Here is a 114542-nt window from a genome sequence, read left to right on the forward strand (position 1 = left end):
TCTCTCTGCCATTAAATAGTTGAGTCTGAGATCGCTGTTGTGTTGCTGACTATCTGAAAACGCCGACTTGATTTTTCTGACTCTATTCAGGCATAACCGGAAACGGTTGAATGGCTAGTCTGATTATTCCGAGGGTACTTGCTCAACAAGTCTCTCCACGGCATCTTCCGATTCATCTTTGTTGTTCTTGAACTAGGCACCTTGTATCATCAACGCGCATGATTAGTAAATTTATCGGTGTAAACCATTTCAGCCAGATACACAGCCCCAGATCACCCAGACATGAGAGATTTTGCATTTGTCTACCCCAGCAACGGGTCTTCGATTCTAGTTTGTATTAGTCATGGACTGATTGAGTTGTACGCAACCTCGCCTTGGCATTTTGCACTAAAACCTAGCGAATTGTGGAAAGATAAGGTGTTTTATCATATCACCAACCCTTTTTGTGATGATCTTGTGTGCACCATGTTAGATTTTGGTGTTCTCCTTCAACTGTTGGGTGATTTATGTTGGGTTTTCCAGTTTTTACCAGCGCTTGGAAGCTTATGAGTTTATGACAAGAAGCAATCCAAATTTTGAACACCTTTCAGAGGTAAAATGATAGAGGTGGCCGATGTGGGATACAGGGGTGTGTTGGACCGAAGATGAAAGTGAAGGTGCAGTCCAGTCAGACATGCGCAGCTGTAATGCGAAACACATTTTTTGTGAAGAAACGGTGGATTTGGGGTTTCCATCAAGTGAGCTTCCATGTGTCCCACAATCGACCATACCGGAACCTACCGGAACCCTGACATGTTGTCGAGCATTGTAGAACAGGAACTTCCACTTGACCAACGACAACTGCGACACTCGATCGATGACTGGCGACGAGAAGGAGAGAAGATAAAGTGATTCAAATGCGACCAGCCATCCGCACCATCCGGCGATCAGTCTCGGATAGCCTCTCGGGGTATTCTCATCCGTTCCACTCGAGCCCGAGGGCGGCCGAATGGCTGAGGACTCGACTGGCCGACCGAGGGCTGATCAGCTTGCAGGGCGAGAAATCCAAGACTTTCCTCCAGGGACTGATCACCAACAACCTCAACAAGCTCACTGCCAGCCAAGATACCCCTCACAGTCCCGCGCTCTACACCGCCTTCCTCACCCCTCCCGGCCGGCTCCAGTTCGACGGATTCGTCTATCCCGAGCATCCCCAGCCGAATCAGCCCCCCTGCTTATTGATCGACCATCATCTCCCGGAAGCCGATCGACTACTCGCCTGGCTGCGCAGGTTCGTGCTCAACAGTCGTGTCAAAATCTCCAGGGACACCAGGGAACTCTGGGCTGTTTGGCCCAACCACCCTCTCGATGACATTCACACTCTTCTCGCCAGCCCTTCTCTCCTCGATCAGCCCTCGCATCCCGTTTGGAAGGATTTTCGGGGAGACCAGAGGCTGGGCTATCGGATCATCGGGAATCCCGAGTCGGTCCCAGAGCTCAAGTGTATGTACATTTTCAATCTTGCTTTCCTTCCAACTTCGTCGTGATTTTATTCTGACTTGTGCATAAAAACCTCACTAGCTCTAGCCCAGTTACCGGAAGCTCCCTTGTCAACTTACGCACTTCACGTCCTTTTGCACGCTTCGCTGCCCCACTCATTATCCCCACCCTATCCGGTCACACTACCTTTTGAAGCCAATCTGGATTATCATCATGGAGTGGATTTCCGAAAGGGATGCTATGTCGGCCAGGAGCTTACAGCAAGGACGTACCATACGGGGGTGATCCGAAAACGAATGGTGCCGGTAACGATCAGAAAAGATCGCCGCCCAGCGCTTGTTCGCATCCCAGATAGCCTCTCGATATCGGAGACTACGATGGCCGATCGCTCACTTACGGAGGGTCTTGAAGGCGTCGAGTTACGGCTCGACTCGCCATCCACAAACCCGCCCACATCCTCCGCCCAGAAGGCGAAGACGATCGGAAAGCTCTGCGGGCCCTTCATCTCAACCTCCTCCGCTGACCAGCACGCAGCCGAAGACCCTTACTCCTTGCTCTTCGGCTTGGCCCTGCTGCGAATTGACCATGACGCGTTCAATCTTCCGGCAGAAGATCCCTGGCCGACTGTCAGCCTCTCAACTGTCGATCAAGTTCCATCTCCTTGGACCATTCAACCTATCAAACCTGTCTGGTGGCCTTCCTCCAAATAACCACATTATCCCATCCAATCGAACCACGAATCCTATTGCTGCGCGTATTCAAGCTATAGAATAGTACATACGATCTTTAGCCGCTTGTCAAAGTCGTTTGGACGTCTTCTTTGATAGCGCTAGGATTGTCGATATGGCCGCCTATCATCAAGCCCGTGTTCTACCACATGATTGATCAGGTAGATGCACAAAAGACCACTCTCCACGACCACTCTCCTTTCCTACAAATATCTGTGATGGAACACAATGAGCCATGATCTAGATTATTGAGGTGAATAAAGATGCGGTAGATTTGTCAGAGCTTGCATGAATGTCTGATTTCCTGTGTGATTGGGCGAGATACATACACTCCCAAATCGCAGAAGGAAAATATAAAGCTATGTGTAACTTGTCAAACCTCCAACAGAACATGTGGTAGCTGTCTTATCTTTGAGGATTGCCTCAGCATACAGCCGAGAAATCCTGTTCATGAGTTGGATCAGATTGAGGCTTCGCATGCTTTCTGTGTCCGACCGGGTATCGGATTTCCACAGTTCAATCCGGGGCTCTGATTGGCTCCCGTGTTTTCCGGATTTCTCTGGATTTACCAGCTCAGATCTGCCCGGATTGGAAGTTGAACCGGACACCAAGTCTCAAGTTCGCGTAACCAGCAGGAAGCAGTTGCAGTGAAGTGAAGTGACGTCACTCTGATTATTTATTTACATACATCCCTTGTGCTTCTGTGGATTCCTAGTATCATCTCCACGCCGAGCAGTCAGTGGGGCCTTGCATTTTAAACATGGGCAAACGACTGCAATATCGGCTCCCTCATCGACCTAATATCATCAGCCTACTTCCACTGGCACCCACCATTCAAGCAGCACCACCCGACGCGACCTTGGCACGGATTCAGAAACCGGCTATTCAACCTTTCAAAGATATCTCTACGGACCACAGACTTACCTGCTGGACTCGCTCGATCCATGTTTTCCCTGCCGCATACCCTCGTTCAATTGTTGGATCAGCCGTTCATGAGGCCGTTCTTCCCACATACCTACGCTCGCAGGATGCTGGGACAATTGCACACGACATTAGAGCTCGAAACGTTCACGCCGAAAGAAGGATTGAGTCTGAGTTGGGTGCGGTGGACAACGAACCCCAGTTATTCATTGCAGCCGCTCGATATTTCAACCATTCTGAATCAGTGAAAACTCGAGAAAATCAAGCTACTAATGGAGAGGAGCCCATCACTTTAATATTAACTCATGCAAACGGATTTCACAAGGAGGTAAAGTCTGGAACCCATTTTCACATTCAAATGTTGAACCTACAACCGATGCAATATTGTGTTTTAATCTGCTTAGACTTGGGAGCCGATGTTGGCTCATCTACTCCTATCTCCTGGGGGTAGAAAAATCAAAGAAATCTGGGCGCTTGATTGCGCTAATCATGGCGACAGTGCCATCCTAAATCGAAGTACTCTTGGTTTGAATTGTAAGCTCCAAAGGATCTCACATCGAAGTGCAGGCCTGGCTTGGACCATTTTTTTGAAAAAAAGGTGAACAAATGATGCGTTTTACAAGATTTGAAAAGCTGATTCTCGATGGTTTTTTTGTCTGGTATGCATAGTTGATTGGGCAGATAATGCTCGCGATTTACTGAATTTCGTGTTATTATACCTGCCTGAGCAACATTCATCTGATTCTAGTCTGCCTATGGTTTTGCCGCCCCTTGACTGCCCGCATCCACAACTCCTCCAGCTTGACAAGTCGCCTCCTTTGAACACCTGCGGCCCGGTCTGTTGGCGTCATCGAAGACTGGGGCTCATGGGGCACTCCTTGGGTGGCTGCGCGTCCATGTTGGCAGTTACATCGATTCCAGAACTATTTGCAGAGGTTACACTAGTCGACCCCGCTATTGCGCCAACGCATGGTACTGACATTTCAGCCGCAATCAGACTTGTCAGTCTGGCTGTAACCCGGCAAAATGAATGGGAGAGTCGAGCGGCGGCCTTGAAAAAATTTCGGACAAATAAAACGTTTTACGGTCGCTGGGATCCTCTAGTCTTGAAAAGATACGTTGAACATGCCTTGGAATCCGATCAGTTGGTAAAATTGAAATGCAACAAACTTCACGAAGCATCCGTTTTCACTCAGTGTCATGGTCGTGGTCCTGAAGCGTATCACAGGCTCTTGAATTTGTCCAACAAAAACATCAACGAAAAACAGACCATTATGCCCAGTAACGATCAACTTCCCTTTCGATTTCTCTTGATACTCGGGAACCAAGCCGAATCAATCGTACCAGAAGAAGCTGTCTGCAATTTTGGCTTTGTCAGAATGAATCAATCTGGTCACCTAGTCGTTCAAGAGAACCCACTGAAGCTGGCTGTCTTAATCTCCAAACACCTCACCGAATCAAGATATCTTCCGCCCATTGACAAGGCGCCCGATTTCACTCCGTCCAAGCTATGATTCCCACAGCATTTGGCAAATCTTAGGATAAGGGGTGGGTGAATCCTACAAATTGTCTTTTGCAAAGTCGCCTCTACGTAAAACATACCCGATGCAAGAGTACTCCAAACCCCCAAATCAATTAGTTTTGCGCACACCTCCGACCAAACTGGTCCATGTAAACACTTGCATGTAAATCCGAGTGTGTGAAAGCCAATCTCAGGGGGGTGCATTGGTATATTCACACCCGCATCCCTTACACATCATAGTACATTGGGTGTGAAAATCTTCAACCCCCCCCCCCCCCCCCCCCGAAGTAAAGAAAATTACACTCCAACTCTTACAGTGTGCAGTCAGATGAGAATCCCACCGCGCATCTCCGCCGTGTTCCCCACCTGAATCATGAAGATCCAGGATATCCCACCACACCAGATGCTGCCACTGATGGTCATAACCATCCTGCTCCTCTGGCCAAGACCTCAAGACCCCACCTCCACCCTTCACTTTCCCCATCCCGCACCCCACATCACTCCACATCTTCCGGTGTGGAACCTCTCAAATGGGTGAGATGAGCTTGGAGGGGATAAGTATGATAATATACTTGGGTGTTGGTAAGCCTGCCCTCCTGGAATAACTCTGGGAGAAAGGTTCACTAAGAATAAAAATGTATTTGTGGCTGACTTCTATTCTAGTGAGGACTATTAATTGAGTCTTACTGGGACAAACCTGCAAGGAGGGGAGAATGAGGGTTTGAGAAGGGTGAATGGTTGAGGATTCAAAGGTATATCTGGTTCACTGTCAAATTTTCAATAAGGTAATCTTTTCTGATTTCAATGATGGTTTCTGTCTCTGATAATATTTCTCAATGATAAAGGTGATGATTGCTAGTATGTTTCATTTACTATTCTAATGCAAGCATGTGGAAAAAAAGGGAAGAACAATTGATGAATGTAATCTTTATAAATGATCTAGTACATTGGGGTAAATAATAATCAAGGGAAATAGTGGGGCAATGCCTTCCTTGTACCACTGGTTGGGATCTGTGTCTGGGGTTATTCTGTACTTGGGAAGGACATTTAGTTGGGGTAATTCCACTATTTCAACTAGCTGGGGTTTCACTAGAATATTTTTCAGGCTAGACTATGTACTCTCCAGTTGGGGTGACTAGACTGGATGATGTAATGGTACTAATTATGCTAGATGCTGATGGGGTTATTTATCTAAGAGTGATTTTAGCCTTCTTGATTATGTATTTATCTGTACTATGTATAAAGATACTCTTGTAAAGGAATAAGAGGGAATATATTGTGAAATGATTGGTCTGTGACTGTTTTTGTGATATCTATTCATGTAACAGATAATGAGTAAAAGAGCAAAATAAGAGAAATAATATAGCTAGACATATGTAATAAAGATGGGACCCAGGATAACTTGACCTGTAGATTCAGATTCTTCTATAATAATGAGTGATTGTTTTACTTATATGGAATTGAAATACTATGTATGGGTTGGAGTGATCTCACCACACTGGCCCAAGCTTCTTTCCAATTCCCTACTCTCCGCAACCTAATACCCCCCCCCCCCTTCTAATAAACTTCATTTTGCTTTTATCTCCACCCACCAATGGCGCGAACCCACTCCACCAAACCCAATCAGCCTGCAAAGCGTAAATCCACCCCATCCTGTCCCTTGAAACCCCACGGCCAAGAATTTCTGCACTTAAAACCACCTTCCTTGGATATACAGTCCACCTCCGCTTGAGGGACCTCTGGCAAACAGGACAAGCCACCCAGACCGCCGACAGCTGACAACTGGCAGCTTCCATGGGGTATGAGCAACAACCACAAGACCTTCATCAACCATGGCTGCATCTTGGACAGCCATGTTGAGTTGTCTGTTAGTCTGCTACCATGATGTATCACCACAGTATGGAGGGCTGTCGGATCGACCCATGAGCACTACCAACCAACCACCCAGCTGGCAGCCACGAGCGTCTGTAGCCTAGTTGGTAAAGGCAGCACTCTAGTATGTGTCTCAGCATAGCTGAGGTCGTGAGTTCAACTCTCACCAGACACATCTTCATTTTACAGTCTCTACAGGTTATGAGCCCAGAGCTACCTGAGCGCTACTTGCTTACAATAGAGACTTGATGAATTTGTGAATGCTTACTTGTAAGACCATGCAAACCCCTATAAGCCTACATCTAGATCACGGGTTCAATCCCTACGCTGATCATCTTTCCTGGGTCTCATTCCCACTCTCTCTTGGGGTCAATCCCCACTTCCCATCATGTAGCAAGGGGGGGTGTTGAGTTGTCTGTTAGTCTGCTACCATGATGTATCACCACAGTATGGAGGGCTGTCGGATCGACCCATGAGCACTACCAACCAACCACCCAGCTGGCAGCCACGAGCGTCTGTAGCCTAGTTGGTAAAGGCAGCACTCTAGTATGTGTCTCAGCATAGCTGAGGTCGTGAGTTCGACTCTCACCAGACACATCTTCATTTTACAGTCTCTACAAGCCAGGGGTATCCCATTTACCCCAATCAAAACACAACCTTTGTCCTCAAGCCCGGTGCCGAGATCCAAAATTTTGGCTCAGTTGGCTTCACCCCGCAGACCAATAACAGCAGTAAAACCAACAAGCAATGGCGCCTTGTCTGTTTCAATTGCCTTGGTGTTCTACTTTGTGATCAGGAGAAATGCGACTACACAGGGTCGCCTCCAACCTGAGCTGGAAAAATTGCTGATTTCCTTGAGAGGTGAGTGTATTTCTTCTTTTAAGAATCCAACCAGCAAAATTGCTGAATAATATCCATCTAAATTGTTTGAAGGGGGCCACTCTGTCCCGGGAAGGCCGGCAAGTGCAACGGAAAAATCTACTGGCAGTCCTGTGACAACACCTTGACCCAGTTTGATTTCCACTCCAGTGGTTGGGCTCTCCTCTGACACCACGGGTTCCACAACCACCCCTGGCCAACGGCAAAGAAGCCCCCCCCCACTAGCAAAGGATGAGTTGGCAATCCGAGTCAAGAATAACCCATTGGCTGGAGCTCTACAATTGAAGGTACTTCCTACTACTCCCCGGCAAACCTTGTACACTCTATTTCCTGCTAATTTCTTGAAAATTGCTCTCCAGATTGGAAACACAGGTGATCCCCAAAAGCCAATCAACAGTTTCATAGACATACACAAGTCTCTCGGTAATTTGGATTGGCTGTGCCATCTCCAACGCACAATCCTCAGAGAAATGAACCTTGCCCCCAATAAGGACGGAGGTGGTGTGGCTGACAGGTTTGTCAACAATATGCTTCAATGGCAGGAGTAAGTCCATTTGAACCCCTCTTCTATGCAGTACCACACCACCATACTGACTACTTTATGAAGCGCCAGTTGGACCGCAGTGAGCACGATGTGAGATGATGGGAGCGAGGGACACAAGCAGAAAAGATATTCACCTATGAAGCGCCAGTTGGACCGCAGTGAGCACGATGTGAGATGATGGGAGCGAGGGACACAAGCAGAAAAGATATTCACCTATTGAGGTGAGAGGTGAGGATGACCGATAAGAGGTGAGTATTGATTGCATAGCAAGGAAAAAGAACAGGAAGCAAAAAACAGAAAACAAGCAAACCTATGAAGCGCCAGTTGGACCGCAGTGAGCACGATGTGAGATGATGGGAGCGAGGGACACAAGCAGAAAAGATATTCACCTATTGAGGTGAGAGGTGAGGATGACCGATAAGAGGTGAGGAAAAGAAAACAAAAAGAACATAAACAAGCTCAGGTGATTGGTCTAGATACAACAAGGTTTAGCCCAAGTTCAGTATATACACAATCAACTGAGTTCCCCTTTTCCTCCACTCGGTACCCCCCTTTCCTCCTGATGAGTGAGTGTCGCTGAACTGTCACAGCCCCCCGTGCTTGCTAGGCGATTTTCAAAGAGATGTTCTCGAGGGCCTTGCGAATCTTGACCGGTGCCAATGGTTTGGTGAGAAAGTCAGCTTGATTGTCATCAGTCTTGATGTATTTGATTTCAAAATTCCTTTCTTTATCAATGTGGTGTCGGAGCCAGTGATGGCAAACATTGATGTGTCGAGTTCGATGTTGATATTGAGGGTTTTTAAGAAGAGCAAGAGCTCCTCGATTATCGCAATACAGAAGAGCTGATGTTTGAGTTATTTGAAGAGATGGGTGAATGTCGAGAAGAAGTTGTTCCAGCCAGCGAATGTCTTGACCTGTTTCCGAGCAAGCGCGATACTCGGCTTCCGTAGTCGATAGGGCAGGTCCGTTGTCGTCTTGCTTCTGACACCTCCATCCGACTGTTCCATAATAGCTGACAATACTTCCGGAGAATGAAACCGAGTCGACTCCGCTTTCAAAGCTGGCATCTGCAAAGGCTATAATCTTCCCGGTTTCTGTTGGTTGCATCCCTAGGGTGAGTTTTGCCTTCGACGTCTTTTGAAGGTATCGGAAAACATGTTTGACCTGTTGTTCATGTGTTTTGTTCGGATTATTGAGAAATTGAGACAGATAGCTGCAGGGAAAAGCCAGATCGGGTCGCGTACATTGGACAAGGTAGTTGATCAAACCGACTGCTCTGCAATAGTTGAAAGAGTCCGATACCGGGTTGGAATCAACAGGGCAAGTGAGGGAGTGGAGGCGGTTTTGCAGCCTGAGGCTTGGAATTCTTCTAGGATTTCATTGATGTATTGATCTTGAGCGATTGAGATGGTTTGATTAACACGGTCTCTAGTGACTTGCATGCCGAGGACCCATTCGCAGGGGCCAATATCCTCCATTTCAAAACGCTTTTTGATGGCTGTCTTGAGGAAAGAGACGTCCGGTCCCACTATCACAAGATCATCCACATGGACGTACACAAAGCATGGCTTGGTGAGATCCTGATGAACGAATAGGCAGGCGTTGGCTTGAGCTGGGAGAAAGTTGACCATCTCAAAGAAGTCTTTAAGAGCGCGATACCAGCAGCGCGGGCTTTGCTTGAGTCCATATAGTGATTTCTGAAGTTTTAGGCCGTGACCTGGAGGAACGTTGATGTCGACTCCATCGGGGACCTTGATGAAAATTTCCTCGTCTGGTATGCCGTTGAGGAAGGCACAGCGAACATCCATTTGCTCTATCTCCCAATCGTTCGCAGCAGCTATGCCGGCAATTACCCGAAAAGTGGAGAGCTTACCAGTGGGTGCAAAAGTGTCGCCGTAGTCAATCCCTTCCACTTGTCGGAAGCCACGTACACATAGGCGTGCTTTATACTTTTGAAGCTCGCCGTCCGCTTTGTACTTGCGCTTGAATACCCATACAGTGTCCAGCTGTCTTGTTCCGGTTTTCATCGGTGCTACGACCCAGACTTTGTGACGGGTGATGTTGCCGATCTCAATTTCGACTGCCATGAGCCACTCATTACCGTCGAGGCGGCGCATGGCTTGAGCAAAAGTCTTGAGATCTTTGAGAGACGCCGGCTCTCCAATGATGACTAGGGCTTTGTGGACTGGTGGGTATCCAGCCAAGTTAGCTCGATGTCTTCGAGATCCCTCCACAATGTTGCTCGAATCGATGTCGCTTGATATGTTTTTCGGCGCATGATCGTAGTGCGGAACATATGTGTAACCCTTTACTGTTGACAGGATTATCGGGATGGGTGGTAGGTCGGAGTCGTCATTGATGGTGGGATCTTTGGATTGGTTCTCAGGAACTAGATCGGAAATTTCCGGTGGAATGTCCGAATTGTCCTCCGGGATTGTTTTGGGACTGGATGGTGGGGCTTCATCTTCTTCCTGCATTGTCTCTTTGCTCCCCACGGTCGCTGCCGGCCCGCAGAGTATTTCAGGAAGCCACTCATCGATGTCACTACGGTTGGGTAAGGGTTTGAGCATGGGAAATTCACTCGGAAAGAAACGAACGTGATGGGTGATTTTGAATTTGTTTGAATCGGGAACCCACAGTTTATAGGACTTATGTCCCTCCATGAATCCCACCAGGATGGCCTCTTTTCCGGATGGAGTGAATTTGGAGTGTCACCACTTTTTTTCTTCAAGGAAAACGGCTTGGCACCCAAAAGGGTAAAGTCGCGAGAGATCGGGAGGGTTACCGGTCCACAGCTCAAATGGTGACCGCATACCTATGGAGCTGTCCGGGGATCGATTTTCCAAATGAACCGAAGTGCTGACTGCCTCTCCCCACCACGAAAGATCAAGACCGGATGTCAGGAGTAGGGCTCTGGTCTTCTCTACCGTCGTTCTGTTGCCTCGCTCCGCAAACGGGTTTTGTTGAGGAGTGTAGGGTGAAGTTGTCAGGTGAACGATTCCCCTCTCCTGGAATAAAGCGGAGAATTGAGAGTTGACGAATTCTCCTCCGTTGTCGGAGACTACAGTTTTCAATTTACGACTGGTGAAGGTTTCAGCCTGATTTAGGAAGGCGAGAAAGGATGTGAAAGATTGGGACTTACTCGGCATTGGGTAGATAAAGCGGTATTTACTGTGCCCGTCAATTATCTTCAGGAAATAACGATTTCCTCCCCAAGAGGCCGGAGTAATTGGTCCACATAGGTCCATATGGATACAGTCAAGCAGGCCATCCACCGGTGGAAAGGAGCCGGGGAAGGGTTGTCAAGTCATTTTCGAGACATCACAATTTCGGCAGTCGAGCTCTTTTATTTGGAGGTTGGGGTGAGCTTCTCTGAGATAAGGTAGACTAGGATGTCCCAAGGAGTTGTGAAGGATGAGGGCATCGGAGGTAACCGAGAAAGCCTTTTGAGAGGATAAATCGATTGTTAGGATTTCGTCGCCCGTTTTCCCAACGCATAAGACATGGTTGTCTTTTTCACATCTGAACTTGGTGCCATCGTCCGTTGGGATGATTGAGTAGCCTTTCCGGAGATAAAAGGTTAATGGAATTAGGGATTTGGATAGCTCTGGGACAAAGAAGGCCTTTTCAATGACCATTGGTCCACAGCTGGTGTTGATAACCGCTCGCCCTTCGCCAACAATGGGTATGGTGGATCCATTTGCTACATAGACCACGGAGGAGTAGGCCTTGAATGTGGAAAAATACGATTTATGTTTCAAGTAATGGCCGGTGGCGCCACTGTCGAAGATGACCACGTCGGCGACTCCTGAATTCACACTCAGCATGGCCTTCTTGGCGACTCTTGCATTGGCTCGATCAATCGCAGCTTGAAAATAAGCAACTGCCTTTTCCGGATGGACAGCGTGGCAGTCTTCTTCGGAGTGCGGCGCATTGGGATTGTGTGTATTGTTTTCACAGCAAATTCGGGGTCGTCTACCGCCAGATGGCCTTTTTTGATTAGATGATGAGGAGACTGCGAGAGCGGTGGCGTTGGAGGTCCCTTGAATTGTGGACTCGGCTTCTTGTTGTCTTCGAAGTTCCGCTTCGAGATCCTTGAGGAAGCTGCTCAACTCCAGAGTGTCGTCCATTTCTTTTAAGTTAGAGAATCGAATGGTCCGGAAGGTTTTGAAGGAAGTCGGTAAACGCTTGAGAATAAGGAATACCCAACAGGTTTCTAGAGTTGGCTTGTCGAGCTTCTCGTTGGCAACCTCCAGGAGTAGATCGAAGGTGTTCCGAAAAAGATTGATTGACTCCTTCATGCTTTCCTCTGAGAAGCGAATGTCGTAAAGGCGATCCCAGATGTTTGCGACGTTCTCCAGCAATTTGGTTGCATAGTGTGAGTTGATGGCATCCCACAGCGCCTTGGGCTCGTATGTTCTGTAGTTACGGCCAACGAAACGATGATTGTTCTCCTCGCTCAGATGAAGACGAATGAAGGTAGTCGCTTGTTTCTTCTTGGTTTTATAATCTTCGTTCTTTTCAAGGGTTTTCGGGTCTTCGAAGATGTAGTCGTCCAACATTTGAAAACCTAGGGCGTTGATGATTTTGAGCCGCCAGGTGGCGAAGTTGGAGTCGTTGAGGGGTTCGGTGACCAATTTGATGGAGGTCGGATTCTTGTCAGACATGGTGAGAAGAGGAGGAACTGTGGGAGCAGAGGTTGATGGACGAGTTGTGAGGGATTCTTGAGCCGGATTTAGAGCGGCAGCTATTGTTGTGTCGGCGTTGGATTCTGAAGTGGTCTCCGAGTGCTCGGGAACTGGGTTGTCTTCGTCGGGATCAGGAGTGAAAGGAAAGCGTCCTATAAGAGGATTAGGTTTGCTATCCTGGTTTCCCGCCACGGTGGTGAATGTATCTTTTGTTTGAGGGTGTCTAAAGTTCGCGATCCTACTCGACAGGTGCTCTTAGTAGGCTGGGCTCATAACCTATGAAGCGCCAGTTGGACCGCAGTGAGCACGATGTGAGATGATGGGAGCGAGGGACACAAGCAGAAAAGATATTCACCTATAAAGCGCCAGTTGGACCGCAGTGAGCACGATGTGAGATGATGGGAGCGAGGGACACAAGCAGAAAAGATATTCACCTATTGAGGTGAGAGGTGAGGATGACCGATAAGAGGTGAGGAAAAGAAAAGAAAAAGAACATAAACAAGCTCAGGTGATTGGTCTAGATACAACGAGGTTTAGCCCTAAGTTCAGTATATACACAATCAACTGAGTTCCCCTTTTCCTCCACTCGGTACCCCCCTTTCCTCCTGATGAGTGAGTGTCGCTGAACTGTCACATACTTCTCTCAAAATTACTAGACAGGGCCTGGAGATGATTTCATGCTTGTTCCACAAGGGGGAAGTGCATTACACTTTTCAGACTAAGTGGATGTCCAAGCGCCTTCTCAATCAATCCAAGGCCAGCAACAAGTTTTACTTGGGAGGAATAATATCAGATGTCACTTACAAGTTTTTTGAATCCGGCTACCTATTGACAACATCCATGTATTGTGAATCAATCCAAAGATGGATCCCGCTGCAGTTAAGTTGGATTTGAGGGCTGTCAGAAAATTACTTTGTCATCCACTTCTCTGTACTCTTCCACCAATTTTTCATACCCAACATCCTTCAACGCAAGAGGGAGGATCTTGCAACAAGCATCATTGATTTCTCACTAGCTCAAAAGAAAGGCTTTGCAAATGCATACACAAACACATTCGTAGGCTCAGAAGAAGATGCCATTGCAAAGCTCAAAGGCTGTAAAGAGCATTTCCAACAGTCAATCACCCGGGTTGCTTGTAATTGTGCCATCACTATGGCAGAGGAAGAAGTTAGTTTGATTTCATTGCTCATTGTTCTCTTTCAAAGCTAATTCAGTTTATCAAGTCTTCATTCAAGTCAATGTCAATGGGCTTGCTTCTCCCAATTAAATAAGGCGGCCCATCTCACAGTGAAAAGGTGGACAAACTGCAAAATTGGTTTCCCAAGATCAAACGGTGACTGGACTGGTGGACCGTGGCCAACATCAAGGCCATCCTGTTCCCTAGCAAGAGGAAGATGTTTAAAAACAAGCCTAATTCCAATGCAGCTCTCCCTGCAGCATCAACTTATTCTCAAGAGAGCATGCACCGTGTTTATGATATGCTCAGTTAAGACAAGATCAATTTATGAGCTTAATCATCAATCTGAGTAACCACCAACTAACTAACTAACTGTTCATGCTGTGGGAAAGAAGAGCATTTTTCTTGGAATGGTCAAGCTTTATGCTTTTGTGAAAGCATTGGAGAAATATTATCAATGTATCATGCGCAGTATGCTTAATTTAGTATGGAACCCAGCTCAAAAAAACAGATTGAAATATCATAATCCCTTGGGTGGAATAAACCAACAAAGCGGCAGAAGAACAAAACTAATGATGGCCGTCCCCCAGATACAGCGGCCAATCTCCTTGACAAAAACCCACGTAAACAAGCAAAGGTTGGCAGGCCTCCCAACTCCTGCAATTTCAATTGTCACCCACTTCACACTTATGTGTTGTATGGGCCTTCAGCTGATCCTTGCAAGCAAAACCAATGTTGGCTGGTTGCTGCTCTGGAATCACTTTATGCGGTCTATAGCCCAGTTTGGCTGATGGAACCCTCAGGGAAGAAGGCAGACTTGTTCTCATTGCTCATCAACCATTTCAACTCTAGGTCGACTTGGGAGCTCACACAGAGCACGGCAATCCACTCAATACTTACTTGGGGTTCAAAAACTATCTTCAGCACAGCCGAGGCTCTTCACCCCCAATCACCTCTTTGTGGGGCTTTTGCATCCCTCAACTTCTTTATGGAAATTCTCCTGGATCCCAAGACAAACACCTCCAAATCACTTCGAAAACTCTTCTTGGTGGTGGAAACTCGCAATTTGACCTGTGCCTTACATCCTCAGGAGGCGCTGATCAACCATTGTTGATCCGTCTGGGAGACAATTGTTGTGAAGATTTGGCGCTTGATGTTTTTAGAAAATCAAATCAGTTGTGCAAATGTGGCGGAGCTCCTTATCACTTGGACAACCAATGGTCTCAGGGGCACTTCAGGTCTCCAATGTGAGCATAACAAGAACAACATGGGCGCCACAGTCTCCATGGAACGCAAGAAGAAATTCAGCAAACAAATCACCCCAACCGAGCCATACCCACCTTTGTCTGAGATTTCTAGGCTTGGATTTGAGCTTGGTGAGGCCCTGGCTCACCTTTATTTCCATGTTGAACTCTGTGAAGTTGAAGAGCCAGATCAACAATCCTTTCTGGCCCAAATCAACTGGCCTTTCAAGCTAATGGTATTGGGTGAACCATGCACTTTAATTTCACAGGGTTTTTGGAATGGATCACATCATTGGGGTAAGGTTTTACAGAACGTGAATGGTATCACAGCAATGTGAAAGCACAACGACATGGTGAACAAGGGAATTGCAACAATGGTCAATGGAGTCCTGGGTAGCATTGGGGGATCTCAACCCCACACAAGTTGGCTGATTTATTCCTGGAGGTGGACTACTGATGAAACCAAGTTTGTCAATCTTGGAATTGACAAACTCAAGCACTATAACTCACAATTCCAATCTGTTAGAATCAGTTGTCCTTCATAATATCTTTACGGCCTATGGTTTGGGTGGCTGGTGTGGCGTGCCTCTCAGCGCTATCCAACTCTGACGTCACAGTTTCTTCTCAAGTGTTGATGCTTCAAACCGGAAGCAGTTGACCATCCTTTTCTAGGACTCTGTTGACCGCCACTCCAACCCTCTCTTTTTCATCTCGACCATCATCTTCAATCTGCGGACACTGTAAAGCTCAAACGCGTTCCTGAGAACCTTTTGCTGAGTGCGGAAAGGGATGAATGAGGTTACCTCTGCCTTTCCTGGGTCATTAGACACTAAAACAAGCCCCCCAATCTACAATTGGAAGGTTTAATGTAGTGATAGTGGAGGTGTATCAAAAGATAGCCTACTTTGAGCAGGTGACTTAAGGGTTATGGTGATGTAGCTGATGAGTAAGTGTTGTAATGAGGTTGCAATTTGTATTTAAGGGTGTAAAACCACAATATAGAGTGGGGCTAATAATGTAGAGTGAGAAAGTATTGTACTGTTATGGGGTAAGCTGAGTGCAAGTAGTTTGCTGAGAGAAATTACAACTGGGGGGGAGGAGAGCCTCCTTAAATAGAGAAGAGTGAGACATTTTAGCTCCAGGGGAACAAGAGAATGAGGGGTTTTAGCTGCCCTGAAGGCTACAATGAGGTATTTTGGCTGGTGGTTGACAGGTCACATGAGATCATGATGTCATATGAGGGAATTTAGCTAGTGAGAGATAGCAGGTGAGATGTTTTAGCTGGCCTGGCCTGTCAAATGTTGTCATCTGCAAGCTGCATGAGGGGTTTTTGCTATCTTGACACGTGCATGATGTCATCTGTCAACTGTCTGACTGTAGCCCCTATTACACTAGTCTGCATGCACCTGCATAAGACTGCATTAGACTGCCAAAGCCTGCATCAAGTGTGCATAACACTGCATGAAACTGCATGACACTGCATGACATGTGCATAGCACAATGTAATGAGTGCAGCTTATGAGGTAAAGTATATGTAAAGGGTAGACAAGCTGTCAGGGTGGTCCATGTAACGGATTACATGTCTTAGGTAAGTGTGGTTCATGTAACGGATTACATGACCTGAGTATGGTGTTTTGAGTGTATGTAACTGAATGATGGTGTCTTGAAGGGGTTGTATCTTCTGATCCAGAGGGGTGTAAGGTGTGTTGTCCATGGTGTCCTGTGTAGTTTTGGCCGTAGAATCCAGTGGTGCCGCCATATTGGTTGATTTGAGAGTGTACATATGAGAAAAAAGGAAATTTTGAAATGGGCTAGATGGGTAACCAGAAAGCATACCACAACACTCTCAATGTCAGCTATCCGCTAGTCCAGACAGCGTGGCAACTGTCAATCCCAATCCAATTAGCAGGCCAAAGAGAGGGGCTGTTGACTTCTTGTCAACCGGAGTCTATGACGACTCTCTAGGAAACTCAAGGAGAGAGATGAAAGAGAAAGCTTGACTTACCTGTATTGGCAAGGTTGAGCGGAGGAGTCAAGTCAAAAGGAATAAAAGGAAAGACACATTGATGATAGCCCCAATCGTAGTGTTTGAGTAAGGTCAAAGACTAAAATCTTGGCGGGCTTGGTAAAATCTAATCACAGGTTGGTTGCTTATGTTGGGTTGTTGGTCCAAGGGAGCCCAAAGTGCTTCCGTGGTGTAGGCAAAGAAAGAGAGACTAGGTCAATGCCTACCCAATTGATCAGCTTTATCAAGACAAGTTCTCCAGGTGCCTTTTTTTTTGGAATCAGCCCTTTTGGTTGGTGTTTGGATGATGCAAAATAACAGTTTTTCCAAATGTTATAAACACATATTTTTGAGGGAAGCCAACAGCTTCTTGTTTGATGAAATCCTGAAGTTGGAAGGTGTATACATGTGGTACACTTTTGATGCATCTGTATTTTGTGAAATAGCATTTTTTGATTTTTCAAAATGGTGGCCGGATGTGTGTCCCTTTAGAGCTTCCGTACGTCTCTAACATATGTATGTACATCCTGCGGGGTTCACCTCCGGAGGTGTCAAAAGGTGTCAATGCCCGATTTTTTCTTGAACTCCATCAGAACGGGCATGATGGGGGATGATTGTAACGACTAATTAGTCTTGATCTCCGTCAGAATAGCTTAATCATCCGCGTTGTGATGATTTGTAATCGGATCGTCATAGCTGTGTGACGGTTGATCGGGGCGTTGATTTGTTTCATTAAAGTCCTTATTACATATGACGTGTGTTTAATTGTCATTCGTCATCGGACGGTTCCGATTCTTGTCCTTATCATTTCTTCTTTGGTTTACGATTGTCCCCTTTCTTTTCCTCTTCTTTCCTTATCGATATATTCTTTTTCATCTCATCCATCATCATTATCCGAGAAACATCAACTTGAACAAAAAAATAAATAAAGAATGGATGACTTCCCGTCGTTGTTTAGAGAGCTCTAGATGCCCCTCTAAATCCTAAATTTAGACAGCTATCAAAAACTCAACCAGTGCACATGAAGTCAGTGATCTGTAGGGTTAGGAAAACATTTTCCTTTTTGTCAAAAAATAAGAATTTGGGGTTGTAAATTGAGATCTGGGAGGCTCCCAGACTCGACGGGAAGTCCTCCAATATCAATCTTAGTTATCGTGAATCTAGTTCTATTGCAAATCGCATAGAACTCTATATATTAAGTTATTACTCAAGCATCGGCGAACTATCTTCTTAGATAGTTTCATAGCCATTTATAGCGAACTGAGTAATAGCCTAGTCCTCACAATTATATATCAATCTTCACAAACATACATATTAAATCAATACATATAATTTTTTTTTCGGCATGTCTGAGCCATCTGTTATTTCACCGATAACTCCAGTTCGAGTATTGCCAAGATTTACTCCCTCTCCTCCAGCTTTACCACCACAACAAATTCAAATGCCGGTCCGATCTCAATCTTCTTTATTTTTTGCGACCGGATCCCCTTCTCCAATTAATCATAACTCCCCATCTTTTATCAACTTCTCTCCCCGACGAATTCCTGGTGTCGATCTTCCGATTCCTGGTCTTGATGTTCCTATTGCCGGTCCTAGCGGGCGTCACACCGGACAGTCCCCCGATTATTTTGATCAAAACGCGGCTCCAAGCAATCAACATCTCAACGCAAGCGGTCGACATGCGGTTCCGACTGTTGACGAAGATGTTTCGGCTCTTTTATCCAACTTACGAGTCGATAACTCTGCGCAATCATCTCAGCTTCAAGATCAGGCTGCTTCGATTTCTCTTTTGAAGGCTCAAGCCCGTCAAGACAAAACAGCGATCAAGGATTTACAGGCCGACAATAAGAAGATCAAGGATGTCTTCCATGGCAAACTCTTGAGGGTTCAATCAGTTCAGAATGAATCGTTGGCGCATCTTCGCGGATTGTTCGAGGGATTTAGGGAGGGATTCGATGGAAGAATGGGTCGTTTAGAATCACAGCCGTTGGTCCATGACCGTCCCCGAATTTTTATTGAGCCACCTCATGAATCGAATATTTTCTTCACGGGAATGCCCCGAGAAACTAACAATTTTTGTTTCGTCATGAGAAGCACTTTCGAGCGAATCGGCGAGCAGTTTAACACGGAGAAGCAAAAGATTCTTTGGATCGCGGGTTACTTTCGATCAGATTTGGGGCGAATGGATGAATCCGTTCCTTCGTATGTCTGGTGGCGCGGTCTCTTGGCGGAAAACGCTTCGGTCCTCAAGTTACCAACCTTGAACGCATCGTCAAAGATGAACTACGTCATTCCAGAACTGCGCGACTCGGAATCCTTCATTTCGGCGATCAAAAACACTTTTCAAGACCATCATGAGCTGGAGCGTGCTGAGGCGGCCTTTCATGCGGCACGTCAAGGGAACAAGTCTGTTGAGGAGTTTAACATCATATTCAAATCTTTACTACATCCTTTAGAGTTGACCAATCGTTCGAAATGTGTTGCTTATGATAAGGCGATTGATCCTAACCAGGAGGATCAATGTATCAAGGAGGTAGAAATGTGTGTCAAGGGGGTAGGAATGGCAAGGAGGTAGGAATTCGTGTCAAGTAGGAGCAAAGTGTGTCAGAAAAGTGTGGAGCCTTAAAAAGGGTATGTGTACAAATATGCAAATATGTGTACCCTTGTGTACCCAGCAATTCCGGCACCAGAAACCGGAAGATTTCAGTTTCTGGGACAGCTGATGTTCTTACAACCGGACTGCTTGTGGTTCGAAACTCGAGTTGTGAGTGTCTATTTATACCCCTGTTGTTTAGAGTCAATGCACTCAGGCAGACTAGTTTGTGTACTATTGCATCCCCTTTCCCAAACGGCATTAAATAACTTGTGCACGTGAGCCCCTGATTAGACCAACAACATGCGCACTGCAATAAATTCAACGGTTTCCGCCTACTGCACTTTCAACACATTAATCTTAGTTCTGTTGGGATCAAGCATTGGTCAATGTTCCGGTCTTACGACGCTTGGAGACATCCTGGAAACCTATCGCAATGATTATCCTGCGCTCGCGAAGAAAGTAGAGTGTAAGTAGCCGATCAAGAGTGACCGATACTTTTACTTTGGCCAGGAACAACCGCAGCTACCTGCAAGCTTCTTGTCAACTCATCTAATACAATTTTGCCTTCCGCAGCGGAGGTACTCCGAAACACTTGGAGTTGTGTGTCATTGAACGAATTGAGTCGCGGTGAGTCTATCACAATTTTGAACCACGTTAAATTGTAGAAGATACAAACTCATGATAGAAATGGACCATATATTAGCCATATGCGGCGAACGCGCTGGCTCCAATGGAGGTTGAATTCCTAATCATGAAGCGTCAGAAGCAAGTAAGGAAGATTCCAGACGTGTCGCAGTCAATCCCACTAACTTTTTTTTTTTTGATTGCATCACATCAGCACTGTTTTTAAGAGCCCTGCAAAGCGGAGTGTTGGATCCTATACAAGTGTCTTCAGAGCGTCAATCCATTGGGTTTAATCGGCCAGAAGATGCAAACACTCTTCATGATAGTATCTCTGATCTCAGTGGGCTCGTGGATCCTATACAAGTGTCTTCAGAGCATCAATTTATGGGGTTTAATCAGCTAGAAGATGCAAACGCTGCTCTTGATAGTATTTCTGAACTCAGTGGGCTTGTCGAGATTATTATGGAGAAAGTTCAAAATAACGCCAAACAGCCACCGGACCTCAAAGAATCGGCAGGGACTGGTCTTCTTGGAAACGCTGTCTTGTTAACGGGAGCGTAGCGGGAGTGGGGTATTGTCCAAAGAACCGGCCAACCTCGGCCGGGCCTCGGGGCCGGTAGGTCCGGCGGGTAAACACCTTCCCAGGTGGCTAGCATACTGTCTGATTGTACCTATGGCGTGATGCGTCACGAACCAGACGGTATCAGCCTGGTTTGCCACTTTCAACGGTAGTTCCAGCCACAGGCTTGAGAACACACACCTCCCACAGAGCCCGGCCGGAAAAAGGGGAAAGGCTGCGCAATGAAGCAAAGGATTTAAATAGCCGAACCTCCCTGGCACGGTTCCGCCCTCCAGGCCTAAACTCCGTTCCGTCCTTCATCCCAAAAAACCCTGCCTATTGTTTCGGAATCTCCCTAGGAGATATTTGGTTAGCAAGCCGGAAACTATAAATCTTCTTAAAAACCATCCCACCCACCCAACGAGCCTATAAAGGCCAAGAAAGTATCAACGCGGAAATACGCGTAAAAGGGTCTTGCACCGACCCTGGCACACTCTGGTGTGCGCTTCTAATCTGGGAGCGCGGTAACGCGCCCTAATACCTGGAACCTCCAGGAGCGAGATTTTGCTTTACCCACTACGTGGCTCTACGGCATCTCCCCTAGGAGCACCAGGTTCTGGGCCTGGCTTTCAGCCAAAGCATTCGCGCGCCCTTTTTTCCCTAACCCACACACGGTGGTCTTGGAGTACCGGCCCGGTAGGGCTCGGTTCTCGGGACCACCTAAGTGACACCTGTCACTGAACATGTCTAGAAGCGACACTGAGAGCGCTGATTTAATTAAGTGTAACAAAGCTTATGAATTGAGAAACCTGCCTGTCACAATTCCGCGGAACGGAAGCGCTCCTGCGCACCCGCGCCCTGATTAGTTTAATCCTGCGCCTTGACCCTACTAGTGTGAGTAGGTGATTGGATGAGGATGGTGACCTGGCAGCCTCAAATTTCTTGATGACAAGCGAAGCGCTCGCGAAAATCTTGCGGAGATCATCAAGCGCATGTGGACATGACACTCCGCAAGAGACTGGCATCCATCCATTTGAACGACGTCCTCATCCAATTTCTTATCATCTTTGAAAGGCACAACGTTGCTTCTACCAAGTGGTTCAAAAATCTATTGAACGGGGAAGAGGAAGTTCAAATCATATTCAACTACCTCGCGCGCAGGTTTCCAGGGCTGAGAGATAACATCAAAGCCCGAAATGCTTATTTGATCACTGACTTCAAGAAAGCCCTTCAAGAAAGCCCTTCAAGAAAGCCCTTCAAGAAAGCCCTTTCACTGCAGAACTCAAAGAGCTCTTTCAACATCAGTTCACATTCCTCACATTCCTGAATCCTTGGTAGAAGTTGGACTGTGCCACGAAGCATTGCAATTGAGCCTGACAGTGACTCCAAACAATTTGGTTTCCTTTTTTGTTTTGATATTAGACTTCAAACATTCCGGCTGGCACCAGCTAGAGCGCTTACATATAAAAAACCAGATGTATGCAATTGTTCCTTTCTTCAAAGAGGTGGGATCCGGGAGTGGGCCTGGGTTTCGAGCGCAATTCTGGCAACTCACAGAGCCTACCCTGTTGGAAAACCAGTATCAGCCATTGATCAGAACCGTGTCGTCAAGCCTGATGAAACAGATTGACCACATCACCCAGCAATCCAGGAATATTAACAATTTGGCTCCGATCACTCCGAGCTTGTTGTCGAGCCTGATGAAACAGATCAGCCACATCAGCCCATTCGGGGAGAACCACAGATTGCCTCCGCTCACTCAGATCTTGTCCTTGAAGATTTTACACAGTATGGTACGATTCTTGGGCCGATATCATACAACACGGGCGGACCAGGGGGCCACTCTTGGATGGAGGGAGTTTCATGATTTCCAAAAGCTTGATGAAGCAATCACATTATTCTCGGATACAATCAAATCAGTCTACTTCAAGTATGGCCAGACCTTGAAAGAACTTGTAGGCTCAATCTATGAAATCGACAAAAATATCCCAATGATTTACTTGATGGATATCAACGACAGCAACCAGCTCTTGGAGAATGAAATCACCATCAGAATGAATCTTGACCAGTCTCCTCAGCTTCCCCTATTTCAACCAATCATTTGTAACATTTTGCAACATCTCAAAGCTTCCAAAAAAATTGTTGATGCACGTGAACGGCTCATTGTACTGCGTGGCATTCTTCTCAATCCTGAGAATACAGACAAACCTGTCTAACTGTTGGAATTTCACCATCTTCTCTGCTTTCCTGTCACTCCTTTTTCCCCTTTCACTCGTTCCTCTCTTGTCAGATTGATGTCACCTTCTGTCCCACAACTCAGCTTCCAGTTGTAACAGCTTATATAGAAGCAACATCATCTGTCTTCTGCAAACTGTTCCAAGCTCACCAGGAAAAAAAATAGTCACTTGATGACAAGTGCCATAATGCCAGCTCCAGCAAGCTACCCACCATCTACCCACCATCTACCCACTATCTACCTACCATCTACCCACCATCTAAACACATCTCCCCCCATCTACTTACCTTTCAGAATTTCCACAGGAGATCCTCAGTTTTATCTGGGCACCACTAATCCTCATTTCTGGTCAGTTGATACACAGCTTTGGCTCCCAGCTCATTCTCAGCTTTGGTGCCCAGCTCATGCTCAGCTTTGGTCTTCAGTAGAGATGGCCCCTGTGATCCCAGGTACCTGTTTGGATGCGGGTACCCGCCAGCTTTTTTGCCAAACGTTTGACACCCACACCCGCACCCACACCGCCTGGGGCAGTCAGAGCAGGTACCTGCAGGTACCCCTCAGGTACCCCTGCAGGTACCCGTGGGTACCTGCCACTCAAAAAGCTCCCAGATGGACCACACAAGTTGGCTAGGGGTTGATTGAAATTTATTTAATATTTATGTATATTCAACTAATCATTCCAGGGTGATAACAGTTCTTCCAGACCTTTTTAGCTTTGCCCCAGACTTGGATTCATTCTTATTCTTGTTCATGTAATTGTGGAGAGCAAGCGGTTGGATCATTTTTTTCTTTGAAAAGAATGCCAGTGCCATGCCTCTGCTTACCGACTTTGGATCAAGGTTGTGTCTTTGGGCTGAGACATAGTCTTGGCCAAAGTTAAAGGTTTGTTTGACATCAACTGTGGTGGCTGTATGTGTATACAGAAACCATTGTTGTTGAGCTGAAGATTTTGAAAAGACAAAACACAAAATATATTGACTTACCTGGGCAGGACATGACATCAAGTGCCATTTGCAAAAGGCCATGGTGAGTATTTCCCCCACATTTCTTGTCAGTCCACCACTTAAGTCCGTTTACTGGGGCCCTGTTTTCCAAAACAAGCCAGCCCGGGAGCCATATATCAATTGGGTCTGATAATGAATCAGCCGACTTTGCCACTGCTGCTGCCGCCAGCCCAGCTAGAACACCTGTTTGCTTCTGGGGGGAATATTCCATCAATTTTGGTAGTAAAAAGAGACAATACACAACAGCATGGTGAATTACCTTGGGGGGACCTTTGTCCACTATTTTTGCGGCTGGAGTGGGCTGCTTTGGCCTATCACTACAAACATTTATTATTATGATATTTGGTATACACTCCAAACATTTAATATCTTGCCCAAAACAAAAATAAAAGTCAACATGAAAAAATAAAACCAAAATTTCACTCAGGGGGACAGACTGAGCATGCTGAGCCAAAAAAATAAAATTTCCCAAACTGAGCAAAAATCATTGGACAATGTTTTGGGATGGTTTTTTTTGACCAGCCTGGCAGGCCTGGAGCAGGCCTGAGACGGGCCTGTACCAAATGCACATTGGGTCAGTATTAAAGGAGTTTTTCCTTGCCCTGGGAGCTTCTGGGGCTTTTGATGGGCCCAAAATCTGAACATGGGCTTTTGGTGGTCTAGAAGTATCAACCCGGGCCACTGAATAGCCCATGGGCCTTTGAATTCCCAGAAAGCCCACCATGAGCCCCCACATAGTTAATGGGCTCTTAGTAGCCCATGAAGATCTCCATGGGCCAAAAGATACCCTCATGGGCCTTTGTTGGCCCATGAAGATCTTTATGGGCCAACAGATATCCTCATGGGCATTTGGTGGTCCAAAAATCTCCCCATGGGCTTTTTGTGGCCCAGGAAGTGAGCAAAAAACCCATGGGATCACATGATGGACGTATCTGTTGGCCCATGGGGATCTTTATGGGCCAGGAGCCCATTAGCTATGTGGGGGCCCATGGTGAGCTTTCTGGGAATTCAAAGGCCCATGGGCTAGTCAGTGGCCCGGGTTGATACTTCTAGACCACCAAAAGCCCGTGTTGAGATTTTGGGCCCACCAAAAGCCCCAGCAGTTCCCAGGGCAAGGAAAAACTCCTTTAATACTGACCCAATGTGCATTTGGGACAGGCCCGTCTCAGGCCCACTCAAGGCCCGCTCAAGGCCTGCTCCAGGCCCGCCAGGCCTGTGAAATAAAAACCATCCCAAAACATTTTCCAATGATTTTTGCGCAGTTTGGGACATTTTATTTTTTTGGCTCAGCATGCTCAGTTTGTTCCCATGAGTGAAATTTTGGTTTTATTTTTTCCATGTTGACTTTTATTTTTGTTTTTGGCAAGATAATAAATGTTTGGAGTGTACACCAAATATCATACATCTTGCGGGTTAGTTCAACCGCCTCATCAATCCACGACTTGGGCCATTTGGCCAGCTTGAAGTATTCATCTTTAAAAGATGGATGGAGGACTTTATTTTAAGCAGAGACTTTGTAGTTAGTATACCAGTAGAATGAGATAAGTTTCAGATGAAAGAATTGCCCATTGATGTCCTATAAATTGGTGAACACTTGGTGAGCAAGTAATATTTGTTGGTTATCAGGACCCCAGCGCGGCAAGAGTTTTGTAAAGCAGGAGGGTAACAAGATTTTTCATTTGCAATCACATTAGATAGGCTGGCAGTGATTTGATCAATCTGTACAACCACCCCAGCAACTTGAGCAGAGGCCTTGGTGGATAGCTGAAGGGTGAATTTGTAGAATGGCTCAAGAACCTGGACAAGATATTGGTAAAGAACTGGTGACTAAATTTCTGTGAAAGTAAGACCAAAAACTAAAAGAGCAACAAGGTGAGACATGGCATAATCAAGAAGGATAAGGAATTGAGATAACAAATAGTAAACAAACCCTGAGATAGATGGCTATCTGTAGAAGAACAACTGAGTAAAGAAGAAGTTACAAGTAGTTGAGTTGAGCTGAGAAATGGAGAAGGAGGATTAGTTGTGGGGAATGAAAGTAGAGAATGACAACAATTAAAAGACAAACCCAGTGAGGAAGTTAGGGAAAACAATATAAGAACTAAAGAAGAGAAGCGCTAAGATCTAAAGAAGTCAACTAATGAAGAAGGAACGGAGTTAGCCAAGGATAAACCGATGAGAGCGCAGATCGAATTTGGGAAACACAGAGTTGCATTTCTCACCAAGTGGAAAGCTACGAAGGCTGTCCGAGTTAAAGCTTTTGGAGTCTTGTTGAGAGAAAGTGATTGAAGTCTTGACAAATCTTGATCTTGTTTGATTTTTAGAGCGCAGATTGTATAGGATCAACGAGTGTAAGAGTGGACCAATGAGCGGAAGAGTCGATTCAATGTTAATGATATCCAGCAATCTGGAGAAGCGAGAGAAGAGTAGACTTTTGAAGATTAGGTTTTGGTTGATGAGTCAAAGATGACGGTACTTGATGCGGCGCAGACTGCGCGGAATGAGAGCGCGGACTGAATGAACATGTCACGAGTCAAGGCAAGTTTCAACAATTGGGCCAATTGGATGTCAGCCTCATTTATGTGGGACTTGCGCGGAGTTCCGTATTGCTTATTGCGTTGCCACACAAGACTGGAAGGCAAAAAATGCCAGCATAATTGACTTGATGCATCTACCCAACAGTGGGTCAGCTACGCTAACATAGCTGTTAGCGTAGCGTAGCGCAGCGCAAATGCGCTATTTTTTAGCGTAGCGTTAGCGCAATTGCGCGCATCTGCGCTAACGCTACGCGCAAAGGATGCAAAGCTATTTTAGCTTTTAGCGTAGCGTTAGCGCAGATGCGCGCAATTGCGCTAACGCTAAGCACGCAAGGCGCAAAAGAGCGCGCGCTATGCTGCGCTAAAGCGTTTTTCGCGGCAAAAAAGTGCCTTTTTTCCGCTAAAAGTGCCTTAGCGCAACGTAGCGTAGCGTAGCGGCTGTAGCGCAGCGCTAACGCTAAACAAAAATTGGTATGCTGTTAGCGCCGCTGAAAGTTAGCGAAGAGTAGCGCCGCTGAAAGTTAGCGAAGCGTAGCGGCGCTAACAGCGCGCTAACGCTATTCAAAAAAGGTTGGCGCTTTTTGCCGCTACGCTAAACATTAGGGCTAAAATAGCGTAGTTTAGCGTAGCGGCCCACTGTTGATCTACCGGATCAGAGTGGACTTACACAGCCCTCTGACATCTCAATACACTTGCAATCTGCTTGTAGGTTGAATTCCAGCGAGTCGGAACATCACACTCAATTTGTTTTCTTTGCATAAATTAACGAATAAAACCTTTGAGTTAGGCAAATTCTTCAGTTTGGTAGCAATTGCGCAAAACTGGGGGGGGGAGGCAAATTTGCTGTTAGTGCAAACGGAGATGAAGCAAGATACAATAGAATAAATACCTTTGCAAGGGTCTGACAACACAAGACCATGGTATACACATCATTTCTTCCAGGTCATTGATATTGGCAAGAGTGAGCTCATCACTGGCTGCAAGTTGGCTGTCTGGCTTGGCAAACTCATCTTCATCCTCCGAGTCACTGGCTTTGTCAGATTGATCAAAACTTGAAAAAAAAATATGTCAAAGTCAGTTGCAATTTGGGGGTTTGTGAGTGAGAATTTTACTTGGCAATCAAACTCAGTGGTTCATCTTCAACCTCTGAATAATTGGAATCAAGTGCTAAACTGGCAGATTTTTGAGAATCATTGGGATTGTCAGTGTGGTACTCGAAAATGTGAAAAATCAAAAGTTTTTCTCATCTACATATAGAAGGCCTCAAGATACCATTTATTGGACTCCACGGTCAATGTAACCCCTAGTCCCCACTGGAAGCATCACTGGACCCCCACTACACTCAAAGTTAGGCTCTTTGGACAACCTGTAGTACCCAATCACCTGTCAGGTGCCTCAATTCACATTCCCCGCACCATTCTATCCCCACCACATATATTGGTTTGGATTTGTTTGTTACAGTAAAAACCGCGTAAGGGCATACCTGCCTAGGGGCATAACCTGCTTAAGGGTATAGCCACGGGTGTCTCCCCACTTTGGGGCGGGCCAAATTTTAGTACATACCGCATAACGTCATAGGGCATACCTACCAAGGGCAACCCCGCCTCTGTAAAGGCATACTTTTCCCATGAGAATTTCAGATCAAGTAGTCCAATTGTCGCCAAGAAGGCTCTGAGGCCCCAAGATTACTTGTTTTTCAAATCTGAATTTTTTGAAAACTATCACCAACTCACCAAAACATCTCTTTCCACCAAGCCAGAACCCCATGCTATCAATCAAAGATCTGAACACTGCTTTCTTCAAGCTTCTAAGGGATAATGAAACAGTCTATATCACAAATGTTGCAAACACCGCTCATCTTCATCTCACTCCTGAACGGCCCAGCATGGACGATGCAACAGTTGAAAGTGAAGATATCAAGATCCACATCCTTGAAGAACATTACAAGAAGATGAAAATTGAATATAAATCAATCCAAAGCAAACTTTTATCAAAGATCAACCAAGGTCAGGCTCTTACCAATAAAGAAGAAGAGTGGCTTGATGGTGACGGTAATCTGGTTGATGCTGAGCGATTCATTCTGCGGCTCGTGTCCTTATCCTGCGGATCCACTTTGAAGCTTGTTTCTGAAGAAGCATACACGCTGAGAAAGATTTGTGAACTCAGTCCATCACCCAAGCAGGAGAATGCATCAAGTTTGAGCGGAAAACAAGATGGACCAAAAAAAAAAGCGTTGAACAATGGCGGAAAAAAATATACAAACAAAAAGGCTGATAATCCAAAGGAAAACAAGAAAGAAGGAAAGAAATCAAACAAGAGGAAAGCTGCCAAGTCTTTGAAACCAGCCGATTCACAAACTAAAGTCAATGTTGCAACTTATTTGCAGAAGGTTGAGGTGCTTGACTGGTACCATAAGAACGGAAAGAACCAGTTGAAGACGGCGGAACATTTTAAAAATGTCTATCCAGCTCTCAACATCAAACAGCCGCTTCTCTCGAAATGGCTGAAATCTGAAGAAAATATTTGACTTAAAAATTCTCACAGCGCCCACCCGTCCACCAAGAAAGTACAACAGATTTCTTATACAAAAGTCAAAGCCTCACTTGCTGAATGGATGACTTGAGCAATTCATTGCAACATGAAAATAACCGGAGATGTCATCAAATCAAAATGGTGTGATTTTTCTCGCCTCGCTGGAATACCAAGCAAAGACTGGCTGAAGCTAAGCGCTGGCTGGCTAGAATCTTTCAAAAGACGACATCAACTGAAGAGTTATCAAAAACATGGTGAAGCTGCGTCCGCTGATATTACCATTGTTGAACCAGAGGTGGAAAGACTAAACAAAATAACCAAAGACTATCCTTTGAAGGATATCTTTAACATGGATGAAACGGGAATTTTTTATTTGTATGTTTGTTCTTCTTTCCTTTCTTCCAAATGGCACATTCTCAAGTTGTATGTTTCTTTAGAATGCCTCCTGATGCAGGATTAGCATTCAGCAAAAGCCACAGTGTGAAAGCAAATAAAAATCAGATGACTCTAGCTCTGACATGCAATGCCGATGGGACCAAGAAGTTACCAGTTCTATTCATTGGAAAATACAAAAGTCCTCAATGTTTCAAAAAAAAGCAAGCGCGTGATTATGGTTACAAGTACTAAAACAATGGAAACGCTCGGATGACTTTGGAAATATTCAAAAATTGGCTCTTGACCTGGAATTCGAAACTCAGAGCCGAAAAGAGAAGCATATTGCTCCTTGTTGACAACTTTCAAGGACATACTGTACCGGAAGCTGGTGTGTCTAACATTAGAATTGAATTCTTTGCGCCGAATCTTACTAGTCACGTTCAGCAGCTCGATGCCAGAATAATCAAGTGCCTCAAATCACATTATCGCAAAAAGGCAATCTCTCAATCTATCACCGTATTCACCAAGCTCAAGGATACAAAGAGTGCCAGCAATATTTTCAATGTCAATCAGTTAGTTGCCATGAAAATGGCAACACAAGCTTGGGAAAATGTTTCTCAAGCTACAATCTTGAACTGCTGGGGAGCAACTCAGATCACCAGTCAAGCTACCAAGAACTACTCTGAAAAATTCAATCAAGAAATCGAAGATACAGCCAAGTTAATTGAGTGATTCAAATGAACCTACAACAACCAAACCACCCGTCAAGCAACCAACTAAGACAGAAATGCTCCAGCATGTTTCACAAGCATTACTTTATCTTGAAGACCAACCCAAGCATGACAATCTCATTGCCAACTTGGAAGAATTTCAGCAAGAATTACTGAAAGCAATACATTTTGGAGGAACTCAGGCGGAAATAAAGGATTATTTCAAACCCGTTCCAAACTCAACTTCTCAACCCAAATCAAACTCCAGTGCAGCAAAATCTCTGTCAACTTCCAAAGCTCTTGTTGAGAGTCAAGGTCGCGCCTCAACCTGAGATCACATCCTGTAACCAATCTGTCACACGGATGTCACTCAACGCTCTTCCCTCTTGGTTTTCCTCTAGTCCTTCAAATATTTTCGGCTCATCTTCTCTCAATTGGTCTCGCTCAGTCTCACCAATCTGTCTCGCCCGGTCCCACTCAGTCAATCCGCTCATCTTCTCTCACCTGCAAACTCCGACTTCCTTCGACACATTTATACTTGACTGCTTGTTCTTTCCGCTCTCTTTCCTCCGGGGAACTCACTTGATAAATCTCTAACCATCAACTTCGATTCGATAGTCTCCATCAAACTCTCTGACTATCCTGTTCCTCCAGAAGACACTCATCAAATTTGTCTTCAAAATTCTCAAAGCCCTCTCAAGCTCGCCAAATCTCTCCCTCACTCGATTCTCTTTCTTTGGTCGTATGTTGTGATTTCTCTTCTTCTCTCAAAGTGCCCCTGATTGACATTGTTATTTCCAGTCTGCTCTTTCTTCCTCTCTCTTTTGTTCATCGTTCTTCTTTGTTGTGCTCTTCTTTGTTGTGTTTGTCTTCAGGTACCTTTTTGTTTCTTTTCTATCTTCTATCTCTTTTCATTGTTTTTCATCATCTAATATTTGCAATTACTTCAGTTTGATTCATAACAGATTTACAGTCTCGAGCTCGGAACCCACTCGCTCGAATCAACACAATCAAGGCAAACTAACGACATGTCCAACTCAGACGGAGTGGACAACATTAGCTGACAAAACATTCCCTTGCTCAACGGCAATAACTATGCCCATTGGAGCGATAGAATGATGATCTACCTAAGAGGAAGAAAGCTTTTTGATATCTGCAAAAATGAAATTGATAAAGACGCAGATGAAGATTCTAAGACCGCTCTTACAGAAGAAAATAACCTGGCTATCTCACTCATCACGGCAAGGCTCGAAGAAAAATGCTTCAACGAGGTTGTCAACTCAGAAACACGAGATAGCGCCGCTCTTCTTTGGTCAAAAATCGCCGACTGTTACGCCTCCCAGTCAATCATTAATCAAGGACACGTATTCATGAAGTGGTCCGCCATAAAATATACCGGTGATCTCCAACTCTTCATCAACACCATCAGGAAACAGCTCCGTGAAATCGAACTGGTTGAGAAGAAGATGCCTGGCAATGTCCTCTCATATGAGATTCTTGGAAAACTCATGGGCAACAAAGAAGTTGATATGATCGTTGACAAGATAGCTCTATCCAAGGAAGCCGTTGCGGCTCCCTACAGTTGTCTTGATTCCCTCCGATTGTTCAGAACTCATTCCCTTTCCAAAGCGATGCATCAGGATCCCGGAAAACAAAGCGCCTCTGCCCCTTCGAAGTTTCCGCAGAAAATAGTCCATCTCTGCGGAGGAGACAAGCACAATCCGCTCTCTACCTCTCATCCCAAAAGCAGATGTTACCAGAAATATCCTCATCTTCGAAACCAGAAGCCAAAGAATGCCAGCGCGTCACTTGCTCAAGCCTCTGCCTTTGTTGCTTCCGCATCCGGAAATCTTTCCAACAAGACTCTTGTCATGGACACTGCTGCAACTCATCACATGCTCAGTGATCAAAATCTTTTCCACAAATTGACGATGGAAGACATCACAATCACCACTGGGAACCCTGATGATTCTCTTCTTGCGAAAGGTCACGGTTCAGCCAAGATTTTTACCAATGGAAAACTCTTGGAACTCTCCGATTGCCTCTTTGTTCCATCAATTTCTCAACAATTGATTTCTCTTGGTCTTCTCTTTCCTGGGACCCTTGTCATCCAAAAACAAGCTGGATCTTTCTCAGTTTCCGATGGAAATCAAATTATCTTCACCGGAAAAATCATCAATGGATTACTTCACTCTCAATACTCGGTCCCAACCTCTCTTCTCACCCAAGCCACTACTGCTTCCAACATATGGCATTATCGACTTGGTCATCCGAGTAATCGACTTTTGAAAATCATGCGATTATCCTCATCGAATTCGAACGACTCCTGCCAAACAAAATCTGAGGCTCTCGATTCTCTTAAGGCTCTCATTGCCTCCGTTGAAAACATCCAAGAACAACGCGTGAAGGAGATTGTTTCTGACAATGGAGGGGAGTTCTCAACCAGGCCTTCGAGGATTTCACTTCGGAAAAAGGAATCTCGCATCTCTTTGCTCCACCTTACACTCCTGAACTTGATGGTTTTGCTGAAAGAGCCAACAGAACTATCCTCGACAAGGCGAGGTGTCTCTTATACACCAGCAATTTACCAAAGTCGTACTGGGGAGAAGCCGTGAATACCGCAACCTTTCTTTCAAACCTACTTCCCACTCAGTCCCGGTCAAATAAATCTCCATACGAGCTATGGACGAACTCCAATGCTCCACTACGACGAGTGAAGACCTTTGGTTGTCAAGTCACTATTGCTGTTCCAAAGCACCAAAGGTCCTGGAAGCTCTCAAGCACCGGTGAACTTGGCATCCTCGTTGGATTTGAAAACAACGGTTCTGTTTACAGGGTCATCAGGATTAGTGACGGGAAACTCATTCGCACCAGGCATGCGTTATTCAACGAGTTCACTTTTCCGACGCTCTCTTCGCACAAACGTTCTCTTGAGACTCCCAATGATCCCTTGTCACGTTGTGGAACTCCGACCGGTGCTGGGCCGTCGGCAGTTACTGGAAGGGAGAGTTACGCTGTGCGCTGCCTTCGCGGTGGTCCGGAAAAGATATGAGGAATCGAGGATAGCGGAAGTTGGAGGGGGATTTGTTGAGAGACGACGAGGTGTAGATTCCCGTCGGCGGTAGTTTGTTGTTGAGGATCTGAAGAGGAAAGGAGTCTGGCAAAGAGGGCCGGAGGATGTGATCTAAAGAAGGGATTCGGGGAAATGTGACTCAAGGTGCTGAGAGTTTGAACTCAGAAGACACGCGGACTCAGAGAAGGATCAATAAGATTAAGATTCTGGATGGATGATCTGAAAAACCAAAAGAAAAGGGTTCAGACAAAGTCCATGCCGCCCCATCATCTGAGTTCGAGCTGAACTCAGACTCTGGGGACTGTGACATGTTGTGGACAGGTCATCATACACCTGCGTGCCTCTGCGCGCGCAACAACAAGAAGGAAAAGAGAACAGAACACAACCAAAGAAAACACAAAACAGCACACCAACCCACCACATGCATCTCTATCCAAAAGCGCGCATATAAGAAAAAAAGAAAAGACAAGACAAGAAAGAAAAGGAAGAGACAAAACAGACAAAAAGAAGGGAAAGAGGGGGGAGGAGATCCTGAAACGCCTTGAGGATCTTGAGGACTGAGTTCTTGAGACTGGGGGATGAAAGCTGACTATCTTGAGGACTGGATACACTCTGCGCGCTGCTGATTTGATCTGAATCACCACCTGTACCATTTGGTGCACCACAACGTCGGCACCAATCTTTGACCCTATCCAAGATGATGAAGAATTTCACGACTGTTCAGAAGAACCTTCCTCTCGACCTGAAGAAGACGATCCTGAAAGCTCTCACCCTGAATCATCAGACAAAAATTCCTCTGAAGCTTCCGACACCTCCTCGCTCAAAGATCTCATTCCTGAACCGGCACCAGCTCAAAAATCCAATATTATTTGTGGCGATGTCACCTCTGAAAATATTCTTCACCATCCTCGACGACCACAAGCATTCATCATGGATGCGACTAATGGAATCCCAAAACATTTCCACCAAGCCATCAACTGCCACAAAGCTCAGCAATGGATCGCTGCAATCAAAAAGGAACTCAATGCCATGGAAACTCTCAAAGTATGGTCGGTTGTAAAAATCATTCCTGGCGTTAAGCTCGTCGGTACCACTTGGGTGTTTCGAAAGAAAAAGGATGGATCAAGCTCAATCGAATTCAAAGCTCGCTTATGTGCACAAGGTTTTTCTCAAACTTATGGCATTGACTTCTCAAAAACCTTTGCTCCCACCGGTCGTCTGAACTCACTCTGGGTACTCATATTGTTCGCAGCAGCAATGAACTGGGACATTCAGCAGCTTGATGTGAAGACTGCCTTCCTGAATGCCAACTTGGAAGAATCGGTTTATCTCTCAATTCCTCAGGGTATCACTGCCAATAAAAAGACTCACTGCCTAAAACTCCACAAAGCCATTTACGGCCTTAAACAAGCCCCATTGGCATGGTATAATTGCCTGTCAACTTGGCTTATCAGCACTGGATTTTCCTGCGCTGTCTCCGACCCGTGTGTATTTTATCGACTTTTGCCCGATCCCATCTATCTCTTCATCCACGTGGACGACATTGCTGTCTTTGGCCCCAAGGTCGAGTCCTTCAAGATTGCAATCAAGGAGGAGTTCAACATGAAGGACCTCGGCAAGGCAGATCTTCTACTTGGAATCAAGATCCTTCATCAACAAAATGCCATCGTTCTGACTCAACAACACTATGTCAATTCTGTTCTCAATCTTTATGGGATGAAATCCTGTAGACCTACCGTGAATCCTCTTGTTCCCAACTCTCACCTTGACAAAGCCTCCCAAGAAGAGACTGATGAATTCCTTGCTCTTGGGGAAAGTTATCGAAGCGCTATTGGAGCACTCAGCTATCTCAGTACCGCAACTCAACCCGACATTGCGTATGTCGTGAGTCACCTGTCTCAATTCCTGGAATCCCCAGGTATCCATCACTGGAATGCCTTCAAGCATGTGCTTCGATATCTCAGCGGAACACCGGACTACGGCTTAGTATACACTTGCCACTCTCCCTCTCCTCTGCGTGGTTTCACCAACGCCAACTGGGGAAACTGTCCAGTCACCCAAAGATTGGTCACTGGCTTTCTTGCCTTGGTCAACACTCACCTGGTTTGTTGGCAAACCAAGAAACAACCGGTCGTGTCTCTTTCCTCATGTGAAGCCGAGTATCAAGCACTCACCGACTTCTCATGCGAACTCCTCTGGCTCCGACAACTTTGCATCAAGTTTCATCTCTCGGATACTGACAAACCAACCGTTGTTCATGAAGACAACCAGGGATGCATTGCTGTTGCCAACTTTGAAGCCAACACAAACTCAAAGAAGATGAAACACGTTGAGATTCAACTTCATTTCATCCGCGATGTCATCAAGGCTTCGAAAATCATCCTTCAATACACTCCGACAGTTGAAATGCTTGCTGATTTTATCACCAAATCGGTTCCTTGACCTGCACTTGTGAAGTCTCTCTCTTCAATTGGACTTTTACGACTAGAGGAAAGGGGGGGTGTTGAGAGTCAAGGTCGCGCCTCAACCTGAGATCACATCCTGTAACCAATCTGTCACACGGATGTCACTCAACGCTCTTCCCTCTTGGTTTTCCTCTAGTCCTTCAAATATTATTGGCTCATCTTCTCTCAATTGGTCTCGCTCAGTCTCACCAATCTGTCTCTCCCGGTCCCACTCAGTCAATCCGCTCATCTTCTCTCACCTGCAAACTCCGACTTCCTTTGACACATTTATACTTGACTGCTTGTTCTTTCCGCTCTCTTTCCTCCGGGGAACTCACTTGATAAATCTCTAACCATCAACTTCGATTCAATAGTCTCCATAAAACTCTCTGACTATCCTGTTCCTCCAGAAGACACTCATCAAATTTGTCTTCAAAATTCTCAAAGCCCTCTCAAGCTCGCCAAATCTCTCCCTCACTCGATTCTCTTTCTTTGGTCGTATGTTGTGATTTCTCTTCTTCTCTCAAAGTGCCCCTGATTGACATTGTTATTTCCAGTCTGCTCTTTCTTCCTCTCTCTTTTGTTCATTGTTCTTCTTTGTCGTGCTCTTCTTTGTCGTGTTTGCCTTCAGGTACCTTTTTGTTTCTTTTCTATCTTCTATCTCTTTTCATTGTTTTTCATCATCTAATATTTGCAATTACTTCAGTTTGATTCATAACAGCTCTTCCAGATGACCTCACAGTTATCAATCATGTAGAATGAATGATTTTTTCAGACTAGCTTGTTTCTTATCATAAATTTCATCACTTCTGTCTACACAAAGCCAACATACAAGCTGCTTCTTACCAAAAAATGAATATATACTGCTCATTTGTTTTGTTGAAAAAAACCTGTCTAAGGGCATAAATGTATGCCCATAGACAGTTTTTTCTAACGGCATATGTATGCCCTTATGGAGGTTTTTCTAGATAGGCATAGTCTGTCTAAGGGCATATAAAAGGTGCTCTCCCAAGGGGTATGCCCTTAGACGGTTTTGACTGTATGTACGTGACATCATGCAGCACTGCCCCTGCAGGCTGTGCCCCCACAACTGAATGGTTGCCCACATTTCAGTTCCTTCTAACTCCAATTTGTTTGGCCTTATTACATCACCTGATCATTCCCCGCACAGCTTATGCACCCCTTGCATGAACTATGACATAATCTAGCACATCCCCTCCTCATGTATGCACCCCTTGCATAAATTATACACAGCCACTCCCTCTTAACTCCCTCATGTTGTACAGCCCAGGCCAGCTAAAATACCTCACTCAGGGGCTGCCCTGGAGCCAAAATCCCTCACATTTGCCTATGTAAGGAGCTCTCTCCCCCCCCCCCCCCCCCCATTTGTAGTTGCACAGTTTATTACTCATCAAGTTTTATACTCACCCATCACCCAAAACACTTACGTATCCACTCAACCCTCTTGCTTACATATAACAAACCTTACATACTGAATAAAAACCTTTTTATACTGTGTCACAAGAAACTTATCTTGAGCTAACCACTCCTATCACTTATTAAAACTTGCCACACTTACCTTGGTGGGTCTTGTAGCTGGTAGTATAGAAGGGCAGAGCTTGCACCTCCTTCATCCCCTTCTCCATTCAGCAAAACAGTTTCACAACCACTTTTGAGTCTTACAAAGGAGTCCCCAACATGATAGGATAACCTTTTTTTCAATCGACACTGTATTACCAATTTCAACAACTTGAACTAACGTCAAAGGAAAACGACTTCTAGCTGCAAAAGGATCAAATTCATCAACAAAATCTACAAACTCAACGGCATATTCAGTTATTCTGTTGGAAAACTAGTCAAATAATAGAAACCATCTTACAAAACAAATTACGTACCTCTGAAAAGAAATGTTACAGCTACTCTGAGACAAGGATCTTGAAGAAGCAGCATAACTTATCAAACCAGGAGACGGGCAGAAAGGACTTAGGAATCTGTTGAAGAGAACTTTGGAACTACTAGAAGGAGCAGCCTTATTTATTAAACCAAAAGACGGGCAGAACAACCCTAGGAATTTGGATAAATTGGTAGACTGTTGAACAGTACTTCCCAGATTGTTAAGTAATTTTTGATATTGAAATATAATAAATACCCCCCAATTTTCCCTGGTAAAGAAACCAGAGACCAGATATTATTGTTTCTTTTTCAGAGCACAGTAAAAACAGTTATCAACAGATTGTGATATTACAAAACTAGGAATCACCAAGACAACATGAGTTTACCGTTCAGTGCACCAGATTTGGAAAATGGATTTGCTCCTCCATCAACCCCTTTTAGGAACAGACCTGCACCCGGAACTTCAGCCTTGAATTGGAATACAGTGTGGAACTACTCTTGGGATGAATAGAGCTGGAGAGGGAATGGTGCTTTAATGGGCTGCCTCTCTGGGAACAAGAAAAAGATATAAGAGTGTGGACTCTTATTGAAAGGTGTGGCTATAGAGAATTCTTGAGGTATGTCTTGAGGGTTACTTTTCTACTAATCTAATATTTTGTACACAGATAACAAGCTTGTCCAATCTGATTTATTGGCATAAGCAAGCCTAATGATAGGTGACCAGTGATCTGAATTACTTTGACAGGATCTGATTGGGAACAAATGAAGAGGAAAACAACCCAGTTTATATACACAAGAAGGAGGAGCCATGAGAAAACAAGGATAACCTGAAGGGAAGCATAGAACATTCTACTTCTATAGGATAAAACAGCCATGTGGTCAGAGTAGTGGGTCAAGGAGTCACTTGATGGTGTAATAGTGGGTGGGGATGATGCCATCTTCTGGGGGCTATGGTGCAATCTTCCTAGTTGGAGGAGGGGATATGTGAGAGATAACAGGGGTAGAATATTCTATGATCTAAGATAGGAGTAGTTAGGCGTTTCAGGAAGTGTTTCAGGCAGTGTTCCAGGAAGAAGTCATCTAGGGATTGAAGATAGGATGAGTTAGGTGTTTCAGGAAGTGTTTCAGGCAGTGTTCCAGGAAGAAATGATCTAGGTGGGGTTTGGGGGCTATGCCTAGTATAATGTGTATCATGTTGGGTTTGGAGGGTGAAGGGTTTCAAGGGTGCTTATAAATCTTTGAGCACATGGTTCTAAGGAAACACTAGAAGAAGGGGGTAAAATGTGATCTGGGTAAATGTTTGAGACTAGGGAGAGGGTTTATCCAAGAGAGGGGGAGTGTGGGAGTAGGAAATACTATTATCCAGGGTATGACCTTTGAGTGGGGATGTTGAGGGCCTTGGGCTTTGCTGATAAGGGGGCCAGAGGTATGGGATTTAGGCTTGAGGTGTGACAGCCTTGTGATTGATGGTTGCTGGTTTTCTGGGTAGATCAGGATTGGCTTACCACAACGGATACGACAAATCCACCTGCACCACCCAGAAAAGACAAAGGAAAGGGAATTGACCTTCAACTCAGAGACCAATATGAAGATGAATTGTCAGATTCAGACAAAACTCCTCAAAACACTAACTTACCACAATGTAACAATACTCCACGTCAACCTATATCCGGGTACAGAATCCACAACACGGAAAATATTCAAGAAGCTATGTATCAACCTCAATTTCAACAACGACAACAGCCGATTCCACCCCCACCGGTTCAACAACCACCTATTCAGCATCCACAAGCTTTTTATCCGCAGTACTACCAACCACCAGCAGTCCAACAAGTCAAACCGGTCATTATTAAGGAACCTGGTCTCTTCTATGATGGCAACCAACTCATGAATTTCTTAAAATCTTTCAAAAGAATGGCCAACGCTTTCCAAGCAACAGATTACGATAAGGCACTTCAGATTGGACGATTTGTGCGGACGGAGGAACTCAAGAGCAAACTTGAGGAGATGGACGGATACAACGACTGCAACTGGAAAATATTACAAAAAGAAATGGTCAAAATGTGGGGTGACTTAGATGATACCATTATGTACACCACCGACGACCTAATCAAATTGGCAAAACAACAAGCCAAGAGCGGGATTACAAACTGCCAAGACTTCAAATCTTACCTTGGAAAATTCACCTCAATCCTCAAGTACCTTGTCAAGAATGATCATATTAGCAAGGAGAAGGATGTGGCCCTGTTATTCTTAAGTGCCTTTTCAAACAAAAGTCAAAGAAGCATTAAATGAACCCTAGTCAACAAAGGACAACTTCCAAAATCCAAGGACGGAAGCAACAAGGCACCCAAATGGGATGATCTTGTGGCAGCGGCAGAAACCGAAATCCAAATCAATAAAGGCTATGTTAAATTCTCAAGCTTTTCCAAATCAAACCAAGTAATGCAGAAATCTCTAGATGCAAAGAAAGGCAATAGTCAACAACAAGACAAAATGGTTGCTGAAGCACCCACAGCCAAGGTGGTTGATAACAAAATGGATGAAGTGATGCAAGAACTTGCTGCTCTTAAACAACAATTGAGAAGTGTTCTACCTGTCTCCTACAATCAACCTGGATCTTCCAACAAACCTGAATTTGCCCACGGAAATACTTGACCAGCAACTCCATTATATGAAAGCAAGATTTGCTACTATTGTCTACGGGATGGGCATACAACCTTTAAATGCCCTGATCTAGCTAAGGATGAATGCCAAGGATTAGTGATTTGCAGGGGCAAGGATTACTTCTTGCCAGAAGGACAACAAATACCTTGGGTATCTTCTAGACCTATACAATCGGTAGTGGCGACAGCTTTGGCGGACCCTCAAATGCAAGACGCAATAAGGAATCTGGCGGAATCAAGACAATCTGGAAATGCCTCAACAGGGAATGGTCCAGTTGTGCAAACTTCAGCGCAGACCATTGCCTAAACTTGGAGCCAAGAACTACCTAAAAACTCACGCAATTACTTGATCTGAGGCCCAGAAAGGTTGTCGTAATGTCTGGATCCAGGAACCCAAAAAAGACAATATGGTTGTGGATCAAGAAGACAAGATAGCCGACCTTACTCAAAAGGAAACTCCAAGAAGAGCGCCAGAGAAAGTGTGGAGCCAAGCCCACACTCCACCCGTTACCCAGAAGGATTCACCGGAAAACGCCTTGCTACATGATTTAGATCATGTCAAAATCCCAACAACATTTTCTCAACTTACAGCTATTTTGCCATCCTATACAGAGCAGATCATTGCTAAGTTACAAGGACGTCTCCAAGGAAAGAATACCACAACTTACATGGCTACAGAAACTACCAAGGTTGCGGCAGCAATGGCCAACCCTCCGCAAGAAGAAGATCCATCAGACCCTTGCTACTATAGCTGCGCCTTAGGATACGTAACAGCCAAAATTGGGGGAGCTAATGTTGACTTTATGGTTGATTCTGGCTCCATGGTGAATGTCATGCCTCAAACTGTAGCAGATGACTTGGACCTAGAAATAGTATCAGTTAACATACCCATGAAAGGAGTCGGCAGAGCTAGGTGTGATATAACCGGTGTAGCCAAAAACTGTCCAGTAGGAATTGGCTGATTTTCCAGACCAGCCCATCTTTTTGTTTCACCAAAAGCACAGGACTGTATTCTAGGACGACCTTTTCTTTTTGACTACAACTGCACTTTGGAGTACCACAAAACCGGTGAAACACTTTCTTTCCAAGGAACCAAAGGCAGGAGAATATCTGTTCCCTTAGCTAGGATTGATCACAGAAGAGGCTGGGATAACAGGAAGGACCTTAGTGCCAATTTAATAAGGCCATTTACTGGATCGACTCCTAACCGGGCAGATAATGAAGAACATCAAATGTTTACAAAGAAATCTATTCAGCATTTTTTATGACCCCGGTGTTCACTTAAGGAATAACTCACTAAAGCTAGTCGAGCGGGTTATATCTTGAACGCTGGGTTTCTTAGACTGGCTCAAAACATTTTTTCTTGACTTATTCATAAAACTACCAAAACAAACTAAAAAATATTTCTTTAAATTGATGCTATTGAAAAAGAACATATTGATTATTTTCCTTGTACTATTAAAAATATGTAAAACAAGCGCGACTTGATTTACCGATACAAAAATGATAAAACACAATAAAAAATTTCAAACTTCCAATTCCGTGCCCGCTGTCCTCAGGTTTGTCTCTCTTTTCTCATCTTTTCTCTTGTCTCCCTCTTCTGTTTCTTCTTCTTGTTCTCCCAGTATGATGCAATGGATTATCCTTCCCCAACCCTCGAACACCGCCCGCAGCGTGCCCGCTGTCCTCAGCTCTCAGCCCGCTCTCGCTCATCAGGAGCAAAGTGTGTCAGAAAAGTGTGGAGCCTTAGAAAGGGCATGTATACTGTAGGCATGTGTACCCGGCGGTTCCGGCACCAGAAACCGGAAGATTTCAGTTTCTGGGACAGCTGATGTTCTTACAGCCGGAGTTCGAAACTCGAGTTTTGAGTTTGTATTTATACCCCTGATGTTAAGGCACAATGCACTCAGGCAGACTAGTTTGTGTAGTTTTCCCGCTTGCGTCCCCTTTTCCAAACGATATTAATTAACTTTTGCACTTGAGGCCCTAGTTCGACCAACAACATGCGCACTGCAATAAATTCAACGGTTTCCGCCTACCGCACTTTCAACACATTAATCTTAGTTCTGTTGGGATTGATCATTGGTCAATGTTCCGGTCTTACGACGCTTGGAGACATCCTGGAAACCCATCACGATAATTTTCCTGCGCTGGCGAAGAAAGTAGAGTGTAAGTGGCCGATCAAGAGTGGCCGATACTTTTACTTTGACCATCAACAACAGCAGCTACCTGCAAGCTTCTTGTTAACTCATCCAATACCATTTTGCCTTCCGCAGCGGAGGTATTCCAAAACACTTGGAGTTGTGCGCCATTGAATGAATTGAGTCGTGGTGAGTCTATCGCAATTTTAAACCACGTAAAATTGTAGAAGATACAAACTCATGATAGAAATGGACCATATGTTAGCCATACGCATCGAACGCGATGGCTTCAATGGATGTCAAATTCATAATCACCAAGCGTCAAAAGCAAGTAAGGAAGATTCCAAGCTAGACGTGTCGCAGTCAATCCAACTAACTTTTTTTTTTTTGATTGCATCGCATCAGCACTGTTTTTAGGAGACCTGCAAAGCGGAGTGTTGGATCCTATACAAGTGTCTTCAGAGCGTCAATTCATTGGATTCAATCGGCCAGAAGATGCAAACGCTCTTCATGATAGTATCTCTGATCTCAGGGGGCTCGTCAAAATTCTTATGGAGAAAGTTCAAAATAACGTCATTAAACAGCCACCGGACCTCAAAGAATCGGCGGGGACTGGTCTTCTCGGAAACGCTGAGGATGGTGACCTGGCAGCCTCAAATTTCTTGAAGACAACCGAAGTGCTCGCGAAAATCTTGCAGACACCAGCAACCACATGTGGACAGGACGCTCTCCGCACGAAACTGGCACGTATCCATTTGAACGGCGTCCTTGTCCAATTTCTTATCATCTTTGAAAGGCACAACGTTGCTTCTACAAAGTGGTTCGAAAATCTATTGAACAAGGGAAAAGGTGTTCAAATCATATTCAACTACCTTGCGCGCAGGTTTCCAGGGCTGAGAGATAACATCAACGCCCCTAATGCTTATTTGATCACCGACTTCAAGAAAGCCCTTCAAGAAAGCCCTTTCACTGCAGAACTCAAAGAGCTCTTCCAACGTCAGTTCACATTCCTCACATTCCTGAATCCCCGGCAGAAGTTGGACTGTGCCACGAAGCATTGCAATGGAGCCTGACAGTGACTCCAAACAAGTTGGTTTCCTTTTTTGTTTTGATATTAGACTTCAAACATTCCGACTGGCACCAGCTAGAGCGCTTACAGATAGTAAGCCAGATAGATGCGTTCGATCCTTTCTTCAAAGCGGTGGGATCCCGGAGTGGGCCTGAATTTCGAACGGAATTCATGCGACTCACAAAGCCTACCCTGTTGAACTATGTGGGTGAAGACCTGTATCAGCCGTTGATCAGAACCTTGTCGTCGAGCCTGGTGAAACAGATTGGCCGCATCACCAAGCTGTCCAGGAATATCAACGATTCGGCTCCGATCACTCCGAGCTTGTTGCCGAGCCTGGTGAGACAGATCGGCCGCATCAGCCCATTCGGGGAGAACCGCAGATCGCCTCCGCTCACTCAGATCTTGTCCTTGAAGACTTTACACGGTATGGTACGATTCTTGGGACGATATCACACAACACGGGCGGACCAGGGGGAGGGGGCGATTGCAGCTCTTGGATGGAGCAAGTTTGATGCTTCAGAGTTCCAAAAGCTTGATGAAGCAATCACATTATTTTCGGATGCAATCAAATTAGTCTACTTCGAGTATGGCCAGACCTTGAAAGAACTTGTAGGCTCGATCTATGAAATCGACGAAAATATCCCAATAATTTACTTGATGGACATCAACAACAGCGAGCAGCTCTTGCCGAATGAAATCGCAATCAGAACGAATCTTAACCAGTCTCCTCAGCTTCCCCTATTTCAACCAATTATTCTTAACATTCTGAAACGTCTCGAAGCTTCCACAAAAATATTCGATGCACGTGACCGGCTCATTGTACTGCGTGGCATTCTTCTCCATCCTGAGAATACAGACAAACTTGTCTAACTGTTGGAATTTCACCATCTTCTCTGCTTCCCTGTCACTCCTTTTTCCCCTTTCACTTGTTCCTCTCTTGTCAGATTGAATACGTATTCTGTCCCACAACTCAGCTCCCAGTTGTAATAGCTTTTATATCCTTTGCTTATGTAGAAACAACATCATCTGTCTTCTGCAAACAGTTCCCTGAGGTCTCTACAGGATACACCCTCTTGTAGCGTGAGCGCTTTTCCGCCACGCACACTAGTAGCTCCTAGCCCTCCCTGAGGGCTTCCTGGACTGAGAAACACCAGCATCAAGCTTGAAACATTTGGCTAGTGTTGGAGGGCGGGGGAGGGGGTCTTGTAGGCGCCGATCGGCACACACTTTTTCAAAACTGGCGCCCTCAAGTTTCACCCCTACTGAGCCGGAGAGACCTTGTTATGTTCGGGACAAAGTTCATCCCTTAAAAGTTTATAAAGTTTACTACGCCATCTCCTCGCAGTCGGAGGGACTTGTGTCAGGTTTGCAGACATGCCGCACTGTGCGCAAGGCCTCCCCTCGGACTTCTTCGAGGTGGTTGCGACGCGATCTCCTCGGAGGTAATTGTGCCAAGTTCGTCCACGTAGCAGCCTGCAGCAGGAAGCAGTCGCAGTGAAGTGGAGTCACTCTGATTATCTATTTAATCCCTTGTGCTTCCGCGGTCTCGAGTCCTATCACCAAGTGGTGCAGTCAGTCTGATCTTAAATTCAACATGAGCACACGATTGCAGTCTCGGCTCCCTCATCGACCTAATGTAATAAGCCTACTTCCACTGGCTCCCACTATTCAAGCGGCACCACCCGCCTCGACATTGGCTCAGATTGAGAAACCAGCTAATCAACCTTTCATCGATATCTCTTCGGACCCTAAACTTGCTTGCTGGACTCGCTCGATCCATGTTTTCCCTGCGGCCTACCCTCGTTCTATTGCTGGATCAGCCGTTTATGAGGCTGTTCCTCCCACAAACCCACGCTCACAGGATGCTGCGAGAATTGCAGAAGACATTAGAGCTCGAAACGTAAACGCCGAACGAAGGGTCGAGACTGAATTGGGTGCGGCCACTAACGAGCCCCAGTTATTCATCGCAGCCGCTCGATATTTCAACCATTCAGTGAAAACTCGCCAAAATAATGTGAGTGATGGAGAGCCCATCACTCTGGTATTAAGTCATGCAAACGGATTCCACAAGGAGGTAAAGTCTGGAACCCATTTTCGTTTTACTCAGAAGTTGAACCCACAACTGAAGCAATGTGCTTAAATCTGCTTAGACTTGGGAGCCGATGTTGGCTCATCTACTCCTATCTCCAGGGGGTCGAAAAATCAAAGAAATCTGGGCGCTTGATTGCGCTAATCATGGTGACAGTGCCATTCTGAATCTTCGTACTCTTGGTTTGAATTGTAAGCTTCATTAAAGGAACTCACAATATAGATGTGCAGCCTTCGACCAACCAAACAAAGTGGAAAAAAATAATGCGTTTTAGAAGATTTGCAATGCTGATTCTCAATTTTCTGTTTGTCCGGTACACATAGTTGATTGGGCGGATAACGCTCGCGATTTACTGAACTTCGTGCTATCATACTTACCTGATCAAAATTCATCTGAGTCTAGTCTGCCTATGGTTTTACCGCCTCTTGACTGCCCGTGTCCACAACTCTTCCGGCTTGACAAGTCGCCTCCGTTGCATTCCTATGGCCCAGTCCGTTGGCGTCATCGAAGACTGGGGCTCCTTGGACACTCCTTGGGTGGCTGCGCGTCCATGTTGGCAGCTACATCAATTCCAGAACTATTTGCTGAGGTTATACTGGTTGACCCAGCTGTTAGACCAAAACATGATGAAGAAATTGAGACCGCGGTTGGACTCGCCACTTTTGCCGCGGCCCGGAAAAATGAATGGGAGAGTCGAGCGGTGGCCTTGGAAAAATTTCAGAAAAATACAATCTATTTTGGTCGTTGGGATCCTCTAGTCTTGAAAAAATACGTTGAAGATGCCTTGGGATCTGGTCAGTTGGTAAAGTTGAAGTGCAACAAGCTTCACGAAGCATCCGTCTTCACTCAGCCTCACGGTCGAGTTTCTGAAGCATATTCCAGGTTCTGGAATTTGTTCAACGAAAACATAACAGAAAAACAGACAGTTTCACTGGGTAGCGATCATCTTCCATTTCGATTTTTCTTGGTACTTGGAAATCAAGCCGAATCAATTGTGCCAGAAGAAGCTGTCTGTAAATTTGGCTTTGTCAGAATGAACCAATCTGGTCACTTAATTGTTCAAGAGAATCCACGGGAGTTGGCTGCCTTAATCTCCAAACATCTAACCAAATCAAGATTCCTTGACCCTGTCCTGTGCAAACTGTGACTCCCATTACATTAGTAAAATTCTAGTAGAACTCCTTCCTCACTAAAATCATTTGACATTGATACCTAGAATGTTTCATTTCATAATTCATCATTCTTCAATATTATATTTTCTCTTGGATTTGAGCCTGATTTCAAGATTAATTGAATAGATCATTTTATTTTCATATTATAATCACCAGGAAAAAACAGTCACTTCATGACAAGTGACATGATGCCAGCTCCAGTGGGCTACCCATCATCTACCTGCCATCCAACCACCATCTACACACCATCTAACCAGATCTCCCCCCCATCTACTTACCTTTCAGAATTTCCACAGGAGATCCTCAGTTTTGGCTGGGCACCACTAATCCTCATTTCTGGTCAGCTGATACTCAGCTTTGGCTACCAGCTCAGCTCCTGCTCAGCTTTGGTGCCCAGTGTGGAACTCTCACACAAGGCGTAAGCAGAGCTTGGAGGGGACATGTAAATGTCATGGAAAATGACGGATTACAGGGGTGCTTGAAGGGCTGCCCTCCTGTGATTAAACTCTAGGAGATTCACTATTAATTTAGTGTGGCGCAATCTTTCTGAATTTAAGCTATTTAAATCTTGTTGTTGTTTTTAAACCTTATAATATATGTAATTTTGATATATAATGTATTTTGAAAGAGTTTGGTGTGATGGGTACTCTGGGAGATTCCTGAACTTAAATTAATAAGCCAGATTTTCAAGTCAAGGTGAGATGTGAGGCAATTTTGATAAGGGGCAAATTTTATAAGACAATGTTTGATGGGGACAATTTTTGAAGTGATGTTGCTGAACAATATTCTCAATTATTATTCACTAGTGCAAGCATGAGGAAAAAGAAAACAAGAAGGGGCAAGAGAGGCCTCTGTTTATTGAAAAAATCACATCTGAGAGTTATTTAAAATGTAGTGAAATAAATGTACTAATTGGGAAAGCTGAACAGTGTATTGGGAAATAAATGTACCACCAGAGGCCAAGGCGGCTGCACCGCTGCAGTGTTAAGGGGTGTAGCCCAGCAACAGTTTCCATGTAAACCATTTGGATTCCAAAATCCAAAGAGCTGTCACCATCAGTATTACATTGCTTTGTTTGAATTCTTGTTTGTCACACTTTGCTAATCACTTTCTTTTTTTTTCTTCTTTGACCAATCCAAGGAAAAATTAAATAAAATTAGAAAAGGTTGAGGTACAAAATCAGGCCAATAATGTTTCCTCAAGTCAACTCAAATTGTTGAGTACTGGTTAGAAAGGTCACACCCAGCAAAAAAGCTTACCACTCAATCCCATTGCAAGGAGATGGCCACTTGTTTTTAGCCAGCTCTAGTAAATTACACAAACATCTTAATTCAGATTACATCATCTCCAAAATTAACTAAATCCACATGATAATCCTCAATGTGGCGCATGTGCAGCACTATAATATTTCCTGCATGGAAGGGACTTAGCATTTCCACATTTTGGTGTGAGAGGATTCACCACTTTTGGTGGTGAAGGATGTTATTCCTCCATAGCAGTTGCTCTTAGCTTGAGCGGAATGCAGGTAGCAAGGGTAGGTGTGCATCACAAGGGAAGAAGCAAAGAGGAGCTGGTGGATCTAGACTTGACGGACAGTTAGCCATTGATGGCCAAGGATGATGAGGATGTGATATACGACCAGTTCAGCGTCAACAAATTTCCATCCAATCCAATGCTTGTTGTTGTCAATTAAAGCATTGTCCATAAGCCCGGTTTGGTGAAGGAAGATGGCCAATCGCTCGGCCGTGGCAAGCGTCTGGGCTGCATCCGGTCAACTGGAGATGATGATGCAGACTTGGAACGGAACTACATAGATAGGCCATTGTTGACCAACCTTGCCGTTGGGTCGGTCGTGGCGGTTGCAGAGACTGTTCCTCATACCCGCCATTTGCCAGCCAAGCCCAGATGTCAAATGGAAATAAATTTGATTGCTGTTGAGGATTCCAACGCTAAGCCGCAGTTGGGACGGTGTCTTTCAAAAATTCTTGTCTTGCTTGGCGGCCCCAATCCTGGTTTACCTACAGACACTGTGCGCAGTTAAAGGGCAGTTCAAGTCGGTAGATTGGGTCGGATTGAGAGTGGGGACAGCTTGAGTCATGCATGGGCTGGGGAAACCAGCGGCCAAAATGTGAGCTCACGCACTTGAAGATTTTCTCGACCTGCAGAGCAAGCAAGCTCTTGTGTATCAGCACTTTGGTTGCTGCCACTATGATTTGAAAGCAGTAACGCACCATTGTAGGAGGACTGGACCGGGGTGACAAAACTCATGAGAGCTTGATTTGAGTTTCCTGACCTTCTCCAATCCAGCCTCCCCCACAACAATCCAACCCAAGCTCTTGCACCACCATCAGCCCATTGTTCCGGCGAATCCAGCATCCTGGTGCTCTTGCCAACTGATACCCCTTTCATTCACGGTTCAACTCAATGTTTCACCCGGTAACTACCTCTTTTTTTCAGGTTTGTTGTGATTTTTTTGGCCTGGCACCGCAACAATTCAAGTTCTTGGATTTCTGTTTCCTCATCAATAAATTACAGGTAAAACATGTACCCTCTTGTACTTGTTCAAAAACAATAAACTGACACAACCTTCTTCTGAAACATCATCACTCTAGGCAGATATTCACAAATGGTGCCCCTGGCCCACGGAAACACGATTGGCGGTTGTCATAGCAACCTATACCGCTGCCCTTGCAGGGATCACGTGAAGCATCCAATGGAGTGTTGATATTTGATGACGGCAGGGTTTGAGCCCCATAATGTGGCACAGCAGTAATGGCAAGGGGGTGGCGGAAGAGGAGAGCAACCGTTGGAGAGGCCACGCGCAGGTTGAGTCTTGTTTGGCACAATCAAGGTGTAAAGTAATCAGCTTGTAAAGCACAGCGGGACGAAATTGGAAGCTTAGCAGGTGATTGATGCTTAAGGATGGCAAGGTAACAATGGAAATTTGTATGACCTCCTGAGACGTTGGCATCCATGAGCAATGGCAGGGGTGGAGGTTGACCAGTCACCAGGCCAGGGCAGTTGCATCTAAATTCAAGGTGTTGAATCGTGAGCGCCAAGCGGGAGACATGCAGTTGGACCATTTGATTATGGCAACAGGAGGCGCAGGACAAGGGATTTGGGAAAATTGTGAATGATCTTGTGCATATAAAAAGAAGGGAGGTCCGGGCAATGGAAGTTCCCCAGGGGTTCTGGTTTTGTCCTGGCCCCTCCCTGCAGGCCCCCTACTTTGCTTGGATAAGCCCCTGCTTGATTTTAAAAAATGCTGGCCCTTTTTTGCTTGTTGCACTGTCACAAGCTATAGGTTCTATCCATGTCAGAAAGTGTTTGGGGGTAATCCATTCAACAGTGGCCATCATGAGGCTGCAAACCAAAACTTAGATCTTTTTTGCTGTGTTTTTGTGAATTTAATAAACTTGGATGATTTGGAATTTTGGGGCTATGAGAACCTTGTTTTTTAGGCGCCCAAATCCTACATTTCTTCTTGGTTTTAAGAAAAAAATTTAACATAGAAGAATGCTTCAAAAAACTCCCAAAAAATTCAGAGAGGCCAATGGGAAGCCTTTCTATTGATTGGTCAAAAAAAATCTCCAAAGAGTTGTGTATTTTACCCGCAGTGCACAAAGTGTTTGGAAATCTGTGCACTCATGTGCAGTGCGCGAAGTGTTTTTTGCAGTGCACAAAGTAAGTCTGTTTTCTAATTTCTTGCAAATTTCTCAGAATGTTCATTACTGGTCACACAAGGAGGGAGAATTGGAGAGCAAAGTATGGCATACAAAAAGAATGATAAAAAATGAAAATTTCTGAACCCATTTTCAATGATTTTTTGGGTGGATGGGTTATCCACCAATTTCAAATTGAACTCAGGGACTGTCACCCAAATCACCGCTAATTTGACTCAATTTATTTGATCCAATAAAAATCATTGAAAACGGTTTCAAAAATTTTCATTTTTTATCATTCTTTTTGCATGCCCTACTGTGCTCTCCAATTTTCCCTCCTTGGTTTGACCAGTGATAAACATTCTGAGAAATTTGCAAGAAATTAGAAAATTTCCACATTTTTCATTTTTTTATTTTTACTTTTTTTATTTCATAATCATTCTTTGGAACTTATTTTCCACCCCTTTAGCCGATCTCATGACTTAAAGGTTGTGTCCTGAGCTTCTGCATTCAAAAATGTGGAGCCAAAAATATTTGTTAGCCCACTGTACATAGATCTTTGATAGGAATCCCTCTGGCAGGTGGGGGTATTCCTCCTCAGCCAGAGGGATTCCTCCAGTCAAAGAGGCAGTAAACCTTTTTGACCGGAAGAATCCCTACAATCATGGAGGCATTCCTTCGGTCAGAGCTGTGAAATTTATTGAATTCCTCAATTCAGAGCCTCAGAGGTCAATTGGACTCTCAGCAAAACAGTTGTACTGTTGTATTACATGTAATCTGACAGTAGAAATGTGGCGCAAACAAGACAACCCGTGGGCCACGGGTGTGTATGGCAAGCACTTGTACCAAATAATTGCCTGTTTTTCCAGAAAAAGATCCCGGAATCTGCACCTTCATCCAGCACCTGTAGATGAGTAATTGTTGTAAGCCTGCAAGTACTACCCTACAGGTGCCAAGTACTTGCCAAGGAGTACTTTGTGCAATATCTATGACTAAGCATTAATTATACTGCTGAAAGATATGACATGTTTGATGGTTACATAATAAAATATTCCTGGAAGTATCTAGATTTCCACAGCCTCCTGTTGATCAAGTTTAAATCTTGAGCTTAACAAGTTATGAGACAATTTATGTAGAAACAACTGATAAAGGCAGACTTTAGGCCAGCTAAACTCACTCTAATGCTGAAGTTGTCAGACCCAGCCAAAGATGCTGTAGTGGAAGAGAGTGGTACGCTCACAAAAGTGTCCGCGCCACTGCCCTGCAAGATTATCCCGGTGTGGAACTCCGTCCGGTGCAGGCCGGCGGCAGTTAGTTGGAGGGGAATGGGGGAAAAGAAATTTTATGTGCCCTCCGGGTGATGGTTGGGATGAGCAATGAGGATCGGTTAAGCGAAGAGGTTTGGGGGTGGGAAGATTTTACGACGGCGTTGAGCGCGCGTCGGCGGTTTGTTGTTTGAGGGAGGGAGAAAACCGGGAACAGGGAAGAGACTCTTGGGATCAATAAGATTCAATATGGCGCTTTGGAGGGCGCCGGATAAAGAGCGATAAACTTCTGATGGATTCCTAATGGGATCAGCTAGGTTCCATGCCCCCCTTCCTCTGAATTCGTGGGCGAACTCAGACTCCAGGAAGCGCCGCGCACTGCGGACCTGTCATCATGCCCCGCACACGCACAAGCTTCAACACACACAACACAACCAGACAAAACAAACAAGAAACAAAAGAAATAAAGCCAAACCCTTCCCACTGTAACCATCCAACGCGCGCAGTAAAGGAAAGGAAAAAAAAATCAAAGTGTAAAGAAAAAAAAACACCAAGAGAGAGAAAAAAAAAGAAAAGAATAAAAGAAGATTGAAAAGCTCCTGAGACGTCTTGAGGGGGATGCCCGCCGCGCCACCAGAGATCTTGATGCCTTGAGGGTTTGATCTTGACGTCCTTCCGCGCGCCGCGCCGCAAAATGAGAGTTGTCCCTGCGTGTACCAAATGGCGCACCACACCGGAGAAAGTTGGGTGATTTGGAGAACTCTTCTCTGCAGCTCCACCAACATTGTAGGTCTCTGAGCGGGGTAAATGAATTAAAGCACATAAAATAATAAAGCTCCGCAAAAGTAAACCGTAAAATCAAGCTCCACCGCATAAAGAAGATAACTCTGAAAAAACATAAGAAAACAGCCGTAAAGCAAGCACAACTGTCACACATAAAGCAAGTCCACAATGTACGCAAAGTAAAAGAAGCACAACATCCAACAAAAGTAAAGTAAAAACTGCAAAAGAGAGTCTGTGGGGAGTATCTATGAGGCAGAATCCTCCATCCCCCCTCCCCCACTGTGGTTTTATAGAGAAGAAGAAAGAGAACTAAAAGATATCCTCCAAATCTGTTCACACGCACTCACTCATCTTCTGCCAAGCGCGCTACACACGCACACACATTTTCCGCCAACTCCTGTCCCCTCTGCCACTTGCCTTCAACCGCGGTCACACTCCTCTCCCTAGCTTCCACACCCTGTCTAGCCTATAATGTCAGGATCCCACACACTGCCTCCGCCCCAGCTACACCCGCTGACGTAGCCCGCTTTGACTGCCACGGCTTCCCCAAATCACCCCCTCTGCTAGCCAGTCCGCGCTGGCCTGCTCAGTTTGAATCCAGTTCCACTGTCAAGCTCCGCACGCCACCACCTTCAGTTGTGCGCTCCGCACTGATTGCTCCGTGGACAATTTGACACGTGTGCCAGAATTGATGGGCCCAAGGCAACATCCAATCTTCTCCTGCAACTTTTCTGACTTTGCTTTCTGGTTGAAATCTGTCAACTGGCACCTAGAGAGCCATTTGACATGGGCCACTGTTGTGGATCTAGCCAGGGGTGTCTCATCCAATTCCTCCAGCTCATGAATAACGGTTGTCTGGAAATTGAAACAAACTCCGTTAAGGACTGTCCCAACAACCATCAAAGAGCTCTTCCCATTGCAACACCAGGCTGCAGGTATATAACAAAACTAGATCCCCTTTGCACACGCAATCCCCCAGCCACCTTGCCCAATGCCAATCCCAATACCAAAACAACTTAGCCCAACACTCCTTCAACTGCATATAATGATCACTGCTTTCACAATAGTTAATTCTTGGTGTAGATTTTGCTCTGTGTGTGCCACCCCCCCCCCCCGGAACTTCACCCACCAAAATCAAGTCCATAACTTCTGCACCTGACCAGCTAGTAAGTTTTTTTTTTTTGGATACCATATCCTCTGACTTGCATCTCTCTGCCACACATTCATTCTCATGCATCCTCTGCCCAACGCTGTAAGTGATATGATGCATGCATTGGTATAGGGCTGTATCACATTGCTGATACAGCCCAATATTTTACATCACATTGTATTGGCCGTGAGGGCCAATGCAATATTTATTGCTTAAAGCAACGATGGGAAGTTACGTTATCCAGTTTGCCTCAGTGTGATTTAGTTATCCAGTCCTATGTGATGTGAAATCCAACATAAATTGAATCTGTGGGTGTCAAGAGAAAGGTTTAATGTTGGTTAACAATATGGATCCCAATTTATTCCAAGGAAATCCTATTTTTGATGTTAAAATAACGCTTTTGTGACCAAATATCAGTTATCTGGTCTAAGTTACCCAGATAACTGATTTTTGGTCACAAAAGTGATATTTCAACATCAAAAATAGGAGTATCTTGGAAAAAAAGTGGGACCATACTGTTAATCAAAATTCAGCCTTTCTTTTGACACCCACAGATTGAATTTATGTTGGATTTCACACCCCAGAGGACTGGATAACTAAATCACACCTAGGCAAACTGGATAACATAACTTCCCATTGTTGCTTAAGGTGCATTGCTTGAGTGATGTGATACATCATCCTGGGTGAGTATGCATTGGGGAAGCCGGTGCAATACCAATAGATACCAATGCATATTGGTATTGGAACGGGTGGCCCCCAATAACTTGCCACAGCTTTCATGTACCGTACCAATACATCCATTGGGTAGTTGCAACCAGAATTTTCTTGACTGCTAGTTCCCCATTTCAATCCAAACCTATGCCCCCCTCCCTATTTCTCCTGCTTCTTACATACATGAGACTCAAAGATTCATACACAATATTATGAGTGCAGAAAATTATGCTTGTACATACAGTAAAAACACAATAGTAGATACATTTGATTAGATAAAGATACATATGCACAATTTGGTGATTTATATAGGCAAGCGTGGTAGAATGTCCACTTGGGGATAGCGCGGGCGTGAATGCACAGAGCGGGGCAGGCAGAGTGCTTTCTGGTGACATAAGCACTGAGGATGATGTCAGAAAAGCACGCTAGGAAAGCTTACGGAAAGTCACACGCGGACCAGAATGCACGGATTGCAGATCTTGGATTTCGGATCACGGATTTCGGATTGGGTATTTGGATTGGAGCGGAAAAGACAGGGCTGGACTGCAGCGGACTACACACGTGGACTGGTAGCAGCGGCGCGTCAGCGGGTGAGCCACAACAGCCAAAGCAGGTGGAACCAGGGTGGAGGCGGTGGCAAGAGACCGACTGGCGGGGGCTAGACAGAGGATGGTGGGAGGTCAAGCATCGGAGATGAGTGGAGTCTGGGAGATTGACGTGCGGAAGACCGGGCGGAGCTGGAGGACTAGTGCGGGAAAGTGTCAGATTTGTGGGACCGGGTGGGAACGGCAATGTGTGTGGAGGGAAGGACAGGAAAAAGGGCTCACGGATTTCTCTTCTCTTTTCCTTATCCAATTATCCCATCATCTTACAGATTACTCATTATTGTACTTACAGCTTACGGACGTACCAGAGTATTAGAAGATATATTCGTGATCTTATCTTTACTTTCAGAAGTTACTTGTGCGAGTCACCGACAATTGCACAGCCCGGACACTAATATTCTTGAAGAAGGCGGTTAGCAGACAATTCCCACTGAAATACCAGCTTTTATTCTCACAACAAAAATAGCAATACAGATACACAGTGATGCAGGTGATACACAATGGCATCAATACATATTGTATCAAAATTGTGCATCAACTATTTTGGGCGATACAGCCAAAAATTCTCGGTAACACGTTGTTTCTGCAATGCAATGCAAACTTTTCTCTCATCCTGTATTGCTTAATCAATGCAATACCAATGCCTTGCATTGGTTTTGAGATGCAATACAAGAGTGGGAGATCTTGTGCATCTGAATGACGATGCAATGCCAATAAATAGGCAATACTGCATTGTATTGCATCACTTACAGCGTTGCTCTGCCAATGGATCACTCCAAAACCACTTTCCTCAATCCAATCAAGCCCGCAGCCCTACTCAGTCCTGCTCTTCCAAGCCCAAAATGAGCCCACTTGTAACGCTTCTCATCCTTGAGTCAGTGGCCTTTGGTCATGCTCACTCCACTCTATCTTTGCAATGCTGAAGTTGAAAGTAATCCCTCATTCCCATGCTGTCTAAATCACTGGTCTAAGTTCCATTTTACAGTTGAAGGAGTACTGCTGGAAGCACTTGTCTTGTGCCTTTTGTTTACCATGAACAAACAAGACATCCTTCCAAAGACTTTGCCTTGATTCTGTACTTGAAAAACAGCTTGCTTTGAGATGAAAGACTCTGCTGCTGAAGATGATGACATGGATCCTTGGAACATCTCTGTTTTGTCCAAAGGATCTGATGAACTGCTGCTCTGCCAATGGAATCGTTCCACTTACTCCACATGCTGCCACCAACAACTTGATTGATCACAAGGACTTTTCCAGAGAGTTTTTTTATTGGAAAAGCTGGCTGTCTTCATCAATCTTTCAGACAACCATCATTGAAGTCTCTCATTCATCTCTTCTGGTTTTATTCTATCTGTGTCACCTCATCCAACTGCTTTCATCAATGGATCTCAGAATATTACTGTTGGCAGGCCCATCAACTCTCTGCTTGAAATCAATGTTACTGAAGTTCACCTCAATGTGTACAGCCAAGATCTTCACCATGTCTATGCCAGTGAGGCTCCTGACTTGAATGCTTATAATTGTTTTGATGTGTTGGCCTTTATGGTTATGAGAGATAGTCCCCTGAAGACCCAAGCACTCTGTCCCCAATCAGAACAGCTATCCTATGCTTTTGGGATGTGGACAAGGTTACAGCTCAGAAACCCCACAAACCTGCTTGGATCAGCAAAGCTAAAGTATATTCCTATCTTCTTCACACCTGGCAATTGACTTCAGCCAAGCACATGAATACACTCCCTTTCTGAGCATGGCATAATCAGATGACCAGCTTTCAAAATAAAATAGATCTAGTGCACAAAATTGCTGACCTCAACAACATCAACTATGGTGGGTTCCATGTAGAATGTCTGATATCTTGGTGAGGGTTAGGGATTGAGCAACCTATACAGAAATTGATGTTGTTGAGGTCAGCACATTTTGTTTTGAAAGCAGGTCATCTTATTGTGTCATGGTCAAAGGCACTGTGTATTCATGTGCTTGGCTGAAGTCTGGATTTATGGTATTCAAAATTGCATAAGATTTTTTACATAAAATCATAAACTGCAATTTTGGCTGGGAGATGTCACTTTAAGTTTTATGCACACTGACATCTCCCAGCCAAAATTGGTTTTATGATTTTATGTAAATAGTGACATATGCAATTTTGAATACCATACTTCCAAGGCAAGAACAAGACAGGCATATCCTTTAAGTTTGCTGATCCAAACATGTTCATGGAGTTTGACATAACCTTGTCCAAGTCCCAAAAGCATTGTTCTGATTGGGGACAGAGTGCTTGGGTCTTGGATCTTTGTGGTTCTAGTAAAAGGCCAGCAAATCGAGCCAGTTATAAGCATTCGATCTCATACAGACAATTGGATGTGTGAAGATAGCTGAAAGTGCCAGCGGCCTAAGCGGGGGGGTAGAAGCCGGCCCAGAGGAGCAGGCTGATGGGCGTCCAGACGACGATCCAGGGGAGCCACAGTCGCCAGTAGTTGTGAGGGCTGTGGGGATGGTCCCAGTGGCGCTGGATGCCGTCGGCGAGGCCCCACCAGAAGGCGGGGATGGTGGCGGCCTGGCGGAGGATGATCTGGACGTGGGAGCAGAGGAGGAGGGTGGTGGTGAGGATGAGCTGGATGAGGACGTGGATGTGGATGTGGGGGCTGAGGAAGGGCCTCTCCGTGGGATGGGCTCCTTCGGCCTTGCTGCGGGGCTGGCCTCGGATGGCTAGGAAGTGGCGGTAGTAGGCCCAGATGCCCCCGAAGGAGGCCCAGTACACCGGGAGGGAGAGCAGGAAGAGCGGGGCCTGGTTCCAGGTCCAATAGTTCAAGAAGCCGTTGTTCCTAAGAGGGCAGTGGTTAATGTGGAGAGAGAGAAGAGATGGTGTGGAGGTAGGGGGGGGGGGGGGGGGGGGCGTACGTACCAGTAGTGGGCTTGGACGAAGAGGTAGATGCTCGGGATGGGGTTCGCGCACCATGGCCTGTTGTCGGCGGGGGCGGGGTGGCGACAGAAGAGGGTGTAGGCGGCGTACTGGTCGTAGAGGAAGGGTGCGGCGGTGATGAGGGCGAGGGCGAGGATGCGGAGGGCGTGCTTAGCGAGGCGGGCTACTGATGTGGGGGAGAGGGGGGCTGCTCGGAAGCGGGCGAGGTGGAGGAGGGCGTCGGGGAGCCATATGAGCGCCTGGAGGGTTCCGAGCGGGCGGAGGGCGGTGGCTGCGGCGGCGAGCAGGGCGACTGGCAGGCCGGCGGAGGGGCGTCGGTGGTGGAGGTCGAGGGCGGCGAAGGAGAAGAGGGCGTAGAAGGGCTCGGTGTAGGGGACGACCTGGGTGGCTGGGGCGGGTGCGAATGCGTGGAGGAGGGCGACGAGGGTAGCGTGTCTGGGGGAGCGGGAGAGCTGGAGGGTGAGGCTGTGTGGGTTGTCAGTAGTTGTGTGGGGTGGGTGGAGTGGTGGTTGCTTACCGGAAGAGGATGAGGGTGGCTGCGGTGCTGGCGAGGGCGGCGAGGATGCTGGCGGGGAGGGGCGGGCAGTGCTTCTGGAGGGCGATGGCTCGTGCGAAGGCCCAGTCCTGCTCTCGGCGGGGGCTGGGCGAGCGGAAGTGGAGGGCGTCCCAGCGGACGAGCTGGGCGTGGCGGGGGTGTCTGATAGCGGCGGAGTGGTCGAAGGGGCGGAGGGCGGTGGAGGCGAGGAGGAGCAGGCTCACTCCCCGGGCGAGCAGGATGGTGGGCAGCAGCAGCAGCATCTCCCGCTGGAAAAAAGAAAAAAGAAAAAAAAACAGGGAAACACAGCCCAGGCGACCATGAACCAGCTCAGAACACCCCCACCACCACCACCACCCCCAAAAATCAGAGCAAAACTATCCACCACCAGAACAACATACTCCATCCAGCCAAAACTAAAGCCAGCACCCAGGCAGCAACAGCACCAGCACCAGCAGCAACAGCAACAGCAACAGCAACAGCAACAGCAACAGCAACAGCAACAGCAACAGCCAGTCCGCAGACAACACCCAACCTCCGCCTCCTCATGCTGCTCATCCTCATCCACCATCTCCTCAGCAACAACAACATACCACCACCCCAAAACAACACCCATCCAGCCATCCCCCCGCCTCAGACCCACACCCGACATCCCGCCAGCCCCACGCCTCAGAACAACAGCCGACATCCAGCCATCCCCACGCCTCAGAACAACAGCCGAGCCCCCCGCCATCCCCACCCCGCCCATCCCCGCCGACCGGCCCGCGCCCGACACCCACGACAGCGCCCGAGTGAACCGCAAGGTGGGCGCCCCCCCGCATCCATCCACCGCCCCGCCGCTGACCCGCTCTCTCTCTGCATCCAGATCCTTGACCTCGAGATCAGCAATGCGTCGCTCCTGGCCATCAACGGCGCGCTGGAGCGGACCAAGGCCAAGCAGCAGGCCGAGCTGCGCGCGCTGAAGGCCCGGCTGCCGCTGGCCGTCGCCGACCCCGGCCCTGCCAGTGCGTCGGCCGACGACGACGAGGAGGAGGAGTCGCTCGAGAGCCTCGGCGCCAACGACCCCCGCTTCGCCGAGCTCGTCGCCGCCATCCATGCCCTCATCCACTCCGCCTCCGCCGCCCTCGTCGCCCAGCCCCCGTCGCCACCCGCCGACGCCCCGCCCCAGCCCGACGCCCACAAACCCCCACCCGGCCGCACTAAGGTCCTCAACCCGCTCGAGATCGAGCAGCGCAGACTCAAGGCGCCCTCCGACTGACTGCCCCCCCCCCCCCCCCCCCCTCATCTGCTCTGCCACCTGTGTATCCCTAATCATCCATCCATCGGCCCTGCTTTATATATCCTGCCCGCCTCCCAGAGACACGGCGGAACGCAAATGGACCCGTGCCTCTCGCCGTACAATCGTCTTCTTCCCTGCTGTGTGTGCTTCGCCCGCGTGTACTTGTGTCTCATTAGCTCCCCCCCCCATTCCTATTGTCTATGTGTGTGTGTGTGTGTGTGTTTATCCCGGAGGAGAGTCCTCGTTCTTCTCAGTAACTTATGCAGTATACGGTACACCCGCATCCCACGATCTCCAATCACCCAACGCTTGGCCCAATCGCACTGCAACTGATACCGGCGCCACGGGGCTTGGCCGCTGTTTGTGCATGGTCTGTTCCTGACTAACAACACTTAAATATGCAGATCGTTCCAGGGCAGCACACACAAGCTTGAGTGCGCAAAGTTCGACAGGCACAATGCTGTCTCACAGCATTGGACCCGTGTTGTACAGGGGGTACACCACACCCCTTTTGGACCATAGAAACTCAACCAACCAACTTCAACTCACTAGTAGTGGTGAGATGGTTGAAAATAGTCTTCAAAACACAAATATGAAACGATAAAAACAAAAATCAAAGGTATTGTGTTTGGAATAATTCTTGGAAGTTTGGGTGATCCCTCATCACAAAAAACACCAACTTCACTTGATGTATGCCACAAATGGGGTGCACTCACAGATTCTACTCATGTCCAGCTACCAGTGCCTCCAAGACCCCAAAAGTCTAGCTTTTGAACTTTCCGGTGCAGAACGGATTTCGGAATAAGGGTCCAAGCTTTTTTCAAAACATGTTATGTAATTTACGAAAATTAAACCAAAAAATGCAATAATTTTCTCAAAAGATTTTGAAGGTTGAGGAATGTTGATAGTATGGGATCTCAAATGAATGATGATAAGTAAAAAAATTAGAAAAAAAAATTGATTGTATGTGGTTTAAAAGATGTGTGGAGTGAGTCATTCATCTGCATACCTGGCATTCTGGGACTGTGATGTCCCCATTTTGACTGCAGATTGTCCACCCACCACGCCAAACCTTTTTTGGGCCACATTATTTTCATTCATTATCACTCTTTTCATGTTCCATTCTTGCTTTCTGTCTGTTCACCTTTCTCTGAAAAAGGGAATTTATAAGCTTGCAAGAAAAACTGATTGTGTTTTTTCAACTTTTTTTTTTAAAAAAAATCACAACTTGGTTTTTTTTCATTTTTATTTTCTCATATTCATCGTTGTAAGCCTATTTTGAACCATCTCGCTGGAAGGAATGACTTGAAGTCGGTGGGGGGGAGATTCTAGAGTCCAAAAAGGTGTGGTGGATAGAATTGTCTACCCACTGTGCAGTGAGTTATCTAATGTTTTTGCCACCCCATTTTTCAAGCCAGAAGCTCGAGCCACAGACTTCAAGTCATGAGATTGGCTACAGGGGTGGAAAAGAAGTTCCCAAGAGTGATCATGAATAATAATAATAAAAAAGTGAAAACTGTTGTGACATAGCAGTAGTACTTGACTGCAACACATGTCACAGATATGTAGATAGACTATTTAGTATGATTTCCTTCCTTCATTAGTAAATCATTCATTCTTCTGAGCTCTCACCACAACAGGCTATGAGCCTCTCACTAGAGTAGCTTGTAAAAAAAAATTATATCACCCGTAGCCAGTCAAAGGACAAGCAATCTGATAAATTTCAATCTAGATTGCTGTCAAATAAGAACCAGACTAAAGAAAAACAAGATCAGAAGGATGAGGGATGATGGAAAACAACTAGAAAGGGAAAGAGGAATTTACCACCACTGTAGAATTTTCAAGATCAATAAACAACCAAGGACACTAGGAAGGAGAATGGGAACAAGGACACTGAGGAAAAGGAAGAATAGATAAAAGAAAAGGAATCAGCCCAGAAAGGGAGTCTTGAGGTTTTTGTTGTTCTTTTCTCACCAAATTGAGCATGGAGCCGTTCCGGAGAGTGATTGAATACTTGAGCGAGGTTGAGAGATGAGATAGAGATTTGTCTGGAGAGAGGTCAAGACGTATGGGTATTTGAGGAAAAGGTTCTTGAGCGAGGTTGAGACAGAGGATCAATGGAAGGAAAGGGAAAGTCAAAGAGATGGGGATGAAAGGGACATCAAGGAGCAAGGGAGTCTGTGAGTGACAAGTTCAAAAAGATTCTATTTCTTAGTCAGCCCTTTCACAGGGCTTTCACAGCGGTGAAAACTCAACACAATAATCACATCAGGAGTCCTCCATCAAGGACAAGCTTAGTAGTCACCCATTGACAAACATTGGTAGTCTGCCAGCAAGCCCCCGATTTCTTTTCTCTTCTTCCCTTACACCAATCTCCCCTCACATACCGGAATCTATATCTACTTCAACACCCACATCAAAAACAGATAGGCATTGTAATAAACGCTTGGGAGCTTTAAGCACGGCTATAGTTAGAAGATCCATACTACATGCAAAGCCATTGCCCACAGCATCCTTCATTTTTATTTCCATAGTGTTAGATTTTCAGACATGTCAGTGTGATCAAAGGAGAATGTGGATGGGATTTTGAAAGAGGGGCTGGGGACTTGAATTCTCTTGAGGACTTCTTCAAGGTGTTCAACAGAAGAATGTGCTCTGACTTAATGATTTATTACTATGACGTCAGAGTAACACTTGAACTAGAATAACCTGTCACACTTGTGACAGCTACAATACAGCTTTAGGAGAGAACTACATGTCTCAAACAGTAAAGAAGTTTTAATAGATCTGTATGTCTAGAAATTAAGAGCTACAAGTCTTAATCCAAGTTTATTAAATTCACAAAAACATGGAAAAAAAGATATAAGATTTGGTGTGCAGCCACATGATGGCCACTGTTGAAAAGATTACCCCCGGACACTGTGTGCCATGGATAGACCCTCCAGCTTGTGACAGTGCAACAAGCAAAAAAGGGCCAGCATTTTTTATTCTCAAGCAGGGGCCTATCCAAGCGAAGTAGGGGGCCTGCAGGGAGGGGCCAGGACAAAACTGGAACCCCTGGGGGGATATTTGACAGCAGCTCCCCCTCCTTATATATCAGCCCATCCACAGGCGGCAAGTTGTGATTCCCTTGAAGACTCCAGCCGTATCCGGCGCCATGGCCACCATATCCTTGCCAAAGCCACGCCTCCCAGTTCCACCCATACTCAAGCTCAGCTCATCCACAGGCGGCGAGTTGTGATTCCCTTGAAGACTCCAGCCGTATCTGGCGTCATGGCCACCATATCCTTGCCAACGCCACGCCTCCCAGTTCCACCCAACAAAAACCCTGCAGCTTCCCAAGCAAGCCTTGTTCTTCATGAAATGACCGTTGATAGACAATTCCGTTGTCGGATTGAATGGCCAGGCAATGGTAGTCACAACATGAATCTTCCTGGCAATCAGCCTCAAAAAAGCCCTAGCCTATTTACACAATCCCTTGTTCAAGGGGCCGGGGGTCATCAAGGGGAGTAACACCACCTCTTGTTGACTCGTCCTGGTCATTGAGGGGAGTAACACCACCTCTTGATGACCCGTCCCGGTCATTGAGGGGAGTAACACCACCTCTCAACAATTGGTCCTGGTCATTGAGGTGATTAAAACATCTCTTGATGACCAGACCGGTCATCAAGGTGAACAACATCTCTCAATGACCAAACCGGTCATCAAGGTGAATAACATCTCTTGATGACTGGTGTGTGCCGGTGTGGTGTGCCAAATGTGTTTCAAGTATCAAATCACAAAAAGTCACAGTTTAATATTGAGAAGGAGACATATTTCTAGATGTATTATTGCATAATTGAATTCTACAGGTCACTTAACCCCCAGTCACTCACTGGAACCACTAGGCTAGCTGCACTCAGTCAAAAGTTACTAGTATTATACTGTGTTCATAAGCATAACTACATACTGTAGAGATATTTTGATAGTACATAGTATAGAATTAGACTCAAGAACATATTTATAGTGTATGTAGTGGAGTGGTTTGGCTCTGCCCATGGCATGGTTCCACCTGTGGACAACTCCATGATTGTTGTTTGGCTCAACGTTGTAAACGCTGCGCTGCGCTAAAAAAAGCGGTCATTTAGCGCAGCGCAGCGGTCACATGGCTACGTCCCAGAGGCAAGTAGCGGAAGCTGTTGAAAAAACCGCTGCGCTACTCGCTACGCGCAGCGGTTGACCGCTACCCACCCAGGGCAATTAGCGATAGCGCAGCGGAAGTGGAAATCCGCTGCGCTATCCGCTAATTTAGCGGATAGCGGAATTTAACTGCATGTTAAACCTCTTTTAACATGATTTAGACCATTTTCTTTCTTCTTTTTCAAACCGCTGCGCTACTGCTGAAGCGCAGCGGTTCAGCGCTATGTGACCGCTTTTTTTAGCGCGCTAAAATTATCTTTTTTTTCCCAGGAAAACAAAAAGCGGTTAGCGCAGCGGTCTGGCCGCTGCGCGCAGCGTTTAGCGCAGCGGCACAAAAAACCGCTGCGCTAACCGCTTCGCTGCGCTAAAAGCAGCGCAGCTGTTACAACGTTGTTTGGCTCCACCCACGCACCACGGCATGGTTCCACCTGTGGACACCTCCAGGATTTTTGTTTGGCTCCACCCACGTACCACAGCATGGCTCCACCTGTGGAAACCTCTATAATTGTGTAGGCTACATGGACACCACCACCACAGCCACGTGGACACCATATGGGCACCACCACCACAACCACGTGGATACCATCACCACATGGACACCTGTATGGCGGTCACACCAGCAAAAATCCCTCACAAGGATCCCCACCAGCAAAATTCCCTCACATTTTACTATAAAAGGAGGACCTTTAGCCTCCTCAGTCCCAGCATGCCACTCAGGCAATCCTAACCAGAACACACATCTCACTCAGAGTTACAAGCCTCATCCACATAAATCCAGCAGTGTGATCTCAATCAAGTTGGCCATCAACATCTTTCATGCCTCAGAGTAGTTCTAAGTAGTCAAGTAGCTAGTATCACCACTTGTGCTCTTAACAAGTCAAAGTGATCTTAACCAATTTTGCTCTTAACTGAAGGTTAAGGAAGAGGGCAAAGACACTTTGAATAGTTCACATATAACATCAGTTCTCTCAGAAGTCTTGTATCAGTTTATCTCCACTTTCATATCACAAACATATAAAACCATATAAAACATATCTTACGTTAAGACTCATTTCCATTATCTGACTCAAGGCTGCTGTAAACCACTCCAACTCCATTTCCCAAACAAAATCCAATTTCCACTGAATTCAAGTTTGATCTAGGTCTGATAAGAGACTGCTGCACATAGTTTTCTCTATCATTAGTTTGCCACAACAATAAATAAATTTGTTGTGAAGGCTCTTGTGTAGTATTGTGGAGGGGCAGGTCTTTCAAACCACCCGTAACAGTTGTAATAGCTTCTTACATCTTTGAAATATTATAACTGGTATTTCCCCCTTGCAGGACTTCCACCTGTCCCAAAGGAGTTCTCACACCAGTCATCAAGCGGACTCACCCTTCTCCAGTCATCAAGGGGACTTATGACCGGTCTATACTGGCCATTGAGGGAAGTAGCACCTCCCCTCAATTACCAGTACATACCGGACATTGAGGGGTGTAGCACCTCCTCTTGATGACCAGCACACACCGGACATCAAGGGGTGTACACTACACCCCGGCCATCAAGTGGGGTCTCCTGTTGATTGGGGTGAGTAGGCCACTTGACGGCGGGTCATTGGGTGGGATTTACCACTTGATGGCTGGTCATTGAGCGGAGAGTGTACTCTACTTGGTGGCCGGCCATTGAGAGGAGAGTGTACTCTACTCAGAGGTTGGCGATTGAGTGGAGTGTTTCCTCTGCTCAATTGCTGGCCATTGAGGAGAGAGTGTACTCCACTCAATGGTCGGCCACCAAGTGGGGTGTGTACTTCCCCTGATTGTTGGTCATCATGTGGAGTGCAAACCCCACTCCATGGCCAGGGTGCAACGGTGCTTTACCCCCATGATGACCGGCGCAGACCGGTTATCTAGAGGAGATGTTTTTCCCCGCGATGACCGGCACGGACCGGTCATCAAGGGGTGTGTGTATGCCCCTCCATGGCCTGTCATTGAGGTGGGGTGTGTACTCCACTCAATGGCCAGTGGGGACTTGAGTGCACCCCAATGCACTCCATTTGGTATTTGGCAGCTGGAGTGCAAAGCCAAAATCCTTTGCTGAAAAGGTGGAGTGCTTGGGCTTGCACTCCATTTTTATTGGAGTGCATCTAGCTGCACTCCCCTATTTTGGTAAATTTTGGAGTACCCAGTTGTGTACTCCAACAAACATTGAGTGTCCATCTGGAGACTCCATGTTTTGGGAGTACAAAATCAAGGCACTCCAGCTTTTTTGGAGTGCTGGCCCCCCCAAGCCAAAAAAGTGGAGTGCACAAAGTAAAAGTTTGGAGTGCATTTAGGCTGCCCCTAAATAAATTCAGCACATCATCAAAATTTAATTGAAGGTATTTCCACAAGAAAAAAACCCCTTCACTGTCAAAGAGAGATAAAAACCAAAGGCAGGGAGCCATCTGTGTAGGGGACTATGCTTGCAGCGGCAAAGCCGCCTTGGCCTCTAGTTCTTGCATGAGGCACAGCTTGCCTTGAGCTCTTTCATCTCAACTGCAAGCAGTTTCTAGAGTTTTTCTTGCAGTGCGGGAGGGTTGTTTCCTCTTGATCTCCGGGACAGATCCTGTTCATTGGGAGGAATCAACCCTCTTGATGACCAGGATAGACCCTGCTCATTGAGAGGGTTGTTTCCTCTCAATGACCGGGTCCTGTCCCAGTCATCAAGAGTATTGTTTTCTCTTGATGCCCGGGTTCTGTCCCGGCCATTGAGAGGGTTGATTCCTCTCAATGACCAGGGTCTGTCCCGGTCATCAAGAGGGTTTATTCCTCCCAATGCCCAGGATCTGTCCCGGTCATCAAGAGGGTTGATTCCTCCCAATGACCAGGACAGATCCCGGTGATCATCAAGAGGGCTGATTCCCCTTGATGACCAGGATCTGTGCTGGTCATCTCGACTCAAGGAATCAACCCCCTTGGTGACCATAACAGCGGGTACCCGGGTACCTGGAAGACCCACCTCCCTTGGGTACAGCCATGTTAGAAAAGCTTGCCGGCTCGTGTGGCTGAAACAATTTCAGCATTTCAGCCACAGGCCTGTACAGCTTCACTGTACAGGCAGACAAAGCCCGTTCGGGCAGCCGGTTTTGCTTGACATGGGTGCTGGGCCAGGCGAGGGGCAAGGGAGGCAGGAGCGGCAAAGGGCCAGATTGAAGTAAAATCGCTCCAGGAATCTAATGGTGGGGCCCTCAAGGCACCAAAGTGGAAAACAAAGAAACCAGGTTTTTTCTTCCGATGGCATTCCTGACATACAGGAGCCATACAGACTTTGAGGCTGAAATCAGCAGCCCAAAAGCAAGCTTTTCTAACATGGCTGTATTTTTGGCGGATATCCGGGTACCTGCAGGTGCTTTTTTGCCCAAAATGCCGCACCCAGACCTGTACACGGCACCCGCGGGCGGGTACCCAACACTAGGTCGCGGGTACCTGCCCACAGGTGCCAGGTACCCACCCGCGGGTCCTGACGGCAATCTTTAACATACACTGCGGAACTGAAATTAACTCTTGGACTCAGGTTGAATTTATTAGAAATACTGTTGGAGATGAGATTTAGCTGGGATCCAGAATCAACAAGCCGCTTTGCCAGGGACTCATCTTCTCTGACAAGGCAAGATACATAACCCAATGGGCAAGCATACAAATTGAAGTCCATGGGAGGGACTTATGCCATATCCGTGAAATTTGCCTGAGAGAAATGCCAATAATTCTTACTTTTTTATGATAAGGCCCCTGCACGGTGCTTTCTTGGTGTAATCACCCTCTACATTTACACTTATACTCATCAGATGCCTGGCCATCTCCCGCCAACTTTTGCGCATTTTTCTCCTTCCCAAACCCAAGATACAAGGTGTGTAGTAAACAAAAATTCCCTCCTGGCAAAAACAGTCAAAGTATACCTGTTTTTCAAATGAGCTCCCTTGGAATCTTGATTGAACAGGCTCGAATCAAATCTGGGCCGCTATGCTAAACTACGCTATTTTATCCCTACAGTTTAGCATAGTGGCAGAAAGCACCAGGCTTTTTTGAATAGCGTTAGCGCGCTGTTAGCGCCGCTACACTGCGCTAATTTTCAGTGGTGCTAACAGCAAACCAATTTTTGTTTAGTGTTAGTGCTCCAATACAGCCGCTACGCTGTGCTACGTTGCACTAAGGCGCTTTTAGCTGGAAAAAGGTCTTATTTGCCGCGAAAAGCGCTGTAGCGCAGCGTAGCGCGCGCTCTTTTGCGCCATGCGTACTTAGGCCCCGTTTGGCACCAATATAATTATAGGTGATATAATCGCTGATTAATTCAATAAAAAATAGAAAATTCAACATAAAGCCTCCAAATTTTTTTTGTAGGTAACCTACAGTGCTGGTCTCTTCAACTGTGAACCCAGAATCAACTTATCCAGCCATCTTCAGCACCATAATACCAATATATCACTTCATATTGGTCAAAAGTGATATAATGGTATTATGGTGCTGAAGATGGCTGAATCAGTTGATTCTGGGTTCACAGTTGAAGAGACCAGCACTGTAGGTTGCCTACAAAAAAAAATTTGGAGGCTTTATGTTGAATTTTCTATTTTTTATTGAATTAATCAGCGATTATATCACCTATAATTATATCGGTGCCAAAAGGGGCCTTAGTGTTAGCGCAATTGCGCGCATCTGCGCTAACGCTACACTAAAAGCAAAAATAGCTTTGCACCCTGTGCACGTAGCGTTAGCGCAGATGCGCGTGATTGCACCAATGCTATGCTAAAAATTATACGCTACGCTAACAGCTATAGTTAGCATAGCTGACCCACTGTTGCTCAAATCCATGTTCTCACAAAGTTGTTTGGCAAGGCTGGACATCATTCCTGGATACTTGTAATTTTTTTTCTCAAGGCAAGTGTATGGATTTGCACTAAAAATGGTGTTTTATGGACCTCTGGCTTGGCTCTTACACCCCTCCATCTTCAATGGGTTATTGTGAGCAAGGAATGAGGAAATGTGATGAACTAAGAGCATCAAAAATTAGACAAGATGCTGAGCATTCATAATATCCAGAAATCTTGATGAAACCTTTGGAGGTAAGCGAGCTATTATTTGTTGGAAATCCATGGTGTTTTTAGCCATTCCTCCTTCTCCGGTGGAGGTGCTTCTGATTAGCTAAGTTTGAAGTCACCCCTTCATCCTCTCTTCCTCCCTTCCTTCCTCCCCTCGCTCCTTCCTCCTCCCTTCCTCGTTCCGCTCTCCATCGCTCCTCCCTCATCTCCTGCTACAGACTTTGTCCTCTTCTTTTTTGCCTTGTGGCCCGTTTATCGCGGATAATCAGCTCAAAACCTTGTAATAGTTGTCTATGTGACAGGTTTTTAGTTTTAATCACATCTTGTTGCTTGTTCAATTTTTGTAACAAAATCATTCTGCCAATGTATATAAATATGTATCATTGCTGTCCATCAATAATACTGCCAATCGGCCCGGCGGCCCGCCCGGGTCTGAACGCTAGCATTCTGCCGCCTCAATGACCGACCTGGTTGGGTCGGTGTACAAAGTTATGGCGTGGTGGGCCACACATGCTGTTGTCTTCAACACGGCCCCGGTCGGATGGACGGTCGTGATTTTGCTGCCCTGCCCCAAAATCCGTCCGGAAATCTGTACAGACTGAGCACTCAAAACATGTCATCCTTGCGTATCAGTACGAATTGACGTGATAAGAATCCTCCTGCTCCCTTTGCAATGCGCCAGCTTGCAAGTCGTCACCATTCGGGCTGCAGCCCCGGTGATACTGCCACTTTAACGAAAACAAATCTGTCACGGTAGGCACGGCACGCTGCAGTATCGGTCTCCAAAATTATGTACATAGTGAGGACGGGCCGGGTCGGGCCGCTCCACCCCCTTCGTGAAAGGGCTGGTAGCGGGACCGCGCCATAACGGGCCGGGGCCGCCTGCCGGGGGGCGCGGCACAAAGCGCCTCGCACAAAGTGTGACATCCTCAGGGATGCCGGAGACCCTGGGGCCTGTGGGGCTCTAGCCGCTCTCACAGGAAGGCTTCAAGTGTTATGCTGAGTGCCGCCAACCGCAGGGAGGGACTCACGACTTTGTCGGGGTGCTCACCTTTCGGCTGGAAAGGCATGATGATGGGGCCGGCCGCGTGCCGAAACTTGCGGTTGTGTATCGCTGACTGAACGGTCCATTCAGGCTTCGGCTTCTCCGTTCAGTGCCATGGGGTATGGTGCCCAATACACCCCCGGTACAGCTCTCAAGCAGCCTCTCGGAAGGGTAGCCTCTTCTGGAGAGCCCAAGTTCTGACTGTGGATGACGAGGATGACGCCCAAAAGAAGTGCCAACGAAGACAATTGAGAACCCTACAGACTACAGTGATCTGTAACGATTTTAGAGGTGGTGTACCTTGGTCACGCCTGTATATATATATCTATTCGTGCTGCAAGTCCGCCGCACTTTCCGCACCCTGCTCAACAAAGAGCCAAAGTCAACCCTATCGCAAGCCTTAAAAGTTGCCTCTTTCCTGACCCTGCACCAACCTTTCCCTCAGGGTTCATCACATTCTGTCTCCTCCGCTTCCAACATCCACAGACCAAACTCTAGTTTGGACTTACACTCTTTCAGTGACCCGACATTCTAACTAACTCCCTGAGTCTCGTCACTATCGCAGGACCCAGCTTCTAATCCCTCTTCCCTGTTCGCTTCGTTTCTACTAAGCAGGTCTTCTAGAACCAAGCGATCCAGCGCTGTCAGCTCCCCAAATCATACTTATCATCAATTCCTTAGTGCCCGCTAGCATCTTTTGAATCACCATGTTCGGTTTAACGCGACTTATCGCTACTATCGCCATAACTGGCTTCATGCGGCTGCCCTATACTGCTGCGAACGCCGATCCAGCCACTGGACATGTGCGAAATGCCAAGCCTACTAAGGCATGGTTGGATAAGAACCCAGGTTAGTCAAGTCCCTCGTTTAACAATGCATTAATGTGTACGGTCAAACTACAGCATCCTGATAGCTCTCCTCCAATTGCAGTTGCTCACATGACACCGGAGATCCAGGCCTCGGAATGTGGGATGAACACACGGCTTGCGTATCCTCATGGTGAGTGGATCATTCCCTCACCACGCCTGGAGAATGAATGTGTTTTTTGACGTGAGGTCGATGATATGTAGTTCAACTTTTTTCTTGGTTCAAGGTCAACCATAACGAGGATCATTACCATGGCTGTGTCAGTACGAAACTTGTCCTCCTGTATTTTGTATTTTGCTAACTTCGAATCCCGATCAAACAGCCGTATGGAGACTGTTGGGCTTTCACAACGTTTCCAGGACCCGATGACTTGGAAATTGATTTTACCTGGTCTCACGTATTTTTCTGGCAGTGAGCTCACCATTGACCTGTTAAGAGCGACACGTGTAAACTCGAGCTGACGTTATCTTTCTGTTTCTTGACACACCCAGTTACTCGGGAGGAATTCCAGGAAGTGAGTCATCACTGGTAGATGCTCAACGGCTTCTCAGATTAGGGTGCTTTGCTGAATCTTTGGCTTTTTTTTCTTTCGGCGCTTCTTGAAACAGCTGGGGTTAAGTTAATTTGTGAGTCATTCGCACTCACCATGCAAAGCGATCATTCTAACAATTCCACTTCATTCCACACATCAGCCGACCCCCAAACTGGTGCTTTCGGCTATGAGCAGAGCCTCAGTGGCAAATTTTTCGATGGACCAACCCCCCCGAACACGCTTCAACCGCTTCACGATGAGAATTATCCCCACTTCGATCCCCACAGTATCCATGGATGGCCTAAAGGTGCTGCTGATCGTTTCGTATGGGGCAAAGAGCCGCCTCATATTAAATGTGGTCTACCATGTAAGCATTACTACAGGAGAATCAGCGAGCAAACCACAAACCCATTGACCAAAACCCCATATTTTCATTCGTTACAGGCGGGCCGAACAAAGATCCTGGAATGAAAGCCGGTGTATACGGTTCCAAGATGTGGGCACCTGCTCCATCCAGCGCATACCCATTCCCTCCCAACTGGAAACCTACGCCGAGAGACCAATGTCCAAAGGACGGTACCATTCCTGCCGAAGACAAATGCGGCTCGTTTTGCGTGTGTGTGGCTCAGTGCAAGGACAGTGACTGCGAATCGAAATGCAGTTCCAAAGCCGCCAAGGGCATCACATGCGACCGAACCAAATGTCCGACTGCCCCACCGCCCTCACAGAATCAACCCCAGCCCGGCAACGACCCTGACAAATGTCTCAACTTTTGCGGCTGCTTGAGCCACTGCAACGGCAACAAAGATTGTGCCAAAGCGAGCTGCCACTCAATCAGACACGGATGCAAGAAGACCCAATGCCCTGCGATCGAAAACCCGGGAAAAACGGACCCGACGAAGGGAAACTCTGGTAATACTGGATCCAAGAGTGGAGCTGGCTCCAACATCGATCAGGAATGCCAAGACTACTGCAAATGTGCCAGGCCTTGCAAGAACGAGTCGTGCAAGAAGGAATGTCCCGATGCTCAGAAATGCCTCACCGTTTCCCACTGCCAAAAGTCCAAACAATCCTCCCGCAAGAGGGTTAAAGCCTGCATCTAGTGTTTTTTATCCAAAGCCCTTGCCAATCTCGGGAGGCCGGTCAGATCTTCTTTTTCTCTAGCTAGTTCCTACATAGTCATTCATTTACGTTTGTTTACTCTTTGAATTCTGCTGTGAACATCTCTGCGAGGTCAGCAGCCTTTTTCTTTCCTCTTTTGAAGCCTCGGATAGGCTGCCTTGGTTATGTTGTGCTAGATGATCAAACTCCCAAATAGCCTGTCATATTTGTTGTAATTATGCTGTTTCTGTTGACTTCCCGCGCATTGCAATCTAGCTTTTGAGCGAGTCTTGAACCCAGTTCGGTACTCAATCTCAGTGAGGCAAAGTTTTACCACGGATTGCAACTCTAGCCGATGTTTGAGTATCGCACTGGTCTGATAATCTGACCGCGGAGTGTTGTGGGCTTTCAATACATAGAACGATTGGCCGTCCTCTGATGTACCGGGCCGCCATGGATGCGGCTCGGCATCCGACATCTCGCCCGGTTGTTTTCAACGAGGTGTGCCGCTTGCCGAATTGGCCGCACCGGACCTTATATGCAGTTAGACTAAGCATCATTTTGAATATGCATGTACGCCATGCCCCGGGGCACCATTGTTCCCCTGCCTCTGGATTGGCCGGGCTCTGAGTCTTGATCACTGACCGGACGAGAACGACCAGAGGTTAACCCTGCTCAACTAATCACATCTGGAAAATCAAAACGTTGATGGAGTGCGAGCTATGCGGGACATCAGGCCGAAAGAAATTCTTTTGTGAAGTGTGGTAAGTTAGTCCGGCATGTCTCTAGCTTTACACAATTTCCCTTTGAGAACGACTAGTGCGGCTGACCCCTGTTTTTTGTATAGTCTCAACGAACGACTCCTTATCCACAAATCTTCCCTCAAACGTCTCAGTGCTGCCCATCATGCTACCGTCCAGAAAGCCGCCCAGTTACTCGAAGCCCCTGGTGGAATACAGGAAAGACGAGTCCTGAAATCCAAACGCGCCGCTCTAATTTTAAACATAAGGTCCCTTGAAGCAGAACGAACACGCTCCTTGGAGCAATCGGAGTCCCTCAAAGCTTCAATCTCCAAGAAAAAACGAGAACTGGCCATACGACAGAGTCGGTTACTTGCAGCTCGATCTCAGTTGCGATATCGATTGTCCGCACTCCATCAACCCGCTTCAGAATATGGGGGTCGGGCTTTCTGTGGACCTTCCGGTCAAACGATGGACTCCTTACCTCAACAAATCGCCTCGGTCCACCAAGACTGGGATGAGGTTACGCAAGAACTGTCACATCTCAGAGAGAAATTGATCACTCAACTCTGCAGCATCTACACTATCACCGTCAATCACCCAGCACAGTCTAATTCCTGCCTCGAAAAATACAACCCATCTGGTCGTGAACGCGATCCCAAGTCTGCATCGCCGGCCGTCCCAACACCTTCCTCAAGAATACTAGGACTGTGTTTGCCAGTCTCAACAGAAATCAAATGTATGTATTGTGGTGTAATATTCATCATATTTCGTGAAACAGGCCGAACTGACTGGGATCATCATGGAAATGTAGCTTATCACCATGAAGAAATCTCCGCGGCAACGCTTTATACCTCTCATCTTCTCAGACTGCTTGCGATGTACCTAGGTATCAAGCTACCCTTCCAGTTGATCATGGGGCCTTTTTTGAGTATCAGGGCCCCACCGAACAGTCTTTGGAGTAAGAAGTTGAGTCGATTTCATCTCTTTTTCCCCAATTCTCGCCTCCAGTGAAATCTCAAGGTCACCAACAGCTGACCGCATATCTTCTTATAGGCATCCCTCACCTTACCCATTGCACATCCCCAGTTCAATTACCTCAATGGTAAATTCATCTGGATCTCAAGTTTCGCAGATCGCTTTTCTCAGTGGCTTGTGCATGTTGGCAGTCAACGCGCATTATCTACTACTGACTCAACAACCTCAACTTGTTCTTCGATCGCTCAATTCAAAAGACCGCACCCTCCCCCCACCCTCCCAGTCTCAAACCCCTATGCCGAGGCCTCAGCCTCTTCCATCGGGTTGCAAGCCTACCGACTTGCTTCGAAATCTCCATTCTCTTTGCCTCACTCGTCCAATCGGTCAGCTCAGCCACCTCACCGGTCGAACGTTCCTGATGCGACCCGATGACCCTTCCATCCCTGCATGTATAGATTTGCAGGAAGTCATCAAAGATGTATTGCAATCCAAGCCTGAAGACTCGGTTGATGAAGGCTGGAGCATCATTTGATGAACAAAATGTATAAATTTTATGTACTTCCCTTCTCACCATTCTACCATATAACATGTACAAGTATGAAATCATATTTAATCATGTATAAATCCGGTTCCAGTCTAACTCCAAACCGGTTTATTGTGGTATGTATGACATAGGACGAAAATCCATTCCATCTTGGATACTACTAGAATTCATTCTTTTCCATAAATCTTCCGGAATCGGTTGCAAAGTTGTGATTTTGATGTTCCAATCAGACAAGGTCCCGGAATATGAAAAGGGATGGCTAGTTAGTTCCACGTTGCACGGATGCTGAACAGCTTCATCCAAATGGAAGGCAAGTCCTATTTCCCAGCGAGTAAGACGAAATGTGAGGGTAAAAGTGTTTCTCAACCGGCTGAGCATGGCTGAGTCACTTGACATTAGCCAACTCCTTGACAGCAGACGAATGAATGCATTTCTGAATGATGCGCCACCAGCGCGGAGAGGATGGTCCGGCAGGCCCTCGGAACCCGCCGTAAATAAATATGTAGACCAGGTCACATCTTAGCCAAACGTGCCAACGCCTTCACAGCGCACAGCATCTAACATTGCAGCAGCTGCAGATTGACTTGTAATACATGACATTCCCGGTTCTGCGGTCTCTGCGCTCCGGAGAGTAAAGCTGATTTCTCTTCGCGTCCCGCAGGACGTTGTCGTTGGCACAGATGGAAAGGCGTGTTTTGCTTTGATGTCTGAGCTGAAAGCCACATGGATATAAATAGCATGATGCTCACAGGCAGCGTCGGGGGTCGCCACGCCTCGTTACCCATTTGAAGCCAACGGCAGGCCTCCGCCGGACCCAGGCCCAAGAGTCGCTTGCTCGTACTTTCAAGCTTTGCTGTATCTATTCCGCTCTTCCGCTGTTATGGCGCCCCTGTATTTCCCCCACCCAGACTTGGACATCGTTTCCCGCAGCCCGGGTAAATTGTCCAGTGACTCTTGAGTTCTGGAACATGGGATTCTGTTTAACTTCCTCGAGGGCTCCCACACGTTTTTCCCCGAATCGTTTTTCTCCGAGTTCGCATGCTGTCTGTATCGACTCGAAATATTCGTTTCTCTAGCTGGAACTTGTCGCAGCTGATCTGTATCGACTAGCCTAGCCCATCCCTGCCCATTGCTGCCCATCCGCTTGGCTCTTGCAAGTACATGAATACATGCATTTAGACTTCGCCCCAATCCCGAGTCACCCACTGCCTCAAAGTCACGTAACTCCTAAGCGAATTCCTTTTTGAGCCTAGCTGGATTTCCCAGTACATAAACCATTAATCCGCATATACACAGTCTGCGGCCTATCAAGCCACCTGCCGGGACGAAAGCTCTCTGTCAAGACAGCATCGATATTCCGAACGGCGTCTATAATTGGCTAATTCCGAAATTCGCAACGCTCGCCCAGATCTCGTCCACACAATATTGTCAATCAACCTGCCGGTCCGATGTCGAAGTCAGAATCTGCTCTGAAGCCCCGAAGGTTCGAAGTAAAGGGCCTTGCTCTAGTTTTTGCATGCGGTATGATCCGTCCATGAGTCTTCTGAACCCGCTGTCAACTCACAATTTGACAACTCCCACTCCGGCTTCATTCCAGGCACTGCGCTGTTCAGTGATGGCTACCAAAACGGCGTCATCGGAACAGTTAATACACTCATTAAACGGTACCTTCCTTCAACCTTCCAATCCAACCCCGATTTTCATTTGAGTCGCGGAGCCCTTGCTGAATATTATGTTACCGCATCCAGGATTTACGCAGATGAACTGTCCAAGGAGGAACTGAAGGAATACAGTACCTCGTTTACGTCCATAGGTTTTGCAGGAATTGTCCTAGGTGAGCGCCCGTACTAGAAGCTTCCGGCTATCCTTGATTCAATTCAAAAAAGCTTACTCGCCAGTTCTTTTATTCGAAAACAGGGATGGTTTCTTTCGGAATCCTTTCCGACAGATGGGGCCGGAAAGCTGGGATGATGGCCGCGACTCTGATCGTCTTTGTCTTTGCGTGTCTATCAGCTGGCGCATACGGTGCTGGAGGAAGCACAATAGGGATGCTACAGGCCCTCAGTGCTTACAGGTAAACTCTAGGCTCATTGACGATTCACTAATTCAACCGGTTTTTCCCATGTCTCAAACACCACGCGTAATTCTTTTTGATGAAACTTCAGATTCTTTGGTGGGATCGGCATCGGGGCTGAGTATCCCTCTGGGAGTGTGGCTGCCGCCGAGAATACCGAGCAGGAAGGCGGTAAGTAGTACACAACATGGAAATGCATTTGTGACCTGTGAAAATTAACCTATCGCGCGTTTTTCTGCTCCACTTATCCACTCAGTTCCTACCAAGTCTCAAAACGGAATTTTCGCCCTCGCCACAAACGCTATGATTGATGTTGGGTTCGTGGTTGCAGTAAGTCGTCACTCGAAGGACATAACGCGCGACCGATCCCCTATGCTCTATAATACTTAAATCTCCATCTTTTCTCCAGGCCCTTGTCCCTCTTATCCTGTATCAAATCTTTGGCGAGGAGCATTTGCGGATCGTCTGGCGAATGTCACTTGGCCTTGGTAAGCGACAGTTTCTAGACAACCTCATTCAGGCCGATCAGAGGTTTACAGTTTCTAACTTTCATACGCGTATTTTATGTTTGAAGGCGCCATTCCACCACTCCTTGTCCTGTTTTGGCGTATCAGAATGGACGAACCAGAAAGCTTCCAGAAATACTCCATGAAACGGATACCGCTCTCAGCGTTCGTAGAACACTCTCCAGAACATTCATTGAGTTACTGAGCGCTGAAAGAAACCTCATACAGATATCCGTGGAGGCTTTTGTTTCGCAAGTTTGGCTGGCAATGGTTTGGCTTGTGCCTAGGATGGTTCATCTACGGTACGTCCAAATTTCCGTTCTTCAAATCACTTGTCAGAAAACTGAGTGTCATATTTGTATGGGATAGATTTTATCACATATCCTTTCGGCATCTACGGTTCTACCGTTGTTGATACTATCACTGGCAAGTCTGCAGACTTGACAATCGTTCTAGGATGGTTAGATCAATCCCTTCCAGTAAACTTCCCCTGTTACCTTGAGAAAAGTAGTCTGACCCTCTATCTCTATTCAGGAACGTTGTGATCAACTTATTTAACGTGCCTGGCTCCATAATCGGCGCCCTGTTGGTGGACAAGATCAAACCGAAAACATTGATGACGATTTGTTTACTTCTACAAATGACCTTTGGATTCTTCATGTCTGGCTTTTGTAGGTCAAAATGTCTCACTTTCAAAACTCGCGTTGAGAGAAATCTGTCTCAAGATCTTCTCTTCATCATTGCGACCACCTGCTTATTGTTGGGTTCTGCTAGATGAATATTTAACCAAACATATCGGTGGATTCGCTGTGATGTATGGCCTATTCCTATCTCTTGGTGAAGCCGGCCCGTAAGCTGTATTTCTGCTTGGTTATACGTTTTATCAAATTTCATTTCCCTGCCATTCTTTTCTGACAAAACATTTCTCGGGGTCACGAATTATTCAGGGGTAATTGCTTGGGCATGTTAGCAGCAAAATCAAGCCCTGCGTCCATTCGTGGTATTTTTTGTAAGTCATCTAATCTTGGGAACAGCCGGAAACAGTCGTGATTGATATACTTTTTACTGACCCGTCATGCCTCAAATGTCCAGATGGTTCGGCCGCTGCCGTCGGCAAACTAGGGGCTTTCGCTGGCACATGGATTTTCCCAGTATTGATAGATGCCTTTCCAGAGGGCGCAACCAAAGACACAGGGGTGAGTGTAACCAGGTCTCTTCTTTTTTTGGCGCACTACATTGACATCTTGAACTGCTGGCTTTGTTTCGCAATCCAGCCATTTTGGGTAGGCAGCGGTCTGTGTGCGCTCTCGGCAGCCGTGATGTGGTTCACCGTTGTGGAATTGGAGGAAGATCACATGAAAGCTATCGACCGCGACTTCTATGCTTCTCTACAGCTCCAAGGCTTCGACGTCAACCAAGTCGGCATGAAACCTCGAAGTAACATCTCCGACGATTCAATCATGTTTCCAGCAGCACCACCCTTTTCAAACGAAAAAGATATCCCAACCGAAAAGGTGATTGAATGATTATCCTTCTAACACCTTCCTGTCGTTCTTCCTTCCACCTCGTCATCCGCTTTCATCAGGCACACGCCGGTCTTGCGACTAGGCGGTTTAAGCTACCTCCTAACTGAGACAGGAAACACATTGCGATATACATTTCTCTTCAATCCATCAATCATCTGTTGCTCATAGACAACGTCGCTTTTAGGGAGGCCATCTTGATTGTTCTGTAAAATAGCTCTTCTGACCCTTTGATTAACCGTTCTTTCTTCTCGTTCATTTTTGTGTTCATGATGTATCTGGCATGCTGACTAACCCCTCACAGTAATAACTAGTCAATTAAACTAACTTTGTTAACTTTATTTTCTTTGGACTACCGGAATTCAATTTTTTGACACTTTTATTCCTTTGATCTGGCGAGTCTTAAAATATGTATTGGATTATTTGTGACGCTGGGGTTAATTATACCAAGTGCTCCAACAAAAACAGAAGCAAAATTGAACCAAAGTACACGCAATTCAAACCTCCATAAATCACATAAATTGTGTTTGGGCTTCTCCAGCCATGTAGTAAACAAATCAGTGGTAAGACTCCAGTGTATTAGAAATGACACATGAATTGTCCAAATGCTGTAAACTTGAAATCAACCAGATTGTACTAATAACTGAAGAATGTCATGATGCTAAGTACATGAACAGCGGAAATGGTGGCATTCCAGAAGCCTTGTCAAGCTTGGCAGAGGCAGTGGTTGGTATCTGGGCAAAATGCAATTTTGCTAAGGGGTATAATTATTTTTATTCGCCTCAAATTTTAGATTAGATACCACTTGTTTACATGAGTATGCAAAAATAAACCTCTATCCCTTCCCTAAAGCTTTTTTAGTTTCAATCCTTACCCATTTTCTCCAACTGTTCCTCTGCTTGTTCCGCCTATTTTGACCCTTGGTAATTCTGCATTTTTCTTGCTTCAAGAGTTTTGCTGTCAAGTATAGACGGGAGTGTTTAATTGGTTCAAAAAACCCGCATTGCTTGGAAATCACAATTCTTCCTGATTATCATTTCGGGGGAAACACCGTTTTGGGTACGATTTACCTGATGATGTGCCGGTTCGGCTTGCCGGGGTGCCCGGCAGATTGCTTATCATGGAAGCAGCTATGTACATCCAACTGGATGTGGAGTTCCTAACTTCCAACCCGAACAGCGGGGCTTGTTGGTGATGACAAGATGAAAGCTGAGAGTTGTCTGTGTTTTTGAATTCTTTCAGCCGATTTCGGGAGAGCAGTTCCCAGCCGGGAGATCCCCCAACGGGATGAGAAAATTCGTCTGCGACGCGTCCCAGAGAGGCAGCCACAAGGAGTGTACAGCTGGGCCGGCTCTGTTCTCTAAAAAAGTCAAGAAGGTTGGCAGTGTGCTTTGGCCTGACCGCGATTTTTTCATCCAGTCTCCTCAAGATGCCTCCGAGTGAAACCACCCCACTTCTGGCGAGCCTCGCTACCTCGCCTCTTCGGCCGACGAGTCCCTCGGAGCATGCTGCTACACACCCGGCGAATGATTCGGCACAGGCCGACGTTGAACGCTCGATCGGGCTTCCAGACGCGACCCTCCCAGCTCCTCGCTCTAATCCACTCGTCACTCCACGAAAGCGGGCCGCCATCTTGGCTGCAGTATGGACCGGGTAACTCATCCCACTTGAAAATCCCAGCTGATGAAAGCGGCAATCGATCGTACAAACACACCCACACACAGAGAGAGAGGCAGAGAGGATCAGAAGCTAATGTCTGTGCTTTGATCTCTACTCCACCCAGTGTCTTCCTGGGCGCACTGGATTCGACGATAGTAGCCACATTGATGTCCTCGATCTCGTCGAATTTTGGAGCCTCAAATCAGATCTCCTGGTTGGCCTCTGCCTACCTATTGTCGACCTCAGCCACAGGAGCGCTGTATGGAAAGCTGGCAGACTTGCTCGGCCGTCGGATGTCGAATCTCATCGCCCTAGCATTCTTCACTCTCGGTACTCTGGGCTGTGGGTTATCTAGTAACATGAGCCAATTGATCTTTTCGCGATTCTTGGCTGGTTGTGGGGGCGGCGGAATCATGACGACGAGCAGTATTATCGCCACCGATCTATTCAGACTTGATCAACGTGGATTAGTCCAAGGCTTTGCCAATATTTGTTTCGGCCTTGGTGCGGCTCTCGGTGGCCCACTGGGGGGCTGGATTGCCGATTCGATGGGTTGGAGGTTCGCGTTCTTGGGTGTGTTGGCCCATTCTTTTTTGATTTCTTTGGAGCATGTCGCTGACATCTCCATTTCTAAATCACCCTTCGGCATAGCCCAAGTTCCTCTTCTGATAATAGCCACAATCCTCGTGGCTTCTTTCGTTGAGTACAGATTAGAGGGACAAGTGACAAGCAAGGCAGAGTTAGCTAGAAGAATCGATTATCGCGGCAGTATCGCTCTGGTCTGGATGGTATGTCCTGATTCGATCATTCCCCTTCACCACCATTTTTAGTTGACTTGCTTCTTGTCCTATTCCTCTGGTTATAAACCAAAATAAAGATAGGCGCCTTGCTCCTGTCACTGAGCTTCAAAAGCAACCTTCAGTACGAGGTATAGATGCATCCATCCATCCTACACTTCTGTCACGCATTGGCTGATGTACTCATTCTGGCTCGACTCTCTTAGTGGTCCGATCCTAGAGTATATGGGAATTTTATTAGCTTCTTGGTCGGATTGGCAGTCTTCATTTACATCGAATCTACAGTCCCCGAGCCCGTCCTACCACTTCGTCTATTGAAATTTCGCACTCCACTCTGTAGCGTTGGGATCAGCTTTTTTACCAGGTGCGCCCGGAAAGTTCTACCTGCTGGGTTATCTCTCTCGAAAGAAGCCCCAAAAGAATATAGCCGAGAGAGTTTTAATATTTTCTCTCAATCCTCTATTCAGCATGATTGTCTTCTCGTAAGTGATTACATCAGAAGCCTGCAGATACCTGGAAGTTGGATAGATGGCTAATCTGATTTCTCGAGATATATTTCAGGGTATTGTACATGTATCCATTATGGTTTGAAACGGTCAAGCTGAGTAGCCCGACAGAAGCGGGGCTTCACTTGATCCCGAATTCGGTTGCACTCTCGATTGGTTCTCTTGCCGCTGGAGGCTGGATCCTTAAAACTGGCCAACATAAGATGGTGGTCTTCATAAGCGCAGCTCTCTTGGTCCTTGGCTCGCTACTCATGCTTTTCAAACTGGACTCACCACTCCACGAGTGGATAGACATTGTGAGCTCCTTAAATTGGACTTATGAACAAAATCATTTGGTCTGAACGGTTGAATGTTTTCTGATTTGATAGATACCAAATGGACTCGGTTTCTCAGCAAGCACCACTGCCGTTCTCAGTAAGTCAATCCTGCCAACGTGCTATAAGCTTTGCCGGGGTATCTGTTCATTTGGGATCACTCACACCAGTATATACTTTGTTACCACGCCGTCCCAGTTTCCTTAATTGCATCGGTTCCTGAAAAAGATATGGCCGTTTGCACGGGTCTATCGTACTTGTTCAGATACAATGGTGTCGTCATTGGTGTTGCCGCAGTTGAGTGTAATACCTTTCACTTTTGCACCGGAGATATAGATCTCGCATCAATGCTCATCAGACTCATCCTTTATTTTCTATTGAAGAGCGGAGCCATTCTTCAATCGGTCTTGACCACCGAACTTAAACACAGAATCATTGGTGAAGGGGCTGCTGAAGTGAGTCCCCAAAAAAAACATCGCTTCTCCTTCCCACCTTTTTTCTCTGGAGTGTCTCCATCTGTAACAAGAACCCTCTCTTTGTCGCATCTGATTCTCTTTGTTTTCTGACCGGATAAAACAAACAAGCTGATTGAAAGTATCAGACACGAATCGACATTGGTGAAAAGTTTACCAGAGGGAATCTGGAAACAGGGCGCGATCGAAAGCTACAAAATCGCCTTGAAAAGCGTCTTTAAATTCAACCTTCTACTTTCTTTGATCTCCTTCTTCTTATCTTTCGGCATCCAAAATAACTCCCTTGATAGATAAAAACTCAACGAGCGGAGGTTCTTTCCTTTCTTATTTTTGAATTTTTGTAAAACACAATTTATCTTTATCTTTCTCTCTCTCTCTCCTCTCTAGGGGTGATCTTTTACACATACCTTTAAAGAAGACTACATACATATACGCATAAGTAGATAAGCTTCAGCATTAGAATATTCAACCTGGTGCAAGTCAAGGACTCTGCTGTGTAAAACTTGTGCATTTTCATGACTCCAAAAAAAAAAGTTTTATAACCGAAAAGGACTGAGCAAGATCTCGCGAATACATGTGGGCTCTATCTCTGTGCAATTACGCTTTTGCCTCACAAAAGGGGGAATGACTTATCAAAGTCCAAGGAACAAAAAAAAACAGCAGAGAACAGAGAAGTGACTGAGTGGGGGGTATATAAGTATATGGATGGGACATTAAGAGGAGAGACAGAGAGCGGTTACAAGAATGCGATGGAGCTTCGACGAGCCAAGTCGATGACCTTCCAGCCGCCAGTGAGAGCAGTATGATCATCAGGAACAACATTTGGATCCTTAGCAGCTTGCTTAGAGCCCGGGGCGGGAGCCTCTGAGGAAGATTTTTTCTTCTGACGGGTCTCGGAAGGCTTTTCCTGCTCCTGCCCATCGACAGACTCCTCCTCGTCGCCGTCCTCCTCTGTCTCAGAGGTAGAAGTGGACGCGTTGAGCAGGGCGTCTTTGGTGAGGACGACGACGTATTGGACGGCCTGGATGTCTTCCCGACTGCCCACCTCGACCGCATATCCTTCCTCCTCGTCCGTCTCAGGCACCGCCGATCCTTTGCTCGTCGCCGAGACCCGCTTGTTCGGGTTGATGTAACAGTTGATCTCATGCGTCTTGAAGGCTACTATGAACACCGGCAGATCCCGCTCCTCTAAAACTTTGGCCGATAGGATCTGTTCAATCGATCATCAATCTCTCTCTCTCACTTCAGATCCTGTTTGCGGTGTTTTGAGAGCACCATGGAGGGGGGCTTACATCGATTCCTTTGAGGTCGATGATCTGATTTGCCGGCCTCAATCCTCTTTGGAGATACATCTTCATCGGGGCAGATTGGACATTAAAAGCCTGGAAAGGATCCAGAATGAAAAGCCACTCAGTTAACAATCTGTCCAAACAAGAGTAGGGATCTTATCCTAAACATACTTACGGCTTCTGAGGTCCACATCTTCAGCGCCTTTAAGTCATTATCGACGAAGGAGTCGACGAAGTCAGGGATGATGAATTCGCGCAGATCGGCAAGGAAGGCGTCGTAGTTGAAGGCCGGATCGACCTCCTTGACGAGTCTGATTACCTTTGCCGTCTCGGTCTCGTCGAGGAGGTTTCGGCGGAGGAAGCCGGTGACGGAGCGGATTGAGGCGACGACTGGGTTCTCTGACTCGGCATATCCTTCTTGGACGTTTTTCCAGATCTCCTTAAGCCCGCTGCCAGTCAGTGTGCCCTTCATGCGTGAGCCAATCGTGTTCGAGTCCTCTGCCGGCTCCTCGTTGGCAGTCGCATGTAAAACTAATGCTGGTGGTGCGTTCGGATTCTCGGCTATCTGAGATTCTTCGATGTTCGTACTCGAGGACTCTTCTGTCGCTGGTGGGATTTCTGATGAAGATGGCGATGATGGTGATGGTGAAGAAGAAGAGGAGGCGGCGGCGGCGGCGGGGTTGCTGGCAGAAGCTTGGAGAGAAGAGTTGCTGGAGGCCGAGAGGATGGAGGAGGAGGGGTTAGCTTTGGCGAGCCGATCGAGCCGTTTCTGGCGTCTGCGATTACGTTCTTCCTTTTCGATGTAGCCCCCGTATCTGAGTGCGCCCTGCGAGAAATCGACAGTATCCTCGACGACTTTGTAGACTTCAGTCTGGCGGATAGGTTCGGCGATCCGCCTGTCGAGCTCCTTGGAGACCCGGCGGGCCGTCTGGATCAGCCGACTCTCCTCGATCTCATTGGCCGCCTTGTTGACTGCCTCGGAGACCGATTTACCCGTGCTGCTCAGCGTCTTGGCCATCCGTGCCAGCTTTGGGTTCTCCTTGATCAGACTCTCTAGACGCATGGCCGTGTAGGCTTTCCTCATCTTCTGTGCGGCCTCTGAGTCTTTGATTCCCTGTGCTGTTCCTGTTAGCTCTCGCACATTTTCCTAGTAGCAACGTGCCTTGTATCAACATCTCTGTCTTTTTTCATTTGACCGTGTTGGACTGATTGATGGTTGCCTGACCTGTATCTCCTGACTCTTGGCATATTCGGATTTGAGTACGTCCATGAATCTGGCCCAGGGGGATACGCCAGCGGGCAGGTTGTCATCCTGCTGTTTGTCCTGTTTCGATGATGATGATGATGACTGGCCGGTGGAGTATGATGTTCTGCCGACTCTTCTTGCGTGGGGGGTCGTCTGCTGGATGGCTTTCCTGATCGAGCTGAGCTGAGTCCTGGCTGGGGTGAATGACATGATGGTCGTTGGACTGGGCGGTGTTTCCGACTGCAGTGCTCCACTCCGATCGAACCCAGCCACAGCAAGACACTCAACTGACATGCATACTGAATAAAAGCAGAATGCATACTGAATAAAAGCAGAATGCATACTGAATAAACGGCATGCATATTCAACACACTTGATGTTCCCCGCCCAGCCAACACAGCAGCAGATTCGCCAGCAGCAGCCAAGCAACCGACAATGCTCCATCTGAAACTCAGGCCGAGCATCCGACTACCACTGCTCCGACGGAACCACTCGACAACGAGCGCCCAGCAGACACTGGTCGAGAAGATCGTCCAGAAGTATGCCTACGACCAGCCAGCGACTAAGAGAATCAGATCGGGTGACTTCATCATGCTCAAGCCAGAACATGTCATGACCCACGACAACACCGCACCAGTCATCAGCAAGTTCAATTCCATCGGCGCCTCAAAGATCAACAACCCCCGCCAACCAGTCTTCACCATCGACCATGACGTCCAGAACAAATCGCCTGAAAACTTGAAGAAATACTCCAAAATCGAGGCGTTCGCTCATCTACAGGATGTCGACTTCTTCCCCCCAGGAAGGGGCATCGGCGTCAGTCCTCCCCCTCCCATCCTATCTCCCTATCGTCACAGAAGTTGAACAAATCCTAATTATCTGTCGAACCTTCACCCCCAAGTTAGCACCAAATTATGGTTGAGGAGGGCTACGCCTTTCCGGGCTCACTCATGGTCGGTACGCTCCTCCTCCCATTCATACTCAGTCAAAAAATATCAGTAACTGATTCATACAAACTACATACACAGCATCCGACTCACATAGCAACATGTACGGAGGGATAGGCTGTGTCGGTACACCAGTAGTCCGGACAGACGCTGCGTGAGCCCTGAAATTCCCCCAGTTCACACACGATTTATGCACAGTTACTTACTCGATTGTTCAAAACAAAAACAAAAAAAATGCGCATAAAATAGGGCGATTTGGGCGACCCAGCGGACCTGGTGGCAAGTGCCAGAGATCGTCAAGGTGGAGCTCAAAGGACGCCCACTCGGCGTGACGGGGAAGGATATCATTGTTGGGCTGTGTGGGAACTTCAACCAAGACGAGGTGCTGAACACGGCGATCGAGTTTGTGGGCGAGGGAGTGAAGATGCTGAGCATTGATGAGCGGCTAGCGATTGCGAACATGACGACCGAGTGGGGCGCCTTGGCGGGTGTGTTCCCGATCGATGACACCCTGATCGAGTGGTACCACGATCTTCTGAAGAAGCGAGAAGCCTTGGCGGAGATCAAGACCCATTCTGGCCCACCACCCTCGCACCCCCGTCTGTCGTTCGAAAGGATCGAGGCTCTCAGCCAACTCGCCAAGGAGCTTCGAGCGGACGAGGATGCGTACTACTCCAAGACCTTGACGCTCGACCTCAGCACGCTTGTCCCACAGGTCTCTGGGCCGAACTCGGTCAAGCTCTCGACCCCATTGCCCGAGTTGGAGGCCCAAGAAATCGCAATCCAGAAAGCCTACCTAGTTTCGTGTGTGAACTCGCGGCTTTCGGACCTTGCGGCGGCGGCGGAGGTGATGAAAGGCAAGCGGGTGGCCGACGGGGTCGAGTTTTACGTCGCCGCCGCATCCTCTGTCGTCCAGATGGAAGCCGAACGGGCAGGCATCTGGGCCACCCTAGTCGCCGCTGGCGCCAAGATCCTCCCCGCCGGATGCGGTCCCTGCATCGGACTCGGCGTCGGCCTGCTGGAGAAGGGCGAGGTGGGGATCAGCGCGACCAACCGGAACTACAAGGGCCGGATGGGTCACCCCCTCGCACAAGCTTATCTGGCCAGTCCTGCTGTCGTGGCTGCAAGTGCGATTGCCGGGAAGATCTGCGGCCCAAGCTCCTCCTCGGCCGCCCCAAGCTCCTCTAACTTGAAGCCTCAGATCCAAATCATCGAACATCCCAAGCCGACGAGGACCGCCTCTCCTTCCAAAGCAGACGACCAGACGACTGAGCCTCTGTTACCCAACTTCCCCGCCGTCTTCGGAGGCCCGCTGGTCTTCGCCCCCGCCGATAACATCAACACCGACGGGATCTACCCCGGGAAATATACCTATCAGGACGACATCTCGCCGGAGGGACAGGCAGGGGTGGTGATGGAAAACTACGACCGCTCGTTCGCGGAGACTGTACGGGACTTATACCCTTCTCCTTCCACGGGAACCCTTCCGGCTCCCGCGGACAAGAACCTTACCGCCCGGGCCCAGCAGAGCCGGCTGACCGGAACAGGCGTCGTGCTCGTCGTCGGACAGAACTTCGGCACTGGCTCGTCCCGCGAACAGGCCGCCACGGCGCTCAGAAACGCCGGGATCCCCCTAGTGATTGCGGCCAGTTTCGGCGAAATCTTCAAACGTAACGCGATCAATAACGGTCTCGTCTGTCTCGAATCGAGAGAGCTCGTCGCTTTCTTGGAATCTCAATTCCTTCGGAAAGACCAAGAGCAATCATCTGCTGCTACTCTCGTCACTCAGTGGTCTTTACGGCTGGATGCTCGATCCGGTCAACTCGAAATCTCCGACCCTCAGGGCTCATCTTTGAAAGAGCCCGTCGTCTTTCAGCTCCAACCTATCGGAAAATCAGTCCAAGAAATGTAAGCCCTCTTCTTCCTTCATGTGAACCTTTTCTCTCACGCTTCTGACGAAAAATGTTGTGTGTGTCCTAACCTCTCACCCTTTTGGATTTCTTTAGTTTTGTTGCTGGTGGATTGGAGGGATGGGTCAGAGAACGGATATGATCTTTATGCAAGGGTTGGGGGATAAGGTGGTGAAAATGGGGGTTTGGCTAGTTGGATGCATTGAGTTTTCTTGCCAACAAGTGTATGATCAAGAGGAATGAGTTTGTGGAACGATCAAGCACTTTTTTAGATAATCCATTCCAGAACATTTTTCATGTTCTTGCTGGTGGGGCAACCTAGAGAGAAAAAATGACAAGCACAAGCTCTGCGAAGTCAGATACTGCTCCGTCCAAGCATGACGAGAGTGAAGCAATAAGAGGGGGGAAAGGGACTGACCAGGACGACTCCGTCTCCTCTGACAAATAACATCTCACAATTCCGTTTGACGGTCTGTCCTCATCAAATATTCATTGGATAGAAAGAAAAGAAGCGCGGACTGAGGTTATTATTTTTATACTTGTAAAGAAAACGGAAAAGTTAAGGAAGCGTGAGTGTCTAGAGACGGACCCTGATTATGGGCTCGTCCTGCGGGTTCTGGGCTGGCTCTACGACGGTGATAGTTTCGGTGACATCAGAAAGGACCATATTCATGTGGCCATCGTATGCCTAATAGCGCAAAACAAAACCGACGCGATCAAACAATTTGTTGATAAATGGGAAAGAACATCGGTGTGGTTGGAGCGTCATCACTTACATGGAGGGTTCCGTTGAGTACTCGGTCTCCTCGAAGCTTGATGAGCACGCGCTCAGACAGCGATAAACGGATCAAATCGAACTACAGGTGCACATATTCGACCAATTCGATCCGTGTCAGTTTCGGTGAGATAGAAGAAGAGTGTATTTATAAGAGGGGAAGCCCGCACCGGTTCCTCGACCCCATCGCTGCTTAGATCGGCCATCGTCAACTCGAGAAATCTTTCGGAAAACGGTGGGGTTACGCGAGAGAGAGACCGTCTTTGTACACGAGAGAGCGTTGTTCTACTTTTCGGACCGCTCTTAACCTGGGTCCCCCCGGGAGCGGAGGCTACCACAGGGCACCCCGTGTCCCCGTCGCCCTACCCGGCAAGACTGCTTGGAGTTCGCCTTGCCCCGGATGCTTCCCAAAGCACGTCAACTCCACAAATAACGATATGCCTGCTCTCAGATATTCAGAAGATACCGAGTTGTGAGTCATTTTCACTTTGATGATGCTCCTCAACTAGCCCGGAACAAACCCTGATGATAACACTATCCTTCGGGCCGGTCGCAGCAACGATGCCTTAAGGTCAATGGGTCTTCCTGCCTCGCTTTTCTCCTCGCAACCCGAGCTCATGTGATACCGAGCTGAGACAAAATACAAACACACGCACACACCCTCGAAAACCTGGGATCGATGTTCGAAACCACCTTGATTAAACAGGGCGCGGGGTATCCTGCCACAGTTGCCCGCTGAGCCCGAGTCTCCCGAAGCTACCGCACCGCCGGAACCCAGTCCGCAGGAGTTGATCGACGAGCTTGACGACCAGAGGGCCATTGAGGAGCTCGAACTGGACCAAGAAATCCCCGCCCATCTCATCGACTCCTGGAAATCAGCCCGACTGGCCGAGCTACAACATGCCACTCAAACCACAAACGCTCGATCATCTGGCTTGAGACCCATAGGCAAGGAAGACTACGTCCGCGAGGTTAACCAGGCTAGCGAGGTCGATGTTGATCCGGATTCGGCTCATGCCAACAGAGGCACTGGGGTAGTTCTTTGTCTGTGGAATAAGTGCGTGTATTAATCCCTATCCCACGCTTCGACGAGGTTCGAACGAGTGAACTTTATCTCATCTTGTTTTGAACATCCAAAAAAAAAAAATCACCAGCTCATCCGCCTCAAGACATATCCTAGCACTGCTGGAACAACTATCCCACGAGTACCCATCCACTCGATTTCTCTCGATCCCAGGGGGATCATGCATTGCGAATTACCCGGACGCCAACCAGCCCACCCTGATCTGCTACCGAGCCGGCGGATGTCTCCGGCAATACGTGGGCATCGGATCCTCTGCCGAGATCTCGAAGACCAATGGCAAGCTCAGCGCCGGATTGGCGACTACGTTGGCCGACTTGGAAGCCGAGTTGCTCTCCATCGGCGCCCTCGATCCCCATCTCAAAGTCGCCTCTCGCCCCCTTCCTCCTGCTCATGATACTCATGAAGATCAAGATGACGGCGACTACTATCGCGGATCTAAAATTAAGAAAAAAATCAGAGTGACTTCTAAGAACGACAGTGATTCAGAACTTGACATCTGAACTCTTGAGGGTTTTTTTTTTGACCGCTCCTGTCCCACTTCTGTTGAGTATCCTCAAGACCCAGGTGCTCTTAGAGTAAAAATATTGTAGTGTGCAAAGTTGCCTGCATAAATGTGTGAATATTATACTCTCATACACGGTTTTGGCTGGTCCCAGCCTCAAATTATGAATTCGTGCAACAATACCCCCAAGAACTGTTTGCCTAGATAACATCAAAACCCAAAGCAAAAAGTGTCCAAAAAATTCTATCAAATTCCTGGTCCAAACCTGCATTGATCCCACAAGATTTGGGTTTTTTCCCACAACATAATACATATTTTTTGCTCATCCTTCTGCTGTCTTTGCAGGATGTCATGACATCAATCTCATCCAGATCCAAACATATTATCATGCAGTTAAACTGGGAAATAGGGGAGGGGGGGCAATTCTTGGACTTTCTTGGGTTGGTTTATCTTATAAAATCTCTCTCCCTTGCCTTTGTAGTTCTTATTTTGGATTGTCAACTGTACACTTCCCATCACTTTTAAACAGATCTGGAATTTCAGATTTTGCAGGGAAATCTGAAATCTGGAACTCTGGATCACTTGGGGGATCTTTGGGGACCTAGATTTCCCTGTGAAATCTGAAATCTGGCCGGTCAGATCTGACTTTCCAGATTGACAGGAAGTCCTCCATTCTTTGCTTTTTTCAAGTGCAGTTTGATCTAACATTACACACTATAGAGTGCTGGCAGCAGGGGTACATAGCAGTAAGCTAGAAAGAGAAAAGGGGCCTAAATGGCTACAAGACAGTCTGGCCACAAGTACAAACTGGGAAAATATAGGAAGAAAAAGTAAAAGGGAAAAAGGATGATAGATAAAGATTCAATGAGGTTTTTGGCTACTTCTTTTGTTCTATGTACAGTGGGTTATCTAACGTTTTTGGCACCACATTTTTCAATGCACTTCAAGTCATGAAATTGGCTGCAGGGGTGGGAAAGATGTTCCCAAGAATGATTATGAAATAAAAAAAAGGGGGTTACTAAACACCCCCGGGTATTTCCGTGTGCATACCCGGCTTTTGCATACCCCCTTTTCCGCATTCACACCCCCTTTTTTTCTACTCATTTCTATGTGACACGTGAAATTATATCAAAATTCATCAAAAATCATGAAAATAATTATCATATATTCAGAATTGAAAAAACCCAACTCTTAATTAATTAATTATTTTTTGCATACCCCCTTTTGTGAGGTAATCCATGAGGGAATAACTTTTTTTTTACATGTCCCAGCCCCACAAAAAATTCAGGGCACTTATAAATGTGCATGTGCTTGATTTCCTGAAAATTTTGGGATATATAGGGGGTGCACGGTGGGCTTAGTAGGAAAATTCCTACCAACTGTATAAATTTTTGGTTAAATATTCAAACAGTCTAAGAATTTCAGGGATTTTTAATCTTTGTATAATAATTGTTCCCCAAAATTTTGAGCAATGTGATGGCATAAAAACATGAGATATAAGGGGTGTGTGGCAGTCTTAATAAGAACAATCTGGCTAACTGTATAACTTTTGTGTTACATTTTCAAACATTCTAAAAATTTCAGGCATTAGTGAAATTTTCATATTCTCAGCGCCCCAAATTTTTTAGCAATGGGGTGGTATCCAAACATGAGATATAGGGGATGTGCAGTAGTCACAACACCTCCTAGTGTACACCTCATATATCTCATGTTCAGATGCCAATAAATTACATTAAGCTTCAGGCACAGAGAATATATAAATATTAATGATGCCTGAAATTTTTAGACTGTTAGAAATTGTAACAAAAAAGTTATACATTTAGCCAGATTTTTCTTATGAAGACTGCCGCACACCCCTTATATCTTATCTACTTTGTGCAGCAGCAAAAAACTCTTTGTGTACAGAATCAACTGTCTCTTGACGTCGAGACCCGCTGTGCGCGCAAGCTGGCAATTACTTTGTGCACAGTGTTCTCCCCCAAAAGAAGGAGGTGATTTTTCTGGATTTTTTTTCTGATGGATCAAAAGAGGGGGTCTTACTTGCCCCCTGCAAAAGATCTTGGATTTTTTGAAGGTATCCTTGTTATGAAAAAAAAAAATCATAATATTAATCCAAAAAAAAAACGCACCCGCTACCCCAATAGCCCCCGGTGTGGTAAGTATGGCACCAAAATAAAGTCTTTTCCCCTCAATATAACCCTCTCTGGAATACTCAAGCACCCACATCCCTTAAGGATCAAGGCCAGGACAACTCATACCCATCAACAGGCCCCCCATTCTCTCTTCACCCTTTTCCCCCACCTTCTGGATACCCACCTACACCAATTCAATACTCCTCAGGCTCCCAGCTAGGCACAAGTGGGAGAAAGTCACCCATCAGACAGAGCCAGACTATTAGGAAAGACCCTGAATGTTCATCATCTTTTCCTCCCCTCCCAATCCAGCATAACAAACTCATTTTGGAATTAGCCACACATGTAATAACCATGGAGATCCCATCTTGGTTAACCCTTGCCCCCTTTGGTTTTAGCTCTTCCCTTTTCAGCCACTCATATGATATGTAATCCCTTTCTGCTGATGTTTCATTGTCTCTCCACATTCCAGCCTCATTCCAGAACTCTCCATCCCCATAGCATTTTCAGCCTCAGTGTGAAGACTAGGCTACTACTTATTTCACTATGTGGCTGTGAAACTTATCCAAGAGGATAGTTTGTTGTGTGCTTAAGCAAATAGATAGAATTCAGAGGTTATGATCAAGCTTTGTTTGTAAGGTTTTATAGTTTTATATTTATGCTTTCTGAGAAAGAGTTTACTCAGATGAATTATTGATAAAGATAAATAAGCTTAATACTATGGTGACAAATAATAGGGTCTTGGAAAAACGACTCCCAAGTTTTGGGAAAACGACTCCCACACGTCTGCGCGACTATTTTTCAACCAGCGCTAGACGTCGACCTAGACCCTTTTTTTGGGTACGGCTTTTTTGGGAGTCGTCAACCCAAAAAAATTATTTTTTGGGAGTCGTCCCCACCAATTTTTATGAATATTTTTAATATTTTTTTCCCGGGTGGTTTGGGAGTCGTTCACCCAAAAGGAGTGCCCCCCGCGTTATTTTGGGAGTCGGCCGCGGGGGCCACGGAAGCCCCCAGGGAGTCGTGACAACTCCCGTTGCCGACTCCCCTTCGAGTCCCCCACCCATCACACAAGTCAGACACCACAACCGCCACACCAACCGCCTGATCACCCCCACCCGTCCACCCCAACCGCCCAATCGATCAAACGAAAAGAAATGTTTAATCCTGCCGCCCGCGCCGCCGTCCAGGACCAGGAATCCCAGGCCCCTGTTGCCGCCATGGAGCACGCTGAGCCCCCAATGGCCGCCGTCGACCACAACCAGGAATCCCAGGCCCCTGTTGCCGCCATGGAGCACGCCGAGCCCCCAATGGCCGCCGTCGACCACGCCGAGCCCCCTGTCGCCGCCATCAAGTACGCCAAGGCCCCAATGCCTGGCGAGCACACGGAGCCCCCAGTGGCTGGCGAGCACGAGCACACCAAGCCCCCAGTGGCTGGCGAGCACGCCGAGGAAACCCAAGCCGGAGGGCCAGGTAAGCCCCCTCTCCCCTGCCGACTCCCTCCCATGCAAAATGGAGGCATTGAGCCCCCAATACCCTGTTCCTGCCCCTGATCCAGGTGCGAATCAAGACGCCGCCGAAGGCCTTGCGGCCCAGGACCACGCAGCCACCCTGGCCATTCTAGACCCCCAAGGAGCCGTCCTAGCCAGCGGTGCTCAAGGTCTAGCGCCCGCCTACGCTGCTGACTCCCGTGACCCCGTCGACACCCAACGTCCCGCAGCCGCCGACTCCCAGCCTCCCGCAGCCGCCGACTCCCAAACGGCAGCCGCCGACTCCCATTCAGCCGCCGACTCCCAAACCGCAGCCGCCGACTCCCAGGCCATTGCCTCCGTCGAAGCTTGCATTCAGACAACTGAAGCCCTTCAAGACGTCACCCTAGACCCCCTCCTCCTTCAACTTACTCAAGAAATCACCAAAAAAAAACTAGAAAATCAAATCCACAAAGAAAATGAGGAAGAAGATGAAGATTATAGCTTAGATAATCCAGACGAGAAGAAGACACTCGAGGAATATGTAGAGCTAGCTAGAGAAGAGAAAACTATTGAAGATTGTATTGTAATGTTAGAATTAGATGAAGATAATACTACTAACAATGATCCAAACTCTGGAACTGTTCCACCCAAAAAAAACCCAGAAGAAATCGAGAAAATTGCTGAAGAGAGAACTGAGAAGGAGTTCAAAGAAATGGAGCTTGAGAACAAGAATCAACCGGATGATGAAGACTCAGTAAATGAAGAAGGAGAAAGGACAATTTACGACAACATTCCTGCGGCACCAGCTGAAAATTATGACGATGTTGAATCAGTTAAGGAGGCCATCCAAGAATTTGCTTGGGCGCATGGCTATGGGATATCGGTCAAACGCTCTGTTCCTGGAAAGAGTGTCCATTTTAAATGTGTCAGGTCTGTTATTTCCCAGTTCTTTTTCATTCTTCTGTTAGTATTGACTGACATTGAATCCACATTGAAATGATACAGAGGAGGTGATCCTGCAAAAAACAAACGTAAAGGTGATACTCGTGAAAATATATCATCTCGATTGATTGGCTGTCCGTTTGCCGCGGCTGTATACAACCAGAAGAAGAAGGGCCACTGGAAATTCTCAGTCTCCAAATTGACTCATAATCACCGCCCCACCGCCGCTGTTGCCCACACTGTTCACCGTAAGCTCAGCGACACTCTCTACGAAGAAATGAAAAGACTTGGCGAGGCCGGATTGCGACCGGCACAAATACTTGAATGCCTCAAGAAGCTGCACCCTGACGAGACAATCCTGGCCACGATTGATACAATTTACTCAGCACGAAAGCGGGCTGCGCAAGAGATGTTGCAAGGAATCAGTCCCATCATTCACCTGAATGAAATTCTGGCTGGAACCGATTTCACGACAATGACAAAGGTCAACGAATCTGGCGAGCTCAAGGGCCTTTTTTTCTGTCATTCCCTCTCTGTGAAGCTTCTCCATCAGTACCATTTGATCCTTTTCCTTGACTGTACGTACAAGACAAATAAGTATCGGATGCCTCTCCTCCACATCACTGGTGTTACTGGAGCCAACAAGTCTTTCAGTTTGGCGTTCTGCTTTCTCGCCAAAGAGACACAAGATTATTACGACTGGGCGCTCAAATCCCTCCTGACTGTTTTCACCTCGAACAAGATTCCCCTTCCTGCTGTTGTTCTGACCGACCGAGAAGAAGCTCTCATCTCCTCTCTCCAGTCCAATTTTCCGGATTTGAATCACATGCTTTGCACTTGGCACATACAGAAGAACTTGGTCTCCAATGGCGCAAAACACATCAAGAACAAGGCGAAGGAGTTCGAAATGCTTCAACACTGGAGCAACTTAATCAAGATGACTAGTCCAGGCGATTTCTGTTCAAGCTTCAGTCGTTTTTGCGCGAAATACGGCGAAAGTTTTGGAGATTACATGATTGAGACATGGCTTCCGGTGTGTGAAAAGTATGCTAACGCTTGGACAAAGGATATACCTCATTTTGACCATCGGACGACGTCTTGAATTGAATCATCGCATGCTTTCATCAAATCTTATCTCCTGGGCCCCAACAATTCTTTTGCCGCCGTCATCAAGTTAATCACGAATGCACTTGAAGCTCAATCCCACGAAATCTCCGCAGCGCATCACAAGGAGAAGATTAGAAGCCTTCGATCAATAGGGAAGATTTTCTTGCTCTGTCACGGCCGGATCACCCACTTTGCTCTCCGGAAGGCGCAGGATAATCTGAGAGCAAGTGTTGACCTGGAGAATTGGCACAGGTGCAACGGGTGTTACAAAAACCGGATGGGAATTCCTTGTAAGCATACAATTTGGCAGCGCGCAATGGATGGCGAGAAGATACTTCCCGAGGATTTTCATGTCCAGTGGCACATGAAGGTAAGATATGGGTCTTTTTTTATCTTTTTGTCATGTGGGGGGGCCTTGGATGGCCGGTTTTTGTGGACGACTCCCATTTTTCCTGACGACTCCCATTTCTCGGCGGACGACTCCCATTTTTCTCCAACAACTCCCTTTTACCCCCGCGCGCACCTGGGACACGAACGACTCCCATTTTCTGTCCGTGCGGCATGCAAATTGGAATAACGACTCCCAACGACTCCCAAATCGCCTTACCGCGGGCCCTCAATTGGAAGAACGACTCCCGCCAACTCCCATTCGTCCGGCCATTGCCACCGCCCCTCTGCCACCCCTCCCTCCAATTTTTAACCTCCCCTGCGCCATTCCCTTACTAACTGGAGTCTTTTCATTCCCCCCAGGATCTCCATGCTCTTGGCACCAACACTGATCTCACCCAAATCGAGCAAGTCGACCGGATCCGCGGAAGGCTCCTGCAGATGAATCCCGCGCAGATGGCGGACCAGTTACAAGCTATCAACAGCCTATTGGAAGGCTCTGGAACCGTCGTGACGATCCAGGAACCAACACAAGCTCAGACCACCCGTGGACGTCCAAAAGGCGCGCCAAACAAACCAAAAACTACGAAAAGGGACCCCTCCGCCTTCGAACACGTTGAAAATAAAAGGAAGAATGAAGAAGGAGTGATGATGAAGTCCAAGAAACAGAAGCTAGCGGAAACCAGAAAAGCGGAGAAGGAAGAAATGAAACAAATGAAGAAAGAAGAGAAGGAGCAACAAAAAAGGAAGAAAGAAGAGGAGGAGAAGAAGAAGAAGGAACCAGCACCCAAAAAGAGGAAACTTCCACCCCAAAACTCAAAGACCGCCAAGAAAGTCGCTCAGTCTCCTTCTCCAACTCCTTCTCCGTCGCCGTCTCCATCACCACCACCCTCCTCACCTGCGCTTCCTCCTCCTCCGCCGCCGAAAGCCCAAGTCCCAACAAAGCGCTTCAAACCGGTCCGCGTCGCACCTAAGAAGCCAGCTTCCCCTTCCCCTCCTGTGAACTCCGCCTCGTCTACCACCGCCCCTCCGCAGCAACGTACGTCCCGCGCCGCTGGGAAGATGCGAGCTCCGCCTTCCCCTTCCCCTCCTTTGCAATCAACCTCGTCTGCCCCCGCGCCTCCGCCGCAACGTCCGACCCGCGCCACTGCTAAGAAGCCTGCTCAATCAACCTCGTCTGCCCCCGCCCCTCCGCCGAAATCTAGCCGGGTACCTCCGCCGCGACCCGCGCGAGCCACGCGAGTCCCTCCACCGCCAACAGCTCCAGTCCCTCCACCACCAACAGCACCAGTCCCCCCACCCCCATCCAAAGAACCAGTTGACCGACCGAATTGGCTCAATCAACTCCCAGTCATCATCAGATCCTCGGTCAAGCGGATACTTGATGTCGAGTCAGATGGCCATTGTGGATTCCGCGCGGTGGCATGGTGCTTGGGGAATGGTCAGGGCGCTTGGAGTGCAGTCCGAGAAGCTCTAGCCGACAAAATCAGCAAACAAGGCGAGTGGTACGTGAAGTTGGGACATTTTCACAACATCAAGTCGACTCTGGCCAGAATAAACTTTTCCGGTACCAAAGGTTGCGGTATGGCTCATTGGATGGCAATGCCCTCCTCCGGCGAAGCACTGGCCAACACTTTCCAACGGCCAGTTTTTTATTTCACTGAAGAGTGGTCTCAAACTTTCCTTCCCTCCTTCTGCCCTCCTAACCAAAACCCCCCGATCTTCTTGGCTTTCATCCGGCAACTCGATCACTTTGTGGCTCTAGAACTATCCTCCCCTGATGTCTTCCCTGCCCCTTCCCTACAAAGGAGCTGGAAGCTAAATGCCAACCCAGAGGCACGAGGTTGGGAGGCAAGATACTCTGATTGTTTTGCTCAAACAGGTGGAAGAAAGCTCCTCTTTCCTGATAAGTGTGGTAAATTTTACTAGTATTTCCATTTGTAGTTTTCATGTATTGGTGGTTGTTCTAGTCTTTTTTGAATAAATATTGTGAATATTATTCCTCTCTAGTATTTTTTGAATAAACACTTTTTATATTTTCTTGTCCTCATTATTTCTGGCAGCTCTGAGATTTTGTGTCATCAAACATGAGGTACAAATTGTGCGCTGGTAGGGAGCATGTCTATTGTGGAGCTGCACCCCTCATATCTCATGTTCTGATGGTACACTAATGCCACAAACATTATAGCGCAGAGGAGTTACAGTCTTGAAATATCCCTGAAAATTTTAGACTGTTTGGTTGTGTAACACAAAAGTTACACAGTTAGCAGTCATTTCCTACTGAGCATTCGGCACGCCCCTTATGTGTCATGTTCTGATGGAACAATAATGCCAGAAATTTTATATGACAGAGTTTATGCAGTCTTAAGATATCCCTGAAATTTGTGGACATTTTGGGTGTGTAACGCAAAAGTTACAGAGTCAGCAGTTATTTTCCTACTAATTTTGGCGCACATCCCTTATATCTAATTTTCTGATGGGAAAATACTGCTAAAACTTTCAGTATTGTATTTTTATGTATGTTTCTCTGTGATATCAAATTTTTATGTCTCTAGTACGTGGAACAAAAAAGTTATACATATTAAAAAGGGGGTTACTAAAAATACCCGGTTTTTCCGCAATTGTACCCGGTTTTTTTATACCCCCTTTTCCGCATTCACACCCGGATTTTTTCTACTCATTTTCAGGCCTTGGAAATAAGATGAAAATTCATCTAGAATTAAGATCAGAATTATCATGCACTCAAAAGTGCAAAAAAGTCAAATTAAAAAAAAAGAAAAACATACCCGGTTTTTTTCATACCCGGTTTTCCGCATCCATACCCGGGCATTTTTTTATATTTTTCTTTTGGAATCTCATGTAATTTTATGTATTTTCATGATACACACACTATGAATGAATGTAACATGGTCAATTTCGATTGAAGGGGGCTATTGCGGGCCTCCCAAGTGCCGGGTGTGCGAAATTGACGCGGCACAGTCCCGCTTTCCGCGTGTACACCCGCATAATGAATAATTCAATATTCTGTATGGTTGAGGAAGCGCGAACTCCGTCGCTCGATCAAGAATTTTCACCCTCCAAACACGATCACCATTGCTTCAAAGATCACCCCCAACTAGAGCACCCCGACCTCAAAGACTACCCATCAGCCTTCTGCTTTTCACTATGTCTTTGGAAGCTCAAGATCCCCTCCCCTCTCCCCCAGGAATGTCTGAATCCCAGTCTCTTGAAAAGCCTCCTACCCCCATGCCCCCCCCTCCTGAAAGGACATATCAATCTCAGAAGGCGCTTTATGATGATGCCCAAGCTTGGGCAAAGGCACACGGTTATGCCATCATCTGCGCGCGCTCTAATGTCAACGAGCATGAGCAAAGATATACCTATCAATGCGACAGATCAGGTACATGTCCACCCCGCGAAAACGAAAACCCTGATGGCAAAGGGAAATTGGGCAAGACCAAAAAGATCGATTGTCCATTTAAATTTACTGGCAACTACTACAAAAAGAAGAATTTCTTTAAAATTATGATTAAAGATCCCTCTCACAACCATCCACCGTCCGAACATTTCTCTGCTCATGCTGTCCATTGAAGATTAACGGAACAAGACCAAGCCATTGTCAGTCAAATGTCTCATGCCGGTGTCAAACCCCTCCAAATAAAGTCGGCCTTAATCCAGAGTGAACACCCTTCTTCCACCACTCTAAACACCCTCTACAACCACCGATACAAAATGCGAATAGAGCAACTCGACGGACGTTCTCTTATGGAAGCCCTTATTTATGAAATGCGCAAATCCGATTTTTACCACGTCATCCGCAACGAAGAAGGCCAGATGAACGCTCTTTTTTTTGCCCATCCTCAATCTCTTGTCTTAGCAAAGAGATTCCCCACTATTTTTCTTTTGGACTGCACCTACAAAACCAAAAAATACCAGCTTCCTTTACTACACATAGTTGGTGTCAATAGTGGCAATCATTCTTTTTCTGCTGCCTTTGCTTTCCTCTCATCCAAACAAACCCAAGATTATATATGGGCTTTACAACAATTTTTATCTGCGTTAGACGGCCAATATCCCTCAGTCCTTGCCACCGACAAAGAGGCCGCGCTCATGGCCGCAATCGATGCCGTTTTCCCAGACGTTGCTCACATTCTGTGCAGCTGGCACATCTACAAGAATACCAAGGCTGAATGCCGCAAACATTTCAAATCCGACGCCGAATGGGAATCATTTTCAACCCACTGGCATCAATTGGTTTCGTCTAAAACCACCGTTGAATATTCTGATAATTTCTCCAAGATTTCAAAGATTTGGAACTCCGATACCGCTGATTATCTTATAAAGAACTGGTTTCCCATCAAGGAGAAATTTGTGGGTGCTTTTGTCCACAAACATCTGCATTTCGGCAACACGGTCACCTCTCGAGTTGAAGGTCTTCACGGATACATCAAACAATTTATTAACTCCTCTACGAGCTCGTTATCCGCTGTGATTCACCTGATCTACACAGCCAACTCTATCAATTTGCATGAACTGTTTGTTGAATCAACCCAACAGACAATGAAGCATTTAGTCGGCCTGCCACCTTCCCTTGCCAATCTCAACGGTATAATCACTCATCACGTACTTGAGACGCTCCACTCTTATCACCTCGCCAAACCGGCCGAAACGACCTGCACCAGAACTTGGGTAACTCACATGGGGATGCCTTGCATCCACGAAGTTCAAGAAGCCGAGATCACAAATCGAGTATTCTGTGCTGAAGATTTTCACACACAATGGCATGTTGCGAACAATCTGGTGCGTTTCTTTTTATTCCATCCTACTCCACAATCTGTTCCACGGACTAATTGACATTTTTTGTCCTCAGGTAGTGCCGAGCGTACCCAGCGCCAAAGCCGAAATGCCGCCAACAAAAGAGGCGAACGAGGAGATCTTTCTCAGCAAAATCTTCCCCGCGTTTCAATTATTCCAAGCTGGCGAGCAGAAATACTACTTATCAGAAATCCGCAAGCTTTTCGAAGGGACATACACGTTAGTTCCTATCCAAGAGCCAAAAGTCAAAGCCCTGCGAGGATGCCCTGCTGGATCCAAAAACAAAAGGCATATATCGAAGACATCTTCAAAGCGCGATCCCTCAAGACATGAATATGTTGTTGGGAATACAAAAAAACGTGGACGCGGAAGGCCAAAGAAGTCCGGCACTGTGGAACCAAAGGTTAGTAATTTCATTGTTTCTTTTTGTACTGAATCATTGAGGCTAATGTTAATTTTTTCCAGGTTCCCAAGAAGAGGGGAAGGCCACGAAAAAACCCTGTGGATACGGAGGACAAAGAGGAAGAGGAATCCAAAGATGATGAAGACAATGAGGACAACGACGACACAGAGGAGGAGGAGAAGGACGAAGACGGCAAGGACAAAGACAACAACGGCGAAGAGGACCAGGAGGATGCTTCATCTGATGGGGAGCTACCTGGACCTGCGGAATTAATGGAGCCAAATTATTCTTCTCCTATATTGAAAACAGTAAGTCTCCATCTTTAAATGCTATAGAAATAATTTTCCAAGCCTTACCTATTTTCTTTGCCCCATACTTAGCGGTCAGGGAGACGGATCCGCAAGAAATCCCAGGGCCTCTGCAAGAGGGTGAAATTTGACAAGGAGGTATCCAACAGCGATGAAAATGCCCCTTACAGACCTTTAAGTGTAAGCTGACTCGGAAAATATGATTACTTTAAATTTTGCTGATTTTTTTGGGTATGTGACTTAGGGAAAAATGACTACAAGCTCTTTCTCCACAGAGTCAATTCAGCATAATGAAACAGCACAATTATCCTGGAGTACTTACTTTGAATTGGATGTCCTTGACGTGAGTGATTTTTAAGAACTTCTGCTTCTTTTTATCTTTTTCTCACATATTTCGCTCTCATTTTCTCTCTATTAGTATAAAATGAAGGACTCCATTATACCTCAAGAAGCTGTGAGTTATATCTCAGTTATCACGGACGTTGCCGGCAATGGAAACTGCGGATTTCGAGCGGCTGCCGTAAGTATGGGATGTCCAACCGAAGACTGGGTGAATATCCGCGCCAAAATGAAGGAAGAAATGACCAAAAACAAACTCTACTCAAATCTCACGTACCTGTCAAACGTTTGGGAGGAAAAAACTGAAGAACTCAAGGAATCACTCAGCTGGGCCGGCAAGGGAATAGCCCCTAAAAAATATTGGTTAACTTTTCCTTCTCATGGGCACTTGATGGCTGACACTTACAGAAGGCCAGTTGTCTTATTTGCAGAGGGCTCTACTCTTTTTCTCCCCCTTTCTTATCCTCCCTCAGACCACCCTCCGATCTGCATGATTCTAGTTAAGGATATTTCCCATTTTATCTCCTTCTCATTTAACGTGGATTTATGGCCTTCCCCAATAGTGGATTCTTATTGGAAGTCATATGCCAAAGATGAAGCCTTGGGGTGGTTAAAAAAAGTTCAGCCCAATATTGAGTTGGGCTCAATGGTCTTGTATCCCCCAAAACGACGCTCTTCTAGACTTAATAAAGTTGTAAATATCAATTAGTTCTTCGGACCTACTTCGTGCAGCAGAGAAAAACTCTTTGCGCACAGAATCAACCACTACTTGACGTCAGGCCCGCTGTGCGCGCAAGCCGAAAAATACTTCGCGCACAGAAAAAAAGGATTGGCATTTTTGGATTTATTTCTTGATCAAAATTAAGAGGGGGTTTTTCTTGCCTCCCCCAACAATGTTTCATAATTTTAGGGCCACCCTTATGGTGCCAAAATAAATCCCAAACATTAATTCCAGAAAATAGTGGATGAACCCCCGTCGGGGACTTGACTGGCAGATTCCCCTGCTCAACGGTCAGTCCCCGGGGGACAGGAAGCACCCGCAAGCAGCACAAGACCACTTCGCCTAGAGGACACCGCCAGGAATACAAATACACCAGATCTCAGCAACTCCACCGGATCTCAGCAACTCAGCAACACGAAACAACATGATCGATCTCCAGGAAGCAGCAGCCACCCCCTTAGATACATCGAATGTCGAACAATCCGCGTCAGATGAGGCTGAAGTTACACCCGATAATCCTCAAGAATTCCCTCCGATTCCTCCACCTCCAGAAGCCACCTACCGATCCAAGGACGAATGCTTTCAAAGCATCCAAAAATGGGCTCTCGAGCATGGATTCGCCATCACAACCGCCAGCTCCTACAAAGTCAAAAACAGAATATGTGTTAAATATCAGTGTGACAAATCTGGCGCTTATCGACCGCATCGGAAGCCCGTTGAGCCCCCTGACGAGTCTGGAGAACTTACTATCACGCCTCCTGAAGATTCCGAAGAGCCCACCCTTCTCAACAAGTCCAAAGAGTCCGAGGATCTATCCGATACACCCAAAGATACCGCAAAGAAAGTCCGAATGAACAATGCCAATCAATCTCGAAAAGCTGATTGCCCGTTTCGACTGCTTTTAAGGTGCAATCTAGACACCAACAAGTGTTTCTTAGTTGTCAAAAACGCCAATCACAACCACGGGCCATCAGATTATCCAGCTGCACACACGATCCACCAAAGATTCACTGTTGAGACGCTGTGGAACTACTCTTTGGGGGAATAGAGTTTAGAGAGGGATGAGTGCGTGAAAAGCTGCCTCTCAGGTTGGGAGAGTAATATGGGACAAGAATAAGAGTATGGACTCTTAAAGAAAAGTGTGGCTGATGAAGTATTGAGAATAGTGCTTTCTAGACGAAATCAAGGGGGAAAATATACTGTAAAATATGTGGTAAAATAGGCTATGTAATTCTTATTCTGTGACCAGGGATGCAAAGTGACAATCTGATGGGGGACAAACAGAATGGGCCAAAAAGGCTCTACATTTATAGTGAGGGGACAACAGGTGGTTCTGAGACGAAGAGAAAGATGGGAACAGAGTACAAAAAGCCTCCAACAAGGTGACAAGGCAACAAACCAACAAGGCATCTACTACATGGCTTGGGATGACATAAGAGGAAAACAATAACCATGGCGCATCAGCCGCCATGCATCTGAGAAAGAGTTACGCCTTGCTGGAATATAGAGGAGTTAATTCTAGTGAACACTCAGGGTCCTTCCTAATAGTCTGGCTCTGTTTGATGGTGGACTTTCTCCCACTTTGAACCTGATTTTGTACATATTTTATTACCCATTGTGGAGGGCCATCCATGAAAGTGAATACTGAGAAGTTGAGGCGCCTTGTAGAGATGATTCTAGGCTATTATAAAGTGTCTGTGGGCGTGGATTACATGTACCAGAGTGATTTCTAGAGGGTGTTGGGCGGTGATCCCTTCCTGGTGAGTGTCTGAGTGATGTAATAAGGTTTTGATTAGGCTCACCACATCCACCCCCAAATTAGATGATGTCCCCATCATCCAACCTTGAGTGAGGTGTGACAAAGAGAGGAGAAAGAAAATAGGGCAAGGCAAAAGAAGACTGTGACGTGGCAAGTTGTTTTTTGGGCAGATTTTTTTGTATGTTTGATTTTCCTTCTAGCGTAAAAAGAATTGAGTTGAGTTTGAAGAATAGAAAAGATATGAACAAGTGAGACAGAAATAGGATTTGGTTGATTTATATTTCTTTAGTGAATTTTATGCTGTTTTTCTTGTTTGATTTCATAGTAATCTTCCAGGAAATAATGTGACGATGAAAAGGTATAGCTAGATGAAGAACTAAAGGAAAAATGTAACAAGAATTTTTAGTGGAAATGGGTGGAGAAACCACCCCCAAATTGGTGTGATCCTTGCGGCGTAGCTATCCTTAGTTTCGTCTCCAGGGCTGTTTATGTCATCCGCGCTAGAAGTTCCAGATCTCGGCGCTCCTCCTTCGTCGTTGCTCGCGCTTCCAATAGCAATCCGTCGGCTTTCGCGCCATCAAGAGCTCCAATAGCTTTATTAGCCCCCTCCCGACTTGTGAACACAACCAGTGCAAATAACTCCATCCCAGATCCGACGTGTGGCGTAAAAGATTCTCTGATAGGTCCGTGCTCTTTTAGAGCTTCTGTGATGTCTGCGGCGGACGTTCCCGGCGCGATATTAAAGAGATAGATGGGCCAGAACTGTGCTAAGGAGATTTCTGCTGGCTGATGTGAAGGGAATTTATAATTTTCACTCATTTTGAAGGGTTTGTTACTGAGCTGATCACGAAAAATGCTTATCCGAACAGGTTGGCGAGATGTAAGTGTGTCGTGGTAAGAAAGCTCTCGCGAGATGGAGGAAAGAAACTGGGGAGTGCGCTGGTCGGTCAAACCCCTCAAACAGCAAGCACCACGCGATTCGTCTCCGGTCTAGCTTCTAGATGGTATTGTGCGCCGCGTTGTTAGCAAGGCCACCTTTGACTGAGGACGGCGCTACCGCTATCGCCTCAAGCACCATTTCCAGTCCAAGTTGTGCAAGCTATGCTTGATGTTTTCGTTTTTGGACCGGCCTAGGCCGGAAACTTGTTTTCTTTAATTTGTACCGATGTTATTTTTACTGACCCGCCAAGAGCTCGAAGTCGGCGTGGTCGCAGAGATGTAGGCCAAAGATCATGTTACGGGCCAGCCGAAAGCTGTGAGTCCTTGTGGTCACGGAGATGGGCCGAAGGTCATGTTACTGGCTAGACAAAAGCTTGTAGTCCGGCGTGGTCGCAGAGATCTAAGCCGATGGTCTTGTTCCCAACTAGCCGAAGGTCCGAAGTCCTCGGATTCTTCCGAGCAAAAGGAGAGCACCCAAAGCTACATAAAGGGGATTGAGATGATGACAAAAATCCACATCCACCCCCAAATTCCTCATTACTATCAGTCCTTGCTAAACCAACACACAAACTTCGCCTCTTCTCCTGTTGACCATGTCTTTTATTCCCGAATCGCCTGTTGATGGTGCCTGGGACCCAAACTCCCAAACAAACGCGCGCAGCGGTTACGGCGAAACCAATACTCCCTTATCTTTAGTAAATAATTATCCCCTAGGTTCACAAAACTATCCTATCTTAATCCACTCCGACGACGAAGATTTCATCGCTGGAGCACATGTAGCAGCCTCCTATGTTACTTGGGTTGTTGAGCTCCCGCAACTTCATGTTTTTCGGCAACGCCTCCGCCTCCTTGTCGCCAGAGCGCAATTCCAACATAATCAACCAACTAGAAGAGCTCGTCAAAATGGCCGTGCCCGCGGCAGTCGTCCGGTGGTCCTGGAATTCCGCCATGTTGAGCGCGAATTTGAGGCGCTGATAAATGGTAGCTTTGAGATTCAAATGGCCTACTAAGTAAGCCCCTAATTTCTTTTTTTTTTTACTGAAATTAACTCTTTTATTTTACTAATTTATGCTTCCTATCGGCGACACCAGTCCCCCACTTCTTTTTCTCTTTCTTTTTTTTTTTTTTTTTTTTGTGTGTTTTTATTGGTTTAGCACTTATTTTTCGACCCCTGTTTTGACAGAAATCATCTTCTATTCTTTTCTTGAGTTATTCTTTTATATTTTTTTTTTTTTTTTGTTTTAAATCTTGAAAGCCCTTATAGATCTAACGTCTGAAATGTGAATAGCCATAGAAAATTTAATCTTTCCCAAAAAAAAGCAACGACACCAGAATAAAATCAGAGTTTTCTTGAATGGAACAGCTTCACATGAGGCGCCGCATACCTGCGCTTGAGTTCTTGACCGTCAAGTTCTTCTAAAGTATATGAGCCACTTTTTTCTTGTGATTTTATGCGGTACGGCCCATTCCAGCGGTTTTCAAAGAGCTTTCCCCACTGACTTTCTAGAGATTTATTGTACACAAGAACTAGGGATCCCGGCGCAAGCGGTCCTCTGTCTGGTTTCTTCTGATTCCAATATTCGGCAGAATTTTCCCTGGAGTCCTTCATGTTCTTGTAAGCCTCTTGCAAAATTGATTCTCTCCTCTCCAGTTGGCGAACTCTGGCAAATAGGAGGTCTGCGGTTGATTTTACTGACTCCCAATCAGTCCCTAAGAAAGTTTCCAGTTCGAGGTCAATTGGTAAAACCGCCGGTTGGCCAAACATGAGTTCATAAGGCGTATAACCAGTGGTTCTCTTTGTAGAAACTCTATCCGCAAAAAGGACAAGAGATAAGTAGCTGCGCCATTTCTTCCCGTCCGTCCCAGCCAGTTTAACCAAGGTATCTTTGATGGGCTGATGACCTCTTTCTACCATCCCGTTTGCTTCCGGATAATATGGCGTAGTGACTTTTACCATGGATCCTTTCTGCTTTAAGCAATCCTGAAGTTCCTTCCCAAATTCCGCCCCGCCGTCGACTACAACTGTGTGAGGTGCGCCATATCTGAAAATCCATTCGTCCGTAAACCACTGCGCAATCTTCTTAGCTTTAAGAGTTTCCAATCCCACAGCTTCGACCCATCCGGAGAGATCATCTCTTGCAATCACTAGGTATTTCCACTTTCCCGCTTTAATATGTACTGTATCCATACTGACGCGCCCAAAAATGGTAGATTTCCCTGTTGCGTGCTTATGTTCCAAAGGTTTCAAGGGGCTTCTCTTCTGACAGGCGTCGCAGGACTGGACCCAACTCTTGACTTTTCTTTTCATGTGCGGCCACCAAAACCTAAGCTTAGTCCGTTTGTAAGTTTCTTCCACTCCTCTATGGCCAAGTTGTTCGTGAAGCGCCTCCAGAATGTGTTCTTGGTATTTTGGATTGCTGATAACTAGTTGCGGGAAAGGTTTATTTCTCTTTTTAAGTTTGCCGTCAGAGACCATGAAGCCGGCAGATTTAAGCTTTATGACTTTCCAATCCGCGTCAGAGGTATCTGTTGGCCTATTTAGAGTGAGCAAATATTCTTGAAGCTTGCCCCAAATTCCTTCTTGCTGAAATTGACCGCACTCCACCCCCAAATTTAAAGTGTTAACCTCTTTGACGCCAAAACCGGGGTGAGGCTTAATCCATTTCTCATCTTCGTCAAAACTGGGCTGCTCTCCTTCATCATCGTCTGGCGGTCTTCTAGATAATCCGTCGGGCATAGTGAAAGTTTTCCCAGGGACGTGAACCAAATTATAAGAGAATAATTGAATAAAAGCCACCCAACGAGTCATGGGAGCATTTGGAAGATCAGGTGAGTTAATCATTTCTATAAGGCTTTTAGCGTCCACTAAGAGGTCGAATTGCTGGCCCCAAAGCTGAGTTTGTAATTTTTTTAGGATTTTTGCGACGCCACAGAGCTCCAGTTTTGATTGAGAATATCTGGATTCCACCGGCGAAAAACCACGGATTCGTATAAGACTGGCCTGTCTTTCTGGTTATCTTCTTGAGTGAATACTGCTCCTGCCGCGATGTAGCTAGAATCCACCCTAATTTTATTTTTCCCGCTCCTTCAGAGTAGTCCAATTTCTTTAGAGTTATATCATGACCTACTATCTGTTTCAAAAGATCAAACGCATCCTGGCACTCCTTTTTCCAGTTCCATTCCGCGTCTTTTCTGGTTAATTTTCTAAGCGGTGCGGCAAGCTCTGAAAGTCCCTTAATAAACATCCTGACATAGACGCAGACTCCTAGAAAACCTCGAACTTCCGTTGCATTTTTCGGTACCGGCCATGTTTCAATTTTATTTAGCTGTTTTTTCAAAATTCTTCTGACCTCCTTGCACACAACATGACCTACGAGATCCAACGCGGGGACGCAGCATGCAAATTTCTTTCCCGAAATTGTGAGTCCAGCTTCCTCTATTCTAAACAAGATCCGCTCCAGAGTGACGGCGTACTCCCAGATAAATTTCCTGATGCCAGGGTTTTCTGCCAAAGTTTTTTGATTGTAATCTGAAACAGGACCTTTTATACCACCATCATCAATGAATATACCAACATTTTGAGGAATTTCGTCTTGTAGAATCCACATCATTTGCGCCTGGTATACGGCGACAGAATTGGTTGCTCCTTGTGGTAATCTGGTAAGTTGGAATCGTCCCAGAGGAGTTTCAAAGGTGGTTAATGGCCTAGATTCTAATGATAAATCTCTTTCATCGTAGCCTCCCATTATATCTCCCAGACCGTAGCAAGCTCTCCCGGTAAAAGATTCAATTAATTCTTCCGGTGAAGGCGGTATTCCAGAGTCCTTAATGGTTACTTTATTAAGTTTTTGTAAGTCGTGGACAATCCTGAGCCTTCCATCTTGTTTTTTGACGCAAAAGACCGGACTAGAATAAGAGGAATAAGACTGTTCGAATGCGCTCCCGTACTAACTCTATGAATTGATCTTTGATTGCGGCAGGAATTGGAATAGGTCGCTGCTGCCAAGGTTCGTGGGCGATGACGGGAATGATGTAAGGTTTTCCGTAAGTGTGTTTGAGAAGTCCTCTCTCTTCCTCCCGAGAAGCAAGTCCTCCCTGCCGCATTACAATGATATGTTTGAATAATTTAAGTTCTTCAGGTTTGAGCCACCCGGGTGGACCGAAATTAATGACTTTAAGGCGGTCTTCTGTGATTTTCCAAGTAGGGGTAAAATTAGGCGGGTGAGGAGTTAAAGGTGTTACATAAGGATCTCTAGATAAAGGAGGACTACATAAGGGTGAGTTTATGTTCTGCGGCATGAACTGATTTACTGGCTTGATTTTTTTTGACATTGATTTATATTTTGCCGCAAACACTAACTTTTCTTCTACACTATATTTGGGCACCTTCCAATCACCTACTTCTGGAAGGTGCCAGAAGCTAAAAAATGACTCGAGGTTGCGGCTGAATTGACAGGAAAAGTGGTCTCGTATTTTTGGTTTGATGGGTTTAAAATTGGAACCAGGTAAGTCTGACCATTTTTATTTATTGAGAGGGATTCCACACCGCTGTCCTTGAATTGAATAGCAGCTGAGACGTCTGTCAACCATGGTTTTCCTAGTATAGGCTGTACCGTCGCAGAAGAGACCCAGAAATGCACTTCTTTTGTAATATTTCCTACTTTAACCGGTACATTTTCCGCAATTCCCAGAATGTCACTCTTGTGTCCGCCAATACCGCGCAGTTTCATAGGTTTTTGAGTAATTATAAGCCCCATTTTCCCCGCTAGATCCCTGGGTAAAAGATTAACTTGAGAACCGTTGTCTAAGAGCGCCTGAATTTGCTTTCCATTAATGGTGACGGCAACATATCCTAAGGGGCAAGCGTAATGCGCCGGACCACTATCTTGCGCTTCCTCCTCTTCGTCTTCAGAGTTGACGTCGACAGCATTGGTTGTCTTAGGTTGATCTATAGGAACTCTTTTAGGACTAATCTTCTTTTTGAATGCATCCACGGCGCCGTTAGATATGGCGAAAACTTCCCCAATGGTGAGTTGAATTTTCTCATTTAACATTTGTGAGACCAACTTCTCTTCCGTGTCGGGGAACTGTGTAGCTAATGGTCTTTCCACATAGGTTTTGCGGGCAGGTTTCTCCTTTGTTGGCGCGCTGGTAGAGTCCTGAGGCGTGAGGATTTTAACCTTCTTTGGTGTGGGTTTTTCTTTTCTTGAAGATGCGGGAAGCGGAACTGGGTCATAATCATCCTGTCGAGCAATCTCCAGGATCCTCTCGTCGTCGACGTCCATGAGCTCTTCCTTTGTGTTTCTGACTTTCTTTGTTTTCGAATTGTCTGACTCTTCAGGATATTCTGTTCCACTTCTTGTTCTCTTTCCAATGTCGCAGTCAAAAGTGTCTTCCTCCGCGTATTCAACCTCCTCAAGCTTTCCAAAAGAGGTCTGGACTTCTGGTGCGCTATCTTCCTTTTTTCCCGTATGCGTTCCTGGCGGTAGATTGATAACCCCCGCTGTTTGTCCTCTGCTTTGGTGATAAGTGTCAACTACGGTTTTAAAAGGCCTGGTTCTATCATAAGGTATTTGAGTTCCGTCTGGTAAAATAACATTGGTTCCTTCCTTTTTTACTAATCCGTTGATTTCGTCCAAGTTAACTTGATTGCACCTGTGGATGGTATGTCCAATCATGTGACAGTAATTACATTTATAGCTAGATGGAGACCGGTCTAGTTGGGCGGGTTTATAAGGAACGTGACTTGAGGACACAAATGGAGATGGCTGCTTTTGTACATTCCAGCTAGAGAGGCTTTTAGTAAGTTGATCCATAGCATTGTCTTTTGGTTGAGCTTTCTGCGCCGGCGGCTGAATTGTTCGAATTTCTTTCTGAATGTTTTCGTTGTTTAAAATGGCCATAGTCCTAAGCTCTCTATTAATATAGTCCAAGATAGTGTTATACGGCGGAAGAATGTGAGATCCATCCAAGGCCATTTCCATGTGGTTATCTCTTATGAGTTCGCGGTTTACGGCGATCCGGATAGGAAAAGATAAGCAATTTAGAACCGAGTGCCTGATTTCTTCCGCGCTAACCATGTGTCGACAGCGTACTAAGTAGGCTACTAAGTTTTCTAGCTGGATACTGAAATCCTGGAACTCCTTCTGGGTTTTGATTCCCTTCGCCATCGTGGTTGAAATAAGTTTGTCCAAATCATTCCTTGTGTACTGCAGAAGCGGAAGCATTTTTCCCCAACGTTGAACTAATTTAAGCTTGAGTTTTTCCCAGTCGTGTCTTTCCCGCTCCGCCATTTCCTGTACTTCTTTGATTAAAGATTCCCCTTCCAAGAAGAATATAATTTGTAAAGCAATATCAGATCCTTGGGCGCCATCCAATCTAGCCGCGTATTCCAGGCGCTTAATAAAATCTCCAATGTCCATGTTTGTACCATCAAAGATAAGTCCTTTGGCGCCAGCTTTGATTTTAACTGGTTTCCTTCCAAATGGTTCTGGGTTATAGGCGGGGAGCTGAATGCTAGTTTGTAAGAAATGTGGCGTAACTTGAGCTGCTGCGCCTGATTGGCGAGTCTGGTTTACGTATTGCGGCGCCGGGCGGTATTGACTGTTTAAGAAGTTATTTCCTAGGAGTGGATCCAATGCTGCGCTTCCTGTGGTCGAAGGGCTAGTATTTCTCATTGGTCCAGGATTAAATGGCACTGAGGGTGCTTGATTTGACGAAAATGTAAGCCCACTATTCACTATTGGCATATCTCCGACGTTCCTCGGCGTAACTGACGATCCAACGTTCCCCGGCGGAACCGACGATCCAACATCCATCGGCGCAGGCGCTAATCCAACATTTGCTTGTCTAGTATTTCCTCCAAACGGCGGAATTTCCATATTAGATAAATGGAACCTAGGGTACGGTCCGGAGAAAGAGCTTCGTCTGCCGGCGTTAGGCATTTCTTGCGGTATTTCTACGGTTAAGTTTCTAGAGTCTACTAAGTTGATGATATAGTTATTTAAGGTAGAAAGACTTAGGTGCGTCGAGTTTAAAGGTATTTCAGAAGAATTTGAGGTCGGAATTTTGTTTGAAAAGAATTTAAACTAGAAGTAAGAGTAATTTTTCTACTAAGATCAATAGAATTTTTAAGAGTAATTTTTAACTAATGTATTTATTTAGCCTAGAAATGACAAGACTATAAATCTAAAGATCTTCAGGCCACTGTTGGGACACCACTTGTGGAACTACTCTTTGGGGGAATAGAGTTTAGAGAGGGATGAGTGCGTGAAAAGCTGCCTCTCAGGTTGGGAGAGTAATATGGGACAAGAATAAGAGTATGGACTCTTAAAGAAAAGTGTGGCTGATGAAGTATTGAGAATAGTGCTTTCTAGACGAAATCAAGGGGGAAAATATACTGTAAAATATGTGGTAAAATAGGCTATGTAATTCTTATTCTGTGACCAGGGATGCAAAGTGACAATCTGATGGGGGACAAACAGAATGGGCCAAAAAGGCTCTACATTTATAGTGAGGGGACAACAGGTGGTTCTGAGACGAAGAGAAAGATGGGAACAGAGTACAAAAAGCCTCCAACAAGGTGACAAGGCAACAAACCAACAAGGCATCTACTACATGGCTTGGGATGACATAAGAGGAAAACAATAACCATGGCGCATCAGCCGCCATGCATCTGAGAAAGAGTTACGCCTTGCTGGAATATAGAGGAGTTAATTCTAGTGAACACTCAGGGTCCTTCCTAATAGTCTGGCTCTGTTTGATGGTGGACTTTCTCCCACTTTGAACCTGATTTTGTACATATTTTATTACCCATTGTGGAGGGCCATCCATGAAAGTGAATACTGAGAAGTTGAGGCGCCTTGTAGAGATGATTCTAGGCTATTATAAAGTGTCTGTGGGCGTGGATTACATGTACCAGAGTGATTTCTAGAGGGCGTTGGGCGGTGATCCCTTCCTGGTGAGTGTCTGAGTGATGTAATAAGGTTTTGATTAGGCTCACCACAACGCAGGACGAGATCAGAAAACTCACCTCCGCCGGCGTCAAGCCCATCAAAATCCAAAATCTTCTGCTTAAAGATTCCTCAATTGCCCATTATGCGCCTTTAAAGGCAATTCACAACTTTAATTATCGAACAAAGAAGAAGGAATTTTCCGGAAGGCCTCCGATGTCTGCTATGATTGATTGCCTCAAGTCCAGTGGATTCGAATATAAAGTCAAGTCTCATGTTAATATCGAAACGGATAACAGTCACCTTAACGCGCTATTCTTTGCTCTCCCCGAATCGATAACCCTTGCCAAGAAACATCCGTTATGCATTCTGATCGATGCGACATACAAAACAAACCGTTACCGGATGCCCTTGATACACATCAGCGGAGTGAACTCATGCAACCGATCATTCACGATCGCCTTCGTCTTGGTTGCACTGGAGAAGGACAGCGACTTTACTTGGGCATTGCAGCAGCTCAAGCAGGCCCTTGAACCACATATTCCCGAGGTAATCCTGACTGACAAGGAACAAGCCCTCATGAACGCCATCACTTCGATCTTCCCAACTTCTCGAAATTTGCTTTGCCAATGGCATATGGGCAAGAATATCTATGCGCACTGTCGACCGATTCTTGGCGATGTACAATTCTTGGCCTTCCGAAAGCTGTGGAATTTCCTCGTTGTATCCAACTCACCAGGATCTTACCAGCGAAATTTTGCCAACCTCGCGGCCAGCTGCACTCCTGAAGTGATGGAATACTTATCAAAAAACTGGACCCCCCTCAAGAATCAATTCGTTCGTTACCTGATCAGCGATGTCAAGCTCTTCGGCAACGTGAATACTTCCCGGGTCGAGAGTTTGCACGCTGCGATCAAGAGGTTCATCCGAGG

At 46.4% G+C, this 114542-nt stretch overlaps 18 protein-coding genes across 18 annotated transcripts; 14 read left to right on the forward strand and 4 right to left on the reverse strand.

Annotated features, from left to right (window-relative positions):
- Window positions 1–896: 896 nt before the first annotated feature.
- On the forward strand, window positions 897–2189 carry PtA15_8A604 (uncharacterized protein; the record flags this gene model as incomplete). The annotated part of the gene is made up of 2 exons (XM_053172051.1): window positions 897–1482; window positions 1561–2189. The coding sequence occupies 2 exons, from the start codon at window positions 897–899 to the stop codon at window positions 2187–2189; spliced, it is 1215 nt and encodes a 404-aa protein (XP_053023253.1).
- A 778-nt stretch (window positions 2190–2967) lies between these two features.
- PtA15_8A605 (uncharacterized protein) lies at window positions 2968–4642 on the forward strand (the record flags this gene model as incomplete). Its single annotated transcript, XM_053172052.1, has 3 exons — window positions 2968–3456; window positions 3533–3662; window positions 3798–4642. 3 exons carry the CDS (start codon window positions 2968–2970, stop codon window positions 4640–4642), a joined length of 1464 nt encoding a protein of 487 aa, XP_053023254.1.
- A 15313-nt stretch (window positions 4643–19955) lies between these two features.
- PtA15_8A606 (uncharacterized protein) lies at window positions 19956–20396 on the forward strand (the record flags this gene model as incomplete). Its single annotated transcript, XM_053172053.1, has 3 exons — window positions 19956–20121; window positions 20229–20282; window positions 20359–20396. The coding sequence occupies 3 exons, from the start codon at window positions 19956–19958 to the stop codon at window positions 20394–20396; spliced, it is 258 nt and encodes an 85-aa protein (XP_053023255.1).
- A 1442-nt stretch (window positions 20397–21838) lies between these two features.
- Window positions 21839–23054, forward strand: PtA15_8A607 (uncharacterized protein; the record flags this gene model as incomplete). Its single annotated transcript, XM_053172054.1, has 2 exons — window positions 21839–22142; window positions 22261–23054. The coding sequence occupies 2 exons, from the start codon at window positions 21839–21841 to the stop codon at window positions 23052–23054; spliced, it is 1098 nt and encodes a 365-aa protein (XP_053023256.1).
- A 19257-nt stretch (window positions 23055–42311) lies between these two features.
- PtA15_8A608 (uncharacterized protein) lies at window positions 42312–44391 on the forward strand (the record flags this gene model as incomplete). The annotated part of the gene is made up of 5 exons (XM_053172055.1): window positions 42312–42477; window positions 42585–42638; window positions 42715–42780; window positions 42855–43445; window positions 43568–44391. 5 exons carry the CDS (start codon window positions 42312–42314, stop codon window positions 44389–44391), a joined length of 1701 nt encoding a protein of 566 aa, XP_053023257.1.
- A 724-nt stretch (window positions 44392–45115) lies between these two features.
- Window positions 45116–46757, forward strand: PtA15_8A609 (uncharacterized protein; the record flags this gene model as incomplete). The annotated part of the gene is made up of 3 exons (XM_053172056.1): window positions 45116–45595; window positions 45672–45801; window positions 45934–46757. The coding sequence occupies 3 exons, from the start codon at window positions 45116–45118 to the stop codon at window positions 46755–46757; spliced, it is 1434 nt and encodes a 477-aa protein (XP_053023258.1).
- A 1604-nt stretch (window positions 46758–48361) lies between these two features.
- On the reverse strand, window positions 48362–48661 carry PtA15_8A610 (uncharacterized protein; the record flags this gene model as incomplete). The annotated part of the gene is made up of 2 exons (XM_053172058.1): window positions 48362–48538; window positions 48617–48661. 2 exons carry the CDS (start codon window positions 48659–48661, stop codon window positions 48362–48364), a joined length of 222 nt encoding a protein of 73 aa, XP_053023259.1.
- An 8686-nt stretch (window positions 48662–57347) lies between these two features.
- Window positions 57348–58676, reverse strand: PtA15_8A611 (uncharacterized protein; the record flags this gene model as incomplete). Its single annotated transcript, XM_053172059.1, has 3 exons — window positions 57348–57780; window positions 57861–58343; window positions 58396–58676. The coding sequence occupies 3 exons, from the start codon at window positions 58674–58676 to the stop codon at window positions 57348–57350; spliced, it is 1197 nt and encodes a 398-aa protein (XP_053023260.1).
- Window positions 58677–58733: 57 nt separating this feature from the next.
- Window positions 58734–59671, forward strand: PtA15_8A612 (uncharacterized protein; the record flags this gene model as incomplete). Its single annotated transcript, XM_053172060.1, has 4 exons — window positions 58734–58741; window positions 59051–59216; window positions 59279–59494; window positions 59618–59671. The coding sequence occupies 4 exons, from the start codon at window positions 58734–58736 to the stop codon at window positions 59669–59671; spliced, it is 444 nt and encodes a 147-aa protein (XP_053023261.1).
- An 11003-nt stretch (window positions 59672–70674) lies between these two features.
- PtA15_8A613 (uncharacterized protein) lies at window positions 70675–72469 on the forward strand (the record flags this gene model as incomplete). The annotated part of the gene is made up of 8 exons (XM_053172061.1): window positions 70675–70816; window positions 70898–70966; window positions 71038–71093; window positions 71157–71245; window positions 71326–71348; window positions 71443–71460; window positions 71527–71733; window positions 71811–72469. The coding sequence occupies 8 exons, from the start codon at window positions 70675–70677 to the stop codon at window positions 72467–72469; spliced, it is 1263 nt and encodes a 420-aa protein (XP_053023262.1).
- Window positions 72470–73175: 706 nt separating this feature from the next.
- On the forward strand, window positions 73176–74717 carry PtA15_8A614 (uncharacterized protein; the record flags this gene model as incomplete). The annotated part of the gene is made up of 4 exons (XM_053172062.1): window positions 73176–73231; window positions 73315–73946; window positions 74022–74175; window positions 74264–74717. The coding sequence occupies 4 exons, from the start codon at window positions 73176–73178 to the stop codon at window positions 74715–74717; spliced, it is 1296 nt and encodes a 431-aa protein (XP_053023263.1).
- Window positions 74718–76177: 1460 nt separating this feature from the next.
- Window positions 76178–78835, forward strand: PtA15_8A615 (uncharacterized protein; the record flags this gene model as incomplete). The annotated part of the gene is made up of 15 exons (XM_053172063.1): window positions 76178–76250; window positions 76327–76393; window positions 76478–76563; window positions 76647–76803; window positions 76895–76974; window positions 77060–77133; window positions 77213–77291; window positions 77378–77474; window positions 77538–77611; window positions 77679–77769; window positions 77844–77980; window positions 78084–78159; window positions 78257–78318; window positions 78402–78505; window positions 78584–78835. The coding sequence occupies 15 exons, from the start codon at window positions 76178–76180 to the stop codon at window positions 78833–78835; spliced, it is 1509 nt and encodes a 502-aa protein (XP_053023264.1).
- Window positions 78836–80261: 1426 nt separating this feature from the next.
- On the forward strand, window positions 80262–82875 carry PtA15_8A616 (uncharacterized protein; the record flags this gene model as incomplete). The annotated part of the gene is made up of 11 exons (XM_053172064.1): window positions 80262–80485; window positions 80616–81064; window positions 81143–81279; window positions 81369–81419; window positions 81495–81652; window positions 81756–81770; window positions 81850–82090; window positions 82163–82208; window positions 82307–82404; window positions 82492–82563; window positions 82693–82875. The coding sequence occupies 11 exons, from the start codon at window positions 80262–80264 to the stop codon at window positions 82873–82875; spliced, it is 1674 nt and encodes a 557-aa protein (XP_053023265.1).
- Window positions 82876–83317: 442 nt separating this feature from the next.
- PtA15_8A617 (uncharacterized protein) lies at window positions 83318–85326 on the reverse strand (the record flags this gene model as incomplete). Its single annotated transcript, XM_053172065.1, has 4 exons — window positions 83318–83791; window positions 83874–83963; window positions 84046–85017; window positions 85096–85326. The coding sequence occupies 4 exons, from the start codon at window positions 85324–85326 to the stop codon at window positions 83318–83320; spliced, it is 1767 nt and encodes a 588-aa protein (XP_053023266.1).
- A 225-nt stretch (window positions 85327–85551) lies between these two features.
- On the forward strand, window positions 85552–88115 carry PtA15_8A618 (uncharacterized protein; the record flags this gene model as incomplete). Its single annotated transcript, XM_053172066.1, has 5 exons — window positions 85552–85932; window positions 86022–86073; window positions 86145–86217; window positions 86313–87971; window positions 88070–88115. The coding sequence occupies 5 exons, from the start codon at window positions 85552–85554 to the stop codon at window positions 88113–88115; spliced, it is 2211 nt and encodes a 736-aa protein (XP_053023267.1).
- A 152-nt stretch (window positions 88116–88267) lies between these two features.
- On the reverse strand, window positions 88268–88954 carry PtA15_8A619 (uncharacterized protein; the record flags this gene model as incomplete). The annotated part of the gene is made up of 5 exons (XM_053172067.1): window positions 88268–88291; window positions 88392–88445; window positions 88563–88661; window positions 88750–88830; window positions 88919–88954. 5 exons carry the CDS (start codon window positions 88952–88954, stop codon window positions 88268–88270), a joined length of 294 nt encoding a protein of 97 aa, XP_053023268.1.
- A 231-nt stretch (window positions 88955–89185) lies between these two features.
- On the forward strand, window positions 89186–90332 carry PtA15_8A620 (uncharacterized protein; the record flags this gene model as incomplete). The annotated part of the gene is made up of 4 exons (XM_053172069.1): window positions 89186–89220; window positions 89305–89319; window positions 89455–89805; window positions 89903–90332. 4 exons carry the CDS (start codon window positions 89186–89188, stop codon window positions 90330–90332), a joined length of 831 nt encoding a protein of 276 aa, XP_053023269.1.
- A 9207-nt stretch (window positions 90333–99539) lies between these two features.
- On the forward strand, window positions 99540–102191 carry PtA15_8A621 (uncharacterized protein; the record flags this gene model as incomplete). The annotated part of the gene is made up of 2 exons (XM_053172070.1): window positions 99540–99774; window positions 102145–102191. The coding sequence occupies 2 exons, from the start codon at window positions 99540–99542 to the stop codon at window positions 102189–102191; spliced, it is 282 nt and encodes a 93-aa protein (XP_053023270.1).
- Between the last annotated feature and the right edge of the window lie 12351 nt (window positions 102192–114542).

Source organism: Puccinia triticina, chromosome 8A, assembly GCF_026914185.1.
Source record: "Puccinia triticina chromosome 8A, complete sequence".
NCBI classification, from domain to species: Eukaryota; Fungi; Basidiomycota; class Pucciniomycetes; order Pucciniales; family Pucciniaceae; genus Puccinia; species Puccinia triticina.